Source organism: Sinohyriopsis cumingii, chromosome 13 (assembly GCF_028554795.1).
Source record: "Sinohyriopsis cumingii isolate HCF-2022 chromosome 13, ASM2855479v2, whole genome shotgun sequence".
NCBI lineage: Eukaryota > Metazoa > Mollusca > Bivalvia > Unionida > Unionidae > Sinohyriopsis > Sinohyriopsis cumingii.
In genome coordinates this window covers 7,116,889-7,228,259 of record NC_142973.1, presented here as the reverse complement: position 1 = coordinate 7,228,259, position 111,371 = coordinate 7,116,889, and the positions used below count along the sequence as shown (strand labels likewise).

General features: G+C 36.5%; 2 protein-coding genes across 3 annotated transcripts in view; one reads left to right on the top strand and one right to left on the bottom strand.

The window, feature by feature from the left end:
- Nucleotides 1-4,916: 4,916 nt before the first annotated feature.
- On the bottom strand, nucleotides 4,917-67,000 carry LOC149784904 (protein saal1-like). 2 transcript variants are annotated; one of them, XM_089978497.1, is made up of 12 exons: nucleotides 66,906-67,000; nucleotides 54,368-54,508; nucleotides 52,302-52,406; nucleotides 47,044-47,127; nucleotides 42,841-42,920; nucleotides 39,268-39,327; nucleotides 37,160-37,275; nucleotides 25,768-25,891; nucleotides 21,051-21,133; nucleotides 16,517-16,684; nucleotides 11,048-11,376; nucleotides 4,917-7,424 (listed from the first exon to the last, which is right to left on the bottom strand). In XM_089978497.1, exons 2-12 carry the CDS (start codon nucleotides 54,506-54,508, stop codon nucleotides 7,152-7,154), a joined length of 1,563 nt encoding a protein of 520 aa, XP_089834623.1. In that variant the 5' UTR covers nucleotides 66,906-67,000; the 3' UTR covers nucleotides 4,917-7,151. The 2 variants fall into 2 exon arrangements, with proteins under 2 accessions (XP_089834623.1, XP_089834624.1); XM_089978498.1 differs by lacking the exon at nucleotides 66,906-67,000 and adding an exon at nucleotides 66,707-66,891.
- Nucleotides 67,001-105,043: 38,043 nt separating this feature from the next.
- Nucleotides 105,044-111,371, top strand: part of LOC149784903 (uncharacterized) — a 9,942-nt gene continuing 3,614 nt past the window's right edge. The window contains exons 1-2 of the mRNA XM_089978495.1: nucleotides 105,044-105,317; nucleotides 111,108-111,371. The exon at nucleotides 111,108-111,371 is cut by the window's right edge and continues 3,614 nt beyond it. Of these exons, the coding sequence (XP_089834621.1) occupies nucleotides 111,113-111,371 (259 nt within the window). The 5' untranslated portion in view covers nucleotides 105,044-105,317; nucleotides 111,108-111,112. The remainder of the gene's footprint in view (nucleotides 105,318-111,107) is intronic.

The window sequence follows — 111,371 nt, the reverse complement described above, 5'->3', positions numbered from 1 at the left end:
TTAAATCTGAGGATATTGCAGAAGACGACGAAATTACAGGTTGTGACGATTAATGATCTTCTGTTTGCTGATGACTGTTCCCTAAATGTCCAATCTGAGTCTGACAAACAACAGAGTATGGACCATTTCTCTTCAGCGTGTGACAATCTGGGCTTCAAATCAGTATCAAGAAGACAGCGATAATTTACCAACCTGCACATGGAAAGCCTTATGAAGAGCATATCACCGAGTCAGTAAATGGCCAAACCCTCTTGTCAGTATATGGCCAAACCCTCCTGACAGTAAATGGCCAAAACCTCCTGACAGTATATGGCCAAAACCTCCTGACAGTATATGGCCAAACCCTCCTGACAGTATATGGCCAAACCCTCCTGACAGTAAATGGCCAAACCCTCCTGACAGTGGACAAGTTTGCCTATCCTTGCAGCACTCTCAATTGCAATCCATATCAATGATGAAACTAATGCTAGAATTGCTAAAGCAAGTTTGACCTTTGGTACACTATGCGCAATTGTGTTGGAGCACAGATTCATCAGTCTAGAAACAATACTTTAGTTCTACAAAAGCCACGGTGTAACAGATCCTGCTGTATACTTGCAAAACCTGGACAGTGTACAGAAGCCATGCCAAGACAATGAATCATTTCACACTGGCTACAGGATGAAAATGATGAGGATAAGATGTCAGGACAGGGTCCCTGAAATTGAGGTTCAAACACAGGCATGCATTCCAAGCATCCACAATCTACAAATTAAATTACAACTGAGATGGGCAGGTATGTCACTGGGATGCCAGAAGAGCAACAAGCTAATAAGATCTTCTACAGCAATCTGAAGGAGGGAAAACTAAATCTCAGTGGTCAAAAGAAACGCTTTAAAGATTCCCTCAAGTCATGATTAAAACACTTCAACACTGACTCTGAGTCTCGGAAGATCCTGATCCTCTTCCAGTGAGTGATGTTAACAGTCAGTAGAGATTAAATCTGATGAAGCCCTTAGTGTGAGGATGAAAGCTTTAAGTTAGCTTTCTCTATACTGTTTGTGTATGTGATTTAACACTTAAAACATTGTCAAATACGCACTGGATTTCATTTTAATAAAAGTGGAAAAATTTAAGGAAATGTGTAAGAAACATAATGAGTGTAATCTACCTAGATCTTTGTTGCCGTAATGCACGTGCCTTCCATTTCTTATATATAACATTTTGGAGTAGGATTTCAGGGTATATGAAAATACATTTAAAGCACCTATATTTTGATGGTGGTGGTGTTGGTTATGGGCTGACAAATTGGTAAGCAAAAGGGTAAAATCATATTTTTGCCGCAGAGGAGGAAACAGTTTTTAAAAACAAAATCACATAAAGTGGTCAGTGCAAATATGATCTAAATTATTCATTATCATTTAACATTTACATGCTTAAAAAATGTTGAGGCAAACACCCTTCGATTAATGAAAAGTCAATAGAAAATCAAGAAAATATAGTTTACTTCATGGATGATTTTTACACAAAAAGAACCTGTTAATGTGCTGGTTTCAAAACTTGAGTTTCTCAAAGGGGTTGATGCAGAGAATAATTTACAGGATAACACAAATCCAATTTATCAGTCTATATTCGCGACAAACTTCAACAATATCACATCATAATTTCAGTACCAATGCTTGGAGCACAATATTTAAATATTTGTACAATTATTTAGTGAAAAACCCCACCGTGAAACATTTTTATAGCTAATGATGGTTGTATCTACATGGGGTTTTCACTAAAACACTAAGCACTATCATGTACCTATGGTTGTATCTACATGGGTTTTTCACTAAAACACTAAGCACTATCATGTACCTATAGTTGTATCTACATGGGGTTTTCACTAAAACACTTAAGCACTATCATGTACCTATAGTTGTATCTACATGGGGTTTTCACTAAAACACTAAGCACTATCATGTACCTATAGTTGTATCTACATGGGGTTTTCACTAAAACACTAAGCACTATCATGTACCTATAGTTGTATCTACATGGGGTTTTCACTAAAACACTAAGCACTATCATGTACCTATAGTTGTATCTACAAGGGGTTTTCACTAAAACACTAAGCACTATCATGTACCTAGTGTTCAGAATGAGGATTGTATTCATCTGACTTCCAACATGGCTGCACAGTGATTTCAAACATTTTGTTACCAATATTCCCTCTGGTACGAACTTTGGCATTTACATGGAACATTCACTAAAGTATTTCTTGCAGTAATTAGCTGGTTCTGAGTGAAAATAGTGCACATCTGACAATAAACATATCCACACTTTTGCCAAGGAGTTTTAAAAACCAGACCTAACTGACACTGTCACAAAGTCAAAGGTCACTGTTTGCATTCCTGCACTCCACTTAGCTTATCAATTCACTGACTTTCATATATACAATAACAAGTTTTTCAAGATGGACACCATGCAGGCCATAATGTTTGTCAGGTTGGAATTATTTTTATTTATGACCAACATGACTAAACATACGTAATTGTGTAACTATGGCCATCTGTTTAGGAGAAGCAGCAATAACAAGATTTGGCAGCCATGCTGGAGGTCAGATTGGCACTATTTTCATTCAGTACCAAGAAGATATCATGTCTTTAAATGAAAACCCTATGTAATTTCCTATAGGCACCATTTTCAATTAAAATCAACAACACCATAAGAAGTCTCTGTGTGAAATTTCCATGTTGAAAGGGGCAAACTAGAGATCGTAGGAATTCTTTTAGTGAAAACTCCATGCCAATATGACATTCAGAAGGAATAGTCATAACAAGATTTTCATGATAGTCACCATGGTGGCCATATCAAATATCCCAGGTGAACCATTTTCATGTGGGACCATGTTAGTGAAAATCCCAAATGAACATGAGGATGTGTTTAGTTATAAGAACGATAGCAAGATTTTCACTGGATGTCAAACAGGCACCATTTTCATTGGATGTTAAATAGGCACCATTTTCAATGGATATTAAATAGGACCATTTTCAAATAGTACAAACTAGCCATTAGAAAAAGTATTTTAGTTTAAACCTCATGTTGATTACTGTCCATTTAGGAGAAGAGTAGTAGTGATAACAAGATTTTCAAGATAGCCACCATGGCAACCATACTAGATGTTTTAGGGACACCGTTTTTCGTCTAGGACAAATTAGACAGCCAAGAAATCTTTTGATAAAATCCCATGTCAATATGGCCATATGTTTCTCTGGAGTATAAATAACAAGATTTTCAAGCTGGTCTACATTTCATTCAAAACAGACAATACTTAAAGATTATTAGGAAGTGGTTAGGTAATCACACCCACTGACAACCCAGTGTTGAAGCAGGTAATCACACCCACTGACAACCCAGTGTTGAAGCAGGTAATCACACCCACTGACAACCCAGTGTTGAAGCAGGTAATCACACCCACTGACAACCCAGTGTTGAACCAGGTAATCACACCCACTGACAACCCAGTGTTGAAGCAGGTAATCACACCCACTGACAACCCAGTGTTGAAGCAGGTAATCACACCCACTGACAACCCCACATTGCAGGATATGATACTGTAATGACAGATCTAAGATGATGGTTTTATTGTTAGCTTTCATAAATGCCTTACAACTGGAATGGTGAGAATTCAGATTTTATCATTTGGAGTGAATGTGGACATGTATCCAACTGCTACATTCAACAGGATGCATTTCTCACAAAATTAGGCTCGAGTGTTTCATCCAATAAATGGTTTAAACTAAGAGGACTGGTATTCCTAAAAGCATAAGCATGTTTCACAAACATGCAAATTTACTCTCAACTTTTCTGAAAACTATGACTAACACACCTGTATACATAATGCTGTGAAACAACAATTTAAGACAAGATCATAACTTAGTTTTAATGCTAAGTGTTGAAACCATCTCTAATATTCTTGATTGATAAGATTTTTACAATAGCCAATATGGCAGTCCTACTGGATGCAGGATTGATACCATATTCATTTAGGCCAATCTTGACAGCATTATAATCCTTTTGGTGAGAACCCTAAGTTGTTCATGAGAATTTGTGACAAGATTTTTAATATATTTATTGTGGAAGCTATATTTGAGGCCAGATTGGCACTATTTTCATTCATGAAAAACTGGATAGCATAATTTGTCTTCTGATGAAAACCCTATTTTGATTTGGCTTTTCAGTTTTGAAGTTGTAGTAAAAAGATTTTCAAGATGGTCACTGGCATTCAAACTGGATACCATATTGGTACAATTTTTATTTAAGACTGACCAGATACCATAAAAAGTCTTCCTGTGAAAATGACCTGCTGATACGTCTTTCTGTTCATAAAGAATACCAAAAACAAGACTTTCAAGATGGCTGCAATGGTGATCAGACTGGACATCAGACTGGCACCATTTTCATTTAGGACCAACTAGATATCATAAGAAGTCGTTTAGAGAAAATCCCTTGTTAATATGAACATACATTCATGAGGAGCAGTGACAACAAGATTTTCACGATAGCTGCTGTGGTGGTAATACTGGATTTCTGAGTGGCACCATTTGCATTCTGGACAAACTAGACCTTGGCATGAATCTGTAGTTTCATGGCAATCCCTGAAGCAGTTCATGAGTAGTGATAACAAAATTGTGCTGTCAGATGTTGGACAAGAGACAATAGACAATGGACAATAAGCCATCCCGTAAGCTTTTCTATTCAATAACCAGTACAGCTAAATATCATCACTATTAAATCCAACTGCAATCACTGCAAACGTTAAAAATTCAAGCAGCAATGAACAAGCAAAGTGATTAAAATATTTGTTTTTTCTGATACCAAGCATAAGAGTGACTTCTAGCTTTTACTACATCCTAAAAATATATTTTAAGTGAATACAACACAAGACTGAAGAAAATTTATATGTTTATTGCTACCCATCTCCTTTGGAACAGTTTCACAACTTTCAGCATGTTATATGAAATGTTGAATACTTTAGTATAATATATGGATTCTTTCAATGATCAATGAAGCAAGTTACACATGTCCTTCTCCTACCATTTTTTACCTGTACAAATCAAGATAACCTGTCCTCATCACTTTGACCTGAACTAGCCATTTTCAAATATTGAATATGGAAAATACTTTTGGTGACTGTATTACCAGCATGCTATGGATTCTCTCCCCTTTTCAAGTTCCATGATCCCATTTCCTTTTAGACCTGCACCCTTTCAAACCATTATGCAACCTGCGACCATCAATTCTATCATGTCTTATATGATGTAGGTGCCTAAACACGACAATATCATAAATCAACCTCACTCTTGGTACAAAATATACAGGGAAAATAAGAATTTCTTGCATGCAATATATATATATATATATATATATATATATATATATATATATATATATATATATATGAGATAATGAAAGAACTTTTTTGGATTAAAATATAGGGTATTTACAAGAAACAAACTGAATAATTTTCCAATGAAAAAAAATATAAACATATAGAACCAACAAGATGACATCTATTTAACAGTATGAGTGTGTGTGTGATTTGGATTTTTATTGTAGCTTTAACAATTTTTCAATCTTATTGCTACAATGTCTGCAGTGTGACAGTTTATAGTGATGTCTAGCACTGGGACATCATGCCGCAGACATGTAGCATGATGTCCCACCCAGGCACATTATCCTGACACCCGGCCGACCAGTCCTAACACTAACCTCTTAATGCTGAGCGCCAAGCAAGGCAGCTGTTAGTACCATTTTTGTAAGTCTTTGGTATGACTCGGCCGGGGATTGAACCCACGACCTTCTGCTTCTGAGGCGGACGCTCTAACCACTAGGCCAGAGGAGCGGTCATTTAACAGTATGAAAATATATAATCTTAAGATGAGTTGTAACCACATAGAAAAATAATGCATTTCATTATGTAGATAAATGATATTTTACAGATTTCTAGATATTCCAAATTTGTTATATTACACAATACTGAACAGAAAGTTGACATAAAAAATTTAAAAACCTCCAAAAGCTGAAAACTTTTAAGAAAGGAATTATAGGACAATTAAAAAAATATAGGGCTTGTATAGATCCCATTTTAAAAAAAAGGAATTACAGGATGACTATGACCAATGAAACATGCTTGTAGGAATTACTTCATTTATTTCTTCAATACTGGAACGAGTGTTAAATATATGGGCAATTAATTATTTGGATGTTACTCCATTCAGATACTTAACTCTCTTTTGTTTCAATTGTTTTATTTTCTGCAAAACGGATGTAGCCAATTAATTATCCAGACAAAATTATTGATTGAGAAAGAATGCTGATTATTTAAAATCACTGAGTCCAGATACTCTGGTATCATCAAATTGATAATCTTTTTAATTTGATATCAATCAGATATCAAGACCAGATGATTAGATTATCATCAGCCACAGATCTAGACAGCCTGACACCAATCAGATATCAAGGCCAGATGATTAGATATCCATCAGCCACACAATCGAGACAGCCTGACACCAATCAGATATCAAGGCCAGATGATTAGATATCCATCAGCCACACAATCGAGACAGCCTGACATCAATCAGATCTCAAGGTCAGATGATTAGATATCCATCAGCCACAGAATCGAGACTGCCTGATATCACTCAGTTCTCAAGGTCAGATGATTAGATATCCATCAGCCACAGAATCGAGACTGCCTGATATCACTCAGTTCTCAAGGTCAGATGATTAGATATCCATCAGCCACATACTCTACAGTCTGACACCAATCAGATCTCAAGGTCAAATGATTAGATATTCATCAGCCACAGAATCTAGACAGTCTGACATCAATCATTTATCATGATATCATCCAATTTACATATTCTAAATATTATGGCATTAATCAATCCAGTATTCTGCTATTATGATATTCATCAACGACAGCAGAAACCAGATACACCTTGCAGATACTCTAGTATTAATCTAGGTGTCATTATATTGATATCAATCTGCAGTGGAATCCTGCTAGATGTACTCAAACAGCAATCAAAGACTAGATATCCATTAATCATACAATCCAGATATCCAATTTGCAAGATTCTGTTCATTACCCAAGTATCCCATTCTCACAAATTGATCACACACTATCTTCTGTCCTTATCCATACTTGAAGACTTTGATTCTCTGTCTATCACCTTTCCAGCCATCACATCTTCGATAATTCTAGTCAGTCTTTTCTTTTTGAACTTCTCTGACCAGGATTTAAACTTGTCAACAAAGTCCACATCTCCTTTCATTCCATAAAGAGTTAGAATGAGGAAGTTGGTTCGGCATCTGCTACAGGACTCATCCAGGTATGTTAGAATATGAGAAAGATCAGGAACAACTTTCCCTTCCTCTTCAGTATCTGTGCTGTCCTGAAGATAGAGGATATCTAAGTTTTCATGTATGCAGAAAGAGAAAGGGATTTGCTGATAGAAATGATGCTATGTTGATTGATGAGTAAAGTAATAATAATACCACTACAAATAAATAAATGTGATGTAATACCTAAGAAATGAGCACAGATATCAATGTTTTAAGAAAGAGGCCCAAGTGGGTATAAGATTGCTCACTTTACTGACAGCTACCTAAAGTCCAATGCAAGAATAGTTGGCCAAGAAATCTGGGTTAGCATTATGTTTTCTGATATTCAGAGGTTTTGGTATTTTTCTTGTATGCACGTCCATGCTTTTGGTGGTCAACTTTTAACCAGCAGTGTTGGAGAATAAGCCCTTTAAAGGTTTATCTATTTTTTAGTAACAACAGCCATAATGAAAGGTGGATAAACATATTTTGTTCAAACTTGAAAGGTGTTTAAGCTCGGATGCTGTCAATTTGTATCAAATCTGGTTCAGCGGTTTTTAAGAAGTTGCATAAACAACCTTTTTCTGTTTTTAGTTATAGCATCCATAATACAAATTGGATGACAGCTGACCAACATCATTTGCATAAACTTTAAAAGCCTTACGCATGGCTTCCTTCTGTCACATTTTGTCACATTCTCTTCAATGATGTCTTATCAAACAAATAACATTTCAGTTTTGTCTATTTTTAGTAATGGTAATGATAAAGGAAACTGGATCAGTGTCATTCGTACAAATATAAAAGGTCTTTTTACAAAAAATCTTTCTGTTAAATTGGACCATAAGTCATTCAAGGTTTATCTATATCTTGTAATGGCAGCCATCTTTGCTGGCAGTTTTGCGTCATTTGCACAAAATTTTAAAGGCATACTTGTAAAGATGCTTTCTGTCAAATTTTGTTAAATTCTGTTTCTCAGTTTATGAAATGAAGTCATTTAAACGTTCTTGTTTTTAACAACTTTGGTCATATGATGGATTGGTATCACTGTGCAAATTTAAAAGGTTTTCTTGCCAGAATCTTTCAAGTTTGGTTATAGTCTAACTAGTGTTTTCTTTATAAAAGTTGTTTTCATTTTGTTGTTTTCTATTTTTTTTAATGGAGTTAACTAGACCATGGGATGAATGTGTGTGTAGCTTCAAGGACCAACTTGACCATGGGATGAATGTGTGTGTAGCTTCAAGGCAATCCTCCAACTAGACAATGGGATGAATGTAAGTACAGCTTCAAGGACCAACTAGACCATGGGATGAATGTGTGTGTAGTTTAAAGGCAATCCTCCAACTAGACAATGGGATGAATGTAAGTACAGCTTCAAGGACCAACTAGACCATGGGATGAATGTGTGTGTAGCTTCAAGGCAATCCTCCAACTAGACAATGGGATGAATGTAAGTACAGCTTCAAGGACCAACTAGACCATGGGATGAATGTGTGTGTAGCTTCAAGGACCAACTAGACCATGGGATGAATGTGTGTGTAGCTACAAGGCAATCCTCCAACTAGACAATGGGATGAATGTGTGTGTAGCTTCAAGGACCAACTAGACCATGGGATGAATGTGTGTGTAGCTACAAGGCAATCCTCCAACTAGACAATGGGATGAATGTGTGTGTAGCTTCAAGGCAATCCTCCAACTAGACAATGGGATGAATGTAAGTACAGCTTCAAGGACCAACTAGACCATGGGATGAATGTGTGTGTAGCTACAAGGCAATCCTCCAACTAGACAATGGGATGAATGTGTGTGTAGCTTCAAGGCAATCCTCCAACTAGACAATGGGATGAATGTAAGTACAGCTTCAAGGACCAACTAGACCATGGGATGAATGTGTGTGTAGCTACAAGGCAATCCTCCAACTAGACAATGGGATGAATGTGTGTGTAGCTTCAAGGACCAACTAGACCATGGGATGAATGTGTGTGTAGCTACAAGGCAATCCTCCAACTAGACAATGGGATGAATGTAAGTGTAGCTTCAAGGACCAACTTGACCATGGGATGAATCTCTGTGTAGCTTAAAGGCAATCCTCCAACTAGACAATGTGTAGCTTCAAGGACCAGCTTGAACATGGAATGAATATCTGTGTAGCTTCAAGGACCAACTAGACCATGGGATAAATGTGGGTGTAGCTTCAAGGCAATCCTCCAAGTAGTTTAGAAGGAGCAGCATTAACAAACTTTGCTAACTGACAGACCGATGCTGGATGACAGATGTCAGACAATATACCGTAAGCTCTTCTGCTATATGACAAAATAAAGAATCAAACTCATCTTAGGGCACCTTATTCCAATCTTCAAATCAATCTGGTTTCAATCCATGAAGTCCATCAAAAGTTATTAATTAGAAAGTGAATGGTAAAGTTTTAAGTCAAACTGGGGTCATAAATTTCGTCGGAAAAACCATGTTTTCTTTTAAAATGCCTCATACCAAATTTTTATCAAGTCCATGAAGTCATTCAAAGATAACTTGAACCAAAATGGAAAGGCAAAGTTCTAAGTCAAACAAGGCACACAACTCCATAAAGTTTTGCCTGAAAGTGGTAAAATCTAACGCAAGTCTTACAATGCATAGCCTCATACATAATCTGAATTCAATTGAAGAAGTCCTTCAAAAGTTACTAAGCTGAAATAAAATGGAAAAGCAAAGTTCTAGGTCAAACAGGGCCATTAAACCACAATTCTGCCAGAAAGTTGTGAAAAGCAACACTTTTTAATGTAAATTCTCGTACAACATTTAATTTCAATCTGTGGTGATCTTCTTGAGCAGAAACTTAATTTGTGACAGACATGATGTGCTTGGAGATGATGTGAGGAGATGGGCAGACATTTGTATCACTATATACCCATCACACAGATATGGTAGGGGTCAAAAAGGAGAAAGGAAATGGATTGAGCAGAATGGATACCAAGACGTGTTGTCCATGTCCATTCATCTCCGTTCATCCCACCTTTATGCAACTGAAAAAAAACCTGGTTCAGTTTAACTTAACTCAAGTTCTTTTAATATTCTGCCTCATATTTAATTTAGTTTCCTTTTGAAGTTACTGTGTGGAAACAAAACTCATGGTGCAAGGCAATAAATACATAAAGGTTGGCCACAAATCAGCAAAAAGACCATCAACCTTGACCTAGTTCTTTAAAGCATAGACCCTCATACAAAACTTGATTTCAAGTCCTTCATTGAGCATGTTGCCACTGTAGTTTAGTTAGCAGAGTGCTGGACTGGTAATCAAAGGGTCACAGGTTCAACATCTGCCATGGGCAGTCCAGGTTAGCTGTCCTGGTGTGTCTATGGGAAAGGCACTTAGCTCCTATTTCCTCTGCATGATATAGCCAATAATGTCTTAAAGTGCAGTTACCCCCCCAATACAAATTCAATGTGCAGAAATGAAATCCCAATGCAAAGACAGAGAGGATGGATGAAATGATACAACAGACTGGCACAGGTAATTCTATATGGCCTTATACTGAAAACGGAGAACAGAAAAACACATACACATGAACATGATACAATACCATTGCTACAGTGTGAATGGTTGAATTCGCATTATGATTTATGTGTTAAGTAAATGATTGGAAGTTTTGCTAAAAGTTCCATGGAACTCTACATCATCATCCAAATCACACTGACATACCTTTGGCTGAACAAAGCACATTAGATAATCTCCTATGAATCCTGTGAGAATATTGAACAACACCATCGATTTGTCTGCTTCTTTATCATTGGCCCCTGAAGTCACATGATCTTCATCTGTAGTCCTGACTGCTTCTTTGTTTGCCTGCCCATGATCTGGCTGGCTTGATGTGTTGTCATTTGAAACATCTGAACGTGTATGCATTCCTGAGTCAGATGCATTGTTAGATTTATCTGTCTCGGATTTATTACACTGAGACATTTTATTAGGAAAAACTTTTGGGTACAGAGGCTCAAGAATCTTTAGAAACACTCTAAACAGACCTTCATCTGAAATAAACAAAAATCATTAATTAAAAGAACCATCCTGGAAGCAATAAACTCAGAGGTTGAATTTGAGACCAACCTTCCAGTCTCAGTCAATCAATGGACCTTTCATATGTAAAGTACCTTTTGATTGCTTGAGACACAAGCTATAACATTTTTAAAAATAAATTCCAGGCCTGGTCTTCAACAATTTTCATAGCATAGTACTGACCTTGAAACTGGTAAATTTACATGCTAAATGAAAATAAAATGCAATTAGAATGCAGAATGAATACAAATAAAGATGCATAATGAATGTGAATACAGTGATGCATGCATTTTGAAGAACCCAGACAGTACAAATGCATAACAAAATAGAGAACAATAATCAGTGACAATGGAAACACGAATGCATTTCATCTATGGATATGGTAATCAATTATTTTCAAGCTGCCAATAAATTTCCACAGCTGAATATACCGTTTGCATGATAGTCCTGGATTGGATCCTTTACAGTGACTGATAGTTTTTCACCACTTACAAGCCATGATATTGTTCTTATTAAGGCTGAAATAGGCTACCATCACTCACACGATGACATATCACCAATAGCTGCATTTGTAAAATATTTATTTGAACAAAACAATCTAATATAAGTTACTGACAAAATCTCAACAACTATATTTTATATTTGGTGCAACTATGATTATACGTTTCAACTTATAAAGTCAATGCTGCCTTTTGCATTTGATGCATCTGCCATTTTATTAAAGCATGCTTTTAATACAAAATACTGTAGATAACTGAAACATTTGTGCATAACCACTGTTCTATTTTTTCAGTCAAAATAACCTGTGTCCTTCTGATCTTAAAATTAATAGCCTTCTTCCTTAACATAAGTGCAAGGCATCCCAAACATTAAGGTCCAAGTCTGTGATGCAAAACTATGTTAGTGTAAGCAAACCCATTCTTAACATGTTGACTCCAAATCTGATGGGTTTCTTCCTTACCACAAGTGCAAGCCATCAACAATGTTGATCCAGGTGTGTGACACAGAACTAATACTATTGCATGCAAACCATTTTTTTTTTTGCAGTCACAATTACCTTTTTGACTTATGACTCTGAAATTAAAATCATTCTTTCTTATCCTAAGTGCAAGCCATCTATAACACTTGGTAACTATAGATACAGTCACTGTAACTGTAGAAACGTGCAGCAAGATAACTTGGTTACAGATAAAAAATGCTTCAAGTGGCAGACTATCTTGATTACCATTAACATCTGCTGTAAACTAGAGTGGTTAGAATGAATTCATAATATATTTCTGATTCTGTGACATGTCCGTATTATAATGAAACACCAAATAATATATAGACTATGGAAATGAAGTAAAGTGAACCTTATTCACTGTAAGTCTTTGGGCATCAAATATTATTTGCTAAATTAATATTACCTTATATTCAGTCCGTAAAACTTGCCCGAAAATCGATCAAGCCTACAAGACCAATAACCTGAAAATATTACTGGTCCCATCCATAGGCAAGTAGTCCTACATTTCATTATACAAGAAAATAAAATGTAGTCAATGGTACAATGAAAACTCAGGTAGACATGCCCTTAGTAAGGTTATTTATATTATTCAGGTACGGGGCTGTAGAGAACGATCATGGGCCCTGGGGTAAGAAACACCCAGGCCTCTCCTAGTACTTGCTCAAACAAAATGTTTCTTTTACAAAATTATAAATTGTTTGGCCCGGGCCCTCTTATGCGTATGGGCCCCAGGGATATATCACTGGTTGCCCCCTAGTCGGCCCTGTTCAGACAGACATGCCCACAGTAAAGTTATTTATATGTACTTATGTAGACATGCCCTTAGTAAGGTCATCTACACACTGAAACATGGAACATACAGAAAAACATAAAATAAGATAATTATATCAGTGCAAATTTATTTAATTCAGCACGAAATGGCCACTCTTTACTGACCAGGACAATGATGCTCACTGTCCAGCTGATCTAGATCCAAATATAACTCATCTAGAGGCTGGTCATCATGACTTAACCATTGATGACCAGTCTGAATTGTAGTCTGAAAAAGAATCAGGATCAAAACATCCACTAACTTGTCATCAATGACACTATCAGAATTAAACCCAGCCTTCAAAGATGAGGCTGTGGTATCCAACACAGAGCTGCTCATGAAATTAGGTCTGCGAATGTCGAGTTCCAGCAGTGGATTTCTGGAACTGGAACTGGACCAAATTCATCCACATCAAGCCGAATGCAGCTGAATGATTATATTTCCTTCGGCTCAGCATTACGAAAGATATCTGCATCTGCAGCTCACTTAATTTTCACATCAACATCTTGAAATGTAGATGCATTTATCCAATTCAAACATCATCCACATAATCCAGTTTTCTTTAAACTGCCAATTTTACCTAACACATCTTTGTGATATAATATGTCTAAACAGTAGACTATGTTTGTTTCCCTATTGCACACAATGGCTCCCATAACTGGTTAGGCCTGTAACAAAAATGAATTCTTCCATAGCTCCAATGCCAACATGGCTGATTAGATGTACACACCACTCATTTTTAGGATAAGTCAAACGAGTGGTGTTGCTCTTATGTTGATACAAATGGTGTGGAAATCATTTGCGCTCAAAACCAATTCCGTAACTTTAGCTACATTATGAAAAGCTCACAGTGAAATTCTCCAAGTCTCAAATGTCATATGTGATGGCAAGCAGTGCAAACGATCTTAGCATGCATCCTGTTTTTTTCTTTTCCATTTGAATTCTGTAACCCAACTATTGTTTTTCTTACAAAGAGATGTATTAATTTGGAATAATTCTTTTTCTTTCCTTTGCTATGTTTATTTTTCTTAGTCTCTAGTCACTTCCATGCAGCCAAATATTTCCAGATGCTGATGTTGGGAATTGCAAGCAGCATGCATCATGCGACATCACAGGGTTGCAGAAAAGTCTTTATTTGGAGTTACAAGAATCTAGCAAATGCAAATTAAGTGAGAGTAATTCTCATATCCACCAGATTCACAAACGGTCATCAGAAACAATTCAATGGTATCATTGTTCATATGGTTTTTAATATTTTCCATTATGATCATAAAAAATTTATACTTTAAAATCAAATCTACTTGATATGCCTAACAATACAACTGGTCGGATGGACTGGCAACTCATTTTTTGCCCCAGTCTGTTGTGAAATTGGCTTGGACTGGTGACAATTTCCCATGCTGTTTGTAATTTTCATAAGTTGTTTTACAATAATTTATTTTAATGAACTCACATTTGAGAATACACTTGGTCTATGTGTTTGTCTCATTAAACCATGAAGAAGTTTACTTTACTCAGTTGCAAATAGGTACCTTATTGTCCCTGAAAATACTTGCCTGTACTTAGCTAGAAAAATTTAATGTGATCAAGAAATTACCGTTTACAACAATAATTTTTTATCATTTTTGTTAGTCATCATGAAAGATTCATCCAATTGTGGTGTCATTTGAGTGTCGCTGCCCAAAAGTGAGGCCTATTAAGGAATCAAATATGATACAATACTGGATGCAAAATGATTTTTGGTAGATTTCAGTCAATGTGTTACCATATATACTCCATAATAAGACAAGTCCAAAGACAAACTGCACAGACCCAGATCTGCCATCCCATAATGTGCCAGCAGATCTGGGTCTGTGCAGTTTGCTAGGAGTAATCATTAGAACAAACAACATAGACCCTGATCTGAAGGTGCATTATCAGGGTTCATACTGATCTCTGAATGATAAATTCAAAGACTCTTCCCAAACTTTCAAAGACCATAAACATAAGATTTCCAAGACCTATTTTCACTAACATTTTGTATACAGGTTAGATGAGAAAACAACGAATGCAAAATACTACAATATTGTTTAATGATGAAATTCAAACAATAATTAATTTCCTAAAGTTGCTTTATAATGATCTGGAAGATAGGTTAACATTCATTGTTATTTCAGAAATATGTAATTTATGAAGACGTAAATCGACTGAACAAATTTTGAATCCTGGAGTGTGTTACTTTCGCGCACAGAGTGAGCAATGTAACCAAAATTCAACTGGCTGAACAGTCTTGTTAAAGAAAATCGTGAATTAGTGTAATGAACCCTGATTATGTTAGGGCAGATCAGGATCTTTGTTGTTTGCAGTTTGCCTAGACTTACAAGTGAGTATATAGGGTACCATATTACATTTTATTTTATTTATTTTTTATTATAAAAATTTAGTGCATTATTACTTATCTCTTCTTGATTCAGTTAATAAAAATGATTGGTTCTTTTTTAGAGACCATGACACAATGGTCCACATAAAAATATGATTGTTTGTTTGTGTAGAGACCATGACATGATGGTCCACATTAATGTGTTGTTAACTGTTCTAATTGGGTGTGACAGTCATGTTTTTTTTTTAAATTAAAAAAAAAAAACAATTTAATAATTGTCTTCAATCAAAACAATGCCACATCCAATCCAATCAATGCAACTGTAGGTCTGTGATTAGCAGCCAAAATCGCCCAAAATTGGATTTAAATTATGTCTCCATAGTGGTATAAAGATTAGCCAATCAGATAAAAATGAACTCATTATTATGCTTATTGTCCTGATGTAGTTGGATATTTATTTTTAATAAAAGTGATATCCAAGCTATTTTTGTTTTTAATCTGTAAAATATCTACAACATAAACTGTTAAGTGGTTGAGATTGGTAGGGGTACTATACCATTACAAAAAATAAATATATGAAGAAAGGTGTACATAAATTAAAGATAATACAATTATGAGCTTTGAAAACACACACACACACACACACACACACACACACACTGTATTCTATACTTCTCCTGCACTTTTAAATCTGTAAAATAAATTAAAAAATATAGGGCTGCTCTAAAAATATATGACAATTAAGGAAAATATAAGACATCTGATGCTCAGAACTAATTATTTTCAATAAATACCTTATCAAAGTCTTTATCTGACATAAATCTTGATGTTTGAGGAAAGGCTGCCTAATATTACTGCCATAATGTGATGGATGGATGGATGGATGGATGGATGGATGGATGGAGGGATAAATTTCATTTCATGACAACTGCAATGAAATACCTTTGGTAAGTTGATTCGCTGATTGAGGAACTGATGTAAAAATTAAATTTAACACAGAGAGAGCTGAAGCAAGTGATGTCTGTCGATCTTTCAGGCGAACAATTTCATATTCACACACAAGATTCAGGTACTTCAGCAGTGCCCTTTGAAGAGTCACTGCACACGATACTGCAATGACAAGAAATTCAAACCAATTATAGTGACAATCTGCACTTGAATAACTATTTGTAGTGATAACCCTTATTTGAATAACCAGCTGTAGACACAATAAGTCTGTATGCATGTATGTATGCATGTATGTATGTGTGTATGTATGTGTGTATGTATGTGTGTATGTGCGTGTATGTATGTATGAAGGCAGTTTAACGGCATATTAGAAAGAAACTGGCTAAATGGTGCTAATTAATGGTAAATTCTAAAAGAATTAAAAATAAAACTTCCTGAAGATAAACCCTTTCAAATAAACATAAAGCACAAAAATATAACAAGTGAAGATATAACAGGTATATGAACTAAAAGATAATAGTAAAAAAACCAAAATCATTGAAATACTGAGTCGAAAATGTGAAATAGACTGCTTTTCCTCAAAAACTTAAAAGAAAAACTTCCTCAAAGAATATTAACACTGAAATGTTACTACCAATGCCACACAAAAAATGACAGCTATGTATTACTTTACTTACAAAAGGCCAGACAAAAATTAAGTGCAATTGGTTCAATTCACATAAATCAACATATATTTAGAAGCTTGTTCAGAAAAACCACATGAAGCTGGTCTCTATGTGGTTATTACACACAGATCTGACTGGTTGGTTGCTTGTTGTTTAACAGCACACCAATGTGATAGGTTATATCATACTGAGACCTCTGAAGTAATTTGCCTTGCTATCATAGTGAGGCCTCTGACATAATTTGACTTGCTATCATACTGAGGCCTCTGCAGTAAATTGGCTTGCTATCATACTGAGGCCTCTGATATAATTGCCTTGCAATCATACTGAGGCCCCTGACATAATTTGCCATGCTATCACAATGAAGCTTCTGAAGTAATTGACTTGCAATCATACTGAGGACTCTGAAGCAATTTACCTTGCTATCACAATGAAGCTTCTGAAGTAATTGCCTTGCAATCATGCTGAGGTGTCTGATGTGATCTGCCTTGTAATCATAATGAGGCCTCTGAAGTAATTTGCCTTGCCATTATACTGAAGCCTCTAAGGTAATTGGCCTTGCTATCATGCTGAGGTGTCTGATGTGATTGGCCTTGCTATAATGCTGAGGCCTCTGAAGTAATTTGCCTTGCTATCATACTGAGGTGTCTGATGTGATTTGCCTTGCTATCATACTGAGGTGTCTGATGTAATTTGCCTTGCTATCATACTGAGGCCTCTGAAGTAATTTTCCTTGCTATCAGACATAATGGCATGTACAGTATTAGACATATCAGCATGTATAGTTTTGTTTTAGACATATTGGTAATATAATGTACAGTATTAGACATATTGGCATGGCCATTATTAGACTTATTAACATGTACAGTATTTTTCTATTTTTTTTGTAATGGTGGCCATATTTGATAATGGATAAGCATCATTTGTATAAAAGTTGAAAGTCATCTGTGACTGGATGCCTTCAGTCAAACATGGTCAAATTATATTGAAAGACCTCTATGACTGGATGCTTTCAATCAAACATGGTCAAATTATATTCAAAGACCTCTGCAACTGGATGCTTTCAGTCAAACATGGTCAAATTATATTGAAAGACCTCTATGACTAGATACGTTCAGTCAAACATGGTCAAATTATATTGAAAGACCTCTATGACTGGATGCTTTCAGTCAATAATGGTCAAATTATAATGAAAGACCTCTATGACTGGATGCTTTCAGTCAAACATGGTCAAATTATATTGAAAGACCTATGACTAGATGCTTTCAGTTAAACATGGTCAAATTATATTGAAAGACCTCTATGACTGATGCTTTCTGTCAAACATGGTCAAATTATATTGAAAGACCTATGACTAGATGCTTTCAGTTAAACATGGTCAAATTATATTGAAAGACCTCTATGACTGATGCTTTCAAACATGGTCAAATTATATTGAAAGACCTCTATGACTAGATGATTTCAGTCAAACATGGTCAAATTATATTGAAAGACCTCTATGACTGATGCATTCAGTCAATAATGGTCAAATTTTATTAAAAGACCTCTATGAGTGGATGTTTTCAGTCAATAATGGTCAAATTATATTGAAAGACCTCTGTGAGTGGATGCTTTCAGTCAATTATGGTCAAATTATAATGAAAGACCTATGACTAGATGCTTTCAGTCAAACATTTTCAAATTATATTCTATTCTGCTGTTCTGGAAAAGAAACAGTTTAAAGGCTTTTATAATTTTAGTAATGGTGGCCAAAGCTGATACCGGATTAGCACCATTTTTAAAAAGTTGAAACGTCTTCATGCCAGGTCTTTCTGTCAAGCTTTTTTACAAATTCAAGACAGAAGATGTTGAAGGTTAAAGTGTTTTCTATAAAAAAAAATCTGCAACAAATGCCTACTAATTTTAGTAACAGTTGCCATATTATGGCTGATCAGTATCATTTATAACAATTTGAAAAATCTTTCTGCCAGGATGCTGTCAAATTTGATCAAATTATTTTCAGCAGTTTTCAGGTAGAGGTTGTTTAAATGACTAACTCTTTTTTATTAATGGCCCTTTTTGACTGGTATCATTTGTGCATATTTTAAAATTCATAAAGTGTTTATTTTGAAAAAATTCAAGTACGAAGTGGTCGATGGCTATGGGTCATGCCTTTAGCTCACTTGGTCTTATGGCCAAGTGAGCTAAACAATAACTTCTTTATTTACACATAAAATATTGCTGATGGCAGAGAACATATGTCACACTGACCTACTTTGGTGACAGGATGTTGCACTCATTCAGAAGTATTCAAGCACAAAACTGTAACATCATGTGGTTCAAAGCACATGTGAATTCAATCTAAATTTGTGAATGATGGATGGAAGGAATGACTGATGGAGAGCTTCAAGGATGAACAAACAAGAGAAACATTTTCTGCCCCTTCCATATTTGTTGCAAGATGTAAATAACCTACATATTTTGAAAAAAAAAAAGAATTTTGTTGTGTGTACTTCTAAAACAGGTACTAATCTAGTCCACCCTTTCCAACAGCACAGAGCTATTTATGTTGACCTTAAAGGAATATCAGAAATATGAATTAACCTGCTGTATTCTTATTTACATAGAAGAAAAATCTGACAAGAAAGTGATGATCAAAGCGTCTTAAACTCATTGCCACTGCCTCTGCTATGATCCATAATGCAGCCTTTCAGTATATAGATAATGAGTTAGAACTATTCTTGAAATAAAGACAAACACTTAAATTATTTTTGTTTGCAAAAGTTACAGTTACATTTTATTTTGCTAAATCAACAAAAACAACCATTTTTTTTAAAAAGCTGACTTTGTGAATTGTGAATATTAGCAGCAAAGTCATGTATTCAAACACGTAAATAATGGCAGATTTCGTGAAATAAAATTCTGTTACTTTTTCTCCAGACTATGTTTTTTATAATAAAGTTCTATATTGTTGTGGATTTAATGCAATATTTCAGCACAAGATAGGCTATAATTATACATGGCAGCCAGTATAAACTAGTGGAGGAGGAATCCAGGAACAACCACCAATCTATGGGAAGCCACTGGCAACCTTTCTCATGTTCCCACACTGGCTGAACCAAAGACTTGAACCCACAAGGTCATAGGTGATCTGCCTCTGCCACCCATGGCCTAATATGTAATGAATTAATGTAAATTCACCATCATGGCCCCATATGTAATGAATTAATGTAAATTCACCATCATGGCCCCATATGTAATGAATTAATGTAAATTCACCATCATGGCCCCATGTGTAATGAATTAATGTAAATTCACCATCATGGCCCAATAGGTAATGAATTAATGTAAATTCACCATCATGGCCCCATGTGTAATGAATTAATGTAAATTCACCATCATGGTCCCATATGTAACGAATTAATGTAAATTCACCATCATGGCCCCATATGTAATGAATTAATGTAAATTCACCATCATGGCCCCATATGTAATGAATTAATGTAAATTCATCATCATGGCCCCATATGTAATGAATTAATGTAAATTCACCATCATGGCCCAATAGGTAATGAATTAAAGTAAATTCACCATCATGGCCCCATATGTAATGAATTAATGTAAATTCACCATTCATTGCATTCCATTTTTTCTGGATTTCTTGGATGCAATAAATCATAAATTTACAGACATAAAGAGCAGCTGGACTTTCTCCAATCAATAAAAGATATGTACAGATAAGAAACAATTGTTCAGAAAACCATGAAAATTAAATCCTATGAAAAAAAAGTCTAAGTAAGATACAAACATTTTGCAGCAAATTTTTCTTTCATTAGGAGAAGACAAAGAAGAGATTCCAGTTATTCTTCATCCTGAATCCTCACCTAAAGCTTCAACTCCAGTTTCAGTAGTTGATATCAGTTGAAATATATGGAGGAAAATCTCTAATGCTTCACTGTGTCCATATCTTCAATAGAAATTTTCTTGTCAATTAATGCAAAACACACTTCAACAAAATCAATATAAATTTCTACAAGTTATGATCTCTTTCAAAATGAAATTATCTACTTTGGCCTTCACTACCAAATTAAGACATACAGGTATACTTTTTTCAAAATCATCAACATCAAGCAAATTGTAGATTGCATTAGGTATTTGATTAAAATATATTATGGATTTTTTCCAAAATAATTTTCATGTGAGATGTATGAATGCTAAAATCATTATATTCCTGCTTGCAAAAATCAGAGCTAACTGAAAGGTTCACAATGGCAAATGCCTACAATTTTTATTACACACACCAAAGACTACAATATTTTGATCCCCGCAAAGTAAAGCTAAAGAAAGCTTTCTTTGTTTTTGTTCATTTCAATGGTATTTTTAGCACCATATTGCCTATAATGCTGAAGAGATGGGAGCAAAGAGCCTTCCCCAAGGACACAAAGAGGCAACTGACCCACTTTATTTAGTGCCCATGCAACTGAAGCGAAGTGCATTCAAAATTAAAGTATGTGTATTTTTAAGTGAACTTCAATGTCCATAAGAAGCATTTTGGAATGAAATTAAATACAATATCAAGTCAAAATTCACAGGTAGATGTACAAGTCACTGTGTTTATAAGCTAAATGAAGCAAAAATGCAAGCAATGACCTTGTGCTTGACCCCAATGACAATCAGGTCTGATTTTCAAAACATCTTCACAAAAGTGTTAATATGATGGTGGTCAGATCTGGATAATTTTTATTCAGAACCAAAATGTTGCAAAAAATGTTCATTGAAAAAACCACTGTTGATGCCACCATTTATAGAAGAGAATTAGTGATAGCAAGATCTTTGTGATGGTCCCTATGGTGCCTTTTTTGATCTAGATCTTCAATCAGGAACAGCTATAGATTGCAACAACAGTGTTTTTGCAAAAATGCCATGTTAATAAGATCATCCATTCAGGAGAAATAGCAATATAAAGATGTTCAGGTCAGCCATCAAGGCAGCCATTTTGAAGTTTAGATTAGCATCATTTTGACATAGGAGTAACAATATATTGCAAGAAGAAGGTAATTTCTGCTTATATATTTAGGAGATGTAACTGTTGTGTTTCAAATTATGGTATGTCACATCAATATCATTTTAATTTTGAACCCACTAGACACTATGAGAACTGCTTTAGTGAAATTCCCAGTCAAAATGACCTTCCATTTGTGATCTTCAAGATGGCTAATGAACAGCACCAGGATCCACTAAATACAATTAGTTTCTCAGTGCTTTCAAACTACATGTCTACAGAACCATCTGCTTTGAAGTTGATTTAGTAAGATTTTTAATATGGCTACCATGGTAGCAACAGTATAGGTCTAATTGGCACTCATTTCATTTTGAACAAACTAAATATGTAAAGTCTTTTAGTGGAAATCTTATGTCAGTACAATCATCTATTCAGCAATGAATAGCATTATTCTGCACCATTATTATTTACAAAAACCAGACATCATATGAAGTGTTTCAGTATAAACTTCAAACTGATATCACCATTTTCATTTACAAAAACCAGACATATGAAGTGTTTCAGTATAAACTTCAAATCAATATCACCATCCACTAGAGTGTAGTGATAACAAGTATTCCATCAAAACTGCTTTTCACTTATTTGTGTGAGGAAGAAGTTTCTGTCAAAGAAGGAACGTTTTGAACTGGCCCAGAAACTCTACAGTGAAGTTTTAGACTAGTCTATTACATAGTATTATTGGATGCTTCAAACCTATTGAAAGCCACCATAGGAAAGTTTGAGACTACACCGCTCCCTCGATAACTTGTGCACAATGGGGTCCACAAACATAGACCGCACTATAAGCAAGGTGTGAGTTACCGTGGGACATCCAAAAATTGAGAAAAAAATCACTCTGACACCAAGAAAACCGGGTGGGTGGGTGGGGGCGGTGTTTGGGAACTGGGCTGTTTAATGACTGAATCCTCATTTTCAATCACGTCGATAATAATTTTTAATGATGTGCTTTTTCTAATGAAGTTGTTCGTTATTCAGTTTAAATAACATTTATTTTCAAAATGTCTAACACATGAAAGATCGTTTTAACTGGTTTCAACAACCATCATGTGAACGCGAAAAATCTGTGTATTACGCCACTGCTTTTTGTTTTCTTGATGAGTCTAGTTCCCATACCGGTGTTTAAAAGTGTCATGCCAATCAGGAGTCCACAGAGCAAGGAACTAGACTAACTGTTGATACACCACCAAACAAAATTCCTTTTTTTCAAAAACATGTGGCATTTATTTTGTGAGACAATTGTCTATGATGAAACATAATTTTTGTACTGTTCAATTAGTACAATACTGATGTCGTGATTTCATTGGAAGTAAATAATGAATTTTTTTTATCATCCTTGAGGATATCTCTATGTGCCAGTCCAAGAATTCTCTGAAACTTGCTTGCCCACAATGGTCCGTATCTGTGAAATCAAGCTCTTTATTTTATGAAGTATTCATTTTGCTTGGATGCCTTGTTATCTTTGATCGAAGTTATGAAAGAGTTGGTTAATTTAAGGTAGTTTATGTTACATACACAATAACATTTATAACAGTGTTTGATTGATCAAATGAAGTGAGTTCACCTGACATGCCGCTAGATTTTAAGTTTGAAGGATTTTCGTGCCTTTTAACTTTTCTTTTATTCCACCTCCTTTATTTGATTCAAAAGATATAATTAATGTGATAATACAAAGAAAGCCAGCTTTTAATTCAGTGCAACAATACAACAACTACTTTCGCAAGTCAGTTATCAAAACATTTTAAGCACTTAATTTTAATAATAAGGTTCTCAGAGAAATGCTCGCGGACATAGCTCTTATGGTAGACAGACGCAAATTATGTTTAATTACAAGAGGACACATTGTATTTATGATGATTAGACTTAAAAGGATATAACTAGAAAACAAATTTCACTTGATAAAACAAATTTTTAATTTGTTTTTATTTATTAAAGTACTGCCTCCACTCTGTGTAAGTGACATTTTCATTGATCGAAATTTCCTTACATATCGCTAATTGCGGTGTACTAGGAATGTTGCTCGGAAAGAAAATGTAAAAAATTGTATGACCTATTTTTAAAGTTGATATTTCACAGTATTGATTAAATTTTCCAGGTTTCTGACGATAAAACAAGCGATACATCAGTGATTTCATTACCAATTTTGATGGTGATTTTCTCCAAGTTCAACAAATAAGGATCAATTTTGGGGGTATTTTTGGGTTTAAAAAATGGGATCCACGCCTGACTTTGCATTTGTAAGAGGGTTTGAGAATTATCAGGGTGCGAGTTATCAAGGGAGTGGTGTATTCTCATCCTGTTAGATGTTTCAAGCTTGTCCAAAACTACTGCTGGGATGTTTGAGATCAGTCTCATCCTACTGGATGCTTTAAGCCTGTCCAAAGCCATCCCAGGGAAGTCTGAGACTAGTGTTATGTATTAATCTGTATTATTTTTGTTGTTTTTCTTAATGATTATATGCAAAGTACATTTGTATTTTATACCTGACCTTTCCAAAATCAAGTTAATAGTGTACCTGACCAGTGACATTTATTTTGTAAACAACATAATATATAGCTAATATTTTTCTAAGAGAACAGATTAAATATTCAGATCATTATTAAAGAAGGTAAACATGATTATTTGAATCTGAGTCTAAGATGTTTTCCACTTGGAAATTCCTAAACTTGTTGACAACTTGAATGTCTTAGAGGAGTCTGACCTGCATCCTGGATTTATTATTGTGTCTAAGCTTTTTATATAAAGTAGTTTACTTCAAATATTTCTCATTCTTGCCTTAACATCTGAAACAGAATCAATTTTATTATTATGATCAGCTTTTAATATGGTTGGATTCATTTATTTATTCAAAGTATTATTCACTTGAAATACAAAGTACTCAATATTATTCTTGGACAAAGACATTAGTTTGGAATTATAGCAAATTCTGACAAAAACATTTGGACTGTATTATTGTGATATATCAAAAGATTTTTAGCACATTGGCGCTCTCCAGGCCATTGGCTCATTAGTACGCTTGAGACTACAGGCACATCAACACATTCAATATCATAATTTATTTGGAACACCACTGGAATTCAATTGGAACTTCATACATTTGGACTTGTGATTGAATTTTAGGACTATTTGGGATTTAATTCACATTACTGTAAGTTCTCTTTAAATCTTCACTATGTATGCCAGGGAAATAAATTATTTGTTGAAATTTACAAAATGTATTGGTTTTTGCTCTTTTCTGTTACCTAGTTTAAGATCACATAGTGATAGTACTAGTATCATCCTACTGGATGTTTCAAGCCTGTCCAAATGCTTACCAGGGAAGTTTTCAGCAAATAACATTTCTGACCACCGTGTTGGGCAATAAGTTTCACAGTAAGTATTATGCCTTTGCTATTAAGGCTTCAAAGACCAGCAACTTGCACTTCACACCATATCAAACTAATTACTGTCTATTTTATAATATTATAAAATATATTGTAAATCAACGATACATGCACCCCAAGCCTGAAGCACTTTCATTTTCAGAGCTAAAACCAACTCACCCAATTTGATGTACAGCTTCCAGAAGTGCCTGAACAAAATCTTGAGTTGCCCATGCTCCACAGAGGTTTCCCTCAATGTCAAGTAGACTGTGAACCAATTCAGCAGTATTTTTTAACAAATCACCTGTAAGAAATCTTTATTTGTTAGGAAATCCTGACTACAGTACTACAAGAACTTTTTAAGCTGAAAAAGCAGAAAGTTTTGGTTATCTAAAAAAAAAACTTGCTACTGAATATATTTTCCTTTTAAACTGCTACTGGTGACTGTGAATGAACATATTTTAACTAGAGAATCTTTATAAAATACACATTCCCACACACCACTATCCTATCCCACCACCCCAATCTGTGCCTTCAGGAGGTAACGATAGACCCATGAGCCAAAAGCTGCTTGCATATCAGAATTCATACTCTTTCTCCAGTAATTTTATATGTAGTTATAGGTTGGAGATTACTATAGGTTCTAGGTTATGACTCAAGGGACAACATTCCATCCCCTCTTAGCTCCATCTCCTGGGAGTAGATCTAGATCAAAATTCAATACTGTTGAAGACCATCCTCAATCATATTCCATGGTTTTAAGTCTATAGCTTGAGTTGCAAAACAAATAAAAGTCACAAGTTTTACATTTAATTAATTGTTTTTAGACTCTTCCAGTAGTCTAGTGGTTAGAGCATGCACCTTGGATGCAGGAGGTCGCAGGTTTGAACCACAGCTGAGTCATACCAAAGACTTATAAAAATGCTACTAACAGCTGCCTTGCTAAGTGCTCAGCATTAAGAGGTTAGTGCTAGGACTTGTCAGCCTGGTGTCAGGATAATGCAACTGGGTGGGAGATCATGCTACATGTCTGCAGCATGATGCCCCAGTGCCTGACATCACTATAAACTGCCACACTACAGACATCATAACAATATGACCGAAATTACTTTATAGCTAGGTTAAAAATCCAAAACACACACACACATTTTTACAAATGCGTAACTGTTTCTACCACTCCGGTTCCACCATCAGGAGTTAGAAGTGTTCCCATTACCCAAGGTCCATACCCTGGAGTTGGAAGTGTTCCCACTACCCAATATAATAATAATAATAATAATAATAATGAGGACTTTGTATAGCTCCTAATCTTTAGAAGCTCTAAGCGCTTTACAACATCAGATGACACCTGTAAGAAAAAAACATATAATGATATGATTACAAAAACAAACACCATGAAATTAGAAACCATTAAAAAAAAAACATGCTGAGAATATTTAAGGTAGGAAACATTAATAGGTCTTTAAGTTTGTTCTTGCAGTCGAAATAAGTGAGTTTTGAGAGCCCTCTTGAATGTGATCACTGTGTCTTTGTGTCTACGTTCAGTGGGCAATTCATTCCACGTTGCTGGGCTCTGGTATGCAAAAGAACGCTGTCCATATGACTTTGTTTTCATAGTGGGAATAATGAGTATAAGATTGTCAGAAGAGGAGCGTAAGTATCTTGCTGGTGTGTACACATGGGTGAGGTCGGATAGGTATGTTGGACAAGAGTCCGTCCATGAAATGTAGCATAGTGAACAAATTTTGTGTTTGATTCTGGATCGAATGGATAGCCAGTGTAGGGTACAGAGCAGCAGGGAGGTGTGCTCTGATCGTGGTACTCTAAGTATGATCCGAGCAGCTGTGTTTTGAACTTTTTGAAGTTTCTGGAGCAGATATTGAGATGAACCAGAAGAATTGAGTTACAATAGTCTAGTCTTGAAAGTACTAACGAACACACAAGTGTTTTAGTGGCATCAACTGAAAGATATTTGCGAACTGAGCTGATACGTCTCAGCTCAAGATATGCAGCCTTGCATATGTTCATGACATGTTGGTACAGTGTGAGAGTACTGTCCAGAGTAACAACTCGGTTTTGTACTGATTGTGTGAATTTAATGTTGGTGCTGCTGATATTTATTGTTTGAGGTAAAGGAAGTGAATGAGAAAGTCTTTGTGTTGTGATCAGAATGGCCTCAATTTTATCATCATTCATCTGCTTGTTACATGTCATCCATGATTTCACATCAGAAATGCACCTCTACACCTTGGATGGTAACATCAACTTCAGTTGGGTGGCTAAATTTATATATTTGGGTGTCATCAGCGTACAATTGGTGAGACACTGGATGATGATTTATGACACTTGAGAGTGAATGAGTGTACAGAATGAAGAGAACAGGTCCAAGAACAGACCTCTGTGGAACACCACAACATAGATCAACTGGGCTGGAGTGTATTCCATTTGCAGATACAATTGTTCAGATATCAAGTGTTCATACCACCCAGTCGTCACCCTGGATTTGAAAGTGTTCCCACTACCCAAGGTCCATACCCTGGAGCTGAAAGTGTTCCCACTACCCAAGGCCCACCCCCTGGAGTTGGAAGTGTTCCTACAACCTAAGGCTGAAGCAAAATTATTAAACTACTTCCTCACATCTGCAGACCAAAACCAATTATATGTCAATATTTTTAATCTCTATCTTGAATTGTGTCCAAGAAATTCTGTGCAACATTAAATTCACACAGGGACTCTGAGTGGCCGAGTGGTCCAAAGCGCTCTCCGTTACAGATCACTGCCATCTCACCTCTGTCTGCGTGGGTTCGAGTCATGGATTCAGCCAATGTGGGTATGTGAGAAAGCTTGCAAGTAGCTTCTCGTGGGTCGGTGGTTCTTTCCGGGGGTTTTCCCGGGTTCTTCCTCCATCATTAATACTGGTCGCCATGTATAGTCTATCGTGTGCTGAAAAATGGCGTTAAACCCTACAACAACAACAAATGCACACACACACATACAAGTCTGGTTGGGTAGTATCTTATAAGCCCAACTCAACTTTTTCTTTACAAAGCTTGGGGATAACAATAACCTTAGTTTAACACTTTGACTGACTGTGCCAATTTATGTCTTAAAAGCAATATCAATAATTATCAGGCTTTCCCCCCCACCTCAATGATAGTATTTATATGGTGGAACCCATCTTGAAAATCCACCATAGCAGCCAAACATGCATTCTGTAAATGGTACATTATCAGGGTTCACGCTGAACTCTGAATGAGAAATTCAAAGACTTTTCCCAAACTTTCTAAGACCACAAACACAGATTTTCCAGACCTATTTTTGCTAACATTTTGTAAACAGGTTATATGAGAAAACAATGAATGCAAAATACTACAATACTGCTTATTGATGAAATTCAAACTATAATTAATTCCCTAAAATTGCTTTATAATGATCTGGAAGATAGGTTAACATTCACTGTTATTTCAGAAATATGTAACTTATGCATCAGATTTAATACAAAATAAAATGTTCTCTTAACAGACATCAGCACTGCTTTAAATGCATTATTATATATGCTGTTTTTTCTCATCAATCAATTTGGAAAGAGATGCCACCACTATCATCTTTTCCTCTGCTCTTCTCCTTACAGCATTTGACTGTGTGACAAACACAACGAGTCCTTTTAACTCTGCTTCTTCTGCCTTCTGAACAGAGGAAGTATGTTGGCTGGCAATGTCAGCTTCAAGATGCAGCTTTCTGGCTTAAGTTCTTCCACTTCATCCATGGCTAACTCCTGTTTTTCCTTTTCTGCTTTCTTCTTATCCAGATAGGCATGGTACTTATGTCTTGCAGTGGAGGCATACATCATCATTTCATTGCTAATGATGATTTCCAAAGGTCCAACTGCTTTTCTCATTGTGTCAAAGATTAGCCCTTGAGCTCTGAGGCTTTCTCTGCTGAGGTTATCACAGATACCTGTTTGTTGACAGAAAATCCTCTCTCCACTATTGCCTGCCCATGTGAGAACAACAACATTTTTTGGAGAACATTCAAAAGTTCAACATATTCCTTTCTTTTAGAAAGGACAGAATAAAACACTTCATCAAGGCTGTCATCTGTTCTGTTGAAGCATTTCAAGGGACGATTGTCCAATTGGATAACTTCATCCACTAACTTTACTTACTGAGTCAATATTAAATCACATCGGGACTCTACTTCTCTTGCTGCCTCACATATAATTCATAACAGTGTGTAGTTACTGTGTACTAATTTGCATTTTACCTTTGGCATGACATGTAAGGGCTCCTTCTCCCATCAAAGCCAAGTTGATTGTCTTTTTACACAATGTACAAAATGCCTTTCATTTACATGTTTTATCATTTTTCAGCCATTCCTTGTATTTCTCTTGTTCAAGCCAGATATCGTTGAAAGAGCAAAATGTAACCAAAATTCAATTTGCTGAATGTCTTGTTTAAAAAATAATCGTGAATTAGTGTAATGAACATTTTGATTGGCCAAAGCTGATGAACGTGTCCAATAAAATTGAATGATTCATCAAAAGAAAGAAGCCAGGAAAACCGACTACATTTGAATCTAACAACCTTAGGCAATTTTATTTGTGATTATAATAATAATAATAATAATAATAATAATGAGGACTTTGTATAGCACCTAATCTTTAGAAGCTCTAAGTGCTTTACAACAATACATGACACCTAAAACATATATAATGATATGATTACGAAAAACAAACACCAAAAAGTTAGAACACAAATAAAAAGTGCTAAAAATAGTTATGGTGCTGACTTCCTTTGATGAAGGGTGTAGCCGGCTTGCTTTGATGAAGAGTGCACGTGTTACTGAAGTCACCATCAAGGCCAACTTTGGATGGCCAAACAAATGCTTGTGTGTTATTGCGGTGGCAATAAAACTGAACAGGTCATCAAAAGAAAGAAATCAGAAAAACTTGACTATAGTCTGACTATACATCCCTGTTTGTTTGTACCCCACCACCGATTTCAATAACAAAAAAGTTTAATGTGATTAAAAGTGCACAGTCAATTGAATCACTGATTTACAATTTATAACCTGACTGACTAGAATGATACTAATACTAGCATCCCCTGTACCATTCATGCATAACGGACTTTCCATACTAACATGGGGCCATATTGTGTACACTATGGGCTACTTTAATTCCATCAGACAACATAATGATGTAGTTCATCCTATTCGGCAAATGCCGGATAATTCCGTAAATTATGATAGAGTTTGGAATTATATCCCTTTGTACACAAGAACATAGAAATTGAACTGCTTGTTAAATCCACATGAAAGGCAAATTTGTTTGTTTTCATTCTTTTCCTTTGCTTGATTCGGCAACGTAAATATCAGAAGCAGACAACATATATATGTACATCTGTACTTGTGCACACACCCCTTTGCTGAAAATGGACTTGTTCAGGAACTGGAAGTGGATCTCCAGCATGTCTGTCTATTATACTGAAAACTTCCGTTAAGCATGAAACGCACAGATTATGACAGTGTTAGGGCCACTATACTCACAGTCAGGTTAGAAATTATAAATCAATGAATGAATTGACTAAGTTCTTTGCACTTTTTACCATTATTGAAATCGGTAGGGGGGTTACAAACAAACAAGTTGGTATAGTCAGACTATACATCAAAATCTAACAACCTTGGAAAATTTTATTTGTGATTATGGAAAGAAATTAAAATATCTGGGTTTATTTCAACTTTCAAAGACCTCAGGGTAATCTGCTCGATATTTCCATACTTTCAAGGCTTTGAAAATGCTACCTCATTTTTCCCAACCTCTCAAAGACCTTCAAAGACTGTATGAACCCTGATCATCTACCAGCCACATGCTTACCAGTCCTCTGTGTAGATAGAGGAAATTTTTGTTTAACTTGACCTTGTGACATTAAAATCAATTGGCTTCTTTTCCTGCCCTAAATGCAGGCATCCAAAGCCTGGACCAGGTCTGTGATTTGGAACAAATGTTAATGTGCGAAAACTATTTCCTCCTTTCAACCAGAAAAACACTAACCTTTTACCTTTTCACCCCTAAATTAAATGGCTTTTTCCTTACCAAAATTATAATCCAACCATGAAGGTTGCTTGAGATATGTCATGCAGAATTAATATCATTGTGCAGAAACCCTTTTTATTCTTCAGTCATTGACCTTGACCTTTGATATCTTTTGACTCTCAAATCAATAGGGTACTCCCTTACACCAAGTGCAAGCCATAAACAAAATTAAAGGAGCCATTAGTGATGAAGAACTCCAGTTATTGTGTGTAGGCCATTTTCTTCTTTCTGTCATATAAGCTTGATCTTTGACCTTTTGAGTCAAATACTGATAGGAATCTTCCATACTGCAAGTACAAGTCATCCACAAAGTTTGGTAACTGTAGATGCTGGAGAAATTGAGTTACTGTGTGATAACCATTTTCAGTTACCTTTATCTTTGACCTTTTGACCCTGAAATTTATAAGGTTTTTCTTACATTACGGGCAAGCTGTTCCAACAGCTTGGTAACTGTAGATGATGGAGAACTCAAGTTACTGTGCAGAAACCATATTAAATCTGTGCACTGAGAATGTAGTCTCTCAAGACAAGTGGTCTCTCGTAGCAGTGGTCTTTCAAGACAGGTTATATTGTGCTGAGTTGAAGACCAGTAGAACTGGCAAAACTTATCAAACCCTGGCCCTGGCATCAGTGTATTTCTCAAAATATCCCTCACATTGAGAGTTTACTGTCCCTTGCTTATGATGCTTCTGAAAATTAAAATTCCTCTAAGATATAAATTCACTAAGAATCTTTTCATACTTGAAAAGGAAGCTGAACAATTCTTCAAATTAGAGGTAGTTCTAAACATTTTAATTTTCTATGCAAGAAAATTCAAGATATTATGGCATTTTAATTCTCAATGCCTACCTTTATAAAGTGAAACCTCATTGCTGCAAACCAAGAAATAATAAAGATATTACCAAATTCTAAATATGAGAAAGGAGACGCTTAGTGAAACTCTTATAAAAATTCAAAATGTGAAACAAAATGTCTTTTGTTCCAAAGAATGATAACATAAGCTTTATTCTTTCTGCAGAACTGCTCATTTATAAATATGCTAACTAATTATACTACTAGGATTTTATTCTTTTATAACAGAAAATGTTCACAAAATTATTTTCAAGATTGTTTTACAAATGAGTTTTAAGGCTGCAATGGTTTACACATGTAAACATTTTATTTCACTTCATTGTGCTGAAACAAAATTAGTAACCATGTAAACAATCATGCACATGGTACATCTGGTGTTAGATAATGCACATATCCAGGCACAACACCTAGTTGCATGTACATATATGTAGCAGTACAAAACAATATCATGGATTCTAAGAACATTTTACATAAATTGTCATAAATATTCAACAAAGACGTATTACAAATTGAACTGTGTAATAATCTGAAATAAAAGATGAATAGCAACTGAAACAATATGAAGCTGAGTGAGGTTCAACATGCACAAGGCAAGAAAACAAATGCTTCAAGATTTCTATTTATTTTGTATTTTGATCAATAACTGATGGCATCATTTGTCCAATATTAAAAAGCTTTTGAAAAAATCTTGTCTGATTCTGTTGAGTGGTTTTTGAGAAGTAGTCATTTAAAGGTTTCTTATTTTTAGTAATAGTGGCCACATTTGATAGCAGATTTTTAGTAATAGTGGCCACATCTGATAGCAGATGTTTAGTAGTGGCCACATCTGATAGCAGATTTTTAGTAATAGTGGCCACATCTGATAGCAGATCAGCATTATTTCTGTAAAATTGAAAATCCTTTTTGCCTAAATCTCTGTCATATTTGGTCAAACTCTGCTGAGCAGTTTCTGAGATGTAGAAGTTTTTAACAACAGCCATATTTAATGTCAGATTAGCATCATTTGAATAAGTCTGAAAGTCTATTCAGCCAGTTCTTGCTTTCTGTCAAATCTGATCCAATGCTGTTGAAAATGTCTTTTAATTTTTAGCAACAGCAATCATAGTTGATGGAGGATCACAATTGTTTGCTTAAAGTTGAACACTTCATATCAGGACGCTCTGTCAATTTTTTAAAATTCTGTTGAGTAGTTTTTGAAATTTTGAAAAGTCACTTAAAGTTTCCCTCTATTTTTAGTAAAAGTGCCAATATAGGATGACAGATCTATATCATTTGTTAAAAAAATAAAAATTCCAATGTTGTTTTTTCTGAGTTTGTCTGTTAGCTGCCGAATCACACATATCAATTCTTTTTATTTTAAAGTTTCCTTTTTAAAGATATTTCATATCAGTTTTAGAGCCTTATTTAAGCGTATGAATTATGGGGGGGGGGGTCCTGCTACATAGCTATTTCTAGAACAGGGGATTCTGTCATTAACATCATAGCTACATCCAAAATCAAACAAGCTATTCCACCAATGGTAACAATACAAGGTTTTGAACTTTCAACAGCATGGTTTTAATATTTTGTCTAAACTTGCACAGGTGTTCTGAGCAGAAGCGCAATATTCAAAGCAAAGGATCTACTGTTTGATGGACATACAAATGACTTTTGAATTTAATGCCTTCACAGACGAGTTGGCTGCTTCTAGACTTGTGAGTAACCAATTTAAATTTCTTTTTTTCATAAACATGTTAGGCTATATACAAGGGCCACTTACTATTAAAATAAAGACTATTAGGAAATGGTTACAGTAATGGGGTCCAAAAGTCAAATGAAGTAAGACATCAACATTGACAGTAATGATTGTGGATAGGTGAGATCCATCTCCAACCCACCCCGACTCCCACATCATAATTATCAGGTGTGGCATCTTACACTGTAGGATATGGGTCCCATTGTTATAATGTTAGTCTTTGAACCCCCTCCTTCCAGCCATTCATCCATTAACTATAGTTTTAATTTCAATTGTAATGAGCCACAGTGAAAGACCAAGATCTGGTGTACGTGTAACATTATTTGGATTTAGATCCAATCTGGTCAAATGATTTATTTTCAGAACCAAATTCTTTACTTGATTCGGTCAAAATCAGTATAATTAATTTTCAGAATACAAAATATACCCAAATTTTTTTAATTTCATTTTAAAGGCATGCAGTGTGTATGCCCTCTATTTCATTGTTTACATTAGTTACTTTACAAGTGACTATACTTATAGAAGTTGGTATAAAGTAGTTCTCTGCTCAGTTTATACAGAAATAAATGCAGCCTGGCCTGATCACATGGTTATCTTCTGACCAATGGAATCTTAGCTACATTTACCAACTAATGCAAGTGCAATTATATTTAGATTAACTACACAGGTTATATATTAGACAGGTCACTGATCTACATGCATCAATAACACTGTTCTAACAATGTGTGTGCCAGATTTGTCACATGTAAAGATGATAATTTAATGTCGGAACAGCAGTCTCACAATTGAAAATCAATTATGCTGTAAATTAAACTGTGTGCTTCAAGTTTTAAATGCAAAATTCAATACATGTATATACAGTAAAACCTATTATGGGCGACCTCTGCTATAAGTGACAACCTGTCATTTCCGACCACAACTGCAATGCATGGATCGATTTTATTATATAAACTTATTATATAAATGCTCTGTCATGAGTGACCACCTGCTAAACATGACCAGCAACCATAATGTCCTGGCAAAATATGCATTTTGACACTGCTATGAACGACCACATCACAAAAACGGGGATAAATAACAACAACTTTTCATTTAATCCTTGTAACAATTATTGCTTATACCATTATATTTTTTATTTAAAATAAGCCAGCTTCCGATTTCATAACTTGTTCAGGAATGCCTATAATGTTTTCATATTTTTTGTTGTAAACCAGTCTGAAGTACATGTAGATTGTTCCAGCACTTAGCCTGGTTGTCAGCCTTATTTAGATACCCCCCAAATGTAAAAGTAAGACAGGGGACCAGACAATCCAGCCCTTTTAATACCCATATCGCGAGAACAGTGACAGACACCATTGACCTTTATGTAATCATTTGTGACAATGACTGCTTGAATAGTAAAGACTCTTCTGATAAAAAACTAACATTAAATGAACATAAGAAGAGTCTGGCTACTGGTTTGTTAATTTTCAAATCAAATATATAGAAATGGATATAGACCGTAAACCAGGCTAATGTACAGACAGTTAACCAGGCTAATGTACATGTCACGAATTGCCATTTTAGTACCAAAGTTAAGGTAATGGTCATGTATGTTGTTTGTCTTAATCCGAGTTAATCTGTATAGTCTGGGAGTGAATAAGGTCTTTGTATATTAAACCAGCAAGTGAGAATCATTTCGGGGATTCGATTGATAGTGTTAAAGGCTTGTAATGTTTGTTGTCTTTTTCCCCCGATGTTACAATGATTACATACCAAATTACACTCTTTTTTATAGACTTAATCCCTTTATGCCATCTGTGAATGAAGCCATTGACTCTTTTGTCTCAAATAAATGATTCTGTTTCTGGATGAGATAATTGTTTCTTTTTATTTCATTAATTGTTAGCTATACAATGCACATGTACAAAGTTTTCATATTTTCCCAAAGTCTAGTCAAAATCGTCTTTACAGTTGATAGTACAACTTATCATTAATAATGTTAACATCTGGTACCTTAATAACAATGGAAGAACCTCAGACTAAAAAGAGACAATTTTTAACACTGGAGAAAATAATTATTGCAACTAAAAGAAATGAAAAAGAGCAGACCACTTGCAAAATAGCAGTTTAAACATCAGTAAAACAAATTTAGGGTGTTATAAAGGACATATGCTAATACATGTGTGTGATCTTCAAATGTAAATGAGATTCATGTTTAATGATATGTAAATGAGATTCATGTTTAATGATAGAAGTCCATCCTTATTGTAATATAATTTGTTTTCAGATGAATGTATACAATATTTTAGCAAGAACTATTCCTAAAGAATAGAATATATGTACAGTGTGATTCCTAAAGAATAGAATATATGTACAGTGATTGTAGATATTATCATTTAAAAAGTTATGAAAGTGGACCATGGAAACTGTTTTTGCAAACTGGTGGCAGAAGGGGTGGTCACTCATAACAGGTTTTACTGTACTTGTAATTAGAAAGTTCTATAGTTGCTGCATTAAGAATCTTGAGGTTGCCAGACAGTGACTGGTTTACAATTTTCACTCACAATCACAAATTTTGTTGTCACAAACATGACCTTTTTACTTGCAACTGGCATTGCTGTATTGGCATTAAAAGTTCATCATTTAAGTTTCTACTTGATTTGCAAGCAGCAAGTTTCTTTTTATAACTTAATAAAAACTTGATTTTTCACTACTTCCTTAAATTATGTACTGTTGCTCATGTCAAATTTTAAGCTGAAGATGAAAAAATACGGTGTTTTTTTAAACTTAGTTGTGGGACCAATGTGTTACGTTTTTGGTGTTAACAAGAATACATAACGTTACTGTTTGAAGTTGGCGTGCTATTGTTTGTATTCGCTGTAAGATGTGAACTTGCATATATTACTTACTGTTTGTGGAGCTCTGGAAGATAAACTGTATATGTTCCTGAAAGTTTTCTGCCTCTGTAATGGCCTTAATCCAGTTTTCTTGAGCAGATGGATTGGATACACATGTGAAAAGAAATCTATTGATGTGAAATAGAAATCAATTATAGACTAATAAAACAGAAACAGTTATTACTAAATAATGTGAATTCTTGAGGTTCCAATTTTTGTTGTTTTCATGGATAAGCCATGCCATGAATTTAAAGTCACAACAAAATATCAACCAAGCTCAAATTCACCATGTTCCCCCATCCCTCCATCATAAGCAATGAAAATGCATCACCTGTTTCTTTATTTAAATATAGTGCCCATCCCCCCCTTCATATGCAATGAAAAGGCATCACCTATTTCTTTGTTTTAATATAGTGGTTAAAATGTGAAATATACACAGAATAAGTACATGAATGAAAAGGAAAACTGGAACAAATTGATTACAATTTAATTAGAATGCAAAATTTCACAAGCATAAAACCTTTGTAAGATTCTAATGCCTCTACCTGACTTGTAGTACTAAAGGCAGATTTACTCATTGTCTGTGTCTTTATTTCTCAAAGCATATTATTACCATTTATAAATTCATTTTTGCACATATCAAATACTGACTGACTCAAGCAGACACATATCAAATACTGACTGGCTCAAGCAGACACATGGTCTTGTCCCAATTATTTTTCAACAGTCTGGCACATGATTTTCTTTTATCACAGGCAGCACATTCTTGAACTTCATATTCTAAAAATATTTTTGGTATACGTTTCACATTCTGTGTTGTCTTCTGAATTATAAAGGACATCCTCTTCAATAAAGATCTTGTCCATGACTTACAAATGTGTCCTCATCTTTTTAGTTTATGTTTAGTGTATTTCGTCACAATTCCTTTAGCACAACCACCAGAATAAGTGCATTATTAAAACTGCCATTCACACAAACCTTACTAATCCAATTTTCAACCAGAATGTCAAGGATATCCATCAACAAAGTCTTCTCACCAGGCAATTAAGGCACGCTTGACATGTCAGCTGTACCAGTTTTCTCGAGTTTTATATAGTGATCCTACATACTGCAGACTGCTGTTTTGCAGACATTCTTCCCGAATACCCACAAATGTAAAGTAATTCATGGTGTTCCAAATTTGACCAAAATCATATCAGAAATATGGCTTCAAGAGAAGTAATAAGCTCACCTCATAAATAAGCATTCATTGTGATCATTATCAAACTCATCCAAAGATTTTGATGATATACACTTGTGTTTCAGGTTTAATCCTTATTGGATGTAAAATATGGACTCCAATGGATACTCTGTAATGTGCTATGGACACTTATCAGAGATCTTCCATGTCTAATTCCTGAATTTCTATTCTTTAATAAACTTAGTAATTTAAGAAGTTAAAGGGATGATAAATTTTTGTACATCTACTGCAACAGTTGCATAACAGTGTATAAATTGGCTCAAAACATTTTTTTAAATAGCTGAAACACCTTCAACTGAATCTTATAATCTTTTACAAAATAAACAACATACCAACATGCAGGTAAATCTGAATGATATACCAACATGCAGAGAAACTTGGGTTTGATATGAACTTGAACTGAATTTTTTCTCCAACACAGAGGACTAACCTTTAGTTGAATCCACCATTTACTTTGCTATGATGTAACAGACTTAACATCAAGCTTATTCTAAAAAAACTGAATCCAGTATGTAGATGGACATGTGGCTCTAGAGATGATCAATTTACACCATAGATGTTTTCCTGAGATTATGGCATAAATCATAAGTAATTTTCCCCATAGGGTACTTGTAAATTAGGGATGTTCTTGAGCAAATAAGTTTCAAGTAATTATTATTTATGCATAATTTTCTTGGTGAGTGATGAGATGCCCATGCATGCATGTGAGTTCCGCATGAGTCACAGCACATGGCAAAAGCGACAACATAACTATAAGCACAGTCTGGCAAATTAAATGTTATAAATAGCATAAAAAATCAAAGTGTATAAATTACACTGATGTATAGCAATAGTCATCTGTATGTGCATTATTTGATTAATGATGATACAAGTACAGTACCTTGTAGTCTCTACCAGTGTTGGAGCATCACTACTATCAAGAAGTAAAAGTATCAGTTCTCTGAAAGAAAGCAAAGACATAAACAATTAAAAACTCTGCACTTATAAAGATCCTATCTGTCAATGTTCTGATAAACAAAGCCCACTGAAATATATACCTATTATATTGTTTAACAAAAAATAGTGAAAAATATTTACCGAGAAATATTTAATGGATTTGCTGTCTAAAGAAAGCTTTCAAAGGACAACTTCGATTTTCAGGCCTATCTTCCATGAAATTAAAATCTACCAATTAAAGGGCAAATCTCATGGATAAATTCCTAAGTGATTTTGGATTGCTTGGACCCTTAGATATGCAAAAGTAACCATTCTTCAAAATGTTAAATACTGAAAAATTTCCTGGGTGATCATCGTTACCTAACACTAAAAACTAAACACTGACACCTCCATCTACTGTAAAAGTAACACCTTTTAATTGGCTGAAAATTTCCTTTAAAAAAAATGCAAACATAGAAAATCTGTAGGAATCAGCAAACACATGGAGAATCTCAAGACAAGGTCCAAGAAGACCAACAGTTGACCATTTCACTAAGTATGCTTATGAACTACAGTTAGAGAACAACCTATGTAAATTATATCCCAATCTTACAACATCTGGATTTTACCTATTTTACTATATCCTGACAAAAATTATTTCCAAGGAAAAGGAATAATTAATATTCATAGCTTCTTGCATAAAATCAAAGTCATCCAAGATCGTTAACATCATGTTTACAGATGAAGCTGCTTTCATTTGTGGTCAACAGTGTTATAAACCTTTCAAATGAATTGAAATTCATGTGGTTTGGGGTTTTGTTTTGCTAAGGCCATTGATTTCTGTACTCCTTGTAATTAAATCTGTTTCAGGAAAAAAGTATATTGGGTATATTTATTTACTGAATGCTCGAAACACAACATAAAAAATTCAAATAATTTGTGAGTAATGGCAATCAGTATATCAAATGCCAAAAAATACTTTTTTGTTGTTGTTGTTTTAACAGCATTTTTAACACATTATTGGCCATATCATGCCAAGAGCGTGGGAGCTAAGTGCCTTTCCAAAGGGGACACATAGACAGCTGACTAGGATTACTGGGGTGGTGTGGTGTGGTGATGGTGGTGTATCAAACACACAACCCTTGGATTAAGAATTTGATGCTTGACCTATGGAGATACTGTTGTTGTTGTTTTAACAGCATTTTTAACACATTATTGGCCATATCATGCCAAAAGCGTGGGAGCTAATTGCCTTCCCAAAGGGGACACACAGACAGCTGACTAGGATTACCGGGGTGGTGTGGTGTGGTGATGGTGGTGTATCAACGGGACATAATACCAGGACCTGTGCACAGGGTTCTGAAAGGATCTATAAGACTGCATAACTATGCAGAGGCTTATTAACTTAAAATATTGTTCCATTAAAAAGAAATGTTATTAATTAAAGTTTCTGTTAAACATGTAGTCTAAAGGTATATGCCGTAACTAATTTTCATGAACCTTTGTTTTTTTCTGACTAAACAATGACACCTCCATCTGTGGTAAAAGTAACATTTAAGTAACAACAACAAAAATAAGTTTAACTATAAATAGCTGAAAATTTCCTAAATAAAAAATTCAAACAGAAAATCTGTAGGAATCAGCAAACACATGGTGCCACAACTAATACTCATGAACTTATACTTTCATGTGAAAATCATACATTCATACTTTAGAAAAGAATAACAAAAAAATCTGACTAAACAAATGTCTAAAAAAATGTGAAAATCTGTAACTATTGGTTCCTGTGTCGATCATAGCAACATGCATATCTGTGTATAAATTTATCGATTTCCTAAATGTTTACAGTCTTTTATGTGATACTACATAAATGACAAATGTTTCAGGTACTTTAGCATTGTCATACTAACAACTGTCAAACTATTTCAACAAACATATCAAACATGCTTCCAAACATTTACGAATTTGAAATGTGGGAAAAGCTGTCAGAAATAAATCTCAGCAAATAAATGTGACTTAGTCTTTACAAGAAATATATAGCAAAATCAATATCAGAAAAAAACAATTACTTGCAAAAACATATCTTGAAATATTGAAATAATTTATCCTTAAGTACAACACTGCACACTGTTTACATTACGCTGCTACTGTAAATTATCTGAAACACCAATGCATTTAACTGAACATTTCTTGTCCACTCACAACATAAGCACAGTGTCTCAGAATTTTTACAATTATATTTATTACTTGAGTAATACTTATATTTCTTTCTCTGTAGATATTATTCGGATATAAATTATACACTGTTTATTATAATCCCAAAGGTGTATCATTCTGATAACTTTTACAAATAGTTCTATTGAAATGGATGCATCTTATATCTTAATTTTTGGGGAAAAGGTCCTGGTTGCATTTTTTGCAAGGGAAAGAACTCTATGCAACCCCAAACCTGCAATAGTCATTACCATGGGTTACTTTCTGTGTATACCGTTGGAGACAATAAATCCATGTTTAGTGGGACATTAAATTGATTGCATTGCATACAAATTAAGAGCTATTACCAACTGGCTGAATTTCATTAATATGTATAATTCTTGCTTAAAATAAATCTCGCTGAATGATAATGACCCCATGAACAAAGTTTAATAATAATCTTATTAGAAATAGTCACAAAAGTGTTGACATGTTCAGATGCAAGATCATCCCAACTCCATGCAGTGACCTTGCACAAAGCAGTACCCAATTATAATCTCAACAACTTAAGTCTATTTACCAAGTTTAATAAAAATCGAATGAGAAATACAGTCCCTAGAGTGATATGTTCCACCAATCAGAAAATATATATGACTGTATTCAGAGCTGGATTAACTCAGATTAGAAATATGGTATTCTGAATGGTAACAAGCACGGTCAAACTGATGCAAGATCACCTTATTAATATCTCTCAATCTTGCTCATGTATTGAACATGTCCAAGATCTTGATCATATAAGCATATATTACAAATTTGATCAAAGTTGGATCAGAAATACGGCCTTCAGTGTTGTAACAAAATCATAAGCAAGATCACCTCATTATTTTGCATGGATCTTGCTCAATATAACATGCAATCTGGATCCAAAAATATGGCATCAAGAAAGGCAATAAGGAAAGTCAGATTAAAACTATGGCATCAAGAAAGGCAATAAGGAAAGTCAGATCAAAACTATGGCATCAAGAAAGGCAATAAGGAAAGTCAGATCAAAACTATGGCATCAAGAATGGCAATAAGGAAAGTCAGATCAAAACTATGGCATCAAGAAAGGTAATAAGGAAAGTCAATCACGTTGGTATGCATGGATCTCTTTCACTCTCATATTCAGCCAATATTTTGTTGATATAAGTCCATATTTCAAGTCTGATCAAAATCAGATCAGAAATATACACTCCAGAGTGGTAACCATCAGTTGTTGCTGGACAGACATTGCATGACACAGGGCCATAATATAAGCTCACTTAGATTATGGGTTAGTGAGTTAAACATCTAGCATTCCACTTACATCAGTTTTGGCTGATTTGCAATGACCTGACATATACTGGAATCACAAGCCATGTTGCAAAGGATACCCACACAAATTTCCTGAAAGAAGAATGAATTAGAAATTAGAAAAGAACTTGTAAATCCAATACCACAAACAGCCAAATTTGAAAATTTAATGAGATAACTTAAGTCTTGAAAAAGTTTATTCCTATTGAAAGCATAGTAAAAAAATTATGCATACTTCTAAAGAGCACATTTTAAAAATAATAAAACAAAATATACTGCCTTTATTAATGTATCACAGAATGTATTAATGTATCACATAATGTATTAATGTATCACAGAATGTATTAATGTATTACATAATGTATTAATGTATTACATAATGTATTAATGTATCAGAGACTTTAGTGGTAGCAAAATATTTTCAATTTTCATTGTCTGTATTTGACTGAAATTAAGGAGTATTACTACACTGACATAAGATAATCTAGTTACCACATTTAATTATTTGCAAGCTGATTTTTTTAATAAATAGTAGGAATCATAATTTACAACATATATAGGGCTGGATATATTACTGGTCAGTTGGCTGAAAATAATATCAACATGCACTGTGAAGTCACAGCTTTCTCTGGATGCAGCAATCTGTATTATACGTAATACATATTACTGATTTCCCACTGAATATGGTGTATGTGTGGACACTGGGGTCATGGGATGAAGTGTCCACTATGGCTGGTAATATGTCCACTATGTCCATTTAACTCCCTCACAGATATTGTTTTGATACCTACCATAAGTACTCACTTATATGTCAAGTCTATCTGTGAACTGCACAGTTTGTCAGGAGTAATCAGTTGAACAAATAACATAGACCCTGATCTGCAGGTGCATTATATTATGGCAGATCAGGATCCTTGTTTACAGTGTTACTCAACTTATAAGCGATTACAAATGGTACACATGTAGCAGCAGAGGGGATGAACAGACCTTTTGCTGAAACATCACTTTTGGAAAAATAAAGCTTCCTACGAAAATGAAAAAAATAATGTCACAAATGTCAAACCTAAGCTTCTAACTAACCAAGAGTTTCTCTAATTGGGTTAGTATTTTTTGTCACTTTATCATTGTTGTTAGTGTGTTTTAAAAAGTATGCGTGAATGTTTACCAGCTGTACATTTCATTGAGGTTGCACTCCATCTGCTGCTGTAATTAAATCAGTCTTTCAACCAAAGATGTTATCAAGCCCTATACGATATCGTGATCAAGGATCATGTAAATTTATTGTTATAAATCCATGTGGGGTAGATTGTGCTTCTGAGAAGAAGTTTCTGAACTTAATCATGTCCATGTCCCCATTACACCAAGTCTGATGAATATTTTGCAGAGTATGTGTATCAACTCCATTAAACACAACTAAAATATTAGAGTTATCTCTAATCACTTTAGGTATTTGTGTATATCGCTGAATAACATAAATCACATCTGTGTTTTTATGCCTGACTCGAGAAAATATTCTAGCTGGATTTGATTGTTTGTCCAGCATTACATCATCATATACTATGAGATTATTAATAAATCCATTGAGGTCATCTACAGATGGGGCTTCATCAATATTGGTGATAAAATCAATAATATCATTGCAGTCCTCATCCAACAATTCTGCATTTTCATTAAAATCTTTAAGCACTTCGTAGCTTCGCTGATCATCAACTGACAGAGCTACAAAATACAACTTATCCCATCTGATCCACCTCATTATCAAATTAAGCAGCAATTGTGTTTTACCAGACCAAGATGGACCTATGATAATTGCTTTGATAGAATTTGGTAGAGCTGGATTATATTTGACTGGTTCTTGCTCTTGTGTCACTGAGAAATCAATTATGTTCATGTAATTATAATATGGATCTGTATTGTGTTCGATGCAGTGTTTCATACATAGCCAACAACAATGTCTGAGAATAAATGCTAACAGTTCTACAACAGTGTTTCATACATAGCTAAAGCCAAACACCAGAAAACTAATAAGATATTAATTTGTGCAAAATCCATTTGGATTTGTATTAGGGACTGGGAAACACAATGCTACATTTCTGAACATACTGTATTGCTCTAATGCAGGATGAATTAATAAACAAACTGAATAGAATGAAAGTTGAATGAGAAAGTATTACTGCAAGAATTGAAACGAACATTCTGACAACAATGACAACGACCCTAAAATTAATGACAATACTGATGATGACCCTATAATTAATGATAACATTGATGATGACCCTATAATAAATGACAACACTGATGATGACCCTGTAATTAATGACAACACTGACAATGACCCTATAATTAATGACATCACAGATAATGACCCTATAATTAATGACATCACAGATAATGACCCTATAATTATTGACAACACTGATAATGACTATATAATTAATGACAACACTGACAATGCCCTATAATTAATGACAACGTTGACAATGACCCTATAATTAATGACAACATTGATGATGACCCTATAATGACAACACTGACAATGACCCTATAATTGATGACAACACAGATAATGACCCTATAATTAATGACAACACTGACAATGACCCTATAATTAATGACAACACTGACAATGACCCTATAATTAATGACAACATTGATGATGACCCTATAATTAATGACAATATTGACAATGACCCTATAATTAATGACAACATTGATGATGACCCTTTAATTAATGACAGCACTGACAATGACCCTATAATTAATGCCAACACTGATGATGACCCTATAATTAATGCCAACATTGATGATGACCCTATAATTAATGAACCTATAATTAATGCCAACACTGACAATGAACCTGTAATTAATGGAAACAATGATCCCATAATTAATCCCAAAGGTTCAAAACAAACGGTAAATAATTTAAATTTACAGACTCTGAAGCCAATAACTCTACTATACCAGGGAAGATGAAGATCAACAAGTGAAACCTCTTTAGAGCTATTATAAAATATGAACCTACATATTACAAGTAATAGATGCAAGAACAATTAAGGATAGTAAGCACTCGACTTAGCACGTTTGAATGATATAGGAGACAATCACTGATAGACATGATACAAAATACAACTGAACAAATATTCTGCTTTGATACTAACTGATCCCACCCTGTCCTGTGTACATGTATACTTTCACAGATTTAACACTGAATTATTACTGCTTTTTTAACTGTACTACAGACTCCAAAATTTATTCATGTGGCTTTAAACTTGATTTTGGTTCCAAAATTTTATGCCATTTTATAGTGACTAAGGAATGAAAAAATGATAAAGCATTTCTCCAGTTCTTTATTTTAATAAACTTAATAGTCCCTGCATTCATGCTACAGATTGCTTCATTGTCTTCTTATATTAAACTGCTAGTAATTACCCATGACTTTTTTAATTTTGTCTCCTTAAAAGCTCACTCTCTCCTTTAGCCATGGTTATTAAAGTTGCTTTAGCATTGAACTTTTCACGTTCTGTTAAGCACCTAAATATTTTTGTGAAAATCTTTTGTACCTTTCATCTGTCACAATTCATATAAAAAATGCATTTTAGTGGGTAAGTCGTTGAGAATTAAAAGGCACTGTGCACAGCTTGAAAGGAGCATTCTGCAATGTCAACTGTAGCTCAGTTGACAGGTAAGATCCACATAATGTAGTGGATGTCCACTATTACATAATTATATTGCTTCCCAATGGAGAAAATAAAATCCAACCTGTCTACTACAAGCCATGATGAAGACAGTCATGATGACCACTGTAGTTGATCCAAGGCAGATTAATTTCCACCATGAAAATATGGATTTTCCACAATCTACTACCTACATAATGTGTGGCAGAATAAGAATTCCACATAATGATGTGTCTTGCCTCCACAGTTAAAGCATATTCCAAATACCAAGTAAAGTCAATGAAGCACGAAAAGCATGTCACTGTAACCCCTTTTGGTCCATGATGAGCACTATCCTCCATGATGATGACATCCATTAAGTTTCCTGACTATTGACGGGACTGACAGAAAAAATGAGCTAAATGCACAAATGTACTGTTAATCAAGGGGAGATAACAAAACAATAATTCATAGTAACAGTTAAATTATGTGAAAATGAAACAGATTCGTAACTGCATCACATTCTTTACCTCATTTTTGTATTCAGCATTATTTTTACTCACTGTAACTCTTGGAGCTTTGGACTTCTCAATCACACCTGTCAGAATTTCCACTGCCTTGAATTCCAGCAGAAACTGGGTAACCTCCTACAAGGAAAACATGATCCAATCAGCAATTATAAAAGGCAGCATGCAGACATGCTAAGTAAATAAATTACAGGAGGTTGAAATTCTGGCCAAAGCTATCTATTTTTGATAATGCTCATAATTCCTTGCAGTTAATACATGTACTGGTATTGGGTATCACTGATTGTACCTGCAGTACTCTGTAATTAGGCTTTACAATAAATAATGGAACTATGAAGAAAAAATGCCTCAATGGAATCTTGAAAAAATATGTCACACTGATCCAATATTTATGTGGAAGTATGGTTTTCTCACTATAATAAGCTTCATTTATTAAGATCCAGTTAGAAAATTCATCTCAAGCATAACATCATTAAAAGTTGATATGAACTGCTTATATATCAACTATAGAATAATGGTAGAAAATGCATTGGCAAAGGAAATAAATTCATTATAAACTCACAAGCATTTTAATCATTCCTATAGGCATGTGATAATCAATACAAAATAAATATTATTGAGGAAGAAGGATGCCAATACACACTGTCTGTAATAATGTAAACACAAATGTAACCAAGTTGTAATGGATGAATGAGCTGGGTAACATCCAATGCCCTACAGCTGCCTTGGCAAGGCATTAAAATAGTTATATTTTCACCCCCCCCATACAAATGGTATGCACTAGACAATAAATGATGGAAAACATTAATGTACAGAATTTAGTAGCAAATTATAATTTCCCATGAATACTTACCCAATCAAATTAACATCAGGAACTAAGCTCTGCAACCTATTAAATCCAGCAATGGCAAAAAGACTTTCTTTGTTCCTGTCTATATGATATAGACAAATGGATGAAACTCGTATCCATTACCTCCCCGTGCAATAAAGCATGGGCTGAGTTAACGTGTGTGTGTGATTTGGATTTTTGACGTAGCTTTAACAATTCTGCAGTCATACTTCTATGATGTCTGCAGTGTAACAGTTAATAGTGACGTCTAGCACTGGGGCATCATACCGCAGACATGTAGCATGATGTCCCACCCAGTCACATTATCCTGCCACCAGGCTGATCAGTCCTAACCCTAACCTCTTAATGCTGAGCGCCTAGCGAGGCAGCTGTTAGTACCATTTTTTATCACTCTTTGTTATAACTTGGTCGGGGTCAAACCAGCAACTTTCCGCATCCAAGGCGGATGCTCTAACCTCCTGTCTTAATTGGAAGGAACAGACATTTGGATCCACGGCTCATGTTATTATGAGTACAGACATGGTTTTGCATCACGACTTCTCTCAATGTGTCGGTTAAGAGATAGAGAGACAGACAGAAAGTGTGTGAGAGAGAGAAAGAGAGAGCATAAAACAGCATTTTAATTATCCACAGGCAGCAGCTGGTTCTTAGCAGTGAAACCCAGTTGTCATTGGACCACAGAACCATCCAATTTAAACTGAAGATAATTCAGGTCTATTTGAAGGGCATGCAACTCATGCAAACCAAGGATAGAGTTATCATAAAGCATGTCTTGTCATACATCAGCTTCAACTAGATACTGACTCGTTGCTTGAACTTAGCGAAGTTGAACCAAGTCGGAACCCACAAAAGATGACACATAGGAAATAAGGTGAGTGATTCAGGCCTATTCAGGTTGAAGTTGGCCAACATGTCTGATAGGTCTTTGCCAAAACTATAGCAATATTTCCTGAACATAATAGATGCTACCTATTTCTCTCTAAGAAAGAAGTGCCAGCAAAGAGATCAAAGCATTCAAAGAGATGATATTGTTATCAAAGCACCAGTACCTAAAAACCAACAATTCATTTCCCCTTGTATGCTCTCAAAGTGGAGTGCCTTCTTCCAGATCAAGAGGTTCATTACACATCTTAAGGTTGGAACTCTTTTCTACTCACAGTTCTATTAACAAGAGCCAAGAGTGAAGAAGTTTTGCAAGAGATGAAACACCTGTGAATGGATTTCTTTGGGCAGGATGAATTTGGCTGGGGACGTCTACTGCCAAAGTCAGGAAGATTGATCACCCATAACTAAATCCACTTCCAACTGACTACCAGGGCATTAACCACCCAGGGTTCTGGACCCAAGGCAGGAGAGACAAATGGGCAGCTTGTAATTCACCTTGTTGCAGAGACCAATCATCAGATGCTCCCACAATGCACAAATCTGATTAAAGATCGATGTCTGAAAGGACCACTTAGTGTGCAGAGTCTGGACACTTCTTGACAAAGAATTTGCCAAAAGATTTAGTCTGCCAGGAATGTGTCACATCTGGACAGTTATCAGGTAATGGGAACTAACAGAAAATTCCAAACTAAAAGTTCAAGTTGGGTGATTTGGCCATCCCATCAACCACTGTCTGAGTAATCACTATGAAATTGTCCAACATTATAAGGATCATTTTTCCACACAGATGGTCTCTCCAACCAAGAATGATATTTGTTATAGTCTTCATTTCCAGAAGATTTATATGCAGAGCTTCCTCTACTTGACTCCATTTGCCACATACCTTGGTGAAGTGAGGCAACAGCTGAGCCTCCTCAACAGACAGACAAACTGGTGTCTGTACAAATCACTGTCCAGTTAGAAGAATTCCATGAGGTGATTGTCCTTGCTATACATTTAGTACATCTGATTGTCATTTTGTTCTAAAATGACAATAGGGGCCCCCGAGTGGCAGAGTGGTCTAAAGCACACACCATTATGGATCACTGCCATTTCAGCTCCGTCTGCATGGGTTCAAGTCTCGGGGCTCAAGAGAAAGCTTGCCAGTATCTTCTTGTGGATTGGTGGTTCTTTCCTGGGTTCTTCCTACACCATTTATACTGGCTGCCATGTAAAGCCTATCTTGTGCTGACAAAATGGCATTAAGCCCTATAACAACAACTAACATGACACTAAGGGACAAGAAAAACAGGTAGTAACAACTGGAAAATTTCAACCAATAACTACAGCACCTGCAATAAAACAGATTATACCAACTCAACTGGAATGTGTGGTACATACACAGCCCATTGGTAATTTTTACCAATATTGTGCCATACCAGATTGAAAAAATGAAGTCAATAAATATGTGAAAAGCTATTCACAAAATAAGGTTACAAGTCATTGTGCAATACCTACACACTTATTTGAGAAATCAATTTAATTTATGAAGATCTTGAAGGATTTGTTGAGGCAAGTATGGATGATATTAATCACAACACAGCGAAAGCTAAGACTGGTAAACAAATGGCAGCCAATGGGTGGGGTCAAAGGTAGGCAATGGGTAAGAGTTTCTTGCCATTGTCTACAAGGGCTAAGTTTCGAAAGAGAATATATTTTCTTTCTAGGACTGCTGGATTGAAAAGGTTGCATTGTATATCTAAATCTTCCTGTGATTGTGGAAAAGTATTAGAAGCAGACTGAATATATATATATATATATATATATATATATATATATATATATATATATATATATATATATGCTTACAGAATATCTAGTATGAAACAAATGTTTGGTGATATAAAATATTTGCACAAGATTTAACAATTTATCAATAAAAATAAGCAACTGAGTGTGTGTGTGTGTGAGACTTGAATTTTTAACGCAGCTTCAACAATTATGCAGTCATATTGCTATAATGTCTGCAATGTGACAGTTTATTGTGATGTCTAGAACTGGAGCATGATGTCCCACTGAGTCACATTATCCTGATACCAGGCCAACCAGTCTTAACACTAACCTCTTAATGCTGATCGACAAACGATGCAGCTGTTAATACCATTTTTGTAAGTCTTTGATATGACTTGGCTGGGGATCGAACCCATCACCTCCCACATTTGAGGCAGATGCTCTAACCACTAGGCCACCAGAGCGGTTCAACTGAGCTTGAGAGTGATCTAAACATAAAAGGTTAACACATGTCTGCACTAAAACCGACAATAATTATAAACTCAGATATTGCTTCTAGATGTACAAGAGTATCAGAGATCCTTTTGTATCTTCAAGCTAAAGATATACGCACTCCAGTTCTAAAGGCACCTGATTATCTTTGACAACAGTCAAGTCAAGCTTGAGACAAAATCCTGCTGATAAACCAGGCTAGAGAGACAAAACATTCTAATTTGGTATATTGAAAACATAAATAATAAAAGGAGGGAGAGGGGCTGGGTATCAAGTGCCTTGCCAGAGAACAGTGCTTTCACGATAAAGCTTTTTCAACTGTAAACACCAAATCTACAAGTGTCAATAATTGTCAGCTATCTGATGACAAAACAACAAAAACACTTTTTAAATGCAGACTACTTGGATCCTGGAAGATTAAAACCATTTTTTATTAGTCTTGGCTTTAAATATGTTTGATGACCCAAAGTAAAGTAGTATATGTAAAACGAACCCTTTTCTTGGTCCACCCCGTTTTTTATATAGCCAGAAAGAAGAAAACTTTAACATCAAGCTTAATCTAAACAAGAGGTCAATGTGGGCCTGGTATCAGTCACTTACAATATAATGGTCTAAAATGCAAACATTGTTGTTGTTACTTATGGATTTCAACCACGTGAGGTAAAAACCTTAAAACAAAAGCAGGTAATGGCAACCTATGGAATGCATGCCAACAGTGGCATGACAGACTCTTTGGAAAGACACATGGTATGAGTTGTAGTTTTGTACTGCGTATAGTAAAAATGATAATTAAATTAAAGTGATGAATATGACTCGACACACAGCAATCAATAGACGAGCAGACCTGGCACAACAGTTCTGAAAGGTTGCCAATGCCTTATCTGGAGTGTGGACAGACACAAGGTTGCCAATGCCTTATCTGGAGTGTGGACAGACACAAGGTTACCAATGCCTTATCTGGAGTGTGGACAGACACAAGGTTGCCAATGCCTTATCTGGAGTGTGGACAGACACAAGGTTGCCAATGCCTTATCTGGAGTGTGGACAGACACAAGGTTGCCAATGCCTTATCTGGAGTGTGGACAGACATAAGGTTGCCAATGCCTTATCTGGAGTGTGGACAGACATAAGGACAGGTAAAAGGATGCAAAAGTGGTCACAATGCTGAGCTTCTGTGAAGGCGGACTCTAGAATAATAATAACTGAACTCATGGACAGCCACTGAGACAGGCAGATGGCTGCCACATAGACATGACTGCTATGTTTATCTTCTACCAGACCACATAATAATACTAACTGAATTCATGGACATATCCCACAATTTACACAATTCATTCTGCAGGTCTTCATCAACATCTACTACAAGTTCACTCTCTGTCTCTTCATTTTCTCTGTCTACCTCCTGAAAAGACAGAAAACAGTTATTTTCTTTAAAACAGGAATTGTTTCATTTTCAAAATGGGACCCAGGTCCATGGAACTGCAAACCAAAACTAAATTTTCTTCAGTTTATCTGGATTCTAAAAGATTAATTTGTTTCTCTGGAAATATTTTTGGACTCATACAGAATTCTTGTACAAAGACATTTCTGAAAATGTTTATTCGGATTTCAAACAACAGATTACTTCTTGTGTTTCTACAAGAAACTGTAAACTTAAAAACAGTACAGGTTACAGCATACGTCATCGCCTTCCATCTTGGATTCTTCGTTGGGATTTGAACTTGAAATCATTAGAACATTTTATTATTAGGACTTTTAACATTTTATTCGTGGATTAATCTTGGATTATTTTTGGATCTGATTCTTGAAACCATAAGTTCTTATTTCTTCCATTTTTATAGTATTTTTCCAGGGAAATAAATAATTTGTCAATATTTTCAAAGCTTGTTGTTTTCACCCTTTCTTGTGTTACTATTTATTTTAGTTTAAACATGTAACAGACCACCCAAAAGAAAAAAGAAAATTAAGTTCATATGTATATCAATAATGTATTGTAACATAGGCTACATATCATGAATCATATCGATACAAGCATAGTTGTATTCTTTTACCCCTACAATAAATAATGGTACTATTTGATTATGCAGAGTAATAAAATGTAAGATTAATCGCAAATATGTTCAGCCACAGTTCACAATATTTAGCAATATTTTAACTTATAACAGTTAAGGAGCACTGTATATAACAGGGTGTACAAAATATGGCCCACGGGCTGGATTTGGTCCATTACTTGCTTTTATCTGTTAATTTACATCATAGGGATCATAGGGCGTGGCTTTAAAAATCTAGCCTGCACCCTGGAGGAAGTTTCCTATGCCTGGTATATAATCATAGATTTGGTGACCAAATCTCCTAATTACCAAATAAAAAACATATTTAAAGCCAGACTGAAATTCAACTGTAGCAATAATATTCACAGAACAAAAGAGGGACACAAAAGATGACAATGTATTCAAGATACAAAAGGATTCAAGGATTCAAAGGGTTGTGGAGAATTAAAAAGGGGGAGGGGTGCTGGTGACATAATCTCAAGCAAGAATAGGCCAAGTGTGCCTATCTGGGCAAATTGATGCAATTGAATCACCCTCAAAAAGGGACCCTGCAAGTGCAAAAACAGGAAGAATTGTTGATTTATGTGCAACAATGTGCTGATGATCAATACTGATAACTATCCAGATGATAAATACTGATAACTATCCAGATGATAAATACTGATAACTATCCAGATGATAAATACTGATAACTATCCAGATGATAAATACAGATAACTATCCAGATGATAAATACAGATAACTATCCAGATGATAAATACAGATAAATATCCAGATGATAAATGCTGATAACTATCCAGATGATAAATACAGATAAATATCCAGATGATAAATACTGATAACTATCCAGATGATAAATACAGATAAATATCCAGATGATAAATACTGATAACTATCCAGGTGATAAATACTGATAACTATCCAGGTGATAAATACTGATAACTATCCAGATGATAAATACTGATAACTATCCAGAGAAATTATGGCTTATCAGAAGCCAAAATAGGTAGAAAATAGATTAAAGTCAAACAATGTTTTTGATCTCTGAATTTATATCAACCTAACTTAAACAATTTCATCCATACAGCAATAGGAGTAGTCCCTTAACAATCAGTAAATCAGTAATTTGAATGTTAAAATCAATTCAATATACTGATTGGCCAGTTAAACGTTCTGAGGTACACCAGAATTTATAGTACATTGAAAAAAATCTGATTTCATGTCATAACTTTTATGCAGCATGAAAAAAAAATGAAAATAATTTGAAATTAATTTAAAATGTGCCATGGGTTACATTCATCATGGAAATTACCTCAATCAACTTAAGCAGTGTAGTGAAGAACCAATGTTTGCTGAATGCCGTATTGCCAATACTCTCAGCTATTAACAATTCTGGATTATCTGTCAGTTCTGGTGGTGGGGACGGGTTCCGAACCTGTGATGGGGAATCCATCTGAAAGATAAAGAAAGTTCTTCAAGTGAACTCTAAAAACAAAACTAAAGGATTGTGAATTGGGATTCAAAGATAAACATACCCAAGCTCAAAATATTTGCAGTTGGCATTTGTCCTACAGTAATTTCTTATTTTGGCATAAAAAAGGCTCAGTTCATTTCACTGAAATCACTTCAAGGAAATTTTAGTTGATTGTTTATTCCATGATAGTGTCATCAACTGTAACTCCTGCAAGTTTTCATGAGCAGCACATTCAAGCTTGTCATCTCTACAGTAAGCTTAAAAATCCCTTTTGCATTTTCATTTTACATTGTGCCAATTATTAAAAACCTTGACATTTTGAACATGTGTGTTGTTGTTGTTCTAGGGTTTAACGCCTTTTTCAGCACAAGATAGGCTATACATGGCGGCCAGTATAACAGGTTGAGGAAGAACCCTGGAAGAACAACTGACCCTCAAGAAGCTACTGGCAGGCTTTCCAATGTACCCATGTTAGCCGAGCCTTGGACTCGAACCCATGCAGACAGAGGTGAGATGGCACTGATCCAGAAAGGTGAGCACTTTAGACCACTCGGCCACTCGGGGCCCCTTGAACATGTGTGCACTTATTATTTGGTACACCAAGCTGAAAAGTTTCATATGTTTGAAATAAATATATGTAATTAGAGCAACTGCGTTATCCACATATATAATCATAGCTGTAAGGTCAGATACCAAGGGGAGGTCACAACTGATACATGTAGTAAACAAAAGTGGTTCTAAAAGTGACTCTTAACTCCAAAAGTAGCAAGGTATGGATCACTTACAACACAATTAAAACAGATGGTTTTAGCCCTCCCATTTAAATATGAGTTAAAAATGAGACCATTACATTTGAACATCCACAAATTCCTAATTTCTGAAGCAGACTACTGTGACCAACCAGCTCCAATGCATTCTAGTATGAAACAGTAATACATCAATAAGGTTCCCTAAAACTGTTTGACAGAAGTGTTTTTTCCCTAAAACTTGATTGATTTCCTGATAGCAAATTATGTGCTGAGAAAAAGGAATAAAATCAGATATAGAAACAGGATTTGCATAGTTTTTACAGTATGTAGAGAACAGAAATGGGACTATAGTTGATTTATCCCCTGCCCTTTGGTTTGAAGATGAGAACAGAAATGGGCCTATATATGATTTATCATCACTTGCCCCTTGGTTTGAAGATGAGAACAGGAATGGGCCTATATTTGATTTATCATCACTTGCCCCTTGGTTTGAAGATGAGAACAGGAATGGGCCTATATTTGATTTATCATCACTTGCCCCTTGGTTTGAAGATGAGAACAGATATGGGCCTATATTTGATTAATTATCCCCTGCCCCTTGGTTTGAAGATGAGAACAGAAATGGGCCTATATATGATTTATCATCACTTGCCCCTTGGTTTAAAGATGAGAACATGAAGGGGTCTATATTTGATTTATCATCACTTGCCTCTTGGTTTGAAGATGAGAACAGATATGGGCCTATATTTGATTAATTATCCCCTGCCCCTTGGTTTGAAGATGAGAACAGATATGGGCCTATATTTGATTAATTATCCCCTGCCCCTTGGTTTGAAGATGAGAACAGATATGGGCCTATATTTGATTAATTATCCCCTGCCCCTTGGTTTGAAGATGAGAACAGAAATGGGCCTATATATGATTTATCATCACTTGCCCCTTGGTTTGAAGATGAGAACAGGAATGGGCCTATATTTGATTTATCATCACTTGCCCCTTGGTTTGAAGATGAGAACAGATATGGGCCTATATTTGATTAATTATCCCCTGCCCCTTGGTTTGAAGATGAGAACAGATATGGGCCTATATTTGATTAATTATCCCCTGCCCCTTGGTTTGAAGATGAGAACAGAAATGGGCCTATATATGATTTATCATCACTTGCCCCTTGGTTTGAAGATGAGAACAGGAATGGGCCTATATTGATTTATCATCACTTGCCCTTTGGTTTGAAGATGAGAACAGATATGGGCCTATATTTGATTAATTATCCCCTGCCCCTTGGTTTGAAGATGAGAACAGATATGGGCCTATATTTGATTAATTATCCCCTGCCCCTTGGTTTGAAGATGAGAACAGAAATGGGCCTATATATGATTTATCATCACTTGCCCCTTGGTTTGAAGATGAGAACAAAAATGGGCCTATATATGATTTATCATCACTTGCCCCTTGGTTTGAAGATGAGAACAGATATGGGCCTATATTTTATTAATTATCCCCTGCCCCTTGGTTTGAAGATGAGAACAGATATGGGCCTATATTTGATTAATTATCCCCTGGCCCTTGGTTTGAAGATGAGAACAGAAATGGGCCTATATATGATTTATCATCACTTGCCCCTTGGTTTGAAGATGAGAACAGGAATGGGCCATATTTGATTTACCATCACTTGCCCCTTGGTTTGAAGATGAGAACAGATATGGGCCTATATTTGATTAATTATCCTCTGCCCCTTGGTTTGAAGATGAGAACAGATATGGGCCTATATTTGATTAATTATCCCCTGCCCCTTGGTTTGAAGATGAGAACAGAAATGGGCCTATATATGATTTATCATCACTTGCCCCTTGGTTTGAAGATGAGAACAGATATGGGCCTATATTTGATTAATTATCCCCTGCCCCTTGGTTCGAAGATGAGAACAGATATGGGCCTATATTTGATTAATTATCCCCTGCCCCTTGGTTTGAAGATGAGAACAGAAATGGGCCTATATATGATTTATCATCACTTGCCCCTTGGTTTGAAGATGAGAACAGAAATGGGCCTATATATGATTTATCATCACTTGCCCTTTGGTTTGAAGATGAGAACAGAAATGGGCCTATATATGATTTATCATCACTTGCCCTTTGGTTTGAAGATGAGAACAGATATGGGCCTATATTTGATTAATTATCCCCTGCTCCTTGGTTTGAAGATGAGAACAGATATGGGCCTATATTTGATTAATTATCCCCTGCCCCTTGGTTTGAAGATGAGAACAGATATGGGCCTATATTTGATTAATTATCCCCTGCCCCTTGGTTTGAAGATGAGAACAAAAATGGGCCTATATATGATTTATCATCACTTGCCCCTTGGTTTGAAGATGAGAACAGAAATGGGCCTATATTTGATTTATCATCACTTGCCCCTTGGTTTGAAGATGAGAACAAAAATGGGCCTATATATGATTTATCATCACTTGCCCCTTGGTTTGAAGATGAGAACAGATATGGGCCTATATTTTTGATTTATCATCCCATGCCCCTTGGTTTGATGATGAGACTCTACAATACCCAGTTTCACTGTTGAGTTCGTAACTGAATATAGTCTGGATAAGCTGCCTTAAAGTGTCCTTGGGAAATATTCTCAACTTTCAGTTCATCTACAGGATATAGGCAATAATGTGTCAAAAGTCCCGTTAAACACCACAAAAAGCAACATTTGTTTGAAAAGATGTGTGATTTTAGCAGATTTCCTTTTGAGAGGAAAATAACCAGTTTTGATACTACTGGGACTCACGGGTTCTTATTGTACCAATAATGTATATCAGTTTTGATACTATTGGGACTTACAGGTTCCTACTGTACCAATAATGTATATCAGTTTTGATACTATTGGGACTTACAGGTTCCTACTGTACCAATAATGTATATCAGTTTTGATACTATTGGGACTTACAGGTTCCTACTGTACCAATAATGTATATCAGTTTTGATACTATTGGGACTTACAGGTTCCTACTGTACCAATAATGTATATCAGTTTTGATAATATTGGGACTTACAGGTTCCTACTGTACCAATAATGTATATCAGTTTTGATACTATTGGGACTCACAGGTTCCTACTGTACCAATAATGTATATCAGTTTTGATACTATTGGGACTTACAGGTTCCTACTGTACCAATAATGTATATCAGTTTTGATACTATTGGGACTTACAGGTTCCTACTGTACCAATAATGTATATCAGTTTTGATACTATTGGGACTTACAGGTTCCTACTGTACCAATAATGTATATCAGTTTTGATACTATTGGGACTTACAGGTTCCTACTGTACCAATAATGTATATCAGTTTTGATACTATTGGGACTTACAGGTTCCTACTGTACCAATAATGTATATCAGTTTTGATAATATTGGGACTTACAGGTTCCTACTGTACCAATAATGTATATCAGTTTTGATACTATTGGGACTCACAGGTTCCTACTGTACCAATAATGTATATCAGTTTTGATACTATTGGGACTTACAGGTTCCTACTGTACCAATAATGTATATCAGTTTTGATACTATTGGGACTTACAGGTTCCTACTGTACCAATAATGTATATCAGCTGATATGGAAAAGTAGAATCACATACTTTTATCTTAAAAAAACCAACAAAATACTTTTCACTTCTTTCTTTCTCTTTCTTTTTTTACAGGCCATACTATTAATCCTGAAATGTGATTTGACGTGTTGGGTGGCAGTCTCTACCTAAGACTTTATGGAAAGATATTGCTGAATTTGTTTTTCCAGTGTGCTCTACCGTTGTAAATAAACATAAGTTTATTTAAATAATGCCCTCCATCTCTTTTGAAAACGATTTTGATAAACGAAAAAGATTACGCAGTGGAAAATCATGCCATTTGATCTTCCAATCTGGTACAGTACAGTGCACCAAAAAAAATATATTAATTTCAGATGAAAATAACCAATTCAAAATAAAGGAATAAAACATTACATATAAAATATGAGAAATTTTCATTTGCATGCAAATTCATGCATCTATAGCTGATTCTGCTTAAACCAGGCTGGAAGATCTCTGTAGCATGATTTTCAAGACCTTTCAATCACATGAAACTAAAATAAAGAAAAACATAATATACTTATCTTTACTAAAACATATTACAATCAAAAAAACAACTCATTTTCATGAAACAAGTACCACTATATTTCAACTATTTAATAAGATCAGGAGAAAATTGGAAGATCACATATGATTTGAAAACTGTTGGTGGCATGTTCCATTGTGGTTCACTGCTAAACTTCTTATTCATTTTCATAATGAAATAGAACAAATTTAAGACAAAGAAATGTAAATTTTACATACATTCAGTTTAAAATAATAGTAATTTTCATACCTATATAAGATCGGAAATCTGTAACTGATTATAAGAATCACATTGAAATATGATAAAATGCAACATTCCAATACAGACAACTTATGTGACCAAGCTTATTTTCTTACGAAATGAAAAAGAATGCATTAATATAAGCTCATTAATATATACATGGATACTTTAAAATACATGTACTGTACATCACAACTGCAAGTGTGTGTGTGTGTGTGTGTGTGTGTGCGTGTGTAATTTAGATTTTTAGCATAGGGTGTATGTGTGTAATTTAAATTTTTAGCATAGGGTGTGTGTGTAATTTATATTTTTAGCCTAGGTATTACAATTTTAGTCATACCATTATGATCTTTGCAGTGTGACAGTTTATAGTGTCACCCAGAACTGGAGCATTGTGCAGCTGACATGTAGCACTATGTCCCACCCAGTCACATTATCATGATAACAGACCAACCAGTCATAACCCTAACGTCTTAATGATAGAGACAAGCAAGGCAACTGCCAGTACCATTTTTATAAGGTCAATGGTACGACTCACAACATTCAGCATCTGAGGTGGATGCTCTAACCACTCAGGCCACCAGAGCTGTCTCCAATTGCATGGGAAGACAAATTCTGAAAATTCACGTTTTTTCCTTGGCAACCAGCTTTGAAAACTAGCCCCAAACAAAATCATTCAGCATCTTTTGCCATATATATCTATATATGGCCCTGACTTCACACAATACTGCTAACGGTAAACATGACACAAGGTTAGACCTATTTATTTAATATCTGCAAATATGAAATAATTTCCTTTTCTGATCCAGTTTTGTTATCCATCAGCTTTTTAAGAGTTGGCCACACATGACAACAAACTTATCCATATTTGTCTCTGGCTTAGTTAACATCGTTATGGTTCACATCATGACTATATTAATCCACAATAGTATACATCAGTAATTGTAGTTGGTTTGTTTAAACTCGCCATATTCTATTAACTTACGTTTGCCAACAGAAGCAATTGTCACATGACCTACAACAAGTGCCTGTTTCCTCAATAGATCAATGAGGCATCATAATAAATAAATAATACTAGATCATAGGTGTGAAGCCAAAGATGAAAGATATGGCTTCCATACAATGGTGTGTTGATAAAAGATGACATTTTAAGTCACATTTATTTAAAGGTTCACCCTGATGGGCTGGCAGTATGAACTGTGATGACTTAAACAGATAATGACTAGCTGACACAAAAGGATTCACACAGCTTTTTATTGAAAGCAATCACCCAACATTCACCATGGAATAATATGGGGGATAATTGGATACCCATATGTAGGTGCTCAAACGGACAATTTAATTATGAAATGTTTGACAATGTAATATGAATCAAATCCAGTTATAATGTTTAATGTTGTTAATTTTAAATAATTCTTTTGTTTCCCAGCCAAACATTTATAAAGGAGCAAACTGTTGCATGGTATTAATTTTTCAGAGATTCTTGGCAATAGATTTGTCTACTCCTGAAATGTAACAAAACATGTTGTGAAAATCAATAATCCGAATTCACAGATTAACTGTAATTATCCAAGCAATTTACAAGTCACACAGATTGGATGGATAAATCCCACAACAATATAGCTGTCATAAATGATGCAATTTACAAGTCACACAGATTGGATGGATAAATCCCACAATATAGCTGTCATAAATCATGCAATTTACAAGTCGCACAGATTGGATGGATAAATCCCACAACAATATAGCTGTCATAAATCAAGCAATTTACAAGTCACACAGATTGGATGGAAAATCCCACAACAATATAGCTGTCATAAATGATGCAATTTACAAGTCAAACAGATTGGATGGATAAATCCCGCAACATTATAGCTGTCATAAATCATGCATTTTACAAGTCACACAGATTGGATGGATAAATCCCACAACAATATAAATGTCATAAATCATGCAACTTTTATGTACCATCCAATTTTTTTCTTTCTCTCAGACTAACCTAGGGAAAAAATGGTGACTGGAGCTCTCTGTCCATAACATACTCAATACATCCTGGAGGCAGTTCATACAAACATCAGCCCATTTCGGATTTAGTAAATACAAATTTAGTTAAGAAATCTTTACTGTCACAAGAAGCCCATACTATCAAATAATGTCTGGTTCTGCCTTTATGATTATGCCAGTGTAACTGGTTTTTATTAACCATATTAAATAATACAGACAACAATTATTAATCACCACAGACTGTTAAAACGGTTACCAGGTACAAAACTTTTGTCAAGAAAAGAGTACATGTATGTTGGGTTGATCATAACAAAATACAGTTCTCAATGTGACACAACAGTGGACTACATTTAATCCTGTTTTACTGTATTGCATCTTTAGGTTGACCTCATCCAAAAATGTCCATGTACAGACTCGGTAGTTTAACTTTTTTCCTTGGGCTGTGTATATTATTACCCTCCAAAGAATATAAATGTATTAAGGATCAAAATAAAGTGAATTTAAAGGTATGTGTAATCAAATTTGAAAAAATTACATGCATTAATAAAACAGTCAGTATTGAAGACCTACATGACCTCTGTGACTTCTACTTTAAATGGATACTAAAAACATACACAGATGCACCGAATATAAAGAAACCTCACAAAGATAAAACGATAAGAAATGATGGTTGACAAAGGGCATTATATCCATATTACAGCTCTCCCCCCTTAAAATGCACTTTGCCATACTGTGCTTCCAGATGTAACGTGGTAACGCTATGGACCCCATAATCGAATTTAGAAAAACTTTAATTAAAATAAAAAATTTAAAGAAATAATTTTCAACAATCAGCTGAAAAACTTTGCTTCTAAAGTACTGTACTTGATTTGAACATTATCATAACGTGTTTGTACGGTCATGATTTAACTTTAATTAGCCACTGTTGTATTCAGGCAAAGTAAGATATTCTATTAATAACATACTATTGCACACCCAAAATTACCCATGATTTTAATAAGCCTTAATTGTCACTGGTCCATGTCAACTATTGTATTTGGCTAAAGTACACATGACTGTCAAATATGCCTTTAGTACCAAAGCCACCCCAGAAGATTAGTGATTTAATCTCTGTAAACTCAGCTCGTCAATTATAAAGACCAGTTTAGTGATACCTGGACAGTAACAGATCACAGAAGGGATTGCTGGTGGCATGTCTCTGAACTTGCTGCTGCTTTCTATACTGCAGTGCAGCCCAGAAGAGATAGATGCTCCTTTGCAAAACTGAGCTACAAATAAGGTCCATTCAAATAATTAAGTGGTACTTCCAAGCAAAATTAGATTTAAAAGTGAGCTGAGTATCATCCGTGTTTAACGATCCAGTCTCATACAACCTAAATTCGCAAAATAATTCCATTGGGAAATACATATCATGTGAGTGAATAATATTTTATCTATTTGGATTAGCACTTGTTGTCACCAAATGTTATTATTTGGGATATCATGGATTTTAAATGGATAACATGCATGTATGGATGTTTATTATTTTGTTATTTTTCAACGTTATTCCACGTTTTGGAATTGCTAAAGCAAGCTGCACATGATGTGACATAACTCATATGTAACTGACACTTTGACTTAACATGATTCAGTGACATAACTCATATGTAACCAACACTTTGACTTGACATGATTCAGTGACATAACTCATATGTAACTGACACTTTGACTTAACATGATTCAGTGACATAACTCATATGTAACCAACACTTTGACTTGACATGATTCAGTGACATAACTCATATGTAACTGACACTTTGACTTGACATGATTCAGTGCACTTGTTACTGATAGATCTTCACTTATTTAATTGCAAAAACAATGGGCATAGAAGTGTAAATATGCAATTGTGAGGTCTTAATTTAATAAGAGCAGAATTTTAACATCAGTATGCATTGGCCTCAAGTGCAACCTAAATTTAATCCTTCTTTTGGTAAGTGATGGTATTTTTTTCACCATCAGTTTAAAACACTTTAAACCGTATGTAGCTGTAGATATAAATTAATGCCTGCAGGTATATTTATTAAACTGAGGTGTTTACATCACTGCTTTAATGTGATTTACAATCTAAAGCTTGGGGTATTACATTTTTATTTACTTTTTAAAATATTCTATCGGACACAATTAAATGAGCAAATACCATCCAATAAAAAATTGCTAATTTACATAAACATTTCACATTCATAAACATCTGACTGGGTCCCCCTCAACACACAAGTACACCCATAATTCTTGATCATTTTCACTCTACCGGTGTTAGGTATATAATCAGTCAACAGTTGTGGACTCTAACTAAAACATTATAACAAGGAAAAGCTATACTGTTTTATAAATCGTGAACGGACCTACTGATAGGCAAAGCACATAATGGGTCAATTTTGGTAGCCTGATTTTGACATCGGCCAAGAACGTTAGTGGGCTGATTCTGTTATGGGCCGAACAGTGCTGGAATCTGAAAAATCAAACAGGATTTCAGCTTGATAGGGCAATATTTCATTCTATACGTCTCAAGCACACAGTTGTAATCCAGCTTGTAGCATGCTGTAATGCCAAGATATGCATGCCATCAGATGCATGCAGTTATAATAACTAGACTTTAAGCATGAGGTCATGTCAATGTGCTCATTCCATGCATGTACTATTAAACAACCACAAGGGAAGACTCTTTTCTTCCTTCTTGCACAACTTATTCAAGAATCAATGCTGATATTTCAAGCTACATTTCATGTAGCATAATAGATTTGGTACTGATGTTTATCTCTGGCACATTACTTTGTATGCCTATCCAGAGTATGACTAACTATCATAACTTTAAAGAATGCTAGACCATTTTCCCTAGTCCTACAATGTAAGACGTGTCACATGTTATTTATGTTATAGTGCTACAGCTTACTATCCAAAAAACGGCCTTGTAAAGCGAGCAGTAAAAATTTCAGGAATATCTCACACACATATCAACATTCTTCCACAAACTGATATGTAATTAATATACTTACTGTGCTATTTTTGTTGTGGTGGAATCAAAATCTGACACTACCAAATAGACACATTTTCATGTTCCGCTGACATACATTTTAATTTGTTGAAATGCGATGGTAGTCAAGGTATGCCAAAATATGTTCAAGTAGGTTCATATGAGGGATATGTTTCTTTAGTGAAACGAAACATTGCTTACACTTTCAATAAGCATAATATATTTTTATTCGTTTCGTTAACCCATTTTATCCTGAATACAACTATGGTCGTGATACCTCATTCTATCACGAATACGCCTGTGGTCATAGTATCCCATTTTATCCTGAATGCGACTATGGTTGTACTCCATTGAAGTTGACGATTTGAACGAGTCTGATGATAATATTGACTTAAATAATGGGTTAGAATTGAATCAAGTTGATGAAAGAGATGATGCATGGTGTCATGCACTTTTCGACAGTGAGAATGAAGCTGACTTTGAAGATTTTCAAAAGAAATGGGTCCGGGATGATTTTTCCAGTTTAAATCATCCCAAAGTAACTCAAATATTGTGCATCGGCTTCTTCTGGGTGTTGAACAATTGCCCCTTCTATCAATTTAAATCGTGGCTGCAACCGTTGTGACATGTTTTCATGAGAAACTGCACGCTGAAGTACATGTTCTAGAATGTAAAGTAAACAAATGTTCCAGGTGTTTTGATGTCCAATTTTAGTACAATTATTATAACTTTTGAACTAACACTGCTAGAAACTTCAACTTTGGACTAAAATACTAGAAACAGAATTATCTTTATTTTCTTCACGTACTATTAGGAGCATTTAATTCATCTTCATGAACAAAAGATTCACTGAACATCATGGTAAGTTTTTAATTTGTTTTTTTTTCTTCTTTCAAGTCATATTTCAAAATACAGATGGGAGCATGTACATTGGTAAATGATAACAAAACATATATTACTGTGTTGCAAATTTTATTACCTTTTTCAGAGATACATAGTTTATATACTTTAAAACAGAAATAATAATGTTATAATATTTTTGGTAAACATGGTGATGGTCATCACAATTTCTGCTGCTGCTGCTTCTGTATGATGCTCTGTCTTACCACAATGTACTTAGAATTGCTTCTAAGGAATCAGGCACTGCAGTTGAAATTGGTAAACAGGATAAAATGGTTAAAGAATAATATCATTTTAACCTGATTTTGGCATTCCCAGCTTTCATTACTTTCCATCCATATGAATTGTAGGCCTACGAAACTTGAAAACAAGACAATTTCTTTTGTGAGAATTTGAATTTATTTGAGAAAAGACATCAGAGTATGTAAAGTCTAACTAAAACATTATGATTTTACTTTGCAGAAAAGCATTGTTATTGGTTGCCAGCTGTGCGAGATATTCCTAAAATTTTTACTTTCGTTATGATGTTAGTCAACATTAAAACACTCTACAAAGCGCCGTTAGACAGTAAGACCCAGACACCCATAACATAAATATCAGCGTCGAGGTGTTACATGTAGGACTACATTTTCCCATGCTACTGCTCAACATGGCCATGATCATGCCCACTTTATATGCAAGCACAATCCGCTGAATGAAATACTGCCCTCTCACCGGCCAACCAAACATATGTTATAAATTGTTACCATACATCATTTTTGGTTGGCCAGTGTGAGATCAAAATGTATCTTGAAATATCAGTATTGACTCTTAAGCAGGCCTCACAAGATGGGAAAGAAGTGTCCTTCCTTGTAGTTTTCTTTATGGTACATGTATGACTGATAGGTAAATTATAAGCAACGATACGAGTCCCTGCGATCGGATGTACAAACATATACACACATATAGTCCAACACAAGACGTGTCACATATTTTTGCTTTAGTGTACCCAAAACACAAAACACCGCATACTAATTGCCGCCATAGTCAGAAACGTAGCAAAGTTTTACTTATATATGCATACCCTGAACGCCGCCTGACAAAATTAACTTTAAAAAGTGTAGTAGATATTAACCACAGGAAGATGTCAACTGTCCTGGTAAGCACGCCTGCAGTATCCCTAGTTGCACTTCAGAGTCTTTAAACTAAAGGCAGAATGATCTCTGGTTGTATTGCATCTGATTGTTTTTGGGACAAAAAAGCAATAATCAGCTTTTCTTTTTTATAAGACAGGAAAACGAGTCGAATGTAGAGAAATAGCGTAACATTTATACCTTGTTAAGCGCCCTACATAATAGAACAGTCGGAAACTGTGAAAGGCATTCCGATTGTTCAGTTTTGTAGGTAGTCTGGTTTGATGACTTCTCTCCACTCCATTACTCTTCGTTATTTTATAGGAGAATCGGTCAGGAGTCACGGTACATTATTGAGTACTCCTAAGTCAAGCATGTAAAAATACTAAAATTGCATCAATAGAATTTTGTCTATATTTTTTTAACATTACAGATAGGATTAACTCTCAAAAGACATTTTTACTAAAATGTTAATTTTCATTATTAACCAATTATGGACCACCAAACCAATATATACTCTATTATTTGTTCAACCATTTCTAGACTGGTTCACAGTTCTTCCGTATTAGTACCGTGTGTCCTATAACCAGATTGAAATTTTTTTATAAAAAGTTGTGTTTTGCTCATTGATATTGGAGCATAATTATAAGAAACAATTGGCCATGCTTGTTCATGCATACTAGTGCAATAGCATTTTATGTTATACCAATATCTATAGTTAAACTGCATCCGCATTACATGTTGCTGTGTTGTATTGTACTTATTAGTGGCTTATTCTTGTTATTAAAACAATTGTTTTCTGCATTTGTATCTTCATGTTATCTCTCTATGGCATGCATGCTACACAAAAGAAACACACACATGCTGACATCAGCAAGTATGACATCGGGTATCAAATTACATGACGCATTATATTTTCATCTCTCACTGGCTATAAGACAAGTTTTAAATGTTTTAAATTTCAAAATTGCATTTCTTTTCTTGCTGACTCTCAGAAATAAGATGCAGTGCATCCCTATTCATATCAATCAAACAAATCAAATAAGTGTGCCACATGACAGGCCAAAATGATAAGAAGCCATTGCCCTTTTGTGACTTAAACAAATACACACACCTATGAAGCATCAAGAGATGCTGACATTCGAAACTTATTTAAACTATCATCACATGTGACTCATCACCTCCAAATGTTAATAAAAAGGTATAAAAGCCAAAGAAAAGTTCCATAAGTTTTATTATACTAAAGAATTAAATAAGTGAGTGCTACTTTTTAGTATAAAACTACGGGGAAGGGCGAGGAAACAAAGAATAGACAGAGTAATTTCCTCAAGCCTGGTAATGTTTCCCACAACAAGGGGTAAAACGTGCATCAACCCAAACGAAACAGCAACATGAGTTATGTTACATAAGGACAACAAGAGACAAATTTGAAAAAGCTATCCAAAGTTCCTATAATGCTGAAATTGATGTTGGAGACAGAAAGCCCATGTACAAACTGCTGCGACCCAAGCTAAGAAGTAAGCTGGAGGTGGAGAAATATGTGAAAAACTTTGTGATGCCAAGGCAAGTCCATGTTTCTACTTGTTAAAGTTTCAAGTAATAGAATTGAATTGCATATTAAAGTTGTCTAATACAAAAATCTATACCTACATTTACACAAAACTCATACAAAGTTAAGAAAAAGTCTCAAAATCGTTATTGTGGCTACTTTCCACTATAAGCAGTGTTAAATTACTTTTTAATATAAAGCTGAATAAAATGCATAACTTATTGAAAAAAAGGGAAACAAAGCAAACCTTGCAATCACTCAATTACAGTCGAAGGGGAGGTAATATACCTTGATTTGGCAGATCAAGTAGCAAGCTCTAATTTACAGCCAAATGATTCCTTACTATCACTTGTTGGTAAGTGCAGAACAATGTTGCCCTTATAAATAGCATTTGTTTCAAATCTGAAACCATATTTCTGACATGAAGTGACACAGATGCAATACTTCTTTAAAATCCCCATATGGTTAATGTCTCTGATGTAAGTTCAACATCTTTCTGCAGATAGAAGGCATAATGTGCTTGTTTAGATTATGTCATAACTTTTCCTCTTGGTGGCATGATCAGCTCGTGTAAACATCGTGACACAGGGAAAAAGAATTCACGTAACACAAGATCATGTAGATCCTTATTTCTTTGCACGATATGTACAGTGTGACTTAAGGTAATGTCTTTTACCAAAGTAAGGTACTTTGTTACCTATATACTTGATATTTTGGAAGTCTTACTTTATGGGTTTATACAACTCAAAAAACATCTGTTTTTGCTCACAGTAGAAGGAAGTTGTTAAATAAATTATTGATGGATATATAATTCATGTAGGTTCATCACACGTTTTTAAGTAGTGAGAATTATGTATTGAACGATGAAAAGTTTTTTTATATTTGTTATTAGGTCTGTATCAGGATAGCAGTGACCTAATTTTACATTATAAACATGTACACACAATTCGTTTTATATGAGATTGTAATCCAAACCATCTGCTACAAAATAACATTCCTGACGATTTTTTATGCTCAATCTGACCGAATTGATTGAATATAGAACGCACATCTTAATTTCATGATAAACTAGCCATGTGATTTGTTGAACAAAAACTGCACGACGTGGGTTGCCACTCACAACAGACTTGTGATTTGTTAGATATCTGAAGTGCATGCAAGTGAAATTAGTACAGTAGTAGTAGTAGTAGTAATAATAATAATATTACTACTAATAATAGTAATGAGGACTTTGTATAGCGCCTAATCTTTAGAAGCTCTAAGTGCTTTACAACATTAGACAACACCTATAAGATATAAACATATATAATGATATGATTACAAAAACAAACACCATGAAATTAAAAAATATAAAAACCATGCTGAGAATATTTAGGTAGGAAACATTATTAGGTCTTTAAGTTTGTTCTTGCAGTCGAAATAAGTGAGTTTTGAGAGCACTCTTGAATGGGATCACTGTGTCTTTGTGTCTAAGTTCAGTGGGCAATTCATTCCACATTGCTGGGCCCTGGTATGCAAAAGAACGCTGTCCATATGACTTTGTTTTCATAGTGGGAATAATGAGTATACGATTGTCAGAAGAGGAGCGTAAGTATCTTGCTTGTGTGTACACATGGGTGAGGTCGGATAGGTACGTTGGACTGAGTCCGTCAGTGAAATGTAGCACAGAGAACAAATTTTGTGTTTGATTCTGGATCGAATGGATAGCCAGTGTAGGGTACAGAGCAGCAGGGAGGTGTGCTCTGATCTTGGTACTCTAAGTATGATCCGAGCAGCTGTGTTTTGAACTTTTTGAAGTTTTTGGAGTAGATATTGAGATGAACCAGACAGAATTGAGTTACAATAGTCCAGTCTTGAAAGTACTAATGAACACACAAGTGTTTTAGTGGCATCAACTGAAAGATATTTGCGAATTGAACTGATGCGTCTCAGCTCAAGATATGCAGCCTTGCATATGTTCATGACATGTTGGTGCAATGTGAGAGTACAGTTCAGAGTAACACCTAGGTTTCATACTGATTGTGTGAATTTAATGTTGGTGTTGCTGCTATTTATTGTTTGAGGTAAAGGATGTGAATGAGAAAGTCTTTGTGTTGTGATCAGAATGGCCTCAGTTTTATCATCATTCATCTGCAGCTTGTTACATGTCATCCATGATTTCACATCAGAAATGCACCTCTCTACACCTTGGATGGTAGTATCAACTTCAGTTGGGTGGCTAGATTTGTATATGTGGGTGTCATCAGCGTACAATTGGTGAGACACTGGATGATGATCTATGACACTTGAGAGTGACTGAGTGTATAGAATGAAGAGAACAGGTCCAAGAACATCCCCCTGTGGAACACCACAACATAGATCAACTGGGCTGGAGTGTATTCCATTTGCAGATACAATTTGTGTCCTGTTGACCAAGTAGGACTTGAACCACAGTAAGGCTGTATCATGAATGCCAAATACATGCTGGAGACGGTGAAGTAATATATCATGGTCTATTGTGTCAAATGTTGCAGACAAATCAAGGAGGGTGAGGACTGTAATCTTTCCGCTATCTAAAGCAGAGAGAATGTCAGTAGTGAAATGGGATGATATAGGGACAATGGAAAAATACATTACAGACCCCCCTGGGACAATATAGGGACAAGATTTATAGGGACAGACACCCCCCCCCCCAACGATATAGGGACAAGATGTATAGGGACAAGGGAAAATGCAGTCAAAAACATAGTGGGTCTGTATAGGGACAAGGGAAAGTGGAGTCTGTATAGCGTCTGACATCACGGTAGGGGAGATTGGTAACACTGTGCCAACTAGGAGAGGTGACGTCACAGTACTGAGCAAAGAGCGGGTGTACACAGATAACACAGACAAGAGACAAACACTTATACAACATTTAAAAAAAAATTTGGCAGGCAAGAAAGCAATTTCTTTTCGAGGCATATGAGTGGCCCTGAAAAGGGCATCTGGCTTCTTCTATTTTCTCCAGTTCTTTAGCCATCTTCTAATTTTTCCTAATATTCCTTTCTTCTTCTTCTTTATTTCTGTCTCTGGCATCCAGTCAGGATGGCCTATGGCCCTGAAGTTCTCCTGTATCCTTATCCAGTTGTTATTCAGTCTTTCAAATCTTTCTTTTGTCTTTCTGTTCTCTTCTTCTTTCCTTTACTTTGACCACTTTTCATTTATCTTCTTCACTTCTTCTGTCAGCACTTTCCTCATCAGTTCCTCTGCTTTCATGAGTTGGTATAAACCCCACTTCACAAATGACCACTCACTCCATTCCAAGATTTATATCTAGGAAGCACCTGACTCTCGTGACATGATCCAGGGTTTCTTCAAGCTACCTACTCTCACATACTGAGGGTCAATGAATCTTCTTAATTTTTTTACTTCCTCTTCTATCATGCCCTGTAGAAGATCCATGGCTACTTTTAGACTGGTCACGTGTCTTGTCACAAAATCCTTGGTAACTGGATACCTCCATTCCTTCTCAAGCCTTTCCACCACTTATGTCCCATCCACTATCCAATACCAACAGTCTTTTAGTTCATTGAACAGCAGTATGTTCATCTTCTTTGTTTATTCCGTAGAATGGCGCGAATGATGAACGCTTTGAGTTTTTACGTGTGAAGTACGGACGTGAAGGAAAACATCCCCTACTTCTCTATTCACATATTATCTACTATCCACACAGAGGTGCCCACAAATTTACTATCCACATACGGGAAGAAGCAAAACAAACACAAATTATACTATCCACTCACTTGGAGAAGCAAAAACAATCAAACATATACTATCCACACATGCGAAGAAGCATAAACTAAAATCACTATATACTATCCACTCACACGAAGAAGCAAAAACAATCAAAAATATACTATCCACACACGGGAAGAAGCAAAAAACAAACACAAAATCTACTATCCACACACGCGAAGAAGCAAAATTAAACACAAAATCTACTATCCACACACGCAAAGAAGCAAAAACAAACACAAAATCTAGTATCCACACACGCGAAGAAGCAAAACTAATCCCAATAATCTACTATTCACACAAACATACGTGAGCGCTTACAAACCCCAATAATCTACTATCCACACACGGGAAGAAGCAAAGAACATAACCCAAAATATACTATCCACACACGGGAAGAAGCAAAAGCAAACATAAATTTACTATCCACACACGCGAAGAAGCAAAAACAAATACAAAATATACTATCCACACACGCGAAGAAGCAAAATTTAACCGAAAATCTACTGTCCACACACGCGAAGAAGAAACACTAACCCCAATAATCTACTACCCACACAAACGTACGTGAGCGCTTACAAACCCCAATAATCTACTATCCACACAAACGTACGTGAGCTCATACAAGTACACACACAATCACATTAGTAAAGGAGTAAGTGTTTATAATCACACTACTTCACATTCATACAATATGGCAAATTGAATATTTTCTTTTCCAGAGCTTTGATTAGCTCTGAGAAGGGCTGTTTCATTTTTTTCTAAACTTCAGTTGCACCTGTTAGTGATGACATCTCCCAGGCCGAGCACCACAGACACAACGGTGACTCCACTCATTTTCCCAATTTAATCTTGTGGTTGGAAGCTCAGATGGGGCTTGAGTGGCTTCACTATCCCAGTTCTCCGTATGAGGGATAGTGAAAATTTGTTCTTGTCTCCTTTGTCTATTATTCATCCGTGCATGTTGTAAGCGCTGAGGCTCCCACTCTTGTCTTTGCTTCTCCAATTCCATGGGTCTTGGTGCTGATAGTGGCTGTTTTGCTTGCCGCTGGGGCGGTGTCCTCACCATAGGCTTGATTTGACCTGTCTGCCTCATGATCAGGTGAGGCAAGATTGGCCTTTTCTTTTCCTCTTCTCCTTTCTTTTTCTTCTCCTCCTCTTCTTTTTCTATTCTTTCTCTTTCTTCTAAGGCTTCCTGGGTCAGCTCGTCCAGGAGCCGCCTGGCATATTCCAGGTGCATCTGAAGTTCGATCAGTTTTTCGAGTTTACTGCTCATTTTTTCGTTCTTCACGAATCAACGATGGGTAGTCAGACTGACGAGCGTTCCTTATATATTACCCAAGCACAGACGTGAAGGAAAACATCCCCTGACACCAAAACTTACATTGCCCATATTATCACCAAAGACGCGCGGACTTAAAAGAAATAATCACTCACTTTTTTTTTTACTGACAATCACTCATGTAAAATTTTTGACAAGCTACGGAACCGAAGGGGCTTATAATCACACTTTCTAACTAAGATAAAGAAATGACGTGCTTATAGACGCACTTCTATTTTTTTTTCTAACTGACAAACATACCATTGGCAATTGAATGAATATTTATTTTCTAGAGTATTGGGTAGCCCTGAAAAGGCTGTTTTTTTGTGTGGACGAGGAGTGATGGGAATCTTTATGATCTAAGAGTGCGGCCTCGTCTGGCGACAGGCTTTCCCACAGGATAAGGTCTGCTTCTTCGGAAAGAGAAGGAGAATTCTTTGGTGTCGACACGACAGTCGATAAAACCTCTGTCAGGTTCCTGCTGCTGTTGCTGCTGCTCTCTCTGCTGTTTCTGAAGTCTGTACTTCTCTGTCCATTCTTCTTTCTCCCTGTTAATTTCCTCTTTGACGAGCTCTACTATCAGGTCTCCAGTGACTTGTAACATTCTGACATTATCTTTTCAGGCTTCGGTATCAGGCTTTTGCCTGACACGATGCAAATTCACATAGGCTTCGTTCAGCTTGGCTAGTCTTGAGCACATCTTCGTCGGAGGATGAGTCGACAATGGATGGTCAGACTTGTTGTTGTTGAGTTGGATTAAAGTGGTGTGCGCTCGCATTGAGCATGTACCACTGGTTTATGATGCCACATGCACCTTTTTGATTACTCCTGGGGGAAGGAATGGTGCCACTTCCTCCAGGCTTTAATGTGTTCACAGAACACTTATTGATTGGGCCGTCAGGTAGAGGTACTATTTGTGTACATATCGATTTGATTGTAAGGCCTTAGTTGAGTGGGATTGGACCCAGTACACACTCAGTTTTCAGTTGCATTTTGCTGCGACTAGTGGGATTGGACCCGATCTAAGTTCGCTTTTTCTGCTAATTTATGATGCGTGCACTGCACGTATGGGGTTTGGTGTCTGTCCGTGGAAAAGGTGAAAGTGGTTAGGCTCGGGAGGTGGTTTCTTGCCACAGGTCAGTAGTGCTCTTCCAATCCAGGATATTTTTGGTCCTAAATTCCGTCTTCGAAATTGGTATAATAAACTCTGTGCTGTTTTTTTTGTGTGTGTTTTGAGAGAGAGAGCCTATCGAGGTTAGGAAGTCAAGGTTAGTTCCTAGGTGACAGCAGTGGAATCTATTTTGGTGTTTGTTTTGCAGCCTTGTGCTGCTGGCCCTGGATGGAGTTGGTGTTTGTCTATCTTATTTGTTTTATTTGGGGTCCTATTTACCTAGGTTTGATTTTTGGTTGCAGCCTTGTGCTGCTGGACCTGATAGTCATTGGGTTTTTGACTACCTTACTTATGTAATTTTTAGGGTATTATTCTATGTGGTTGTTACTTTGCAGCATTGTGCCGCCGGACCTGATAGTCGTTGGGTTTTTTCGACTACCTTATATGTGCTAATTTGTGGTCCTATTTTGGGTGTCCCTGATGGACTTGTCTTGCGACCAACTTATACGTTCTATTTTGGGGTTGTATGGTTAAGTCTAGGTTTGTTGTAGCTGTCACCTAGTTAGAGACGGTATAAGTTTTTAGCTGTTAGGATAGGATGTTGTAGAAGAGTGGTATGATAGGAGTAGTAGAGTACAGGTTGTTAATTTCTCCCTCCCCTTGCATATTCCTTCCTGATTATTGGTCTCGTCAAGTTACTTATAGTGTATAGGTTTTAATTTATGTTTGGAATTTGTTTAGTTTTATCATCAGTCTGTAAAAAATATTTTCCTTATTATTTTTCATATATATATATATATATATATATATATATATATATATATATATATATATATATATATATATATATATATATATATATATATATATTTTTAAGAAATCTGTTTGGGTTATTACAGCTAGGTCCAGATAGTATTCCTTGGCGATTGTACTCGGATCTCTTGGGGTTAGAGATGTTCAAGGAAGCCTAATGTGGATTTTTCGCTATTGTATTAATTTGTTTAATTGGTCTAAATTTGATATGTTCTTTTTTATAGTTATCTATGTTATTTATCTATTTATATTTAGCTAGGTTCAGATAAGTTGCCTTTGTCGATTACTCGGATCTCGTAGGTCTAGACATATGATGGGAACATAATCTGGGTTTTCGCTATTGGTCTAGATTTGGTATATATTTTATTGTATAATTATACATGTTATTTAAATTTTTGGATATAATTCAGTTTTTTTTTTAGGTAAGTGATGATGTTGTTGTAGGTGATATTTAGATTGCGGTTAGAGCTATTTAAGAATTCTGGGTATGTATTCGGTGATCCTATTTTTTGTTGTTCAGTTTTGAATTGTTCCCTTTCTTTTTTTAATCTATTGCATGTATTGAAGATATGGTGCAGATCCTCTGGCACCCGACAGTAGAAGCAATTTGGGTTGTGAGGTTGTGGTCCTATGTGTTTTCCAAAGCTGTTGGTCAACTTGGTTTTTCCAGTGTAGATTCTATTTATTACTTTTTGATCTTTTCCTTCAAGTGATGGTGGTTTTCTATTTCTGTTGATTTCATTTAGTGTGTTATATAGTTTTCTACCTTTCTTGTTATTGTTCCAGTTTTCCTGCCATTTTTGGTTGACCATGGCGGTGGTTAGACTGTATATTTCACTAACACTGTAAGCCAGTGGTACGTGGTTTTGATCGCTTAGCTTTTGTTTGGCTAATGCATCTGCTAGATTGTTTCCTAGTATGTTTATGTGGGATGGTATCCACAGGAATCCTATTTGTTGTTGATTGCTTTTCAGTTTTTTAAGTATTACATTTGTTTGGTTCTGGAAGTTTTCTCTGTATTTGGTGTTGTTATTTAGGATGGATGTAAGGACGCTGAGCGAGTCGCTTATTATTAGTGTTTGTGGTGGATTGTTCTTTTCTGCCCATTCTAGTGCTTTTATAATGGCCCAGAATTCTGCTGTATAAATGGAACAGTCGTCTGGTAATCGGTGGCCATTTTGTATATTTAGTTTGGGTATTACGTATGCAGCTGCTGTTTTTGCAGGTTCTGTGGTTTTCGATCCATCGGTGTATATTTGTAAATGGTTTAGACAATTGGTTGTTAATATTTCTGCTGTTATAGTGCGCAGCTGCAGTTCTTGATTTGTTTTATTGCCGTGTTTGGTGATGGTAATATTGATATTGGGGCCTTCGTTAGACCAAGGTTCAGCGTCGAAGGTATTGATAGTTTCTGTTTGTTTTATTTCTATGGGGAGTAGTTTGGCTAGTTCGTGAACTAGTTTTCCTGTTGGAATGTGATGCTTAAGGGTGGTTCTGAATGGTATATTACATTTCTCAATTGCTAGTAGTGTAGGGTGTGTACTGGAGTGAGTTTGTAATCTGGCTGCATATCTCAGTATTAGTTCCTGTCTTCTGAGATAGAGCGGTAGTTCTCCTGTTAGTACCTGGAGTTCGACTAGCGATGTTGATGGTAGTGCACCAGTGATTGTAATCAGGGATTTTCTTTGTACTTGATCTAATTTTTTTAGATGGTTTGTTGGCGCTAGGTTGTATACTTGGCACCCGTAATCAAGTTTAGATCTGATCAATGCCCTATATAGTGCTAGCAGAGTTTCTTGGTTGGACCCCCAGTTTGTTCCTTTAAGGCTTTGTATGAGATTAAGGTCCTTATTGCATCTCTTGACTACTTCTTGTATATAGTGTCCCCAATTTAGATGTTCGTTGAAATACATACCCAGGAATTTTTTGAATTTGACATATTTTATTTCTTGATTGTTTATAGTAAGTGTTGGTCGTGGTTTGTTTCGTTTGTGTTTGGGAGAGAAAATGATTGCTTCAGTTTTGTCCTGTGATAGTTTGAAACCCCATTTGTCAGCCCATTTTCCTATATTATTGAGACTATCTTGTATGTTTTTGATAGTTTTTTGACTGTTTGGGTTTCCAGCTTTCCATATTCCGCTGTCATCTGCGAATTGCGAAATTTCAATTTGTGTGGTTGCCAGGTTTTTGTTAAGATCGTTGATCATTTGGTTGAAGAGAGTGGGACTGAATACACTGCCTTGTGGAGTTCCGTTTTCTAGGGAGTGTATTTCAGAGTGTGTGTCGCCATCTCTGGTTATTATTTTGTGGTCTGTTAGGAAGTTATCGATGAAGTTGAACATTCGGCCTGTAATGCCATAGTGATTCAGTTTGGCTAATAAGCCTTTGGTCCATACTAGGTCGAATGCTTTTTCTAAGTCTATAAATACCGCTATTAGGTTCCTATCTGCTTTCCTTTTTGAGTTAACGGCTAGTTTGATCGCAGTTTCTAGTCTTAGGAGTTGATCCGTGGTGGATCGTTTGTTTCTAAATCCGCATTGGTTTTCGGATATTAATTTGTTTTGCTCTAGGTGGCATTTCAGTCAATTAGTTAGTATGGTTTCCAAGATTTTGCATATGTTGTTGGTTAAAGAGATAGGTCTGGAGGACTCACGGTACTAATTCCACTCCAATGGTAAACATATGGAAACACTGTCATATTCAAAATTCAATAACTTAAAATTTATGGGTGCTGATAATGACACCTATAATTTTTCGTGCACATCTAACCTTGGTGCAAGCTTATGTGTGGAGAACACCATATGACCCGCGGCAATTTGTTTACATACATGTGCATGAAACACGTGTTATTGATTCTGCACCAAATGAATCAGGTGCTACTTTCAGTATTGAGTACTCCTGAGTCAAGCCTGTAAAAATGCTAAAATTGCATCAGTAGAAATTTGTCAATATTTTTTTTACATTACATATAGGACAAGCTCTCAAAAGATATTTTTCCTAAAATTTTAATTTTTATTATTAACCAATTATGGACCACCAAACCTGTAAATACTCTATCATTTCTTCACCCATTTCTAGACTGGTTCACAGTTCTTCCGTATAATTAGTACCGTGTGTCCTGTATGAGCTGCCATTGTGGGGCTCCTTATTTGGTTTCAGGATATGGATAACTATAACAGTTTTCCATTTATTGGGCAGTTTAATAAGCCTTTGGTCCATACTAGTTTACCTGTTATCCATAGTTTGTTCAGTAATTTTATTATTATCTGTTTGATGTTTTTTGGTATGTTTTTGTACATGTTATAGCCTATTTGATCCTCTCCAGGGGAAGTTTCTTTTTTGGAGCTTAATGCTTTGTCCCATTCGGCTGATGTAATATCTTTATTAAGGTTGGAATCTTTGGTTCCAAGGTCAGTGAAAAGTTTGCTATGGATGCGCTCTACCTTATTTCTGTGTTGTTGGAATAAGTTGCTGTGGTTTTTGTTACTACTCATTTCAACAAAGTGTTTAGTTAGTTGTTAAGCTTTATCTTTGTTGGTGTTAGCTCCTGGAATTTTTGGGATGCTGTTGGATGTTTTGCCTCTAATTGCCCTGATTTTATCCCAGACCTGCTTAGTGCTGGTTTTGATGTTAATACTTTTGCAGTATTTTTGCCAAGTTGTTTCTTTGGCTTGTTTTATAGTTTTTTAAAGTTATTGTTCTTTGGTTTTGTAGTTGGTAAAATCCATAGAGTTACCTGTTCGTCTAAATTTGTTGAGAACTTTTTTCTTATCTTTATGGGTTTGTTGGCAAAGTTTGTTCCACCACGGGACTGGTTGTTTGTTTGGGTGGCCACTAGATTTGGGTATGCAAGTTGTTGCTGCTAGGTTGATGGTATTAATCAGATTGTCATAGTATGTGTTCAGATCTTCATTTGCTATGTCCTTGTAATCGATTGCGCTGAGTAAAGTTTTGTACATTTCCCAATCGGCGTTTTCGTATTTCCATTTGGGATAGTTGTGTTGTGAGTTGTACTGAGTAGTCATTTGCAGGGTGGTTATCAATGGAAAGTGGTCACTGCCTACGGTATCAGTTTGATCCACTATGGTCAGACTGGAGACTGCCCCGCTTTTATGGTTAAAGAGCGGACGGGAACGAAAACATCCCTACAAGGTTTCGAGTCGGAACGCTCAAATAGTTTGATTTGAGGGATAGAGAGAAGTCAAAGAGCATGGTTCATGAGACCAATGGCAAACAAACGACAGACGCAATTTTTTTCAAAACACATTTTTTATTCAAATAACTCACAACTAACAATGAACAATTTTTTAAAAAATTAACAATTCAACAATCTAACAAACATTTTTTCAATTAACTATCTATTTTGACAAGGTTGATAACGTTGTGAATTAAATTGAGGTTTCCACTGCTGGAAGTCATTGGGCCATTGATTTACACTACGTTTTCTAGCTAAAGACAAAAGATAACCATAATGGTCACTAAACCATTATCTACTTTCTCATCGTTTCTAGAAGAATGACGATCAAAATAAGTCACTAAATTTTCTAAAGAATATCCAAGACTGCGTTGATGCAGAAAATACACACAATTTTGTCCACACACCAAGGAATCTGTGCCTTGTAATTTCACATTATTGAATCGTGTTGTCTGAGCATTTCTTCTCATAAAGTCAATGATATCGTCTTCCAAAGGGGGCAATCCATTCGAATCAAAATATTCCACACATCCTTCTTGAGGAAAGTAGACGGCTACTCAGTGGGTTCCTGGGAGATGGCTGTCGTCTGTGTTGATGACAAAAGCTTGATGGTCTTGAGGTTTGCGATGAGGCAGTTCGTCTTTAGCGCACACGACATGATTCCAAGAAGCAGTGTACGAACTGTGGTTCAAAAGATAATAAAGTTCCCAGGTATCCATATTTGTGTGTTGTTTTTCTTCTTCACAGGTAATGATAATTGATCAGTTCAATCCTGACTTTCTCTTTGAATTTGTCTGACAAGTATCCGTTTCTTCGTTTTGTCTCTGCACTCTGAGCCAAGAGGGCTTCGATGTGATAGATCTCTAGAGTCGTTAATGTAGGGCAAGAATATTCACTCAAGTCTTTATACCATGATGCAACACGGCTTCTTCCGAGATGTCACTCCAAGCTTCTTCCAGATACTCGTCCAATTTCTCTTCTTGACTCAGCATCAGACATTTATTGTGTTGAATTTGACTGGGATGATCTTTTTGACATCCATAGCAATCTTCCTTGATCAATTCCGTAATCTTTTCGGCCAAGTGTATGGCAACACAGGAGACTAAATGATGTTCTTGTTCTGGCAATCTCGACTTTATCACTATGTCCTTTTCGTCTTTGTCTTAGGATTCTGCTTCCACAGTCTCCTCACATACCATGTCCAAAGATTCTCCACTATGTAAAGAGGGATAACAGTCTTCCATGGCTTCTAATAGTCTAGAATGACTTCTCTCAAACTGTTGATTTCTAGGGTATTATCGAATTCTGCATACAGGATGACTTTCACCGTCTGGGGTAGAGCTTCTGCAAACTGAAGTTCCACACGCAGTTGACCAGATTTTACAGGGTGGAAATGTCCATCGTCACTGCCTTAGTCTGGACTGAAATCAAAAATCCACAAAGTGTAACCTCCTGCATATTCCTCGTACGAAATGCCGTGACTTGTGTTGGTTCCTAACTGTCCGGTGGCTTCGTACAGGGACAAGAACGATCTCAAGTAATTCTTCTGGTTAAAGTTAGGTTCGAAAGGTCGGGTACACAAGGCCTTGCCATCGCGACTGACTTCGATTTTGGACACTCTGTAGTGCTTATACTGGAATGGATTTTGATCGTGGGCTCCGTTGAGTACTGCATTGCTCACGATTCCAACGATTAAACGCCTGGGTAACTGACCTTGGAACAGATGATCTTCGATCTTGGATCGGAGTCCAGAGGCAATGGTGAAAGTTTTCACTTCCATGCGTCGTATCGGATACTTGGCGGTCGTTCTGCTCAAAGTGTGACTGATGTCTTTTCCCACTTTAGGTAACACTTCCACACGACGCACGTAGAGTCTGGCTTCTTGGATGATGGTTTTGTATTCGTTTGCATGGGCCATCAAATGGAATGCGGTACTGCTACGATTCAGTCTCAGGCGGATATCCACGCCGTTCAGCAAATACTTCTCTTGCTACCACATGTCCAAATGCAAACGATCCATCAGATCTAATCTTCGTCCTTGCAGGATTTTCTTTCTATGGTCGTTAAAACCTACATTGTGAGGATCGTCATTTGCTGTCAGGGCTGTGTCGTTAAACGTGTTCTCACCTGCTATGTCAGCTTTCCATGCCACGCAAGCATCCAGATCAGTGTTCTTGCTCTCTTTTCCGTACGTCAAGAGATTTTCCAGGTACGCTTGGTAAGGGTAAGTATCCATGCTACTGATGACCAGTTTGTTATTCAAATACAAATCACTTCACTGAACAAGGAATGCATGAAATTGTTGACGGGAGCTACATTAGCATCGGCTCCTTGAGCAGTGTCATCCGTTTTGATCACTTTGACTTTCAGGTACAACTAACTGCTATTCAGATCGATCTAATATTCGGGTTGTCCTTTGATTTCAAACTCAGTGGGAGCTGAATCCGTGAAAGAGGAAACGGGATGAAATTCGACCCATTGGGATTCTTCCATCGTCATCATGGTGGGTGGCATGGCAAACAGATCCAGTTCCGACTTGGAACATGCCCAAGACTCTCGGTGCATCATTTTTTCTGTCTCCGTATTTGTTTAATGGTCAAAATCGTCTAAGTCTCGAGCAGTTCTTCTTTTCTTAGTCTTTCTAGCTTTAGGAGTGTGAAGTCTTGTGAAAGGGTGTTTTCTTCGTCGTCTCTTTCTGCCTTGTCCTTGCTGTTTCGTCAGGGAAGCACAAATGCCTGACTCAGTAGCGTTTAGGGCATTTATAGGAGTTTGTCGTCGGCCCAAAATGTCTTTACCCATTTGCAGCAAGACATTTTTGCCTGCTCTCAAGAATGCTTCCTTAGTGTTTTGTTTGTCGATGATGACATTTTGGAGAAATTCTTTGCCTTGTGTCAATGTGTCAATGCGGCATCGTTCAAGGCGTGCAATCCTCGTGTCATCGTCGGTTTCAACACCGGAGCCACCGAACGAAAAGCTGATTTTAACATATCTCCTAAACCGTGTCCTCGCTGTCGAGCAACGCCTCGGTACACTGGATACATGACTTACAATTCGCTGGAGAATCGTTTTCGAAAATGGAGTTTCACCGTGACATTCCCTTTGGAGAATGGAATATTTTGTCCCAGATCTCCTTTTATAGCAATGTTGACAGTGTCAAAATACGACTTACTGACGGGCAAATAGTGAGGACGAACAAATTCACGGTGTACGTGATAGGCGTTTGCACCTTCCTGGTCATTGGCCGTGGTACTATCCACTTTGAGAGGAATGACACGCAGTAAGGGCACGGAAGTGTGTTCCACCACGTTATACTCCACCACATCGGAGTACACAAAGATCAAATTGAGTCCTTCGTTCAATTCTACCGGGTTTCCAAAAGCCCTGTAAAAATCAATATTACTGTTGATCTTGGGACTCAAATTTTGTGTTACCATCTGTGGATGTTGGATGTCCACCCAAAATTTCAAACAAACTACTAATAAACCTGAGGGACAATGTGTCCGTATCCTGAAATTTGATCATAAGGCGACGAGTCACTTTATGGTACTCAATCTTAACACTTCTTTTGGCTCTGTTCAGGTCTTTGCCAAAGGCTAAGTCGAACCTGTCCGCAATAGTGTCCACCAAATGTTCACCACTAAAATGATAACATGAAGGAATTTTCAATGTGTAGATACTGAAGGATGGATTGATTGCTGGTCTTGTGTCATCTGAAAACCCGACTTTATTTATTTCTTCTTGCAATTGGGCATTCAGGATTTCAACCTGGATAAAGGTCTGGTTTTCAGTGATGTTTTTGATTTGTGTCGGGTGAATGATTTCCACCAAAGCCACTTCCTAATGGGCTTCGTGATCTAACTGGATGGCCTGAGGTAATATGGCCGTGTATCAGCACAAAGTGTTGTTGAGAAACACCTCCATGTACTGTCACTGGGTAAGGTTAAGTAAAATTGGTTATTGTTGTTCATAATTCCAGAGCTCTGTGGCTGTCCGAGGAGTTACTGGAAGTCAGAGGAGTGTCTCCGCCCAAAATGGGGTTGTTGTTGTTGGAGTGGTGACTGACAAGTCGTGGATGGGTTCGCAACGGACTAAATCGAGTCAGTTCTTGCTTGGACAAATCCAGTAAACTCTGTAACATGCCCGATCTCTCTTGGACTTTGATTTTGGGAGCAGGTACTTTGTGAGTAGCTGCCACTGCAGCTAAAGAGGAGGAGGGTGTCACCACTTGGAGACACGGGTTTCCATGGTGTCATCAACTGAGGACGAACGGGTGTCAAATGGGGTTGGGGAGGCATCGTCATCAACGGAGAAGTGGATGAACCTGAGGCTACCGGAGACGCGGTCACCGTCGTTGCAGTTCGTGGTTGCGTCCTGGCCGAAGTACCTCTCTTGCGCGTAGAAGCTGTTTTCTGAGGGCTTTTCTTTTTCTGGGGACGTCTCTGTTTCTTTTTCTGTGGGCTTTTCTTCAACTGGGGTTGTGTCCTGCTCTTGACACCGTTGCTCTTTTTCTTCTTTGGGCTTCGTTTGGCTTTTTTGGGAGTGGCTTTTTTCTTGGGGAGAACTTTGGGAGCATTAGAATCCCATTTTAAGAGGGAGCGAATGATGACACCTCGTAGAGTACCTCTCCCTCCTGGTTTCAAAATGATTTGCTTTTTGGTTTGAGTGTCGATGCGGGGATCGGCCAGTTGTGTCAAGGCTACTTTGTTTCTGTCAAAAAAGCGTTTGGTTTGATGAGGAATCTGAATGATGCCTTGCAGTAATTGACGTGCTGTCACCGTAAACCATCGTAAGACTTCTTTGAGACTGGCTTCTAAGACATGAGCACGCATCTGTGGATATTTTTAGCGACTGATGCCATACAAGGAACGAATCAATTTGACGGGAAGATGAGACTGAAGGGATGTCATGCTGACGCTGTGTGAGATAGACGAAAAGTGTCCAAGGTCTTTATAGATCTTTTTTGGTTAAGTCGACGACGGAGACATGTACAGGACAGGCCCTCCGTCTTGACACCAGTGGTAAGACAAATGGGTAAGAAATCACAAATAATCGGGGGTAGTGGGTTTCAAATCGACGAGTAAATAGGCGTGTGGAGTTCGAGTGGCATCGTCGTACGCATGAGTTAGCCAAGGCGTTCCTAACTGTTTGGCTAAGACTTGTACTTGCGATTTATCTCTAGGGCTTTTAAACAAGACCACGTAATGAGCATTCAGACTGAGGGTGCGATGGGCTTTACTTTGTTGAAACAAATTTTGAGTGATGTAAATGACACTGGCATTACGATGATGCCCTTTGCGCGTAAACCACAGTTTAATTTCTTCTTCGTCTTCTCCTAACATGTCGTCGAAAATGACCAGTTGGGTTTGACTGGGGTCAGACACGATTCCGTCGTCTTCGTTAGGAATACCTTCCACAAACACGATGGAATCGCCTTGACTTTCTCGCAAGAGACTGTACGCCGATTGCCACTCTTTGTAACACCACACGGTTCGTTGAGGTGGACAATCGATCAAATGATGTTTATGTTCAATCGAATGTTTGACAAATTCGGTTTTGCCTGAACCGCTATATCCAGCAATGAGCATGTTAAATGGATGGCGAAGATAGAAGGCCTCCCAACTGGCACGATCTAAGTGTTCGTCGATGACTTTGAAAATGGAGGAAGAGGGAGCAGAGACAGTAGAGGTAGCCATTGTGTACGGAATGTCACCTGTGACACGAAGACAGACAAGACAAGAGTTTTTATACTTTTTCAGGACACGTTTATTGATTTTTTAAAAATAAACACGAAAGACTAAAATACATAAAAGCCAAAGGGTTAAGAACAACGATAAAATGCACATCAAAATGATCAAAGTGGAATAGAAACAAGTTTCTGTACAACATGTTTTTGGTAACCAAGATGTCATAGGGACAATGTGTAATGTTCTTACAGCCTCTATATGGGGTAATGTCACACAAGTGTCCTCCCGGAATGGTCTTTCGGGAATATCCATGACAGTCCTGTCCTGATGGAAGTGGTTGTCCACGGTGACGGGTTCTTCTGGCACTGTCAATAACACAGGTTGAAAATTGACCTTTTTTCCTAGGACATTGAAATGGAGGATCCCAGCTCTTGAGCGTATAGGGTTCTTGAGACCAATCTTCAAAACCCCAATTTTTCCAGTCACGTACATCTGGCGACTGGGGGTGTAAATCACAAGCTACACACACATCGTCATACACATTTTCGGTACCTAAAAGTTTTCGATTTTTTTTCCCCGTAGAGGTCGAGAAGTATCCAGATGAAAACGTAAAGCTTTGGACAAAATGAATCTCTCGTGGTCTTTTGAAAGAACCACTTTCATGTTTGATTGGGTGGTAAGTATTGTTCGTAAAGAGTCCACAAGGAATCGGCTGGTAAATGAAATCCCAGAAAACAAGTCACACACACATCACACGACGACCCCAAATGAATGGACACAGTTTTCGTAATAAGTGTTGGTAATCTTCCACTGTTTGGATAGTGTCATTGATTTCCTTCCACTGAATCTCTTGAATCACTTCTGATAAAGGCCGTGGCATGGTAGCCTGTTTTTATACCTCTTTTTGTCGGAAACAATAAATGTACTGTCTGCACAGAGATGATTTTACTCCAGTAGCGAATCTAAATAGTTTAGTCACTAACTTGCACATCAAAAGACACCGTTCAGAAGTTTCCTCTTTCACTAAGCTGACATTGTGTAAAAGATTTTGGTAACTCTCTAACTCTTCCTCTGGAATTCGTTGCAGTAAGTCTACCTTGTAGCAAATAGAATCATCAATAAAAATCCAATCCTTTGAACCAATGGGTAGTTGATGAATGTCTGACCACTGAAACACTTTCATCTGAATCAGTCCTTTTATTGCATTCAGGTACCAGTGGTTTAAACATCGGTGACGTAACGGATGTAATTGTTCTTTACGTTTCAGTTGAATTTTGACCAGTTCTAGGTAAATACGTTCTCTCAACTCCTCAGGCAAGCCCAAGACGTTCTCTTGCAAAGTAACCATAAGTATATACACTTTTTTGGAATCACTGGGTGGTGGCCAATAGCCTCGTTTACCTTTGTGATTGAAGTAATATCCACTCATAACCAGTCTTCTTTTACTTTGGAAAAGAGCATAATTTAAAAATGGAGAAATGATTTTGAGTTTGCGTTTCACTTGTATTTAGACCAGTTCTCGGTAAATGCGTTCTCTCAACTCCACAGGCAAACCACGAATGTTCTCTTGTAAAGTATCCATTCAGGTATAACTGATATCGTCCCACTAAAGGTAAATAGTAACAATTTGGGGACCATCGCGCATGTTCCAGGTATGCTGAATCTTGTTGTTCTCACTGGTGAAGTGACACACCGCAACTGAAGCACTTGACTTTATTCCCTTCGTCCAAGTAGAAAAATCCGGCTCTTTCTAATTCTTCAGGGGTCGGTCCTCCCAGATATTTAAGCCATTTTCCTTTGAACAAATGAAAACGATTTTCAAAGTTGCAGGATTCAGGCAAACGCACAGGGAACGGATATTCGCATCCGTCAGGTTTGACACGCACATCATCACTTTCCATGATAGGTGTAGTGGTAGTAGTAGTGAGAACAAAGTTCCCATGATGCTTTATTGCATCGCTCTCAATGCAAGGCACAGCATCGCACTCCACTTGAGAATCACCGAACTTGAATTGTGCCTGTCTTAACTTGTTTTGTGTTTCTCTGAAGGTATTCATCTTGTTCGCTTGGTCTTGGTAGTCACAATGAACTATCGATCTTGCATATTGTCTCTTTTTATACTAGTAACAAATGAAGTCTCAAACTTGTACATCGTTCCTTTTTTATGTCCAGTTTTGGAAGACTTCCTTTTTTCTTCCTGGACAACGGTACTACCTTCTCTAAGGTACCGTCATAATTGTACCGTAGTGTAATGGGTGGAAAGGCCATATAAAGGTAAGGACAGTGCGGAGACCATCGAGTATGTTCCAGAATAGCTGAATCTTTATAGATACATAGATCCATTAGCAAGTTCAGGCCGCAACTGAAACACTGTACTTCGTATCCCAATCTAGTCTCAGGTCCCAAGTAGACAAATCCTGTTCTAGCTAAAACATTCGAAGTAGGTAATCTTCTCTATCCGTGGGCCATTTTTGAAACGTTTCCAATCGACGGGCACAATCACAATAATCTGGAAAGAAGACCGGAAAATGGTGTGGTTTGAACTTGGAGTCCTCATTGGGTTTCTCACTCGATTCTTGCTGTGGCGAAGTCATCCTTCTTGTTGGTGGCTATCCTGTTACAACCAATTTTTTATACCGACATGTCCATACGGCAAAGTGAAGTGGTTGGGAAGCCGCATTCGCTTCTGGTACACGATTTGATAGACTTTTTCCAAGGGTCGACTGACGATTTGGTGAGTTGGTAAACGTACAGTCTTGCTCCGTTGGTAGCTGGTCACTTTAAAATTTCCATCCTCTCTAGACTGCAAGGCTTCTTTCAATACTCCAAAATTTACCACTCGACTGGTGCAATAATTGAGAGTCAATCCTTTCACTTTACATTTAATGTGCACTTCTCCTTGTTTGTCTCGGTATTCATAGCCGTAATTTTTAGGACCTCCACTAGCAAAACTTAAAATTTTCTCGTCCGGGTGTTCGTCTGTCCAGGCTCCTAAACGGTCTCCTTCGATGTCAGGGTGACGTTGACCCGGGTGATCGATGTAGATGCAACTGTCCGTGTCAAAGTACAGGACGCGATCCTCTAACAGTTCTAAAGCTGCGTACAATTTTAAGCGAGAATGGGCTGTCATGTAAGCCGCAATGATGACATTTCCAAATTCGTCGGCTTGTACAAAGTCCAGATCTTCTTCGTAATTGACTAAGATCAAATCCTCGCGAACGACGTCCACGTGTTCCATGTATTTGGTTTTGTCGTGAATCATCTGGAAGTAGCGGGAAGGTTCTGTCAAATATTCCGTCTTGGGTAAACACGGTCGTTGTGCCATTTTACCCCACAAGCAGTTTAACATCACTTTGGCAAACGATCGCCTTAATTAGTTTTTCTCGATGTGGTCTAAAGTGGTACCTTCCTGCTCCCGGTATTTCTCTTTGAATGTCTTTTGGTCTTCGGGAGTGTGACACCTGGAAGGATAGCAGCTGACTTCTTGTTTCAGTTTCAAAAAAGCATCCACGTAGTCTGCGAAAATGCCTTTCTGCGTGGGGTCACCATTGTGGTATTTTTGTGTCTTGGGAAAGTGGTAAATTTCGTACACTTCTAACAGTTGGTATCCCATATCCAGAGGTTCGAACAATTGCACGCTGACCCACGTTCCCGTCAAGGTGCGTTCTTCCTGGGTGTGCTGACAAGGTTGGTCTTGGTTACACATTTCGGCACAAGTACGGCACAAGGGAAACATCAGTTTTCCTTGGCAATGGTGAGGTAACACGGGATGGTACAAGTCGGTGGAGGCAAAACTTTGCACTTGATCAAGCCTTCGCATTGTTGAGTGTGGTCCAGGTCGATGTGTTCCGTCAGCAATTGCGGGTCAACAGTAGGAAACCGATAATATTTGCACACATTGGGATACAGTGAACATACGTCTAAGTATTTGATTTCTTCTCCTTTCTGTTCGTCAGCGTGGTACAGCAAACAGGTGGCTTTTTTGTCCGTCCTCCGTACAAACTATCCCTCGGGTTCAGGGGGTCCATCAACTTGAAACTTTCCACGATACGTTTAAACTCGGGATCGGTTTTCAAACGGTGATCGTACTCGTGTTCCCACATTTCCACCACTTGGTATTCTTCCTGTTCTAACTTCAAACGGCGCTGACAGGTGGCCTGGTACAAGTCTTCCATGGTTCGTTGCAAAAACTGATTTAGGGTAGCAGACGGGACATCCGTGAAATAAGTAACCGTTAAACTCGTACACGATCTTGGGGTTTTCTAAGTCCCAGCCATCTATCGAATACGTTCCGATGGTCTTTTCGCCTCCTCCGTTGCGGACGTGCTGAATCTATTTGTCTTCCTTGTCGCACAAGTAATGTAACCAGCGTAGGGCATTGACTGAGTATTGACGTTTGACAAAGTTGGTCGTTTGAGGACTGATGACAGCCAGGGTGTTTTTGGGCATGAATCGTTGACGGTACACTAAGGAACATGCTTTGGGAATGGTGCAAGCTTCTTTCAAAGGATCGATACCTCCGTGTTCCATGAACAGTTCTCGAAATTTTCTACAGCAACGCCGTAAAATGTCCACGTCGGAACGACAATACTTTAACATTTCTTCCTGAAAGTCGAAGGGTCTGAGGCGTGAGCCTGGTACCAAGCGTAGAAAGCTTCTCGTTGTTCGGTACGCATGCTGTCGGGGTCGTAATCGTGAGCCTCAGGCAAATGTGTTAGAACGGCATGTTGATTGGCTTCGGTACTGAAAGTTTGCGGAAAGTAGCATTTGGCCATTTATGACATTCCAAATGTTTTAGGCTTTCGGCTCAAAGGCATCGCCAAGTAACTCATTGAATCTTTAAACTGTACTTGTCCCACTTGCATGGAAATGATTTTGGCTCCGTTCAAAGTCACTTTAGGACGTTCGGTGCCTTGTTACGTATATTATCTCAAAAGAAACTGTCCATCGTATCCCGAGAAATTGTGAACTATGACTGTGGCATGTGAACCTTGCGTTTTTAGATATTGTTGGAAACAGGTAGGGCTGACAAAAGTGCGCTGACAAGCAGGGTAATGCACTCGTTCTTGTACTTCGTCCAGACAGGGTTGAGAGGCCAAACATCCTGAGCATTTACATCCGCATTGCTTGTGTTGCTCTCGATGGTTATAGCCATGGTCACATTTCTCACAATAATAACCGTATCCCAAGAATGCGGTGATACTGGTAATGGTATCGAAATGTTCATCGTGATAATAGACGTGAATGTATTTTCCGTCTTAGAAATCTTTGCCTCGAAACAACAAAGGTCCACGCAGTTCTTGAGGGTGCACTTTCAAAGTGTAGCGTGGAGCTAGGACATCTTGCAATTTTTGCATTTCAGGAATGCCACAGGGCGTGTCTTTGGATAGCCCAGCTTGTTGTAACAGGAGTTCGGCTTCACTTCATTGTTTGGCTCGGTCCGATTTTCGAATGTTCTCCTAGGCCCTTTTCCATTCTACCGTGTCGTTCTTGTCGGCATACGTTCGTCCCACCACGAGAGCCCTGGCTAAACACATCTGGTCTTGAGAGTTGTTAATTTGGACGAGGCTACGCTTAATGCTGCGAAGGTCGTCCACCAATAGAACCTTTCTGCGTTGTCCTGTCCCCTTGGGGAGAGAGACGTGAGTCATGAACAGTGTCGCTTTTCCATCGGTGATGTGAAATTGGTCGTTGGATTGTTGCACGTGTTGTATCTTGTCCATGACTTTGGAAGATGTCAGTTCTGCTGGGTTGCTAAACTCAATCCAAAAGGGGATTTCAATCTGTCGTGATAAATGGAAAGTCTCAAGCAATCGTCTTCTTTGGCTTGACATTGGTGTTTCAGTGTGGTTAGCAAAGAATCCCACACCTCGGTGATGAAGCCCTCTGCTTTCTCCAGTGATACGTCGGACTTGAAATCTTTAAACTTCACCGTGTAGGTGTAAGACGTGGTTCTAATTTTTTCTAGAGGAGCCCTTTTCATCTTTCGATTGTGATAGTAATTTTCAGGGTTTACTAAGGGTGGCGAACTTTGACTGAGTGTAGAATCACTAGGTCTGGATTCTGGGTCACTCATGTCATCTTCAAAATCACTGGCATCAATTTGTGCCAAGACTTCAGCTACTGTACGAGGCGGTAAATCACGTTTCACCCTCTTACTTTCTTCTCCTTTCTTCACGAATCGATGCGATCGTTTCATCTTGACTGCGAAAAGTCAAATGTTTACATTTTAAACGCCTTAGGTCACTTTATGTCCATGGCAGACCAGCGTACATAAAGGGTGTGTGTCTTGCCTTCCAATATTCATTTCACCCTCGAACGGAGTAGAACGATGGAAGAGCCTACACAGATCGAAATTTTGATCAGAGCTTTGCGAGGTGTCATAAGAAAATTTTCTTCAGACAAGCCGACGGACTACTCACCCTCATTTCCAGATGAAAGTCAAAATACTTGCTATATCTGTAAGAAGAAAGGGCGTTGGTCTTCAGAGTGTCAAGACCGTCAAAAAAGCAAAACAGGTGCTAGAAGAGACAAAAGTCAAGATACCTGTTATCATTGTCAAGAAAAAGGACATTGGTCTTCAGATTGCCCTAAGAAACAACAGGAGCAAGAAGAAGTGATGGGTTCTGGACAGGAAGAAGAAGAAGAGGTACCCACCCCAAGGAAGAAACTAGACACGTGCAGAAAGAAAAAAAAATGCGACGAAAAGAAGAAGAGGAGAAAGTGAGGAAGAAGTGGAGGAAAAGAATGTGAAAGTGAAGAAATTTAAGAAACAGAGAGAGTAAACACAGACACAGAAGAAGCTTATGAACTTTTTAAAGTGTTGTGCTGTGAATTGGATTGTAAAATTTGTACCAGAATAGACCAGGCATAAAATGTAAGTGTCTCTTGGTTTTGATTTTTAAAATAAGAACCTACACTCACGCACTCATACATTCACACATACAATATGGGTAAAAAAAGGGCTTTTTGAGTTTTAATTGATGTTGGCAATTGAAATACTATCTCTTTTCGAGAGAAATGGGTGGTCCTGAAAAGGGCCTTTGGTTTATGTTTGTTTAAACAACAAACTTAGGAATGAGACGAAATCAGCATTAACTGCCTTAAGCCTTTGCCACGGCCAAGGCCTACTTCTGGTTTGCCTCCTGTCAATGATGTTTTGGTAGAAATCATACCGGTGATACAGCAGGCGTAGTCACAAGGTTGGGTTATTTAGCTCGGGAGGGTCTTATTCTCTTCGGTCGTAATAAAGAAGTCTGATACATTTGTTTCAGACTTCTTAACTCTTCTAAAATGTCTAAAAGTACCGTGACCGTTTGACTTTCACTACCTTGTTTCTTAGCTGCTTCTTCTCCCTGTCGTTTCCTTCTTGCCTCTTCTTCTTGCTGTTGTTGCTTAATTTGAAAAGCTTGTTCTGCTTCCTTTTGCTGCTGTACAAATTTCTCCAATTCTTCTTTCTGTCTATGTTTGAGATTCTCCACGTGTGGTAAAGAAGGAGAAGGTGGCGAAGGTACTGGTACCGGAACAAACTCTTGCGAAGAAGAAAGAAAATCGACAAAATCCCAGTAAAAATCAACCTCTCCTGGAAGTAGGTTAGTGTTGACTTGAGTAGTCCCTGCTATTCCATCGCTTTTCGTCTCCACGGCCGGTGCACCCCACTTCATTGTCTTCTTAGTTTCTGTTATTGGTGTGGTCTGCCTCAGAATTACATCATTTGACGAACCCCCTAGTTCCTAAAATTAAAGGATTTTATGTCTTTATGTTGTTGTTGTTTTTCTTTAATTATTTAAATTTTTTTTAAAAAAAATAACTATGTTGTTTGTATATTTTTATTTTCAAATTTCATTTGGATAAATTTTGATAGGGTTTACACTCCCTCCTACTCTAGTGTCCCAAAGCTCCATTGCCCTGGCTGGTTTTGGAGTTATTTACATAAGTAATCGAGGCCAGTGGATCGATATTGTCCGGTGTATGCTATATGTATGGTGCTATATTGTTTGATTGCTTTTATTCTTGTGTTTGTGTTCAGACTGGCTTTACTAAATCGAATCTTTTCGAATTGTTCTTATTTTTTTATAGTATAGAAGCATTTTAGTGTGGGTAAGTAATAGGTTGTAGAATAATCGTATTTGTTGTATTTTAGAAATATAATGTGGATAGAAGCAGTAGTATTTGTGTTTATGTATGTGATGTATGTGTAGTTGTTGTCAAAGATAGTGCAGTCTTACAATGACCTCTATTTTACAGACAAAAAATTCTGTCTTATTATGGTAAAAAATAAATAATAACTGCATAGCATCAAAAGTTCCATATTTACTTATAATTTTTTTTTTAATGATTTGTCTCTCTGTATCATTCTTTGAGCATCTTAATATTAGATGCTCTTTTGAGTCAGTATGGTTCTTACATAGCCTGCATCGTGGTATTGTGTTAATTATATGTCTATTAAAAGCCGCCTCACCGGGTCATCCAGCTTCCATGTAGATATAGAAATATTCTACCTTGTATAGCTGGTGATCTAATTTCCGCTGTATATATATAGCTTCCCATGGTAATTGGGGAGAGTTATTTAGATATTTAAATCTGTTTAAAATATTGGATTTTTGTATTCGACTCAGGTTAGGTAGGGCTAATCCTCCTTTGTCCTTAGGTCTGCATATATGGTGTTTCTTTAGATGGTGGATTTTGTTGTCCCAAATAAAGCTCAGTATTTTCCTTTCAGTGTTATTAATCATTGCTTCTGTTAGTTGTATCGAGCTCATTTTATAGTTCAATTAGCTATACATGTAGGTTTTAGCTATCTGTATGCGGTCCATGAGGTTTATTTTCGTATGCAACCAAGTTTATATTTGTGTTTCAATCTTGATTAATAACTCACTGTATTTTCTTTTAGTAGAGTTCATTCCATATGTAATTCCTAGTGCCTTTACTTGTTTCTTAATCAGGTTGGTAAACCTGGGTGGTTGCCCCTCCAGTTGCCTATTAGCAAAATCTCTGTCTTGTCGTGATTAATAGCTGAACCAGAGTCTTTCCCAAATTTTGTGAATTCGTGTTGTAAATGTTTGAAGGACGATCTATCTCAGGTGAAGTTAGTGCAGTCATCTGCATGTAATATAGTTTTGAAATTTCTTTTCATATTTGGTATTTTTATTCCCTGAATGTTGTTATTTTGGTTGATATTTATGTTCAGGGGTTCTATAGCTATTACATATAGCAGCATAGACAGGGGACAGCCCTGTCTAACTGGCCTTTGTATACTTATTTCTTTTGAGAGATATCCATTTACTATTATTTTAGAACTTATATTATTGTACATGGCATTTATCCAGTTTATCATGTTAGGTCCAAAGCTAGGGGCCCCGGGTGGCCGAGTGGTCTAAAGCGTTCTCCGTTACGGATCACTGCCATCTTACATCTGTCTGCGTGGGTTCGAGTCTCGGATTCAGCCAATGTGGGTATGTGAGAAAGCTTGCCAGTAGCTTCTCGTGGGTCGGTGGTTCCTTCCGGGGTTTTCCCGGGTACTTCCTCCACCATTAATACTGGCCGCCATGTATAGCCTATCGTGTGCTGAAAAATGGCGTTAAACCCTACAACAACAACAGCAAGGTCCAAAGCCACACTTTTCTAATGTTTTAAAAATGAAGTCATGTTCTATTCGATCAAAAGCTTTTTCTTGATCGAATATATACATGACTCCATTTTCTCCTTTAATGTTTAATAATTCAATTATAGCACTTATAGATAGAGCATTATCCATAATATGTTTCCCCTCCCCCCACAGCTTTGATTTATGTCAATAATTTTATTTATACAATTCTTTATTCTATTAGTTATTATTTTGCTTAGGATTTTGTAATAATTGTTTAACAAAGTTATTGGCCTCCAGCTTTTTAAAATCGTGTTGTCTCCCTTCCCTTTAGAGTAATAATTTCTTCCCTTAGTGTTTTGGGCATCTCCCCTTTAAAAAGCATATTATTATATAATATTTCTAAAAAATCTATTAATTCATACTTAAATTTCTTATAAAATTCCGCGGTTATGCCATCTGAGCCTGGCGATTTCCCTTTTTGTAGACTATTAATTGCCTCTAATATTTCCTTATTAGTAATAAAATTTTCACATAACTTCTTGTCATCTAGTGATATATGCTTATACATTGTTTCCCCTATATAATTGTTTATTATCTCTTCATCTAAATCTTGAGATTTATATATTTCAGTAAAGTTCTGTCTTATACATTCTAATATGTCAGTTTTAGCTTTATAAATTTTATCGTTAATTACTATTGAATCTATCTTTTGTTTTCTCCCCTTTTAATTTCTAATCTTCTATATATTCCCCATCCGTTTTTTGTATAGGTTTTCATATTTCCCCGCCCTTAGTTTAATCCCTTGTGTGATTTCTTTTTCCATCTCCTCCCATTGTTTGATTATTATTTTTTTCTGACACTGTTAGAGGTCTTTTTAGGGTCATAATTTCTGAATGCTTTTCTTTTATCCACTGTTTTTGGATCGTTTTTGTCTTGCTATAATATTTGGTTATCCGTTTTATTTCATTTTTAATTTTTTTCCCAATCTGTCATTATATCCTCAGTGTGTTCTTTCATCCTGTTGAGGTGTGTGCGAACAGTGCTCAAGTACTCATCATCGAGCACTAGAGCACTATTAATCTTCCACACGCCTTGTCCCCATTTCAATGTGTTTGGAATTTTTGTCTCTAAAAGTACTGAGTTATGGTCTGAGATCTTTTCTTTTAAAATTTCACAATTTATTAATGCATTGGTCTCACTTTCAGAGATATAGAATATATCAATCCTACTTTCCTTATTGTTATCATATTTATACGTATAGTCCCTCTTATTTTTATTAGGAAATCTAAAAATATCTACAATGTTATTTGTGTTTATAAAGGTTCTAATCCACTTTAAAATTGTCCTGTCGTTTTTAGTTAGTCTTTCACTTTTGTCTAATTCGGTAGTTACCCAATTAAAATCCCTGCCTAAAATGCAGGGATCCATGGCACATTTTTGAGTATATCGGTTCAGGTTTTGTATAAAGATCGTCTTTCTTCTTGTAATTCCAGGTGGTATGTATATATTAAATATGTTCCAGTTGTTTAATTTTAAGTGGACTAAGCGATCCTTTCCATATTTTTAAGATTTAGTCCATTGGCGGTCTGCCTGATAATTGTCGCCACTCCAGCCTTTCTCTCTGTTGGGTGGTTACTAGTAAACACTAAGACGTCTAAGTCCTCCTCTAGTTGTTTCATGACGTGTATCGGCATTCCGTGCGTTTCTTGTATTAAAATTACATCATATTTCTTAGCTTGTTCTGTGACACTTTCAGTTTTATTATTTATACCATTAACGTTCAGTCAGGATTTTCAATTTTAGATCCATCTCGACTATGAAATTGGTAATTAAGTTTTTATTTAGTTCTTAGGTTGTTATTTTAAACAAAAAGTTTTTTTTTACCATTATATGGATTATTTAGATTGTTATTTTAAATTTTAGATTTAGTGGGTAGTCTTTTTGCCCTGTACTCTTCAATGGTTATGATCCTTCTTTTGTCGTCTCCATTGAGACTTACTGTCCTTCTTATTTGTTCTTTTTCTTTTGTGTCTTTCCTGGATTCTCTTTACCGTGGTGATTTGCATTCTTTTATGATGTCAGTGATTTCAGCTTCGGAAGGTGTTCTTGGCGTAGACGCCGTTCTTTTCCTTTTTTGTGTAGCCATTGGTGTTTCGGCCTGTCCTGTCTTGGGTGCTGCTGTCGTTTCCACTTCTACTTGCTGATCTTCCGTAGCTATCGCCTCTTCTATTCTTGAAATTTCTAGACTGGTTTGGGTATTGTCTGGTGTCTGTTCTAAGCTATTTGAACTTACTGGGAAGTTTGGCTTTTCTATAACATAGAAGGGAGCGGGTTTTTTTCCTATCAATTTAGCCTCTCCTCTTTTCTTCTGTATTTTCCTGGCTCTTGCTTTCGCCCTCTTTTTCTCAGCTGAACTAGTCTGGTCAGTTAACTCCCATTTCTCGGTTTCGTCATTTGGGGTCTGCATTTCCTGTTCTGGTTCTGGAACAGTTTCTACCATACTCTCCGTCTCTATTGTTATTATATTGGTCGTTGTGTTTGTTAGAACTGCTGCATATGATTTTGGAGCTGTGTTTGAAGACGCCTCCTGTGCAGCCTGCTGCTGTGCTTGTTGCTGACAGTCCTTTTCCAGATGGCCGGTGTTCCCACATATGTAGCATTTCCTATGGTTTTGGCACCCCTTGTACCAGGTTTAAATTAGAAAACCCATGATGTAAAAGAAGTAATGATTGAAAAGTATGTCGCATGGATTGACTACGCACAGACGCTAACGCCTCTATATAGGGAATGTGACGTCACAGACTGCTGTCTTCGGATTAGACGACTGACTCCGTGTTGTGACTGAATTTTGTAAAGCGTGTTTGGATTGGTGAATGAACTCAATCCATTTCGATCCTCCCTTCCCCTATAAATAACCGCTTTTCACCGCATTCCTTCACCTGTTCTCGTCACAAGATGTGGACGAAGTGCCCGTTATTGTAATCAGACGTAGACAGCGCCTCCGATTCTGTAAGTGCCCGTTATTCATATCGGACGTTTCCATAATTTCCTCCGGACGCCCGATGGAAATGGGAGCATTTTCCCGCCAATGTGGGCAGAATCACCATGGAATTTGGATCTACAACAGAAGACATTTCCGACAGGGAGGTCAACTGGGTGGAATCTAGATTCTACCACGTTCCCAGTACCTTTAACCTGGTATAAACCGTAAAACCACGAAACCACAAGATCTATGAAATGGATTATTCTAAACTAGGAAAGAAAACTTCTTGGTGATGGAATGAACATAGAAACGAAAATGGACTTTGATTTGGAATTTCGGATGATTCATAAGGAATTTTAAATAACAAGTTCACAGTGCCTTTAACAAGATATAACCCGTGAAACAACAGGATTCTAAGGACTATGATATGGAATAAATGGAATGAACATAGAAACAAAAATGGACTTTGAATTAAAATTTTGGATGATTCATATGGAAATTTAAAAGTGTTAACCCATATTTACTACATATGAAATGAAAAAGAGCTCTAAATGTGACTACAAATGGATATTTAACAAAACCAACCTTAGAAAAACGATACCAGTTGGACAATTAATACTTAATTTACTAATCAAGATTGCCAAATTCTTCTTATACAAGACACGTTGGATTTATTTTATTTAAGACACCGGATCTCAACATGAATCAATATTGAAACCAAATTACAAATGGATAATGAATACTGATTTACTAATCAAGATTGCCAGATCATGAATTTATTTTATTTAAGACACTGGATCTCAACAGATATATAATACTATAATTTGGCATACTATTTTACTAATGCATGTTTTCCATCACGTTCGCGTGATGGAAAATTTCAATCCCTTCGGAAGTGCCTAGGTACTCCAAGTTTTGAAACTATCTAACTGAGGTATACAATACTATATTTTGGCGCGCTTTTGACTGATGCATGTTTTCCATCACGTCCGCTTGATGGAAAATTTCAATCCCTCCGGAAGTGCCAAGATACTCCAAGTTATAAAGCTATCTAACTGAGGCAATCTGTAAATAACTACTACATACCAAAAAAGAAACAAGGCTCTCTTGTTGGTTAAGCCATCTAAGGATGTGCACTTTAAAGAGAAGCTATACGGGAGAGCCTTGCGATTGCAACTGAAATCTTTTGAGCTAGCATGATAGACATTTTTTATTCAACTTTTGCAATACAAAAACAAATTAATGACAGTGTTTTTCATCAGGTTTGCGTGATGGAAGATTTCAATCCTCTTTTTGCACCAAGGTGCAACAAGAAAGCTAGACACAATTAGACCACAATATGCTACGGCATATAGAAATAACTGAAATACCAATAACAATACGCAATACATGCACGCACTAAACAAAAACAAAAAGCACTTAGTCACCTTATTATTTGTAATACAAAATATTTTATTTTTAGCTTGAAATATCCTTTGGAAAATTTTATTATTACATTAAGCTTAACTTGATCTAGATAGAGCTGTCCTTACATCTACATGGGCGCCAATACAACACAACACTTATCAATATACAACACAAGGACAAATGACTCTGGCAGAGTCACTATAATAAAACTAGCTACAAGGGACAAAAAGGAAAGGAATACCTCCTTTAGACCTAATAGTCTTAAGGGGGGCTAGTACTATCTTAAGTTCAAAGTGTTGATAAGTTGGAAATCAGGCCCAATGCCAACCCGGGCATAGGGAAGAAAGTACAATTATCTAAAACTTTTTCTGGAATAATGCAAAACTATGTATTTAACATTTGATGAACAAAACAGAGGGCAACCCTGCTGAAATTACACTTATTTTATATTTTCATTATTACTTTATATTAACACAAAAACATGCAACACTAATGGGTGGACAGGGAAACCTAACACCTTTCAAAACATCTTTAGAAAACCAAGGTGTCACTTCTAAGTCTTAACCAACTAAATGTGTTGGGATGAGGCTATGAGGTGTCAACATGTACAATCCTCTACTCTCGTATCGTCAATGCTGTTCCGTACGGACTTACCCATGTATGTGAAATCATCGTGGACCATTGTCAAGATCACGGATACAAGCGTTTGGAAAAGAAGAATTTATGTGGAGAGACAAGGCTGTTTGAAGAGAGTTTTGATTTACGGACCAGAAGTAAGACAAAGTTTAAGGAAGAGAAGACCTATACAATGCCCTCTATGTTAACGGAATAATGTTAACAAAAACCCAAAGGCCCTTTTCAGGGCCAGTCTATGCCTCGAAACGAAACTACTTTCTTGCCTCCCCAAAAAGATCTTTTTAAAAAAAATGTTGTATAAGTGTTTGTCTCTTGTCTGTGTTATCTCTGTTCACCCGTTCTTTGCTCAGTACTGTGACGTCACCTCCCCTAGATGCCACAGTGTTACCAATCTCCCCTACCGTGACGTCAGACGCTATACAGACTCCACTTTCCCTTGTCCCTATTCAGATCCACTATGTTTTTGACTGCATTTTCCCTTGTCCCTATACATCTTGTCCCTATATCGTCCCGGGGGGGGGGGGGGGTCTGTAATGTATTTTCCCATTGTCCCTATATATATTGTCCCTATATCGTCCTAGGGGGGTCTGTAATGTATTTTCCCATTGTCCCTATAAATCCTGTCCCTATATCGTCCCGGGTGTGTGTGTGTCTGTAATGTATTTTTACATTGTCCCTATATCGTCCCACTTCACTACCAATGTCATTAACTACTTTTAGAAGAGTAGTTTCAGTACTGTGGCAAGGGCGATATGCAGATTGTACATTGCTAAAAAGACTGTTTAGTAGTGTCTAATTGGGTTGATTGCCCACGAAAAGAACTCATTGACAATATTTGCAGTAGTGTGCCTGTTATTCCAAGGTCAATCATTTAGTGCCACTCATTTGTTTTTAAGAATGGAAAATGATATAGATTCTGAAACATATTTGATAACCAAAGCTCTAAAAATGTTTCAAAATTAAGATTGGACTTGTACGAAAAAATATACTGTTGGGTTTGTATGACTACTTTACTGTGATGCATTCCACGTTAAATGTTAGAGATCGGTCTTTATAAATGTTTAATAATAATAATAGTAATAATAATAATAATAATAATGATGATGAGGACTTTGTACAGCACCTAATCTTTAGAAGCTCTAAGCGCTTTACAACATTAGACAACACCTATAAGATAAAAAACATATAATGATATGATTACAAAAACAAACACCATGAAATTAGAAAAGATAAAAATCATGCCGAGAATATTTAAGGTAGGAAACCTTATTAGGTCTTTAAATTTGTTCTTGCAGTCGAAATAAGTGAGTTTTGATAGCACTCTTGAATGGGATCACTGTGTCTTCGTGTCTAAGTTCAGTGGGCAATTCATTCCACGTTGCTGGGCCTTGGTATGCAAAAGAACGTTGTCCATATGACTTTGTTTTCATAGTGGGAATAATTAGCATACGATTGTCAGAAGAGGAGCGTAAGTATCTTGCTGGTGTGTACACATGGGTGAGGTCGGATAGGTATGTTGGACAAGAGTCCGTCCGTGAAACGTAGCACAGAGAACAAATTTTGTGTTTGATTCTGGATCGAATGGATAGCCAGTGTAGGGTACAGAGCAGCAGAGAGGTGTGCTCTGATCGTGGTACTCTAAGTATGATCCGAGCAGCTGTGTTTTGAACTTTTTGAAGTTTCTGGAGCAGATATTGAGATGAACCAGACAGAATTGAGTTACAATAGTCCAGTTTTGAAAGTACTAATGATCACACAAGTGTTTTAGTGGCATCAACTGAAAGATATTTGCGAATTGAACGGATGCGTCTCAGCTCAAGATATGCAGCCTTGCATATGTTCATGACATGTTGGTGCAATGTGAGAGTACTGTCCAGAGTAACACCTAGGTTTCGTACTGATTGTGTGAATTTAATGTTGGTGTTGCTGCTATTTATTGTTTGAGGTAAAGGATGTGAATGAGAAAGTCTTTGTGTTGTGATTAGAATGGCCTCAGTTTTATCATCATTCATCTGCAGCTTGTTACATGTCATCCATGATTTCACATCAGAAATGCACCTCTCTACACCCTGGATGGTAGCATCAACTTCAGTTGAGTGGCTAGATTTGTATTTTCGGGTGTCATCAACGTACAATTGGTGAGACACTGGATGATGATCTATGACACTTGAGAGCGACTGAGTGTATAGAATGAAGAGAACAGGTCCAAGAACATCCCCTGTGGAACACCACAACATAGATCAACTAGGCTGGAGTGTATGCCATTTGCAGATACAATTTGTGTCCTGTTGACCAAGTAGGACTTGAACCACAGTAAGGCTGTATCACGAATGCCAAATACATGCTGGAGACGGTGAAGTAATATATCATGGTCTATTGTGTCAAATGCTGCAGACAAATCAAGGAGGGCGAGGACTGTAATCTTTCCGCTATCCAACGTAGAGAGAATGTCATTAACTACATTTAGAAGAGTAGTTTCAGTACTGTGGCAAGGGCGATATGCAGATTATACATTGCTAAAAAGACTGTTTGAATTCAGATGAGATACAAGCTGGGATAGAACAATCTTTTCTAAGATTTTTGATATGAATGGGAGATTAGAAACTCGGCGGTAGTTCTTTAAATCGGTATGGTCTAGTGTTGGTTTCTTCAGCAGAGGCTTTACAATGGCAGTTTTGAAAAATGATGGGAATTCCTCGGATGAGAGAGAGGTATTTATAACATCAGTTAATGAAGGCAATACTGGATCTAAGCACGCAAGTAGCAGTGATGTTGGAATTGGATCAAGTTCACATGACTTTGGTGCACTCTTCATCAGGATTGTACGTACGAAATCCATAGAGACAGGTTCAAATGCTGCTAATGGTTGCCGCTCAAATTCTTTATCCCATCTGTACGGTGACGACGAGTCAATTGAAATTGTGGTGTCATGCTTATCTCTAATGGTTTGTACTTTGTCACGGAAGAAATTTGCAAACATGTCCGGAAGGTCGACTGGAGAGAAGGTAGTTTGAAGTGGTATATATTTGTTCCTTGACATTTGCTTGTTAGTAATCTCGAAGAGCTCTTTGCAGGTGGAACTTTCCATGATCTTAGTAGTGTAGTCTGCTGATTTCGCTGCATGGACTATATTTGTGACATTCTTCTTAGCGGCTTCATAGATTTGCTTATGAATCGTGAGTCTGGTGGAAAGCCAAAGCCTCTCAGCTTTACGGCGGTCTCTTTTAGCAGTGCGAAGCTGGTCCCTAACACTGCTATACCATGGAGAACACTTTTGAATTCATACTCTGCATATGGTAGCTGGGATATGTTTGTCGAGCAATGAACGCAGGCAGTTATCGAGTTGTTCTGCTGCAGGAGGTAAGCAAGTTGTTAGGTTTGCTTGGATGTCGTGCATTAATTTGGTTCTATTTATCATACGGAGGTTTCTGTTAGTAGCAGATAAAGGTGGAGGGTTAGGGACTGATACGTCAATATGGCATATAATGCAGAGGTGATCTGATGCAAGGTCATGGGATACCAGGGAGGACCGTAGAATGTTATCATCAGGTCTGTGAAGAATCCAGTCTAAAATGTGACCATGTTTATGGGTGGGTTGGTTAACTGACTGTTTGAGGTTGAAAAAATTAATGGAATCTAGGAGTTTTTATGTGTTTGGGTTTCCGGGACAGTCAAAGTAAAAGTTGAAATCTCCAAGAATAATCAGGTTGCCACCTATCGAATTTTCATACTCCAGGAGATTCGGAAACTGCTCCAAAAAGAGAGATTCAGCCAGCTTGTTTTTTCTACTAGGATATGTTAGAAACAACTATTCCCCCTATGATACTTTCAGAGAAATGTTAGCCTACCTAAGTTGCCACTTTCTAGAAAGCAGGCGAATTGATGCAGTATTCATTTTCTTTGGACATGAATGACCATTATTAATTCTCAAGTCACAAAAGGACGACACCACGATATTATTTACAAAACTCAGAATAAATATTAAAAAAAGTTTCTTCCATGCTGCCAATTAATGCTGGATTGTAAGAGTAGCAGACAATTTAAAATGGCTTAGTAGACAACCAAAGAAGGCGCTACCATTAAACCCAGCACGTTTAGACAATAACTCCGTAAGAGTTATAATCAGTCTTCGAATGTTACGATACATAATTTCTCTAAATTCGCAAGGACAAACATAGGAATTCATCATACAGTTACTTGTTTCTGTGACTACATAGGGACAGGAAGGGCGATTTAAGTATCGGACATTATTTTTTAGTTTTTGTAAATCTTTGAGTTTTATATTTTGTTCTTTTGATATTGTTGCATCATCATTGTTGAAAGACTGTGGTTTTTAAAGAAAATATTAATGTTAAAGAACTGGAAATGAACATTCCAGGTTATGTTGAATCTAAAGATATGACTTTCATTGGGAATTTGAAAAAATATAAGGCGCATCCCAGACGGTTTATTTTATCATCACGCTCCATTACGAACTCAAGCAGCATATGAGAAACCTGTTATTTCGTGAAATAAATAACATAAAAGGCAAATGTACATTAGAGGCTTTTCATTTCACTGATTGGTAAGTTCATTTATTGGATGATTCTATCGTTTGTGTATCACTGTAAAGACTAATGACGTACGATCATCCAGAACATCTAAATATTGTATTGTTTCCATTCTAAACCACATATCAACATCTTCTCCATCTCGTTTCTAAGCTTTCCGTCATTTTGGAATGGCAACAAAATATCCACCTGTTGTGCTTCACATAAATTGTAATAAAAGGAAATTCCTAATCAAAGCATAAGAGTAATGTTAATTTAAATTTTCAGCATCTTGCAGAAGAGACAAGGCTGGGTGTATTGTACAATACAGCAATTATTCTAAATAGGTTGGATATTGTCTGGCATTTATACTAAAGACATTATTAATCAGTTTTGTACGTTACTGTCCGTCGTCATCTGAAAACTTTGGGTCAAGTATTTTATGTCGCTTATGTGTTTAGTCAGATGACTTTGTTGAGATGATTATATAACTTGAAAGACTCCAAACCAGTGATAATACATTGTGAGTAACTGCTTCATTCAATAACTGGAATACAACATTGCAACTCTGCTTAGGGGATGAGTCATACATGTACGAGTCATCTACGTTGTTGAAACACAAATAAGCTTTTAATTAACACTAAGTGGTGCAGAATTAGGAAAATCAATAAGCCATTGTCACGTGACGTGATTTAAATTTTATGACAGGTCTAGGCAAGTTGACGAAAGCTGACTTTACCATGCAAGGTTACCTGTAAATCAACATGCTGATTTTCAGAGGACGTGATTTTGTCTAGTATTGAAATATGTAGACTTTAAGAATGTAAAGAAACTCTGTAACCGTTCGTGTGTAGATTAGACCCCCGATGCGTGCTATTCAATATGTACGTGTATGTGTTTTTATTGTCTGACTTGTCTAATTCGTCGCATGGGCAATATTATGGGCCGGTATTAGAGGAGTACTTAACAACACTGGTATACTATCAACACGTCGACATGAAATGACGGGTTATAGAAGGAATATACCTGACTTAACTACATTGGTAAGTACATTGAAGAATGCAAAGTGTGTGTGTGTGTGTGTGTGTGTGTGTGTGATTTGGATTTGTAACGTAGCTTTAACAATTTTTCAGTCACATCGCTACAGTTTATTGTGATGTCTAGCTGCCTGCTGCAGACATGTAGCATGATGCCCCACCCAGTCACATTATCCTGACACTAGGCCAACCAGTCCTAACACTAACCTCTAATTGCTGAGCGCCAAGCGAGGCAGCTGTTAGTACCATTTTTATAAGTCTTTGGTATGACTCGGCCGGGGATCGAACCCACGACCTTCCGCGTCCGAGGCGGACGCTCTAACCACTAGGCCACCGGAGCGGTCAAGAATGCAAAGTACGTCCGTATCTGTAATGTAGAAATCTAGGCAATGATGTTCTGGAAGCATGTTTCAATAATAATTATACATGCGTGTGTTTCAATAATAATGATATACGTAATATATATATATATATATATATATATATATATATATATATATATATATATATATATATATATATATATATATATATATATAACGTAATAAAATATTTTTACAAACGAAGTTTGCTGGGAATAAGACAAATATTTCCAATAAAAATTTCATTATTAGATCAACAGTAGGAAAACGATTGAAGATTGGTGTAACGTTTCAACGCTTTTATCTTAGTTGTTGTTGTTGTTGTTGTAGGGTTTAACGTCATTTTTCAGTAAATGATAGGCTATACATGGCTGTCAGTATAAATGGTGGAGGGAGAACCCGGGATCACCCCGGAAAGAACCACAGACCCACGAGAAGCTACTGGCAAGCTTTCTCACAGACCCACATTGGCCGAATCCTAGACTCGAACCCAAGCAGACAGAGGTGAGATGGCAGTGATCCGTGGCGGTGAGCGATTTAGACCACTTGGTCACTCGGGGTCCCCCTTTTTGCTTAGTTCTTTTGCAATCTTTGGACATTTGTGCATAAAATATCGGTGCACATTTATTTTTTAGAGACTTCATACAACAAATAGATAAAATCCTTCAGAAACTGAAAACGAACATTACAGTTAATGTTAGTAAATAGATATTGAAATTCTACAGAAAACTCTCAAGTATTACCATTTGGCATCATGACTTTTTTGATATTTCATTCCATCAAATTAGTGATATTAAGGTTTAGAAACGTGCTGAATAATTTTATATTTTGCTGCAAGACTCACAAAAGATAGAAAGTATTTAATTTGGTTCCTATATTTTATTTGTAATGAACTATTTGGACCGTAGATACATTAGAATTTGTGCAGCTTTTCATGGAGTTTAAGAGAATTATTTCACATGAAGAAATAACAATTAGCAAATTTAATAAGACTGAAGTGTGTATTGAAAAAGTAATTATCTATGACAAGAGATGGAAGAGTTTGTAACACTTTGGAAGCTCGCTTTCCATTAAAAATACTCTTGAATTATATTGTACGTTTAATAGTTATCATTATTAAAGATGATATTGGTGTTACAATAAATTTGAAAGACTTGGCAGTGTTGAAGATGTAGTGGCTATCATGATTTAAAGACATACATAGATAAATCCATGACTAGTATTATTTCTGAAGTAGCAACACAACGCAAATAGCGGATTAATCCGGTCACAGCTCGAAAAAACCCAATCGTTTAATGGCGTAGATCTCAGGACACGAACTTGACACGCCTACACTAAGGCAACCGGGCATGCCAGTGTCATTTTCTTGACAAGCTGACCAGTCTGCCTAGGACCCTAAGGTCAGACAAGATCTAATATAGGTTCTAAAACTGATTACTGATAGCCCAACTACCATCCTGCCTTCTTGAGAATGATACCGGTACCCAGTCTCCCTTATAGTGCCAAAGGGAAAGCGTGTCCCCTCTTGTTACAGGAGTAGCCCATTTTCCCCACACAGCTCCTTCCCTCCTACTGCACACTAGATAGGGTTGTATGCAAGCACGAGCCAGTTGATTTCCAAGACCCACAGACGTCTCCCTTGTAAATAACCCACACGCCGCCAAATTATGGAGTTGTGCTTGAACGTTTATTTGTAAATTATCAATATACGGAACAAACTAATAAAACGCTTGCAAATGGAAACATTTTAAATAATGATTATTGCATGTTAGCCCCTGCAATAACACATGTACACGCAGATATATGCATATGGAATATATCATACTAATTAAACGAAATGGATTAACTTGGATTTGTTCATGTTGTCTTCTGGTATCATATTTGTTCCATAATAAAGGCACAACCTTCTGTCTGTGCAATTCTTTAAAGTCATATTGAAATTATGTATTTCCTCTAATTATTGTTTTATTCCTGCTTGTTTAGTCTGCTATGATAATCTGAAACACTGATGTGATGTAAATGAAAATGTTAATTAATGTAAAAGTAATATGCTATTGTTTACAAACATATAGCAAAGAATGACTGCCTGGTATGTAGAAAAATCATGTTATCCTTTGAACTGGTAATAAGTAAAAACAAACGTTAACAAAGACAGCAAGTTGTGGAAATGATGACAAGAAATGTTGAATCATAGCATACAATTACCATGTTGATAAAGATACTAAAACGAACGGAGCGTACTAACAACGCGATAATGCGAGAAAGTCTGCTTGTGAATAGTTATAAACATCTATTCTATTTTGCAACATATTAATATATATCTAGTCGTGTTTAATGTTAAATTAATCAAACATAACTTGTTGAGCCCAAGACAGATGGGTTTACACAAGAGTTATAATTCTATGGTATTACAAAACGGGCTGTTATTCCGCAAAAACAAATGTAGATAGTTCATCAAACAACAACCTTTTCCCAAGAATTGCATCTTACCAGCAAATGCAGTTTAAGAATCAATGATTTTGTCACGTTATTTTCTGGATTTTTTTAAAAATAACTTTATAAATAAAATTTACATGCAAGCGAATGCAAAACCTTAGAGTCATTTCGATTGCTTAATAGGGAACAAGTCACATAAAAATACTAAATATAGGAGGCGAATCGTAAAACGATAACCACTATTCATGAAGTCGTATAACGTTGAATTGGCATACATTTTCCCTAATTACCCTATTCAGTATCTATCATACAGACCAGGACCAATGAAAATGGCCGAAATCTGTGGGATGAAGATAACCAACTGATTTATTTTCATCTTAGAGTTTTTCATTTCGGTATGTGGAGCACTTTTTCATTGTGATATACATATAACAACGTCCATTGTATAGTTCTAAAGACAGCACTGAATTGAAAATCTTAGGTATATGATTGTTTTGAAACCGATATACCGTTGCATCAAACCTCTTTCATTGGATAAATACAAGGATAGTTTGCAATTCTTTGTGTAAAATTATGTGTTTATATTGCGATATGTAATACATTTCTTTATAGGTGAGTAAACATACAATGTGAATATAGATTTTAGTTGCTTATTACGCGTACCAAAATTAGTTTACTTGTACAAATCCGTGAAAACCGGTATGATCAAAAGTATTTTGTCGGTCAGTTGCTTATCTGGAACAATATATTCATAGGAAAAAACGAGAGAAAGATTATTTGTCAGATAATGACAACACAATACAAATAAAATGAATAAGTTTTTTTTTAACTGTAGGAAGATACCAAGTTTCGATTTACACAATGACCAATACGTTTGCAGTATTTCAATTAAGGAAGTGCATATTGGTAATCGGTCGTGTATTAAATTTACAAAGACTATTCGCACGGCGATCGGTGTCTGCCTTACAGTTTATTATATAATAATTCTGATATGGTGTGCAAAAAATTAGAGGCTAGTCCTTGAATTAGAGGTTTTACCAGGAGAAACGATTTTATAATTCAATTTACTTTAAAAGTGGATGATTCTGTTCGATTTTGCATTTCATAAATTCACTACGGATTTGTGCATTCTTTTTGGACAACAATTTTTCATTTAGTAACAGTTGATTATTATTGAACTTACCTTCTATTGTGCACACTTTACATTAAAGTTTGGCTTTACTGCGAACGGTGATTTATTGCAAACAGGCAATGTATTATGCAATCAAAGCACTGAGACTTTCGGTCATAAATGAAGTCATCCGCTCATTGTAGGCCTGACTTATAGTAGTTCAAGGTAGAGGAACGGCTGTCAGTTTTCTGCTAGTATTGATACAGTACGATAACGGAAGTTATAGCAGGTATAAATTGTCTGAGGTAAATCGCTGATCGCTGTAACAAATGTGAGGTTTTGTGATCCCTCATCATAGGTCCGTAGTTCATAATCACATCCAAAGAAAACTGCATGCCAACATTTGAGCCACCGACAAGAAATTTGTCTTTAACATAGTCTATACCTACTTTCATTGTGCTGAAAAAAGACGAGAGATCAGTAAATTAAAAAGCTTCTAACTTCTATATAGGCGAATCAAGTGGCAAGTTTCGTATTACAGTTTCAAGACGGGGAGTGTAAGGATGAATCATTCGTTATGGTATGGGGAACAAGGCCGGCATGGCATTCAGTTAACCTCATTCAACACCTTTTTTTGGGAAAACGAACAGGTACTATTAAGATAACAAATTTTAGATTTCTAAAGTTTGAAATACATTGTCAAAAGTTCTTAAAAATACTCCATTATGAAACTGCTGACAAAACTGGAAACATTAAATCAGTGAACAGTTAAAAGCTAGTTAAAAGTTATATGTTTTCATTCGACAAAATTGCAATCGAATTTATTCTTTATTCTCGCTAAATGTTCAGCCATAAGTTCGATAAATTTAACAGTTAGCACTGAGCCTTGTATGGAAATTTACGGTGGTCTGTCTCAGACATGGCACAGAAGAGTGCTGTTTAATTAGTTTCTTCCGTAAGGGAATATACTTCTTGACTGCACAGCTCAGGAAGAAACATGTATTGCATGTCCTTTGTAGTATGTTTGACAATAAGCTTCATCATTGCAGTCTGTATCTCTCTGCTGAGGTGAATGAGAAATGTGTATTGCTGAGTTTAAATTTGAAAATAAAAATGTGTTTTCGTTGATAAGGTCTTTCTTAGATATATTCTTTTGATCTTCTTAACGACTAGCCACTGGTGCTTTATGACCCATATCACTAGTAGTCCAAGCTTAGTAAACTGCATATAAATAGGCCTTATTCAGTCTGTACGCATCCAGGAAATAACATATATATTATCAAATGGTCATAATACAAATATATCTTCAAATTGATATCAGAAACTGACATTTATCGCTGTAAGGTTTTTAAAATTTCTCATCAAACTCAGAGGTTGTTATTCTTGTTGTAGGGCTAACGCTATTTTTCAGCACATGATAGGCTATACATGACGGCCAGTGTAAATGATGGAGAAAGAACCCAGGCAAACCCCAGGAAGAAACACAGACACATAGGAGGCTACAGGCAAGCTTTCTCACATACCCACATACTATGATGCTGAGAGGTGAGATAGCAGTTATTGGTAAAGGCGAGTGCTTTAGACCACTTGGCAACCTGGGATCTCCGCCCAAACTCAAAGGTTGTTGTGTGTAACATTTAATAAATCGATATGATAAATACAGTTTTCATATTGGTACTTATATATTTCTTTTTTAGTGACAAACTGGTTGATTATGTGATGACTGTAATGGTGGGTTGATCATCATGATATAACTACTGATGATGATTATTATTATTATTATTATGATGATGATGATGAAATGCAGATGTTTTTTTTTTCAGGAAATACAGCTAACATGATGATTGTTTGGATTATTGTGATGCTTGCATTTTCCTTCTCTTTCAGCTGACATGAATCATCAGGTCACCGTATCAGAACTTTTATCCAACATTCTGGATAATATCGGCTACTCACGTGACGACCGAGATAGGAAGGTCAGAACTTCCATTGAGAGTGAGGTGTTCCAGAATATGGCTCATGCTTTACACAAGTATGACCTGGGTTATCCTTATAGTAGAGCTGAATTGAGATGGTACATGTTCGGCAGTCGTGGGGAGGGTTCCACAGGACCTGGACTGCAATCAGATATAGACAGTCTGTTTCAGAATG

What these genes read in the sequence shown, in the direction of transcription:
- LOC149784904 (XM_089978497.1), bottom strand. Translation starts at nt 54,508, where the DNA reads ATGGATTCCCCATCACAGGTTCGGAACCCGTCCCCACCACCAGAACTG. An exon ending in GAAGCTGTACATCAAATTGG is followed by an intron (nt 21,134 to 25,767) that starts GTGAGTTGGTTT and finishes TTTCTATTGAAG; the next exon opens with ATATGGACACAGTGAAGCAT. An exon ending in AACTGGAGTTGAAGCTTTAG is followed by an intron (nt 16,685 to 21,050) that starts GTGAGGATTCAG and finishes TTGTCATTGCAG; the next exon opens with TATCGTGTGCAGTGACTCTT.